This window comes from Stegastes partitus, unplaced genomic scaffold (assembly GCF_000690725.1).
Source record: "Stegastes partitus isolate 25-593 unplaced genomic scaffold, Stegastes_partitus-1.0.2 Scaffold270, whole genome shotgun sequence".
NCBI lineage: Eukaryota > Metazoa > Chordata > Actinopteri > Pomacentridae > Stegastes > Stegastes partitus.
In genome coordinates, this window is record NW_007578001.1 from 1 (window position 1) to 115,659 (window position 115,659).

The 115,659-nt window shown below is 41.5% G+C and overlaps 9 protein-coding genes across 12 annotated transcripts; 5 read left to right on the forward strand and 4 right to left on the reverse strand.

Annotated features, from left to right (window-relative positions):
- The first annotated feature begins 20,675 nt into the window (after positions 1–20,675).
- On the forward strand, positions 20,676–25,236 carry gdf10a (growth differentiation factor 10a). Its single transcript, XM_008282380.1, has 3 exons — positions 20,676–21,204; positions 22,860–24,019; positions 24,152–25,236. Exons 1-3 carry the CDS (start codon positions 20,967–20,969, stop codon positions 24,341–24,343), a joined length of 1,590 nt encoding a protein of 529 aa, XP_008280602.1. The 5' UTR covers positions 20,676–20,966; the 3' UTR covers positions 24,344–25,236.
- A 3,234-nt stretch (positions 25,237–28,470) lies between these two features.
- znf488 (zinc finger protein 488) lies at positions 28,471–32,002 on the reverse strand. Its single transcript, XM_008282381.1, has 4 exons — positions 31,906–32,002; positions 30,893–31,112; positions 30,195–30,423; positions 28,471–30,009 (listed from the first exon to the last, which is right to left on the reverse strand). Exons 1-4 carry the CDS (start codon positions 31,914–31,916, stop codon positions 28,916–28,918), a joined length of 1,554 nt encoding a protein of 517 aa, XP_008280603.1. The 5' UTR covers positions 31,917–32,002; the 3' UTR covers positions 28,471–28,915.
- Positions 32,003–33,658: 1,656 nt separating this feature from the next.
- On the forward strand, positions 33,659–56,320 carry antxr1d (ANTXR cell adhesion molecule 1d). The gene is made up of 18 exons (XM_008282383.1): positions 33,659–34,023; positions 38,013–38,084; positions 38,174–38,245; positions 38,607–38,688; positions 39,327–39,357; positions 39,432–39,505; positions 40,190–40,258; positions 40,360–40,440; positions 40,564–40,624; positions 44,558–44,656; positions 45,029–45,098; positions 48,553–48,631; positions 48,885–48,980; positions 49,128–49,166; positions 49,327–49,425; positions 49,894–50,058; positions 50,169–50,249; positions 55,042–56,320. The coding sequence occupies exons 1-18, from the start codon at positions 33,875–33,877 to the stop codon at positions 55,360–55,362; spliced, it is 1,740 nt and encodes a 579-aa protein (XP_008280605.1). The 5' UTR covers positions 33,659–33,874; the 3' UTR covers positions 55,363–56,320.
- Positions 56,321–60,401: 4,081 nt separating this feature from the next.
- On the reverse strand, positions 60,402–76,816 carry rrp12 (ribosomal RNA processing 12 homolog). Its single transcript, XM_008282384.1, has 34 exons — positions 76,616–76,816; positions 75,036–75,265; positions 74,737–74,820; positions 74,570–74,646; positions 74,355–74,460; positions 74,154–74,270; positions 73,872–74,010; positions 73,330–73,457; positions 73,126–73,224; positions 72,953–73,044; positions 72,735–72,846; positions 72,461–72,561; positions 72,244–72,358; positions 72,010–72,152; positions 71,782–71,903; positions 71,627–71,691; positions 71,065–71,227; positions 70,832–70,986; positions 70,657–70,724; positions 70,411–70,504; positions 64,094–64,252; positions 63,903–63,983; positions 63,712–63,817; positions 63,494–63,601; positions 63,245–63,402; positions 63,056–63,147; positions 62,287–62,442; positions 62,025–62,197; positions 61,813–61,923; positions 61,686–61,732; positions 61,515–61,593; positions 61,359–61,426; positions 61,169–61,251; positions 60,402–61,069 (listed from the first exon to the last, which is right to left on the reverse strand). The coding sequence occupies exons 1-34, from the start codon at positions 76,752–76,754 to the stop codon at positions 60,967–60,969; spliced, it is 3,873 nt and encodes a 1,290-aa protein (XP_008280606.1). The 5' UTR covers positions 76,755–76,816; the 3' UTR covers positions 60,402–60,966.
- LOC103357735 (calponin homology domain-containing protein DDB_G0272472-like) lies at positions 66,213–67,739 on the forward strand. The gene has a single exon (XM_008282421.1). The coding sequence runs from the start codon at positions 66,213–66,215 to the stop codon at positions 67,737–67,739; it is 1,527 nt and encodes a 508-aa protein (XP_008280643.1).
- Positions 76,817–78,173: 1,357 nt separating the features above from the next.
- On the reverse strand, positions 78,174–85,941 carry ubtd1a (ubiquitin domain containing 1a). The gene is made up of 5 exons (XM_008282385.1): positions 85,834–85,941; positions 85,306–85,392; positions 79,981–80,208; positions 79,293–79,478; positions 78,174–79,085 (listed from the first exon to the last, which is right to left on the reverse strand). The coding sequence occupies exons 1-5, from the start codon at positions 85,883–85,885 to the stop codon at positions 78,871–78,873; spliced, it is 768 nt and encodes a 255-aa protein (XP_008280607.1). The 5' UTR covers positions 85,886–85,941; the 3' UTR covers positions 78,174–78,870.
- A 2,419-nt stretch (positions 85,942–88,360) lies between these two features.
- On the reverse strand, positions 88,361–94,044 carry zdhhc16a (zDHHC palmitoyltransferase 16a). 3 transcript variants are annotated; one of them, XM_008282386.1, is made up of 11 exons: positions 93,792–94,044; positions 92,533–92,790; positions 91,310–91,504; positions 91,127–91,215; positions 90,695–90,723; positions 90,445–90,578; positions 90,179–90,262; positions 90,002–90,087; positions 89,370–89,493; positions 89,120–89,190; positions 88,361–89,008 (listed from the first exon to the last, which is right to left on the reverse strand). In XM_008282386.1, exons 1-11 carry the CDS (start codon positions 93,954–93,956, stop codon positions 88,906–88,908), a joined length of 1,338 nt encoding a protein of 445 aa, XP_008280608.1. In that variant the 5' UTR covers positions 93,957–94,044; the 3' UTR covers positions 88,361–88,905. The 3 variants fall into 3 exon arrangements, with proteins under 3 accessions (XP_008280608.1, XP_008280610.1, XP_008280609.1); XM_008282388.1 differs by lacking the exon at positions 93,792–94,044 and adding an exon at positions 93,185–93,288; XM_008282387.1 differs by lacking the exon at positions 90,179–90,262.
- A 182-nt stretch (positions 94,045–94,226) lies between these two features.
- mettl18 (methyltransferase 18, RPL3 N3-histidine) lies at positions 94,227–98,560 on the forward strand. Its single transcript, XM_008282389.1, has 2 exons — positions 94,227–94,394; positions 97,060–98,560. Exons 1-2 carry the CDS (start codon positions 94,299–94,301, stop codon positions 98,026–98,028), a joined length of 1,065 nt encoding a protein of 354 aa, XP_008280611.1. The 5' UTR covers positions 94,227–94,298; the 3' UTR covers positions 98,029–98,560.
- A 6,227-nt stretch (positions 98,561–104,787) lies between these two features.
- sufu (suppressor of fused homolog (Drosophila)) lies at positions 104,788–115,440 on the forward strand. Of its 2 annotated transcripts, none has more exons than XM_008282390.1 (12): positions 104,788–105,119; positions 105,490–105,624; positions 105,960–106,096; positions 107,515–107,657; positions 108,163–108,248; positions 109,304–109,376; positions 109,992–110,148; positions 110,274–110,376; positions 110,803–110,937; positions 113,636–113,774; positions 113,862–113,930; positions 114,028–115,440. In XM_008282390.1, the coding sequence occupies exons 1-12, from the start codon at positions 104,971–104,973 to the stop codon at positions 114,115–114,117; spliced, it is 1,416 nt and encodes a 471-aa protein (XP_008280612.1). In that variant the 5' UTR covers positions 104,788–104,970; the 3' UTR covers positions 114,118–115,440. The 2 variants fall into 2 exon arrangements, with proteins under 2 accessions (XP_008280612.1, XP_008280613.1); XM_008282391.1 differs by having other exon boundaries at positions 109,995–110,148.
- The last annotated feature ends 219 nt before the right edge of the window (positions 115,441–115,659 follow it).

Consider the following 115,659-nt stretch of genomic DNA (forward strand, 5'->3'; position numbering starts at 1 on the left):
AAGGCCGACAAGCGTAGGGCGAGGACCCGTCCATCGCCGCTTGCGGCTTTAATTGGCTTTGTTTTCTGTATTTGCAACATTTTAAATATATATGGTGAAGATTTTGAATTTTGTTTTTAAATGTGCCTGTGTTCTGTCTATCTGCATACTTTTTGTCAAGTTGCAATGCCTTGAACTCTCAGGGCTACCGATTTTGTTGATTTAAATTTACACTATTTAGACTTACAATCATTCAGAAGTGCCCTGTGTGCACCGAGGGAATCAAAAACTCCCAGCACTAGTGTTTGTGTGTGTGTTTGTTGATATACTCACCCAAGACACTTCACCCAATGGTGGTGCCTGAGGATCTATTTTAAATGTATGCAGATTAGGCGAAAATTGTTGAAAAGTTTCAACTTGCCTTGGCAAAAAAAAGCTGAAAAGTTTAAAGTACAGTTTGTGTATTCTTACAGTAATTCATGCGTCAGCACGTGCAATTAAACAACCGGCTTAAAATCAGACAAAACATCAAGCTGCTGATGTGGTGGCTAAGTAGCATGTTCATTTAGCATGTTTCGGCGCACATGCAGCTGTTGTTTGTTTGCCTAACATCCTAAAAATGGCTGTGTGTGCTGCAGGACTGGCAGTGGCTGGCTGTGATAGGGGTGACGGGGGCCACGACAATGCCTGTCTCACTCCCTGCTGTTCCACCCAGGAGCTGAAACTACTAATGGCCCCCTAATGTATAAATACCATTCTGTAGGCATTAGTCACACTTTCTCTCTTTCTCTGACACGCACACATGAACATGTATAGACACACACACACACGAGAGAGAGAGGCAGATCTATAAGGCATTAGTCACAGTGGCAGCCCTGCCTATGGTTGGATTGCAGATGAGGGCCAAGGCCAGGGGCTGAGGGTCTAAATTTTCCTGCACAAACAATGCATGTCAAAGAGGCCCATCAGAGGCATTCTTTAAGGACGGGAAGATGTTGTTTAGAGCACAAAGAGAGGGTTAGCAGGACCGTGCCAGAGACCGGTGAGGATAGAGATGTGTATATCAAGCAGTGCAGGGTGCCATTGTAATGTGTGCGTGTTTTTCACAAGTTTGTGTGATGACTGCGCACGCATGTAAAACCTTTCTGCTGAGTAAATGTCCAACAGGAACAGGGCAGTGCTGATGGTTCTGGATGTGGCAAAAGAAAAAGACGTGTTTACTTTAAAGCTGTGTTTGCATTCAGATTTGTGCTAAAGAGTTGCACTTTATTGTGTATTTCTGATGCTGGGAGGTGAGACCACAAACAGAGGAAGACAAAAGCTTGGAATTTTTCTTTTGTTGACAGCTAAATATCTTCATTCTCTCACAAGGTATTACGGATGCAAATTGCCATTTTAGGTGCATGTATGCAAGAAAGACGGAGGTCATTAATTCCTATTTAAAGCATCATTTATCAGAGTTAAATAAAGACTGTATGAACAGTCATTAATCATATTAGCTGACTTAAAACCTTGTTTACAAAAGTGTGCATTTTATATTTTTTTTATTCATGTGGGTGTGTGAAAGGGGTGTGTGTGTGTGTCTGTGTGTGTGTGTGTGTGTGCGCCTGAGTGTGACCTTAACCAAAATTCCTGACACTTTCCCACACATGTCAAGGAAGCTATGAGCTGACAGCCAAAAACAGTTTGACAAATTCATCATCTTCTTCTTTCCACCCACATAAATGATCAATCAAATTTCTTTTATACTCAGTTGAGGCACAGCATTCTGCCTGTTGAAGAGGTAGCAGGAGGCTTTGGAACCGATATAGTGGATTTTGGCCCGAAACTCTAAAGTAGACGTCAAATTTAACGCGTCAGTGTATCTGTTTGAGTTCATGTGATATTTGCAAAAACGGAAAATTAAAAAACTGAACAGATGGTCCTGGGTCAAGAGCCTGTCATGCTGCTGCTAAAGTACAAAGCTATATTTCAGTCTATTTAACAATTAGTGAACCTCACAGCATGGGACATGGAGATCATTATTGCAGAGCATCAATCAGACCCCTGAAACCAACCGTGGCCAACTATTACAACTACTTTGAGCCTGTGACCTTAAAACAGGGGCCGTAAAACACATAAGGAGGCTTTTATTCACTTGCTTTTTTTTTTTTAGTTTCACACAATTCTCCTATCACCGTGCTTTACTTAGAGGACAAACAATTGAACAGTCTGGTCTAAGGGACGTTCATCTGATCTATTCAGCCACAGTCTGACTAGAAGCCAAGACAAAATTGACAACATTAATACCTTGTTTTCGTCAGAAAAGGTCGTGTATGGTTTGGCATGTCTATATTCGTGTAGGCTGTTAGGTGAATACGTGTGTGTGTGCGTGTGTGTGTGCGTGTGTGTGTGTGTGTGTGTGTGTGTGAATTAAAATAACAGTGTTTCCCTTAAGTGGTTGGAAACTCTAACGAGCTAGCAGCGTTTGGAGGGGGATTCCATGAGAAAACACCTCATAGGGCTTTCCTCGACATCCTTTTCCTCCACCCACACAGGCACCAACACACATACGCGTTAATAGACAGCGACATGCATACATGCAGAGAGAGTGAGGCATGCTAATTTCTGCTTCTCTTGGACAAAGATAAAACCTTGCAGGAAGTCGGCAGGTTGTTTGCATTATTAAGACATCAAATAGCTGGAGCGTAAGCGTGTGGCTGCACTGAGCTTCGCTGTGACTCTGCTTCATCCTTTCCCAGCTGAGGACCTTAAGTGAGAGCTGTGGCAGACACCTGAAGGCGATTATCACAGCTCATAGTATAGATTTTCAAAGCACATTGTCAATACTGTGTGAAGAATGGTTCTTATTATAATTAATCCTTCTTGGCTTTCATTAGATCCATATTTTACTCCCCCATTTCAGTGTTGTTGTTCAGTCTGTGGTCTCCAGCTGGTTGTAATGTTTTATACCTTTGTAGAATTGCTGGGCAAAGGGGAGCGGTGCTCCCCAACTCCATGAGGCACATTTTCCACTGATTTAGATGTTTCTGCTGTTTACCAGGTAAAGACCCCAGAGAGAACATAGGCTGGAAACTTAAATGAGGAAGGCTGTTTAACGAGTGAAATGGGGGAAAAAAAAAAAGAAGAAAAAAAAACCTTTGCAATTTGATTTCACATCATGGCAAAAAAAAAGAAAGTTGGCCTTAAAGGGTGTATGGAAAGCACCAGAGGTGGTGGAACACAACTGCTTCTGATCTTGAAGGAGGACAGGAGACAATGATGAGGGCAGCATGTTGGTGACTTTCATTCCGAGCAAGGGATTTTAGATAAACAGAAAGATTGGCATCCGCCTCTCATAAAGGATGAATTTTGGGCTGAAATGTATTGAAGCTGAAGTGCGACATGTTAGCGCTAATATTTTCCATAATGTCACACATCCAGAAAGTTCACTGGCTGATCTAGACTGGCAGGATGAACTGTGTCATGGAATATCATGGATCATTCAGCAGCTGATGTCATGGTTAACAGGCAACATTCTTCGCACGTGTGATTTTGACACATTTAAGGAGTCTGCGGCTCATCGTGGCCGATTATAGCCCTCAGTAGGACATTTTTGGACTAAATCTGGCAATAACTGTTATTTCACTTTGATATTTGATATATATAATACGATTTAGATGTTCCTCTGAAATCAGTGACGTCTTAGATGAGATGCAGAGTCTTTGTGGTTGAGCTGAGTTTTTAAAAATGTAAAGTAAAAGGTGTTGCATGCTAATGAGCCCACATACAATTACCACCAAACTCTGCAGCTCCCTACAGCTCTACATTTTGATGCCTTTCCTTTCATTGTGCTAGACTGGCTGACTTTCCTGTTTTTGTTCACTCTTTCTCACCAAACTCAATTCCAGCTGCAAAAGGCAGCTGTTTTCTGTGGAAAAAAGCTGTGTGTGTGTGTGAAACACCCTCTGTACTGTGCACAATTTGACCATGAAATCATACTGAATAATGATAGTAATTAACATTATTCCCACTTTCTCTGTCACAGAGAACAGCTCATCAGAACTAATCTCAAACCCAGGCAGCTGCACAAGAAGGTTCTACAAGGGTTTAATGTTGTTTATTCAAAATTGTGAAGCGTTTTAGTAAAATCGCTTTTTCTTTTGTAGACATTTTATTAAACGGTTTATATTGGTTCCCTCTCTTCAACTGTTTTGAAACGGGGCAGTGATGAATTTGAGAAGAAAGATTTGTGATGATAGGCAAGGCACACCTGTTGGATGTTGCCACTTTCACATCTGACAGCCATTACCACCCAGTTTAAATCTCCACCCCATTACACTATTACACTGTTACCATGATACCATGATACCACCAAAGACGACAGCCTCATCAATCTTACGCTGTCTTTGAACAAACACATGCAGACACACACACACTCAAGGCAATTGACAAGCCTTTCTCCGCTGCACTCAGGCCTCCTCCTGCAGCGAGTTTATTATTCTTTCTCCTCTGACACGTTATGTGCTCTTTTATCTTTGAATAATGCAAGAAGCCTTTTTTTTAAATCCAGTTGTACGTTTGGCACCGACGCTCAGTTTGCTTGGCTTTGCTTATAGAAGTCAAGGTGCCCTGCACATTATAGGAGTCTGTCAAACCTCAAACTTCTGCCTTCTTTCTTTCTTCTTCCCCTTCCCTCGTCAATACTGGCACACGATTTACAGAACTTGCTTCGGTTGACTTTGTGCAGGAGGCCCTACTTCTGCAGCAGCCAGGTCTCCTTGTGCACTAGCATTTATAACTCTTATTTCTTACAGTAGTTTTTTTTACTTGTGTATTGTAATGGTGTTGGGGCAATATTGTAAAGTGTTAGCTGCGGGCCGGGTCACTGGCTGCTGCGTTGAGGCCTCTGTGTTCTCTCAGGCCTCTCCTTTCCCAGCTCCTCTCCCCTGAAGCACTGTGGGTGTGTTTAGAGCATGCTCAGCAGGCCGCCCTCAGCCACAAAGCCCTCTTCTTCCACAGTCTAAGGCTGCCAGCTGGTGAGAGTGGGCAGAGTAAGTGTGTATGTGTGTTTTGAGAGAAATACAGAATGTCCATGCTGAAAAAGGGAAAAAAAATAACGACTTTATCTACTCCTCCCTGCGCCGCTGACCTAACCAGAGAGGAAGAGAATGAAAGACACCGACTTGGATCTCGAGATGGAGTAAATCAACAAGCTGGACTCATTAGACCCAGCACTGCAGGCTTTTTTATCTCCCCAGCAGGCAAGTAAGGCTGATAAAGCTCCTCCACTCAGTAGCAGCTTCACAGAAGAAAAAAGAACATAAAACACAAAGAAAGAATAAAGTGCTGGCTTTGGGGTTTCAGGAATCCAAATTAACTGTGGGTCATGTCATGTGAGAGCCTTGCTGCAGTAAAGCAAGAAAACAAAACGGCTGAACTACATCACCTTTCTGGAGCAGTGGGCAGATCAGCCATTCTCATGGGAACTCACATGGTACCAATGACCCGCCCACCGTGAAAGCCTTTACAAAAAAGTCGCGAGTTCTCAAGCAGAAGAGCAGAATTGAGATAAAAGATGTGGGAATGTGAAAATGAAGGACACAGTTTCTCCTTTTCTTGAGGCCAAATGACATGCTGCACACCCTCCGGACCTGGCTCAGCTGTATTCTGTGAAGGAGACAATGACAAGTGGTTGATGAGCATCAGCCTCTGATCCAGTCCAAGTCCTCAAACAGCACCAGTGGCCACCAAGAGCGATGCATCTGTCATCTGTCATCTCCCTTAAAGTCTCACAGTCGGGGGGGAAAAAACGAGTCCACTTCCTTCCTCCCAGACATCATCCAGCAGCCAGGTTTCAGAAGAAAGACATTTTGGTGCTCATCACACACTCCTTTGATTATTTACAATAGTGCTGGAATGCTGCAGAGACTGAGAGCTGCTTGAGATGCAGCTTCAGCCAGACTGACAGCAAGAAACAAATATTTTGATGCTACAGTGTCCAAAAACAATCAAACGACTTCTTTCAGAGCTGTCAAAACTGCTGGTCATGTGCCATGTGGGTTCATGAAGGACACAAGTCCTCTGGCCTTTCACCAAACTCTGCTGCAGTACAGTCAACACTGATAACTGCCTCATCTCTAAATAATTTGTTTCTTCTTTTTTTAAACTAGAATTTATAGCGTTTATAGCATGTTAAAACAAATGAGACACTAATGGTAGTGTCTGGTGATGATATTTTGATTTCACAGTCAACTTTTTTCTTTGTTTTCTTCCTATAAACTTAAGTTGTTGAGTTCTCAGAACATGTGTGCATCTTTCTGTATCATATTATATATCTCTTCAACAGGCGAACAATTTCCACTTTACACCATGTCTGTTTTTATTGACACCATGGTTTCTGCTACAAGACGTTAAACAAGACATTGGTTTTTATATTCCATATTTGCATGATTTTTGCCTGGTTTTATATCTTGAGTATTTGATGAGCTCACTTTCAAAGTTCTAGTCCTGCAATAACAGACCTGCTTGGAGCCTTGGCACATCCACGTCTCTTGCAGGCTGCCAGGCAACTTGTCTGCAATGGATGCTACGCCACGAGTGGTGCCAAAGAAGGTAAATTCAGGTAAGGAACCTTCACATTTAGCCAACTCCACCTCCTGTAAAAGCACCACTTAGCTGCTCATTGCACAGTCTATAGGCAGCATGTCTCTGCAGTGCAATAAAGGGATATTAACTACATAATAACAGAGCCAAATGTTTCCACCCACAGTACATGAGTGATCTGCTACCTTCTCTTTACACAGTCTAGAGCATGATTATTATAAAGATGAGAATCTGCGTTAGTGTTCGGGGTAATGAAGAATCCAACCATATTTTTATGCCTTTGTGACCAGAGGTTTTAGGGTTGTTAGTTTTTCTATCTCATTCTCAGAGGAAATTTCTTCAAAGAGGTTCATTTGTTGTAAAAGATAAACTGATTAGATTTCTGATTAGATTGGTCAAACATGACCTCAGATCTCTCCCATTCTTGTGAATGTGATGTACCAGGAACACACTGAGGGAATTTCCCTGGAGCTGGTGCAAACGTCCACTCACACTCAAGGATAAATTTATTAGATTTTGGTGGTCAAAGGCTTGGACCTCATAAAACACGTTTTTGGCCATAACTCAAGTATTCATATGCTAATGATGACAACATTTTAAATAGGATAAACTGATGAGGCGATAACTCAGGAACGGAAGGGAAGAAAGCGAACATATTTCACATTTTGTTGGATACTGAACTGGTGACAGTAATCTTGGGTGCCTGCTTTGAAACTTTAGTGATATTATAGATCGCCTGTGCTGCTGAGTTGAAGTCATGTGTGAAGAACCGACATCTCTGTTTCTTTGCAGCAACATCCGTGTTTGAAGCATTGCCTGCTGTCATGGCTTCAACTTCGTGTTCTATGAGAATCAGCTGCACTGACCAAGCATGTCAACACATACAAGGAATTTGACTCTGCTTTTTGTTTCTCTCGATGAACTTACACACTTCAAAGTCTTCAGTACATATGAGTTTGGACTGACATGGATGTAAACTTCAACTTGACTGGTTGGCAGGGACATACAACCGCAAGGCAGTAAATCTAGTCCCAACAGAATTCCTTCCACGGTCGGAAGATTGTGGCTGTTATCCTAAATTACAAAAGCAAAAAAACAGGAAGACAGAGATGAATGGAATTTTATTTGTGATCCACAGAGCAATAAAAACATTATTAGATTTACAATTTTAACAGCAACATCAACCATCTTCATTACTCTGGATATTCATAAGAACATACGATGAGGGTTGCAGTGACATATTTCAAAAGCTGGGCAAAAAAACTATCTACATACCAATAAGAGTGAATGAGGATGTCAGATTTTTTTTTTTTTTTTTTCCTTTTAGTAATTTGAAGATATTTTTCTATCAAGAAATTGCGCAAGATTCTTTTTATCTTTACATAAATATATCATAACCAGACACACATTGGGAGTCCAGCAGCATGAATGTCCTGAACACATTCTGGTTCCATATGAATCAGCCCCCACATTCAGCTGGTTGTTGTGGTCGGCCAAACTGCAGCAGAACGGACTAGATCCCTTTTCAAAGACTCTGCCGTTGATCTCTGCTATTAAAGCAGACACTTAGAGTGCTATTTCAGGAGCAGGCCTGGGGGCCACAATAACAGTGTTTTATTGTTGTGGATGGAGCTTGAAATTAAACAAACCACTTTTGAGCTTCACCGAAACGATTTCAGTGAAACAAGGAGAGGCTGACTTAATGAGGTGGATTTGGATGGATAATAATAGGAATGATATGAACTCCGAAGACATGCTCGACTGGCTGAACAATGAAATAGGCCTTCTGACTCAGGAGGCATACGGAAGCACTTCAGAGAGGATCCTGCTTGGCTACGGTTTCAGTTTTCATTCCCCAAAACCATGATTATTCTTTTGAATTTCACCCCATCAAAACTGCACTCAGACCTCAAGGCACCACAGCAATCCTCCGGGTCTATGATTTGCATCTCAGGATTTATGGCAACATGTTTGAAGATCTCCAGATCAAATGCAATATTAAAACACTGAACTATTCCTCTGGCTCCAAAGGGAAAAAAGAAATAATTACATAAACATAAACAATCCTAATGATATACTGAGATATGATGAAAGACGCAGAGCAGAACGTTAGATTGTTTTTACCTTCAGCGCATGAAGCCAGTCAGCAAGAGGGGCAGGAGGTCAAGGGCATTTTCAGCCACAACTTCACACATGCGAGCACACAAAGGATGGATTTATTCCCTTTTGATACAGTAACTGGATCTCTGAGAGTTATGTTGTGTTAGTCACTGAGTAAAACATTAAAAAATATTGATATATGCTTGGGCCGAAAATGAAAGAAATGTGTATTAGTTTGTTGAATGCAGCGTGCTCCTGCACTGATTAAGAAGCAACATGTAACTGCTAGTAACAACAGTCCCTCCCTTTCAGAGGAGGGGAGAGACTTATTGGCCTTTCTCCTGTTTGTCTTTGCTTGTCCAGGTTTGTATTGGCAATGTGGTGACTGAAAAGAAACACAATCGGGCCCAGAGTGCCGCTCTGTGCCCTTCATTCATCCATCACATCAAGGGCTTTCTGAGCGCAGAGCTCCAACAAGCAATTAATGCCACTGAGCTTAAGCGCTGGGTGCTGCTCAGTGTAAAATCTGCCTTGAGGCGCAGACCATAGAGGTCACAAAGCACTTCCTATACCTTAACCTTGTAGTGGAAACAACAGACAGGCCTCAAAGTAGTGTCAACACAAGAGAAAACTTGCTTATTAAGTTTTCCTTATAGAGTTCAGGCCACTATTGAGCCAGTGATCGCAGAAAACCCTCGATTTCGTTCATGCAGCCAAGATTTTTTCTTTGTCTCAGCAGAGGTGAGAAGAAGTTCAACCAAAGATCTTCTGAGTTTATGTCAAATCCCCACTTTATCCTTTTTAAACAGACAGTCTTCCAAAAGCATTTGAGCAGAAACATGTTGTCCAGCCGATCAGGGAAAGCCTGGCATCATGTTTCCTGTCTGGAAAAGGTTTTACACCTCAACTTTTTACCAAATGTACTGATAGAGAAACTTTCGAGAGCAGTTCAGTGCAGAGCAAAGTGTTTTCCTTGGCTCCAGGCAGAGGGGGCACCATGGATGAAAAGTCCCAGGATATACCATGACATGTTGTACTTTATAACACAAATATAACCATATTTTAGAGGCAAATGGGAGACAGACTTCACTTCATCTGTTCCTCAGAGGTTAGCTTTGACTTGAAAGATGTCCATGGAGGATATTTAGCAGACTACGATGCATCCATTCATACACAAATGCAGAAGAACATCATTTTTCTTCGACTGCTGAAGACCTTCACTCAATCATGTTACATGTTTCGTGAAAGATTTTCACGCCTCCTGCCTTTGAGGCACATTAAGCTAACATAACCACCTCCATGGAAATCTGCATTTCAAGTTGAATCTGTGGCTTTATGCTCCATAAAGCGGATATTTTATAAAGCATGAAACAAAAACACTAGGTTGGATCAGTCTTCTTTGGTATGGCAACTGTGGCAAATACGCAAATGAAGCATGGGTCTCTTTCTTTAAGTCAAGACAAAGTGTTAGGCCCAGACTCAACATCTATTAACCAGGCATCTTTTCACCTCACGGCTCCAGAACTCCAGTGCGGTGTGGCTCTGCGCCACTGAGCTATAAAGACAGATGAGATAATCTGGCAATGGTGGAGGTCCACTGTGGAGAGTGTATTGTCTCTGATGAAGCTAATAAAGTCCAGTCATGCTGTCTGATCCTTGATCCTTGGCCCTGCTCCAGATTGGGCATACTGCTCCTGTCTCTTCACTTATCGTCTCCTCTCTGCCCCCTCCGAACTGTGACAGGAGGGCTTCCAGGAGCAGCTTTGATCAGTGTCTGCCTGTCATTCAGCATTAGTCACCCCAGGATAGGGGAGTCCTCTCTGGGTGCAGGATGGACCGGAGAAGCGCTGAATGGAGGAGCCCATGGCTGCGGAACAATCAGCTCTGTGTGGTACAGCAGACGTCTGGGTGTTAGCAGACATACTCTGGTGTGTGCCACATGTCTCACCCCTGACACTGTCATGAACCAATCTGCACTCCCCTTACAGCTTTATCTCCTTAATATGGCCCCACACCTCTATTAAAATGGATGTGTTGGTGAGATCATAGCTACTGCTGACACTTACACATGGTCATTTAAGTATGATTTAATTGATATTTAATGAGTTTTCCAGGGCAAAACTCTTACAAATGGTGAGGGCATGCATTTATGGTCATTGCATCCAGAAGGTAAAACATACAGATTCACACTGTTTCACTTCCAAAAAATTAGCTTATTTCCCATTCCATTAGGATCACTGTACCAACAGAATGTTGTTGCTGCTCCAGGCTTCTTTGGGTGCCAAGAATGACATCAGACATCTCCTGTTCAAATCTATCATCTGCCTCTACTTCACGTCTGAGGTATAGGAGCTAGAGGAAGGGGTGTGCATTTGCATGAGTTTTATTCAGGTTTTATAGTAAAGCCTGGAGTTCATGAGGGCTGATAGGAGTTGTAGGAGACGCCCATGGTTTGGATGCTTTCAGTTTGAATGGGAGGATTGTGGAGTCAGTCTGTGATGGTATGAGAGGTTAAACAACAGGCAAAATGTGAAGACCTCATGGTCCATGGCCAAGGCCTTGGAAGCAGTCACGAGTGCAATATAAGCACACACAGACACAAACGCACATGCACACACTCCGTATACACACATGTGCTGTAACATCTGACACCGCTTCCCTGCTGCTCCCACCGTGTCAGGAGGGGAAGTCCATTCATTTCAGAAAAATGCCTTGTGAATCAGAAAGACTCTGAACCAGGACTGAGGTTTCAGTTTACACGGAGTCTCAACGTTAACAGCTTGTGTCTGCCACATCCGAAACCATTCATAAATAATATTTATATTTAAAGGCTATGATAAGATGGACGGGAACCATCGATCATGAAGCGATGTAGGCTCCACCAAACCATAAAAGTAAGGTAACGTGAAATTTGACGTTGTTCATTTTTAACCGTGCAGTTGTCAAAGGTCTGAAACTTAAGCTGCTAGTGTTTTATTTGACACAACGTGATGCATTCCACCGTGTGGCCACTCAGTAGCAATCACATAACTAGCAGACGTATCAGTTATCACAACCCTTTTAGCATTTCCTGTTCAAAAACTAAAACTTGAGCTTCATCCAGAAACAATTTATCACTAAGATTTATGTTTTTGTATGAACACAGTAAAGTAAGAAGATGGATTACAGATTTGAAAAAAACAAAAGTCAAATGCAGGTTTAAAAAAAGTGGATGGGATCACAAGACCTGGGCAGGACCGACAAAGAAAAGAGGAGTAAAAGAAAAAACAGAAAAGGCCAAGAATGAAAGTAAGGCAGAGTGAGATATACAAGGAGGATTGAAGAGACAAAAAGTGAAGGGAAAGTGTCGAGCCTCAGAATAACAAATTTCATTCATATTTTCCGTTGGACTATTTTGTGATCAAGCCAAGCAAAACTTATTTGAATTTCACAGTGCCTATATCCAGTCCAGTTCAATTCAGTTTCATTTATATAAGGCCAATTTACAACATAAGTAATCTCATTTCATTTCACATAGTAAGATGAAACCCTTACAATTTTATTTTAAAGAATCATAACAAATCCAAAGATTTTGGTGAGGCCAGTAACTGAAGATCAGAAACATGCAGCTCAACCTCAGTACCAGAGATACCTGCATAGATGACATAACACAAACTACAGGAGAAAGAAGACAAAAAATCACTGACATGCATTAGTTATATATAAATGCATGGAGAGTGAAAAAGAGGAAAGCAGAGGAGAGGTGCTCAATGCATCATGGGAAGTCCCCCAGCAGCCGAGGTCTGCAGCAGCATAGCTAACGGATGGTTCAGAATCACTTGAGCAGCCTTGGCTATAATCATTTAAGAAAAAATATGAAGCCTAATCTTAATGTAGAGACAGTGTCTTCCTCCCAAACCCAAACTGGGAGCTGGTTCCACAGCAGAGGAGCCTGAAAACTGAAGGCTCTGTATGACATTCTGCTTTTGGAAACCACATAATGCCAATATGGTACAATTAGGTCTTTAAGATACAATGGAGCCTGGTTATTAAGGGCTTTGGACAAGGATTTCAAATTCTATTCTTGATTTTATGGTTAACCAGTAAAGAGAAGCTAATATGTGAGAAATATGATCTCGCTTGCTAGTTTCTTTCAGGGCTCTAGCTGCAACATTTTGGATCAGCTGGAGCTATTTCCTGAAACAATCAAATAACATAACCTTAGGGTTTTAAACAGAAGAGCAGTAATTGCTTTCTCATCCACAGCACATTGCAAAAAGAAGATTAATTTTATTTAACAGCATCCATGCGACGCCACAATCCGAACACTTTTCCTAAAATGTCTTGGTTTTCTCCCTAATATGTTGTCGTGCTGGTTCCCCATTTTAATTTTTAAAAAATGCTTCCCTCTGTCTTCTAATCTGATGCCAGAATGTAAGCAATAATGTGGTGAAACCTGAAGGTTCACTTTGTTTAAAACCAGGAAGTTATCAACAAAGAACCTTCACTGATATTAATTGAGTCTGCGTTCCTGTGAGATTGGCCACTGCTGCTCCGGCCTTGACCTTACAGCAGGCTTTCCAAGACTGACAATGTATACGGGCCTCGCTCTTTCATACTGTATGTTTAGTCTGTCCGCCTCCCTGCCTGTAGCACCTCCAGAGACAATAGATCCCAGAGGATGAAATGTTTGTTCTTGTGTCAACGACTGCCAGAATCATGAAATTTTAAACTGATTCAACACGACTTGGAAAAAGAAAAACACTTTTCTTTTCTTTCCAATCTCAGCTTTCTTGACTTTCAGTAATCAGTCACTTACCACTACCGGCCTTTTCACTTCCTGAAACCCACCAACATGACATCACCGGAGCAACGGTCACGTCCAATTAGAGCCCAGAGCGCAACAGGAGGCCTGAACCCCCACTAATGGGAAATAGATATTGCAGTTATTACCCTGCAAGGAGGGTACATTTATTGGGAAATATCGCACACCGCCTTGCTAAATGATGGAGACAGAAGCAAATTAGAGCATGGGTCGATCTGACAGATCCATCAAGCTATGTAAAGGCCCTGCCATCATACTCCCAGCACGTACTACGTATCTGCTTTCTTCAGAGCGCCGGAGCCCTGGGATAACAAGTTTTTTTTTGTTTTTTAGGAACCTCGAGGCCATTGAGCAAAAGTCAGCCCAACAGAAACAAACCACATGTAAATCTCAGCAGGATATTGTATTGAATGTGTGTGGGCATATCACATTCTGGTGTGCACGACTGCACATCCCACTGAAGAAATACACATCCTCTATTCTTCACGTCTCAGAACTCAAGGTAAAAAATACATAAAATGTGAAGTGAGGAGGAAGTGACAAATAAGTGCCCTTTGATTCGTTTTACAGTTAAAATACTCCAGCTAATTCCCAAGTGTAACATCTCTGTTTTCTGTCAATATTATGAAACCTGCTGCAATTCCCACACCTCAAATTAAACCTTAAATCTCCCTCGTACTTCAGGATAAACGAAGAAAAACACCACGTGTTCTGTCAAGACGGTTGAACATTCCCATCTTTGTTCGGCACAGTCACCTACCAAAGGCGCAGTCACTCAGGCCCCATTGTGAAATCCTAATAATTAAAGGATTTAGCCAATCAATCTCCCGGCGCAATTTCCTCCATCCTGGCAACAACCCAATGGGGCTTCGAAGCAGCCTGTAGAGGTGAAGGTCACGGACCTATGGGACGTGTTCAGGAAGTAGCAGCACACAGCGCAGCCTGTAATGAATATCATGGGCGTCAGAGTAAACACAACACCACCAGTCGCAGCTCAAATCACACTCTCTCTAGAATATTCTGCATTCCCAGCCAACACTGCACACTCAGTTACTTCAGTGTCTGCTTACAGAGCTGCTCGCTCGACGCTGTCTCTAAAATAACTGGAGACTGTATTGTATGAATGGATAAGCAAAAACTAAACATATTTATTGCATCAGCAACAGAACTGTCATGGCCGCAATCGCTGGAGGCATGGCCATAAATATTTGCGCACAAACATGCACTAACAACATAAATGTGGGCCACAAGCAAATGCCTATTGGATATTAGGTATTTAGTAAGACATTATTGGTTATGCCAGTGAATAACGTCGCTGTTGAGACATGGAGAGAGACAGAACAAAGGTCGTATGTCAGACCTGGGAAAGGACATCAATCCTGCAAGTGTTTAAACACACACACACATTTCCATTTATTTTCCTTAATCACTGATCAGCCCTCCTGTCAAGTGGTTTGAGCTGCGCTCAGAGAAAATACTCAGTCAGTCAGTGAGATCTCAAGCACAATACGTCTCTCTATACCTCACCACGGGTTGTGAGCACAGACGTGAACCGAAGTGAATCTGCATCGTTCATTTGTCAATTAAACATGAAACAATATTCCCACAGCGGGCTGGTGTACTGTAGATTCATTTTTCCAACCAAAAGTCAATATGTCACATGAGGTGAAACCGTGAGAAGTCACGGGCCGTCCTCCAGTTTTTATTCTCGAGTAAAACAAGATGCCCCATTTCTACCTCTGAATTTATAGTTTGTGGCCACCTGTGAGTTCAGGAGTCTTTTATCAAAAGCAAGGAGCCAGAGGAGAAAGAAAACCCCAAAACACAAAACTATTTATTGAGACAAATTCAGAGCAGAAAGGGAAATATTTGGTTAGGTCGGCGGCAAACGGTCGGCGGTGTTGGAGTAGTCCACAGTTGAAGTAGGGGGGAACAGCCGGCCCTTTGTTTGCAGACAGAATGGTGCACTCCGTGGGGTCACTGCAGGGGGCCCAACATCACAGACACAAGGACACACACACACACATACACACACGTATACGATTGCCTGCACATGCATGCACACGCACACAAAAACCATAACATTCCTCTGCTTCTATGAATGTTTTATTAACCATGTGAATGGGTCACAGAGTTACACCCCCTAGCATAACTACAGTCTCCATAGTCACACACACATACAAACACACTCTTGCTCTTTCTCACACTCACACATGTTTTGAGCCGAGTGGATGACATTCACATTGTGGGATTCCTGGTCCTTCATAGCACTCTGACCTGTGTCCAAAAAACCCAGTAGCAGGCAGTTTGTGTTTTATTGGACACTTATCTTGTATCCTGGTATCAGCTTGACTGCTGAAACAGGGAATTCTTTGCCACAAACAGGCATTAGAGGATTAGTTTACTTGAATCACAAGAGGGCATATTTCCTCACTTAACTCTTGTGGTATTTAGCTGCTAATAGTTTTGGTTTAGTTTGCTGCCACTGAGATTTGTGCTCCCTCGGCTGTGCAAAAGGCTTTTGTTTGAACACTGTCTTTTCAGAAACAAGGTCATGGTCACTATGGATAATCTATAGACTTCTCTGTAAATTATAGTTATGTTAGTGGCCCTTACGGAAACTTCCAGCAGTTTGTTATGTGGATTATGGGGGAAAAAAGAGATACGCAGACTACATTTGTGGAAGTAAATGCTGCTGTTGAATTTTTAAGTGTCATTTTTTTAGTGATCAGAGCACCCCAAAAAAAATACAATCCTATCATCTGAGTTGTCTCGAGTTGGACACAGAGGATTGGGAAATTTTGAGATTTGCAGGTTTCAAAACTTGGCCAAATAAAAATACCCCTTCTTTCATTTTATGAGCCCAAGACATTGCCAGTTAGTCCGGCCCACATACATGCACAGCACTGTTCTTGTTGGACAAACCATACCAACATCATTCACTTGAAGGATGACTGGCCAATAGTTGATCCATACCAAATTCCCTGTGCCCACACACAAACATCCATCCAACCTCCACCGCTACGCTCTGGAACCAGAAAAGTCTCACCCAACACGATGCAAAGGTGCTAAACTAGGAGCATTTCCAGAACCATCAGTCCTTGCACCACACACACACACACACACACACACACACACAGGCATGCTAATTCCTCACACTCCTCCATACCCCCACAGAGAGAAGAACACAACTCCTGTTTGGTTTGGACGGCCTGACGAGGGGACCTCCATGTTGAACAAACTATAACACACCGTGGCCCTGTAACACAGCCCGAGTAGTCAGATACAACAGGCTTCACAGTTCGGTGCTGCTGGAGAGATCAGCTCACGTCTCTCAAGACCTGGTTTATAAAACAATCCTTGCGATGATAAATCACATAAGCCTTGAGTCAGGTCATGTATAAATGTTTAAGTTATGTCTCTGTCAGCTCTGTGATAAATTGAGCTGCATATTATGGTGGCTACGATTTCAGTTTTTGTTTTAATGCGATTTCTGGTTCTGAAGACCGCATTGCTGCATGACCACACTGGACTGTTGTACATCTGATGTGGCTCTATTTATTAAAATCCAAAATGTGTGAAATTCTGATCTCACTGGGAACTTGCTCCACTTGTGGCTTTAATCTAAAAGTTAAGCAAAATCCAATCTTTGCATCATTTCACTTGTTATTTTTACCTAATACAGCTTCATACTGAAATAATGTGTAACCACAGCCTTACTGCTGGTGGGTTCTCTGTTCTGCTGTTTTTCTTTTTTTTTATCTTACTAAATCTAGCCACAGTGATGCTGCTGTCCACACAGTCATGACAGAGAGAGGAGCATTACTGTAGATAATGCCCAGCATTAATCTCACACTGCCCTACATATTCAGGGTCAGAGGTCAAAGCCATTTCATGTTTTCTTCCTCACGCTTGAACTTGTGTTGAGCTGTCTCCTCCCAGGACTATTTATTTTGACTCTAATGCCCCGCACGGTTTCAGATATCACTCTACCTCTCCCCTTACATATGTTGGGTCCGTTCAAAATGTCGAGGTGCTTTAGAAGGAACTCCTGTATTTTGTGGAACAGATCGTGACTCAGGCTACTCAGTGTACCTAAAATGTAAAGGTCTCCTTGTTTGTTTCCATGTGTTCCTTCAGAGCGCAGCAACAAGACACTCCCATGGTGTCATAATGACAAGGGGTGTTTAATGGCTTGTTAATAACAGAGAACGACAGCTCACTGTTGGGCAACTGTTTTCACTTCCAAAGAAACAACAGTATATTTTTCAATATCAGTTTGTGTAGCCAGAGGTTTTGATTTAGAGAGTTTTCAAATGCAGCTTTAAATCTTCACTGGACTTCTCACAATGTTTTTATTCCAATGATGACACTTAACCAAGCGGAAAACAGGATTGCATGCATTCAAATAAATAACCACAGCAGTTAATCACGTTTTGTTTTTCGGCCGGCAGAGTATAACTCAACATAGTATGCGAAAAGACGAAGCATTCAAGTATTTGTGTGTTATGACAAAACCATAAAGCATGCCTCTTCAGCCAGCTTCTTCATACTGCTCCTCCGCTATCACACAAACTTGTGCGCACATATACACACTTTGAAACACATCTTGAGAATAGTGCAGATTTAAGACCTGTCGCTTGTGTGGAACATAGTGAAAAGGAATATCCTGTGGGGCCCTTGGGGGCCAGAAAGGTACTAAGTAGCTCTCTCTCTGTGTAATCGTGCGTGCATGTGTGTGTGTGTGTGTGTGTGTGTGTGTTGGTTTCTATGGTTTATGAGGACATTTGGTCAGAATACACGCCACACTACGGGGACATTTTGAATTATGAGGACACCGGCAGTGTCCTCATAATTCGGACACTGTAGACGTGGTCCTATAGGTGGTGAGAGCTTAAATCCAGAATTTCTGCAAATGTCCTTATATTACATAATCACCTGACTTTGTGTATAACTTGTGTATCAAGACAGCTCCCCTGGAGCTGGGTCTTGGTAGTGCACCTGCTCATGAATTATTCACACTTGTGTATTTTTTTACAGCTTTGATTGGCTGACCACCGGAAGTCCCCATGATTCAGGATTTTGTCAGATCCGCTGTGTAAATTTGATAGCTTTTGATTGGCTCACCGCCGGAGGTCCCCATAATTCCGGGTTTTGTCAGATCCGCTGTGTTAACACAACACAATCCTCAGTAACCCAGGAAACCTTAGCTGACACAACCTTAGCATAATCTTTACTTCAGTGGAGTTAATAAATTAGCCTCATCTGTGATGTAAGACTTTGAGTCTCCAAAGAGAGTACAAATAAACAGCACTTTATGGCTGCACTGCAACTTAATGAGTCAAGTGGATACAGACGTTACTTTGAATGCTGCTGAGGAACTTTGGACTTCTAAATTTCAACATCATTGATCAGACTCAAGTGTGTGTTATGTAGGATGCCTGAATTATATAACCAGATGTGTCACAAATTCAGAGGAAGGTGCTTACACCAGGCGGGTATGCAAAACACTGCACCAGTAAAATATCACATTATCACAAGTTATTCAAGATCAGTAAATTGTCATGGGCTGCTGCTCATTAAAATGCAAGCGTATACCTCTCACACAGGAGTGTGTGGAATACTTTTCCTGTTAATGATTTGTTCAATTCAATTCAATTCAATTTTATTGTATAGCGCATATTTACAACAACAAGTCATCTCATAGCGCTTCACAAAGGCAGAGACAGAAACACCCAACAATCCATAATTAATGTTCTTAATGGTGTGCCACATCACCTGCTGCCATGACAAGTGAAGTCGCGGTTAAAGCATAGCAGCAGTGCTGCTGAGAACACAGAGGGGCAAATGACAAACAAGGCAAAATCACAGCCCCCAAAATTCCGACAGTATCTGGAAAAATATGTTGTAATGGGATTTGAGTCCACAAGCTCCAATCCACCCAAAGCATTATGTTTTCATCTATGGGGATAAGTTGGCTAACAGTGCAATGAAGCCAGCACATCTCCAGTGCCATCTCAAGACAAAACATCATGTCATGTTGATAAACCTCTTAAGGTTTTAAAAAGCAACTTTCAGAATTCAGGTTGTCTCAAGACGCAATGTGGAAAGCTTCCATGACACCAGCCACAGCCCTGGAAGCCTCATGTGTTACTTTGCACATAGCTAAAGCCAAGAAACCATTCTCTATTGGTGAAGACCTGCTCCTTCCAGCTGCTGTTGTGTTGGCTGAGACCATGCTGGACATAAACACAGTCAATAAATTAAAGACTGTGCCTTTGTCAAATGAGTAGTGCTGCAGAGTACACAAAATGGGAACAGACCTTATCGAGCAAATTGTCAGAAATCCTCGTGACTCCTTTTCCGAAAACAACAGGAAAGGATATTTTTAATCTGGTTATAACCCTCTTCTGNGTGTAGTGGCGGAGAGTGACCCGAGAGGCCCAGCTAGTTACAGCCTCTCTGCTGGAGATCACCACTTCCACAAAACAAGCATTGTTGGTACAGAACTCCAGACACCAGAAACACACTCTGGAAATAACCTGTATGTACACACACATTCAAAAATACATACACACCAGAGACAAAACTGTGCCGGGTTTGGAACCAGCAGTCCCAGCAGAGGTCATGTTCTGTTTGCTATGAATAAAAATCACAAGCAAAGTCCTTCAAAAGAGTCTCATCTCACAACCACAGCACAGCCTGCCGCTGCAAAACTCTCTCACACACACAGAAAAACACACACACTGTACAAAATGTGGATCCCTGTCCTAACAATAGCCCTTGGGTGGTTGGTCAGACTATTATTGAAGGTGTTTCTATGCTAATTATGTGTGACTGAGAGCATGTCAGAAGCAGTTACTGGAAATAATGTGGTGAGCTGGAAATTTTGAGGTGGAATTACTTTGCCTGCAAAGAAAAAAAAAAAGTAGTTTCAACAGAGGCTTTGTCTGAGCAGCGTTAAACAAATGAGTACAACTTCTGTTCTGAATCACTGCTCCTAAGAAGCGGGATCAGTGATATTATTCCACCGAAGCAAAATACCATCAGGAAGATATCATCATTATCATCATCAACATCATCATCACCATCACAGAGAGAGAGAGAAGGGGGTCAGCATCATGACCTCCACTTCTGGCTGCGCGCTCTGCAGAGACCTCGTTGGCTGACAGGAGTATACGTCAGCGCCTCTCACCGCTCCAGTATAACCCCCTCAAGCCTCTGGCGGTCACACAGACGCAAGTGTAAAAGTAGCAGCTCCAACTGTTGCCCGGACTAAAGCCGTTCAGCATCCAGGTCTCACACAGTCTGACAGAGAGGAGAGAGAGACACGGCGCACCGAGCACGAAGGGGGAAAGTGAGAGGAGACGTGGAACATTTGCGCACAGCCTTTTTAGTCTGGATTGTTTTGGCGCGCGTCTTTGGATAGTTTTTGGACATTTTTCTGCACAGTTTGACTCTGGGATTTTTGATTTCGTATGTATTTCAGCACTTATAAATGGCAGTTCTAAGCATGATTTCCTCGCACCTGCTCCTGTTGATGTTAAAGTGTTTCCTGGGCGCTGCGTCTGTGAGGACAGTAACCGTGGACAGTGGCTTTCTCCAGTCCTCGTCGGATCCAGACGACCTGGATCAGGACATGGTCTACCAGCACATGTACAGATTGTACGAGAAATACAACAAGGAAAACCGCCTCAAAGAAGGAAACACTGTCAGGAGTATCAGAGCCAGTCAAGGTGTGTGATCGCCTCTTGTAAACGCGCTCAGATACATCAGTTGAGATTTCACCGTGGAGTTAAAACTTACAAAAATAAAATAAATACTTGTGTGCCATTAGTGCACCAGTAATCCGACGCACAAACAATAAAACGTGTAGCCAGAAAATTCCCCTGATCCTTTCCATGGATGGTTATTAAAAGTGCAGCACTCAGTGCGGCTGCATGGCTCGGTCAGACGCTCTAAATAGGTAGGATTGTTTTGGAACAGTCTGAGAATGCATTTAAATGATTTTGGGACGCTGTGGGCTCACTGTGTTTGTGGTGGCAGCTGTGCCCCTTGTGCGTGGAGTCTGATCATTTACCCCAGACAGACGCGCAAGAATGCACGCGTAAAAATACAGTGCAGCAAAACCTCTGTGGGCAGTTACGCGCTGCAAAGGGGGTCACTGTCGTGGCTCCTGTTGTTCCTGTTGTTCCTACAGGACATGAGTGACTCCACGTCCTGGAGTCAGGGGGCTTAAGGCACAGTCGTTCCTCTCTGTCTGATGCTGTTTTTACAAACGCAACTCACAGACATATATATCCCACACAGCTCTCAGATAGCATATCATAACAAGTGTGTATTTTTACTGCAGAGGCTTGGTGTAATCCAAGGAGAGATGTAAGAGACTTTTCACAACAATGTAAGACCTGTTAAAACAGTTGATTATGTCTTGGTGTCTGGGCAGACAGTGGTGGCTGTATTAAGCTTAAAGAGAAGCTTTAAGAGAAACTGAGGTAAGCATTTCCATATGCAGGCTGAATCCGAGGTAATGTATATCTCTTGAGTCAGTCCATACTTCCGCTGAACTCTTATACAATGAACAATAACTCTGCTGTTGAAGTTAATGTTCATCATGAATATGTAGCTCTCTGCTCACCCCAGTCCGCCCCTGCCAGCCAGATCCTCAGAGTCTGGTTCCTCTTAAGGGCACCTTCTGAAATCCTGAAAGGCATGAAACCGCACAGCTCATTCATGTAGCACAGTGTGAAGGAAAGGTGTTTAATTGTTCCATTTTTTTCAAATGTGAACCACAGAGGAGGGCTTTCGGTGCAACATGATACCCTTTTTTCAACCCCTTTCCTATTCATATGGGATTTCATTATTGTTTATTTCCTTTTCAGTCATTCTTGACAGATTTTTTTTTTCTAAAATTACTAGTAAGTAGCCACTATTACTGAGTTCAAATAAGGTTCAGTTCCCGGGTACCGTAGCTTACACTGATGAATGTTTTTATCTTCTAATCACAGCAAATATTTTGTCCCAAAAGTCAAAGAACAAACAGATAATCATGAACTAATTTTGGCTAATTCATCCCTTTCAAAACAAGAGCGCCGAACCACCTGTGAGATACAAAACAATTTAATAATTGTTTCCATGTGGACCTGCGAACAGAAATTTGGGTTTTAAAGTACACGATTCCTCTTGCCCAGTGAAATAAAGGTCTTTTACTTTTTACATCCACCTTGTAAATGGATATTTTAATACAATTTTTCTATTTTTTTTTGGTATCACTTCTTACGTCCTTCTTTACTTAAAACAAACATCACTTTAAGGATGAAAACCAGAGTTCACTGTAGTGCTGTTCACCTGCCTGACTTGACACTGACTGGTTGATTGATTGTCTTTGCAGAGTCGTCTGACCACAGGATGATGTACCGACTCAACCTTACAACCCTCCAGGACTCGGAGGTCATCCTCTCCGCCACATTCCACTTCCTGCTTGATAAGCACCCACATCAAAAACCTTGGTTCTGCAAACGCTTCAAGAGCCCGTCCTGTCGTTCCTCCGCCATCCACCCTTCTCCGTCCATCAGCTTGCTCCTTCGCTCTGTCTCCTCTGGGTCAGAGGTCAGATCTGGGTCAACAGGGTCATTTCTAGGCAACGTGACCTTCAACCCCCACAGGAGAGGGGTGTGGCAGATGAAAGATGTGACCCAGGTCATAAAGGAGGCACAAGACAAGGGTCATCTACTGGTGTCAGTTGAACTGGACTTAGGGAAGCAGTACCAGAAGAAACCGGAGATTCTCTCTGCTGGCAGCATGCCCTACCTGTTACTGTATGCCAATGACCAAGCGGTAGCAGAGCCCAACAGCGTGGCTGCAAGCCTTCAGAGATATGACCCGTTCAGCGAGGGAGGAGAACCCTCACATTCCTCTCAGGCTTCTCAGCTCCTTCACAGACCGAACTCCTCTCCAGAGTTGAAAGGACGCGTGAGAAGGGAAGCAAATCTGCACTCTGACCCCATCCAGAACAATGAGCTGCCTGAGGTTGACTACAGGCCTGATGGATACAGGAAAGATGACCTTTGGGAGAGCACTTGGTACCTGGCACTCAAACCCAAGCCAAAATCAGGAAGGAAGGAAAAGAAGAGAAAGAGCCACGAGGAGGAAGGAGTAGAGCAAAGTAGACGAGTGCATGAACCTGAGGTTCTCAAAGAGAAAGAAAGAACATCACAAGGGATGAAAACCGATGACTCAACTGTGACAAAACTCAAAGATAGTCGCACACTGACTATCAGCGACAGGCGGAAGCATGAGCGGAGAAATGAGGGAAAGGACGGAAAGAAGCATAAAGGGAGTGTGAACGCTCAGTCACCTGTTCTGAGTTTTGATGAACAAACAATGCGCAAAGCCAGGAGGCGACAGTGGAGCAACAACCAGCACAGTGGATGCTCCAGGAGGAACCTCAGAGTGGACTTTGCAGATATTGGCTGGAGTGAGTGGGTCATAGCACCCAAGGCCTTTGACGCCTACTACTGCGCTGGCACATGTGGATTTCCCATGCCCAAGGTAGGAGCACTAACATCTTACTCACTTTATATCTCACCTCATTCAGTACCAAATTGTCTCTATTATCTTATTCTTTTATATCTGTTGTCTAACCCCAACTTTTTACATTCTTCTCCATTCAAACTCTCCCAGGTGACAAGACCATCTAACCACGCCACCATCCAGAGCATAGTCCGAGCTGTTGGGATCATCCCTGGGGTTCCTGAGCCCTGCTGCGTCCCAGAAAGTATGAACCCTCTGGCTGTGCTCTATCAGGATGAATCCAGGAACCCAGTGCTCAAGATTTACCCCAATATGTCCGTCCAGTCCTGCTCGTGCAGATAGGAAGGGGGTAGGATCAAAGCACAGAACAGGGTGGATGTGAAGAGAAACAGAAAACAGGACTAATGGAGACAGAACCATACCTCTGTTAAGTGGTTTCCTCATACTGAGAAACAAAGTCACTTTGGCCGTCGCTATTCCTCGAGGAACATAGGCTGTAGAGAAATCACTTCCATCTCTCCTGTCCTGCGGCAGCAGACTTGAAGAGACACATTGTCTGGCATCTGCGTTACCAGAGGAACAGAGTCACACATGTAAAGTCAACGCTGCACATGTCTATGAAGCCCAGCAGGTTTTATTCTGTGTTTGAAATAACATTGACATGGGCAGGAACATTTCAGAGATGTTTTCCTTTTTATCGCAGAATGTACTTGTTTTTCAAAGAGCTCACAGTGAGTTTGTGTTCATGTATTCTTTGGATACAGAGACTATAAATAAAAGATTTTTATTAATGTGTCATCGGGCAGCTTACACAGCAGCATACACATGAGAGAGATTATCAAACATTTTTACATACTGCGTCCAGCTGTTCTTACTTTTAAGCCAATCACACGGCACATTGTACATACATGCAAAGTGAATTTGTTAGCAAGACAGGAAGGTTATTGTACAGTCTAGCTCTTTATATCTTTAAAAGGAAGTATCCAATGAATTGTAGAGAGCATCTGGAATTCATTTACACCCACCAACCCCCTCATAACACTTCAAGAATGTTATAATGAAACCAGAAATATTTTTCTATTTTGAATGTGAAACTTGGTTAAAAATAATTTGTCATGGTTACTAGAATATGTATTACTATATTTTAGATGAGACTGTGTTTTGTACATGTGTATTGTTTAAATTATGAAAGGGTAGCCCGCTATAAATTAGAATAAAAAAGTAATTTAATCCAATGCTCTTGCTTGAGTATTATTGTTTCACACAGTTTGTGTTATTCTTTGTAGATTACTGTGCATGACGTTTGATTCGTGGGGTGAACTTTTCTGTGAAAACAAACCTAAAAGGGGACCACTGTTCCAAAATAGCTTAGTACAAAAGCAGGAAGGTTCCACTCAGAGATAACCAACATTCCCCTAAGGCCCCTTGAACCCATTATTACCCCGCACCAAAGGCTCAGACGTCTGTTGTCCAGCAAATAATGTGACAGACGCAGCCGCCGTGGATTAATGGTTGATGGAGGAAGCAGGCACGCACCTATTAGGACGTCAGCCACTCGAACTTCAAAACACGGTGCACTTCCCCTTTTCTACCCGTTCGAAAGCAGAACTTTTCCGAGTGCAGAGTTCTTTTTAAACAGATGGTCACAGATAGATGATCTCAGCCACTTTAACTCAACTGCTTGTCGCTTTTATTCACAAGAGGACGAAGGTGACCCACATGGTGCCGAAACAGTGTGTCAAACTGACAGTGAAATGATAGAGGGAACCATTTGATTATTCACCCAATTACTCTGCGGTTGTTTTTGCCTTGAGTCTCAGAAAGTTGGCACGAAGCACCACATCTGTTTGCAACAACAGAACGCTTTGAAGTTTGCCACGACTGGACAGTAAGTTGGTCTCAAAGACAGAGACATTTAGTAACCACTCGGGGGGGGAAGGAACAAAAGACCAAACAGTTACAGTATTTACTGCAGCTGACAGTAATGCTTCAAGTCTTTTGGCTTGTTTGCAATCATTGTGTACGGAGAGCGCTCTGTTGTTGTCTCTAAAAATGAATGGTGCCACCTCTCCGATCTGGACTGCTTTGTCCATTAGAGGTGCAGAGATTATAAAAAGTTTGGAAGTTTGTGTTTCATTGTTTTACAGCAACGAATCAAGTTGGATTTCATGTGGCTTTTTTTGACACGGATCAGCAGAGGAAGACCTTTTAATGTTAAAGTGAAAACAGATCTACAAATTCACTAATTTAAACTATTTTATTACATAGTTTATTTCCATTCAACCAATGATTTGACTTCTACAGCCAAATGGTGCATTAGACAGGAACAACTTAGGTGTCTTTTTTTTTGACAGGGAGGGATTTCTGTTGCAAACATGCATTTTGTGTGTGTGTGTGTGTGTGTTTTTTTTTTTATGTCAAAATAATTTAGCTCAATTTGTAGAGACCTGTTTTCACTTTTACATAAGCTGTTTCTGCTGAAAAGTGAAAAGAGGCTGAATGAAAACCCATTTAGTTTTATGTTTTCTAACAAAGAAACATAAAAGCTTCTAAAAAAGGGTGAAAACTTTGCATGTTAATCAGAAAATATAATGCAAATAGGAAAATCATATCATTTTATCTTGGTAATAAAAATTTAAAGTCTATTTTAGTATTTGTTGTTACAAAAGCTAAATTAAAAGAGTGTTTCACAAAGAAGTGGCAGCAACTGAGAATTCACCGACAAAGTGTACTGCTGTTTTACTTTAACGTGCACTGATGAGTTAGTAATCATTGTAACAATCCTTAAAAGCTGATGTTTAAGTCATATTTCAGGATGACGAAGAGAGACCGATGAGACAGGAGTGAGTCGTCTGATATACCCAAATGTATGATTCATTTTTCTCCGTTCCGAACAAGTGGAAACGTTCAGCAACTCCTACCCGCTTTACAAATGCACCATTTATGGGGTATAACCTCCATTTAAATTAATATAATAACTATAATTAGGCTTATTATAAATCATGTTTACATTAATAGCTGTTTTACCTTTAAAGTAGGCTGGCCCAACTGGAATGAACACATCCAGGTTCTTTTCTTTTTTGCTCATTTCCTAACTGATCCCCTTTACAGTCTGAACCCACAGTCTGCTATTAGAGAGTGAACCCCACGTCAACCGCAATCACGGTCACAGGAGAGTACTTACAATGGTCAGCTCCAGCCGAGAAAACCACAGTAGTCTAGGCTCGCGTTCAGAGCCCAAAAATGCCTAAAAGCCAAAAACGAGGCAAGCGGGGGGAAACCAAGAACAATATTTGTTTTTCCACACGATGACTGTTCAATTAAAGGAGAGAAATACAGCCATTATTAGACAACAGAGGATTTTCTGTGTCTGGGCTGAAATGGCTCTTTCCTCACATGGCGACTGAGCTCAGAGAAGTAATAGCTCCGTTCATTAGGACGTGGCTTTAATAGAGTGACACTGTGTCCCTTTAATCACCTATTTAATCATGTGGGCCACTAGTTTTTTTATTTTGAAATCTTATTTTTCTTTTAGAAATTGTAAAGAAAAAAAAAAAGAGAGGGGAAAAAATCTAGCTCCCCAGTTTCCAAATAACTTTTAGAACTTTTACCCAGCCAAGAAGTCCATTTGCACATCTAAACCAATATTGTTTGGGCTACTTAAAGCTAAGTGCTGAACAATAATGTCTTGTGTAGGTTTCAGTCCCAGTTATAAAACAGATCAGTGATGCTCTCCAGTTGATCATAATCACAAATAAAACATCCATGAAGGAAATCTATTGTAGTTCCCCCCCAAAAAAGCACCTGCCGATGGTCTTATCAGGTTGTGGCACAAAGAGACCGAGAGGACAAACTGTCTTATTGAAATAAAAGTAGATAACAATAGTGTGAGGAGGGTTATGTTACAGAGCTGCTCAACGAGGTCTCGGCCTGACTTTTCCATGAACTTCATGCTTCCGTCCCGCCTCATTTACCTGCAACAGAACAGGCTATTTATGTCCGTCTGTCCACAGCTTAACCTGAATGAAAAGTAAGCTGTCCGTGATTGGTGGAGAAACATAAAATCACAAATAAAGCAGCAGCGCTTATGTGGCAGGTCTGTAGATAAATGATAAGCAGCAAAAACCATTTAAACGTGATTTGGCAGCGTGGAAACGGACCCCTTAATGCTTGATCTCAAATGCCACACAGACATTATATGGATTTATATTTTCAACAGCAAAACTCAGTCTCATATAGTGTTAACTGTTTCCCATTGATTTTTTTCTGCAAATCACATAATCCTGAGGTCATCCTGGACAGACTAAAGAAAGCAAATATATTTGATAGATATTTCATGCGTTGAATGATTTAAAGGGCAGATAAAGTTCATCTCAGTCGCCGCCTATTGGATCAGAAAAAAATGACACCCTTTTTTTAATCTAAATCCACATGAAGTTGGGGGGAAAAGAAATACTGGACACATTTGCTTTGCTTTCATAATTTTAGATTTCAAAACCAATGTGCAAACACACTCAATCTATCATCTCCTGTACAAATCAGAGCAGAGAAAAGCTGATAAATAAGAGGATTGCGTCGAGATATCTGTGACAATCGTGAGCTGTCCTCCACATCTCTCCGTCTTTCTTCCCTCCTGAGTTCCATAAGGCACAAAATAATCATCAACCTAACATACAGCGCTAAAGGACAGACAACAAACTGCAGTGAGATCAGCTTACACGCACCTCTATCGTCATCTAGTGGACAGGCTGAGACGGCCATGTGTTGCTTTTTTTTTTTTCTTTTTCTTTTTTTTTGTCTTTACAGCTACCTACATTCAACACCAAAGTCTCACCGTGAGTTTTGGAGACTGATCTTGTTAAATACGAGCATCATTTAGGTAATAAATAGAGTTTTTTTGTGTCCCTTCTTGACTCAGTTATGAGAAGTCATGTGTCTGGACAGGTGGTGCCGCTCTCGGAAGTATTCGTGGCAGATCGGGCAGGTAAGTTTCTCCTCCCTCCTCCTCCTCACCTGAGACTCCGCCGCGAACTCCTTTTTGTGATGGGAGCGCATGTGGAAAACGAGGTCTGAGGTCATGCGGAAGGACAGGTTGCATTTGGCGCACCAGTTCTGAACCGACACGCCGAACGAGGTGAAAGTCGGCGGGAGGATCGTGAGAGAAGATGTGGTCTGCAGCTGAGCGCCAATGTTTCTGGACCAGTGCTCCGGTGCGTAATGGAAAGCGTTGTTTAACGCAACCGGAGAGTGCACGGTCTGTAAGTCACTGCTCAGGATGTTGGATCCCATCAGATTGTTGTATCCCAGAACTGTCCTGGAGCTGAACGCATCAGTCATCTCCTCCAGGCGGCTAGAGGGGGCTGTTGAAGCGCTGCTCAGATGCGCCTGGGGGTCCACAGGAGAAGTTCTTTTACTCGGTTTACAAAAAGCGCTTTTCAGCTCTCCCTGGCTGTTTGACAGCACCAGAGAAAACGCGCTGCTGCTGCTTGAACGCACACCAGAGCTTTCTCCTGTCTCTGAGCGTACGTCAGTCTCTCTGTCGTGCGTAAATGTCTCCTTGGCATCTCCAACTTCTGCAAAATCATCAGTTTTACGTCCCAAATGATCCGGTTTGATCTTATCAGCTTTTGGTTTCCCCTCAGAGGAAGACGCGTCTCCTGCTGCATGGTCGTGACCCTTAATCAGCTGTGTTATATTGTCATCATTTGAAATATTCGTTTTTTCTAACAGAACTGTTTTTCGCCATTTGGGGTAAAGGGTTTCCTCGTATTTCCTCCTCTTGGGGGAAATCTCTGCGTCCTCGTTGTTGCCAGATTTTTTGTGTTCCAAATCTCTGGCGATGTTATGGAAGTCTGTCACTCGGCGTTGCCTCTTAATTTCCACGTGTTTGTGCTCGTAAACCTCGCGGCTCCAGGTGTCACTTTTTACTTGAGTACACAGGAATCGGCAGTGAGCCAGGAAAGGATATTCATTTTTGAAGACCTGGTTACATCGTCCACATTTGAATTCTACAAGAGACAGGGGAAAAAATCAGACAAATGTGAAATTGTGCATATAAATTAACATTTTGAAGTGGCATACAATTTAAATTATAATTTTTCAGAGGTCCAAAGATGGTGATAATAAAATCCCACTTTAAAGTGTCTTCAAGCAAAGTCTTGACTTGACTGTGCACTACACATCTCTGTCTCACCTTCTTTTGATCCTTTGGTCAAATCTGTGAAGCCCAGCAGGTGAGACAGCTCCTGGTCGTACCACACCAGCAGCTCCTCCTCCTGCCTGATGTCTCGGGTGGTTCGCACATACAGCTGACCCGCTTTCAGAAAGGCCTCTGTGTTTTGCTCTTCTCTGTTGCGCGCAGCCTGGACGAGCCGCAGCCAGGACAGCACCAGGGCAGAATTACGCATGGCCTCGGGGTCGACCTGTTGACAGGAACCACTGACAATTTACTCGAGTTCTCACATGGTATCATTTTTAATTTGTGTCTTTCTTACAAACTTGGGATTTAAAAATATATGTCAAAAGTTAAATTCTTGATCCGGCAAAATTTTGCCAGCAAGTGTGATTTTTACTTGTCAAAATTATTTTTATTCACCTTTTTTGACGTTATAAGATAGCAGCTTCACGACAAACAAAAATGCAGGTGGACAGCTTAAAAAAAAAAAAAAAACTCACGTAAAATAAGGAATAGGATAAATTAAATATGCAAAGTCAGTTTAAAAAAAAATTATCAGACGAACAAACAAAAAAAGTCAAACAGTGGCTGTGAAATCATGTTGGCACACACTGAGTTATATAATAAGGAATTCAAGTAAAGCTGTTGGAAGATGCCAAAAAATAGTCCACGTGTCCATGTTACATGGCATTTGCTGACAAAGTTGTGTAACTCACCCTGAACACGTAGGATTTGGCTCTCTTGTCGCAGGATTTCTGCGCTATGAAGGCGATGGTGTCGTAGAAAGTGTTTTGGAGAACACATGGACCAAAGCACGTGCCTACAGGGATGCTGCGCGTAACGACCACGCTGGTGTACAGATCCGCTGGATGCTGGAGGAATTTACTGTCGGCGGTCCAGATGGACCGAGGCAGGAAAGTGTTATCCATCGTTAAACTGTAACAGAATACAAGAGTTATTATTATTTAAGGAGCAAGTGAAAAATGTAGGTGTTAAATGGTTGAGAATCAATATTGTTTCAACATGAAGTTAAAACCACGAGGCCTAGAATAATCATTACTAGAATCAGACTAAAATCCAGAGAACTGTAACAACTAATACTCATTTTAAATTGTATGTTTCAGTCAAACAAAATAGTGCCAATAATCAAACTGTGTGGTGCTCATATGAGGTTTAATGGTCTGCCATGCCTTTAGCCAATTTGGATTTGTTCTAAGATCGAGCAGAATTGTGTTGCCATACTGAAAAAAAATACACCCAAACAGTATTTTATGTTTTTTCTCTCTGCCAGTAAAATTAAGGCTCCCACTGTGAAGCAGGCGCAGTCGGTGTCGAGGCAAAATGATTTCTAACGTCCTTTGTCTCAGTTTTTCACTCGGTTACTCCTTTTGTCTCCACATCTGCCGTGGAGTCCAACTGCCTCCTCTGTGCGCAGGAGAAGTTCAATACGTTTTTTGTTTTATATAATTTATGAACATCACTGTCGCACGTAGATTACACGACCATTGATTTCCCGATATCTGACTGTCTGATGAAAATAAAACGCATCGGATCTTGTGGTTTCTAGTTTAAAATGTTGCCCGTCCAGCATCATAACAGAATGATCTGGTACCAGTGTGAATATGCGAGATTTTCCCATTAAACCTAGTGACAATTGAGAGTGAAAACGCTGTATCCCCGTGCAGAGAGGAGAGCAGAAGTGAATAAAGAGTGCTGAATGTGGACTCACCAGCCGGACATGGAGGAGATGTTTGCTCCGTGTGGCAGTAAGTTGCAGCAGGTGCAGCGGACCTCGATAAAAAAAAAAAAACGAAGCCCTGGTTTGTTGGTGACGAGTTACTTATCCGACTGAATCTTCCTCCGCACTGTCGTCTCTCTCCTCTCCCACTCCCACTTATCCCCTCCACAGGGACGCACTGAAGCGTGGCGCATTGATTTAAACGCGTGCGCGCTCAGGCACAAACGCGCGCACACACAAACGCCTTCAATTTGGCCTCTTATTTGGTAAATTCTCCTTTGTCTGTTTTACAGTCCTTTCAGGGAGGAAGAGAGATGCGGGTGTTAATATGGAGAGAACAGTGATCATTTGGATACTAATGCACACTTTGTGTTCTTTATAACACAATTATACAGCATCCTGCAGGCTGATGTGGACTCACTGTGCGCTACATATGAACAAAAATAACAGTCACCTTTTACGCAGTGTTTCAACGAAAGTGTTCCAAGTCTCTCCTGCGTAATTGCGCATTTTTTCTAGTCTAAAAATCATGAACTGCATGAACACAACTTATGGCACCAGACCTCACGCAGCTTTTGCCAGCCTGCAATTCATCACATAAAAATCATTATTCTGACGTGTGGTTTTAAATAAAAGTCCATACACCAATTAGGCGTCGACTTTGCGCAACAGATATCCAGACCATACTTGGGCACAAACACGCTATGTGGGATTGAAAGACAAGTTTTGGTCACGTTTCTGGAAACAATAAGTCCAGCTACACCAGAGTTACACCAGTGTTGGAAATTTGTCCTTTGTGAGCAATGTGAAACTGTAAAATTGGCCGCTATTACTTGACATGATGCAGGGAGGTCTTGGGTTTGCCACCGGGTAAATGCATTATTCATAAACTAAATGTTTCTGTCTAATGAGCATTTAATGATTATTCTGCATCAAAGCTCTGGTTTGGGTAAATGTCCTGCTGGTTATTGAGCCAAATGTCTGTAATGAGAAAGCAGGAACACATAAAAGCCTTGAAGGAGGACTCTTTTGGGTGAGCTCCAGCAGTCTGGTTAAAGTACAATTACACTAAAATGACTATTTTTATTTGATGTTAGATAACAGTTCCTGTATTTGTGGTAGCTTATCACACTGCATTGGTTTGGGAGGTTTGATGACAATCACAGGAAGACATGGAAATCCTTTAAGCATCACATCCTTGCATAGAGGTTATTTGCATTCAAATTCAGATCTGTGATTGTCTTTGCAGTTTTAGATGGATTTAACACTAATTCTGAGACATCGTTTTGAAAAAAACGGTATAAACTGTTGGATTTATTTGTCCTGTAGCTGTATGACATTAAATCATTTACTAAATCCTGACTGCTTATTTCATTTTTTTTTTAAAAAACTTAAAATGGGAGTAATAAGGCGAAAAAATGTGACGTTGTTTAAAGACCAGAGCATGGTTTTAACTCATAGATTTTAATGTGTCATACACATTTCTGGTGCCTGGTGTTTCCAAAAATGAAATAAATGCAGTTTTAGTGGACACTCCTGTTTTATTTTTTATTCTTTTAATTATTATTCTAATAGTCTGTGGTAAGTTGGCATAAAATAACACCAGACAGTAGATATCAGGTCCAAAATGTGTGAGGTCAGGTTTTTTTTTCTCAGTGTGGAAAATGAGAAAAAAAGTGGAGTTTTGTATCTCTCCTCGGGTGTCGCTCCTCTCCTTCATCCTGCCCTGCTTCACTGCTTTTTTTTTTTTTTTTTTCTCAGCCGAAAGAGAAGACTTGGAAATCCCGGCTTCCAGCCTGAACAAGACTCCCGGAGGCTTGAATGCGCTCAACATAGCAAGACAGACCACCAAGAAACAAAGCGATAAAAGCGCACAGTCGGCGCAGAAACACATGATAGATGGAAATGTGAAGATCTTTAGCTGTCGCAGCGTTGGAGTAGTCAACAGTAACCGGGAAAGATGGCGAGGACGCAGGCTCGCATGTTCCTCGCCTTGGCTCTGCTCGGATTTTTCTTTCTCGGTGTGTCGGTGAAAGGAGAGCAACAGGAGGAGGAGGAGGAGGAGAGGTCCTGTCAGGGCGCCTTCGACCTCTATTTTGTTCTGGACAAGTGAGTCTCCGATATTATTTATGGCTTTGTTACTTTCTGGTGGCTGCGCATTGCCATGCAACAGACTAGTTGTTTGGAAACGCGGAGCGCATCAGTCTGCTGCTGGAGCTGGAGAAAAGTAAACTACAAGTGGGCTCGTAAAGTTGGAAATCTAGTTTTAATGAAAATGTCCTTTGTGTCATGAAATCAGTCTTAAAAAACGTGTAAAGAACTGACCACAGAGAGCACACCCACAGTGGTTTTAACCCTCTACTTTGATCTGTCTGCGTCTTTTTGGGGGTAGGCCATGTACAGGTAGCCGCTTTGTATTTGAAGACGGATGAATATTCTGCTCATTGCTTTTCTTTTTGTCCGGTACAAAGCGGTGAGGCAAACACATTGAGCTTTGCCGACGGGATGTGGGCAGGGCGAGCAGGATGGATAGAGTTTCAAGGCTGATGACGCCTGCGGACACAGCTGCAGCAGCTGGCCCACAGCGGTGCCGCACAGCCCGGCAATCCTCCTCTCTGGGAGCCCACAGTGTCCCGGAGTGGACGTCAAGCCACCAGAAGCAGGGCCTGCTCTTTACTTTGTATTATCTCTCTGCAGGGAGTTCTCAGTAGTGATAAGGATGGTGTTTGTATTGAAGAAAAACACCATAAAAAAAAACATCACAGGCATTGTTACCACTTTCTCAGGGATGTTTTTGGAATGGGTGTATACTCTGTAGCTATTACTGGTTCATAGGTTATCTTTGTAGGTTTCATAGATCAGCAATAAACCATTTGCAAGGAAAATATTTGGATTTTCAAGTTATGAAAACATCATTTGGATTGTGTGCATCCCCCTCCACACTGACTTTCCCAAGGAAAACCCACCCCGGTGTCTTAGTTTCCAAAAAAAAAAAAGCTCCAGTTTGTTTGCAATTACACTTTAAACCTATCTTTTAAAATCTGGTATACAAATCGAGCTGCCGATAAACGTGGTGCTGTAACATTTTCTTTGGAAATGTAACTCTAACCTCAATCTTCCCAAAATGACCCTGTTTTTTTTTTCTTTAGTTTTCCTTCGACGTGTTTGTTTTCATTTGATGGAAGTCAGTGGAGGGTTGAGAGGAAATGAAGCGTGAGAGAATGACAAACAAAAGGTCTCAGGCTTGATTTGAATCTGAGACTTTGCCCATGACCCTGTTTGTGACTTTAAAGCGAACTCACACATAATCCCAGATCAACCTTTGAACTCGCCAGCACCTGAGAATCAACTAACTTTGAGCTTTTTTAAATTTAGAAATGTGCACTAGGTCACCTCAACAGACATCACAATGAGATTTTACAGACCTCGTGGTCAGCGAGGATGTTTTTACCACCTTTTTGGCGTGTGCAGTCCCAGACGGTGCTGCTGCTCAGACATTATAATTGACATTTTTGTCATATCTTGGCTCAAGCCGCAAGGGGAGATTATGCACGTGGACACACATCGGCAACATGTTAAAACATGCTAAGTGAGCGGGGGAAAAGCTGGAGATAAAATGACCAAAAAAACACAAGGTATGGTTGGGTTCATTGCCCAATTCATGCAGAAGAATAACAGGCTATTATGTCAGAAGAATAATTATGCCTTCAGAAGAATGAGTGCAGTGATTTTGCGGTGAATCAGATAAACACTGTGGTGTCTGTGCATGACGTTTAGGACGACATTGAGGTAATGGTTTTAAAAAGCTTTCTGTATGTCCTCGGCTGCCCTTTGTGCGCCACCTATGAACCACTGAGTGACATTTTACTTTGGTTTCGACACGTCTGATGATCTTTCGGATGTCCATGGCAACATCTGTCAGCCTCTCTTCAGTCTTTACCCTTTGCTTCAAAAAGTTTAGGAGCAGCCTGGGGAGCGTGGCACGTCACGCATGGCCAGGCCTCTGGTACGCCTCTGTTTGTTTGACTGTCTGGACCTGTAAGCTGCAGCAGGCCTTCAGGAAGCTGCTGATCTTTCTCCTGAGATAGTGCTGACTTGTTGGCTGTTTTGCAGCTCTCAAATGCCACACAGTGACTTAATCTAATGTTTCAGTGATGGAGAACAGAGCAAACATTGCATTAGAGATGTTTTTACGGGCCTCCGCCTCATCAACATTTGTCCTCCATGGCTGACTTCACAATCCAGAACGTTATGAGGCTCGCTGAGTGGAGAATGCGTGGAAGCATCTCAGTAGACACAGATTGGAGATTAGAAAAAAACTAAACTGCCATCAGCTCCCCACATTCCTACACTCCATGTCTGACCCACATCGAATACCAGGCTGCATTTTTCCTCTCTATCTGGTTGCCCGCAAGTGGAATAATAGGTGTTGTGTTTTGTGACTGGGTTCTGAACAGAGATTTGTTTTCACTTTGGAGGGCAAATATTGCCAGAGAAAAGAGAGTCTGCCATCATAGCACAATGTAGGTAGAAGATGGAAGACTAATTGTTAAAACTGTAGAATGATGGCAGTGATCTACATGAACTGACTTTGAATGTTTAATAAAATAGCCGAGAATGAGAGTTTTTATATTTCATGCAGTATTTAAAACCAATTAGATTCTCTCGCTGTGTCCAAATGGATTATCTTTATTAGCTGTCAATCTCTCAATTAATTGAATAATATGGTATTCCAAATTCAATAGCGGAGAAATGCTTTTATTTTGTGCGTGTTTTATGTATTTACGTGGGATCCTCAGACCAAAACGTGATGCAGTTGTAACGTACACAGATTTTCCAAATAGAAAAACTGCAGATGCTCACATTTGAGAAGCTAGATTTCGCAGGCTTATTGAGTATTTGCATCAGAATTGACTTCAATCAATAAGAATAACTATTACATGTTAATTATTCATCAGTGAGCTAACCCGTTATTTTTGGATTTAAACTAATAATAAGAACCGATCGTCTTCACCAGTCATGCACATAGCCGTAGTTTCATGAGGGAGCCTTTTGCTTTAGTCTCAGTTTGATGAATAGAACACATGAAGGGCAGTTTTGACTTCTGGCAGTGTGTTAAATCACTTTCTGTCCTGCACACTGGACTGAAACTGAGCCTTTGTTATGTGAGTCTCTATCCCAAAGCACACAGTGGGCAACTTGTTCCCCTAGGAAACTCCTCCTGGATCAGAGCTTTTATCACATCCTCACTCTCAGAGAAGAGGATAAGTGGAGCAGGAATTGACTGGTTAAATGGGAGATACAAAGGAGACGTCGTAAATCTAACCAGCTCGGACTTTCACTTTGTGTTTATGACCCTGGTGCACACACACACACAGACACACACACACACAGACACACACGGATCCCTGCCCTCAGCAGAGTTTGGTGCAGAAGCTGTTTGATGTTGCATCCTTCAGCAGACACTCACACATTTACCCCCTGCCGAGTGTTACTTCTGGGTCCCCTCTGTTGTTCATGTCACAGCCTTTTTACTCTGTGGATCTCCAACCTGTTGTTGGGTTGGCTATGCTCAGTGGGACCATCTGTTCCCCCTCACAGTGTCACACGCTCACACACACACTCGTGCAAACACATGTACGATGCACACAGGCCAGCTGCCTGCTACATGGTCCCTGCTAGAGGCAGACTGCTACATCTGTCCCTGTCTAACCTCAACCCTCTGGCCTAGCAGCAATTAGCCCCCATTAGCAGCCCCGTGGGACTGGCTTTCATTAAGGAGACTGTCATGTACGCAGCAGCATGTAGCGGGCTAACCAGCAGCTCACAGCTGACAAGTTACAGTCCAAAGTAATGGAATGTGACTGAGTGACCAGAAGAATGTCCTTGATGAAGATGAACTGTTACTGTTGCACCATGGCCTTTAAATCAATAATATTCTAATCCCACCTTTGAATCACATCATCTGAGAAGTTGCAGCTGTCATGAAGATATGGATCTGCATTCATGATAAAAACAACAACAAGAAAAATAGGGGCCATCTGTAACAACGTTGTATTTTGTCCTCCTAACAAGGTTGTGTTTGTGTTGTTTTTCAGATCTGGAAGCGTGAAGCATCACTGGATAGAGATTTACTCCTTTGTGGAGCAGCTGGCAGAAAAGTTTATTAGGTACGAGCACGATTAGTCAGTCACATTTTTTTGGTTGATGTGTTTTCTTCTTTCCTCATTGCTAATGTGAAACAACTTTTTGTTTGCAGCCCCATGCTGAGAATGTCCTTCATAGTCTTCTCCACACGAGGAACCATCATCATGAAACTGACTGAGAACAGGTAACAGCTGTACTCCAGCAAACGATCCGCAGTGTCATCTCTTCTCTTTGTTTATCTTAGTCGCTGGTTTTGTAATCTTTTGGAAATCCCAGATTTACTGGACAGAGCTAATTACACACAGAACTTCATCCAGCTTTATGCAACCTACAAACACAAAGTGGTGCATTCAGTCTACAGAGGACGACTTTGGCTGCGTACTAACCTTGGATGCTACTTGAGCCAAAAAATTACTTGCCAACTACAATCACTCTCTGCCTCGCTCTTTGTGTTCACTGTATTGGGAATATTTATTTTCTTCTTTTCTTTCGAGCAGCTTTCTTTCAGTGTATTTAATTAGGTTGTTGGTCTGTTTATCCTACAGGGAGGCCATCACTGGAGGCTTAACAGCTCTGAGACGAGTTGTCCCTGGAGGAGACACATTTATGAATTTAGGCTTGGAGATGGTAAGACTGGGTTTAAGGGCTCAATACTTTGGCAAAGTCAGCCGAAATCCCACTAGCTTGGTCTTAAATATAATAATTCATTCCAGAAAGTACCCACTGAGGATTAACTGAGCCAGGAAGCTGGAACCAGGACCAATTAGATAAATATGAGGGGTGGCTCATGAATGACTTGCTGCTTCTTGAAAGTGCTGAGCTAAGCATTTTAGTGAGGTGTTCTAAAATTATGGTTTAACCTCTGTGTTTTTTTAACTACAAGAGGAATATGCAGTGATAGCAAAACATGCTACAACATGTCCAGGTGAAGTCCGAGGTGGAAATTTGCAGCCGATTCACTCTCGCATATTTATCTGTCATTTATCCATATCAGGTGTCAGCAGGGTTCATCTTGATGTGCTGGCAATAAGCATTTTACAATGTTCAGTCGTACAGCAGACTTTAAATGCGATCTCTCCCGAGCTAATGCATGCAGACTCTTGCCAAACCGCACTGTGCAAAGTGAGATTTGTGGGTTTGGCTTTGCAGCAATGTCAACATGTTAACATTTGTGATTACCAATGCTGGCATCATCTGACAACTGTACTTTCTAGTTAACTGTAGAGGTTGTGGATCCTTTACTAGTCTCTTCTTTGCAATTGCAGGCTAATATGCAGATATATCAAGAGAAGCATGGTAAGCTCCGTCTCACATGGTTGTTATGTTACAGTGCATCGCGTCAGAAAACATAAAAGTTATGTGTTCTGCAGGGACCGCCAGTGTTATCATCGCTCTGACCGACGGAGAGCTGAATGAGTGGCAGTTTGACACGGCTCAGCGAGAGGTAAGATGTGTCAACAAGACAGAAGGGTTTGAGGGGGGTAGACAAAATATTGTGAACACTTGAGCAAACATTTCCAATGGGCTGGGCCTTGTTACTTTAGGTAAACAGCTGTTTTTATAGGTTTCAGTTACTCTTCCTGTTGTTTTAATGGTACTCTTAGACTGTTTCCTCAAAGGATTTCATAATTCTTTTACAGTTTTGTTTTGATCGATGTATCTGCAGCGTGGATGAAAATGACTTTTCCTCTGTGGTGCTCCAGTAATGGTGTCATGTTGCTTTAAAGAGTTCAGATTCAGTTTGCTGTAGTGAGCTCAGGATATCACATAACCAAAGCGAACGCAAGTGTTTAAAGATCAGAAATTCTTGTGGATTTTTGTTAGTTCCTGGCACTTGCATTTGAAGTCCTCATTGTTAGATTTATTTCAAATCCTGCAAAGAGTTAATGCTGCGAATCTGAACTCAACAAATGTGGGCTGCCTTGTTGCAATGTTTAAAATTAAGTCAAAACAAATGTCCTTTTCAGTGAATGTACATCATGTTGTGCGCCTCCAGTCTAAACTATTCACTTTGTGGACTGACAAAGTCCAAGAAAGTGTTCTCTGGGAGATGTATTTGGCTCCATGAGACCACAAGAGTCTCTTTAAAACTCGCTGCATTTTCATTTATTTGTTCTTTTTTTCACAGGCACAGAGGGCCAGGTCTATGGGAGCTATTGTTTATTGTGTAGGGGTCAAAGAATTCAACCAGACCCAGGTAGGATCCACAGAAGGATATTGAAAGTGTTGCAAATGCATAAAAAAAAGAGAAAAAAAGCAGATGCTTTATTTTCTCTCTCTGTCTGTTTGTTTTTCTAGCTTGCAACTATTGCAGACACTGTGGAACATGTGTTTCCTGTATGGGGAGGCTTCCAAGCCCTCAGGGGAATCATTGACTCGGTATGGCACACACATACCACATGTATGTCATATAAACACTCACCCACGCAGTGAGACTCATAAAATCATATTACGTTATTGAATTATGTCACGACTGTGTTTTCTATTATTCCACTCTCTCAGATCATCAAGAAGTCCTGCATTGAGATCTTAGCTGCCGAGCCATCTAGCGTGTGTGCAGGAGGTAAGAGGTGTGAGGAGCAAAGGTTTTTCCCCTCCTTGTTAAGACAGTGGGCAGTCACGGTGTGTGATTGTGTCAGATGACAGTAATCTAAAGCCTCTGGAGTGGAACATGAGGTTGAGTAATCGCGTGGACGCTTATGACCGCGGAGTGACAGAGAGCGTATTGTCATTCACGGCCGGGGGAAAATTAGCATAGCCGCTTCAGCACAGCATGTGTGCAAAAAAAAAAAGAGGAGGGGGGCGGGTGTTGGTCAGAAGAATTAGCCATGAATCTTTAAGCATGGCTGCATCTCTGGCCTAGTTTGCCACATCGTATATGCTAAATAGCCATTTGGGTTGTTTAAAGCCTGTCCTCTCCGTCACTTCTTCTTCCAAGTCCAGCTCTCCTGCATCTAGACAGCAGTTTAAGGAAGTAAGAGGCAGGAGAAGAACAAGACACCGAGGGAAAAGAGCCTTTATGGGTAGCCAGCAGGATGGATGAGCTTTGACATGACCTTATTAGGACTCACTTAAGAGAGTGCATTTGCAGCCCTGCTACCAGGACAACCGATGCAGATTAACATCCATTATGGGATATGAAGGACAGAAAAGGATACGGGGAGAGGAGAGGAGATGGGAGGATTCAAAATGTTTTACTGAAATGACAAAAGGAGGAAGTAATAATATAAAACAGCTCTCATCCTGATGGGATAATTACAGTTTCTGGTCTGTTGCCAAAGATTGTGCATCACTCGACATGTGCCCAAATATCCTCCAACAGCCTCATTTATTATTCGATTGATGAGCAACTTAAAGGTCAGTGAACTAAGAAACCAAAGACCCGCTTTAACCAAGGCTGGATTCTGGCCTAATTAATGAAGATTGTAATGTGCTCACATGCTTGTGGCACACTTTGGTTGCCTTTGTTGGGACTTGATGTGTATGAATAAAATACAAATTTTACTTAAGAAATCCATTACTTTCATATTATGCTTACGAAAGGTTTTACATAGTTCTATGGAGATAGCCAAGCACTTGTCACCATTTAGCAAGAATATGCAAGAGGTCTGAATATAAACTCCTATCCACAACCATCTGTCCTGATGCATTTACATGCCCATACATACTGACATTCCACATATATCTCTCTATCTGTTTTTGTCTGCCTGCATGTAGTCACATACCACATCATACACGCTTTATACCAACACACACGTTTAGATGATCTTCAGTCAGCCTGCTCACACACACACACACACACACACACACATCTTCAAGCACATGTACACATGTCCCTCACATTGATGTGAAGTGACCAGACCGAGCTGCCTGCAAACAGGCCATCAGACTGGACAGTGAACGTTGGGCCACACTATCAGACATGACAGCACTGATTCCCCACGCACACACACACAACACACACAGCACACACACACACAGAGGACGGTGAGAGTTAGGCCTTAGATCTAACATGACAGCAGAGATTGCTGCTTTCATTAACGTCTGACCCTTTTCTCCCTGTTGTCCCTTCCTCCTTTGCCCCTCCCTGCCCTTCACTGTCCTTTCGCACTAACGTGATTGAAGAGGCGCTGTTCGGACAAGCCGTACCCCCCATTTTCTCCACACACAAACACATACAAGACATGCACATGGATGCACAGTACATATGAATAGTCACACACACAGACGCACATTTGTACACATTTAATCCTCGTCAGACGTTCAGGTGTAGATGCAAATGGACACATGGCCACAGAGGCAGGCAAAAAGCAGACAGGAGAGGGCAGCAGCATATGTGTCGTCCATGTCAGCGGGGCACCACCAGTCCCTGCCCACCATGTGTCTGACAGCACTGACCTTTTAGCCCTTCAAGCCTTGGTTAGTGTGTAGAAGATGTGAGATGATGATACTTTCCTACTTAAAAGACACCATGGATTTATTAAGATTCAAAAGATCTATGGAGATCAGTCGAAACTAATAATTGGAGATATTTGAAAATGCCCTTTTGCAAATATCTTTATATTAAAAATGTCTCCATTTAAATTTTTGAAGGTCTGACTGTGACGCTTTGTTTCTTGCTTAGTTTAGTTTTTTGCATGTTTCGCTGAACGTAAATTAACTGCAATGCCATGCGCCACTTAATTGCTCATAAATAAATCAAAGCCAACCGCCACTTTCACTTTTACGAGAGCAGTTTCATAATTACAGGACTATATTTATATTCGACATCATAAGCTGTGTGTGCGCTCTGTCATGATGCAGCGTGTGCTATTTGATGGTGACATCGTGTGAAAGGGTTCTTAAGTCCTTTCATTAAGTTGCATGTTGTTATCGCTGCAAACTACATAAACTACCAGTCATATACTATACTATACTATACTATACTATACTATACTATACCATACTACGCTACGCTACGCTATACTATATTAATTATTGTTGTGAATTTTGTGGTTCTGTTTCACAGTGGTGACATTGTGAACATTAATTGGTGAGGCTGTCCGCGATGGGAAATGTGGTTAATTGGGTGTTGCATGTGTGTTTGTGTGTATATGTGCGTGAACACAAATATCTAGTTGAGGTAATGACAAGGCTTTGACAACGACTTGACACATTGCAAATCACTACATATCAGCAAATTAGCACACACACGTTGAGTTAGGCATGAGCTAAGCGGTGTGCAACTGCAGGATTTTAGAAATTTGACTTGGAGAACTACATGACTTATACAAACTAAGGTGCATTACATGTAGTAATATGCATTATTTCATATTTTATCATATCAGTAATATATACAATGTATCCTTTGTGAGAGATAAATTTCAATTTCCATCTCACTCTTTTCTTTCATCACCACTTTCCCTCCAAACCCAAAGCTGCACTTTCCAACATTTTTGGTAGCATCTGCAAACATGTAAAGATGTACAGACATCTGTAATATGATTTTTTTGTTTTCTCCTCTTAACTCTGCCTCTATTCGTGTATCTGTATTTATGGCTTTCACAGCAGCTTGTCTGACCTTTAAAGAAATACTGTCACATATACACCCACACCCTGTGATGTTTTTATCCAGTGATCTTCACGCTGGAGCTTTAAATGTTAAAGGTGTGGCAAATGTTCACTTCTATTAGCCAGGATAGAGCTAGAGGAAACCAACGTGCACAGCAAATGGACCACAAACACGCACGCACATGGTCAGACACAAGCCTGCACACATTCATGCATGCATTTACTGTAGCCATGGAAGTGCTTGCACATTCCACAGAAAAACACAAATGCAGTGCACACATGCACTGTATATGCTCACAAACACAACCGCATTCAGGCGCACATGTGCTAATGCCATGCCACGGTGCCATAGGTAAGGTCAGACCTACTTTGACAGCACTGTGCTGTTGTCAGCCCTGCAGGCATGTTTTTAAGCAAGTGTTTTTTCCTCGCTCTTTAACATATGCTGGGGAGCAGCCACATAGACACTCCAGCATATGCTGGCAAGCCACTGTCAGTGCACTTTAACGGAGCCTGGGGGAAACTAAAGGTCAAAGACACACACACACACAAATACGCACACACCTTCTGGGTACTGCACAGTCTGAGATATATGTGAATAGCAACACTTTTAGCAATAGCACCACTGGAGCATATTATGGCCTTTCTACACATACACGCACAAGCACACAGATATAAACAAGCAGTAATGAGGCATGCGCAAGTTTCTGCTGCTCAAGTTGAGCACATCAGAGAAAAGGAATGGCTGTCAGGACTCACCATAATTGTACACAGGAAATTTTCTTCAACATCAAACTAAAATAGAAGACCAAGTTTGATCTTTTATGACTCTCACGTACTGCTGAAAATATGAGCATTACCATTGCTATGCATGAGTGTGCGTGTTGTTAATCACTTCTGATGGTGTCTGCATGCTCTGTTTTTGTTTTTTGGTTTTTTGTCTCAGAGAGGTTCGAGGTGGTTGTGAGCGGCAATGGTTTCCTGCATGCCAGAAACATCGACCAGGTCCTCTGCAGCTTCAAATTGAATGATACACACTCTGTGGGTAAGTTCTGCAAATGTACACAAACATGTGTTGCACATGCTGGGACGCATGCTTGTGACGCACACAGACACAAAGGAAACATTATGCACATGTTGGCAGGACAGAAAACAGGATCATTCATGTTGAATGTAAGTAGGTTTGTGGCTATTGCTGATCGATCAAGTTTGGGAATGTGTAAGACTTCCTGCTTGTATTTAGAATATAATATTTATCTGAACAAAAATGCATCATCAGAACAAAGCAGTGAATTCTGATGCTGAAATATATTAACTCCTCTGTTGGGGTTTTGCATTTGATGGTGGAATTCATGATTAGGCTGCAAATGTTTAAAAATTTACAGCAGAAAGCGTGATTTTGTTTTTCCCTGTGCAGACGAAAGGCCAGCTCAGATCCAGGATACCTTCCTGCTGTGTCCTGCTCCCGTCGTAGAGGAAGTGGGGAGGTAAGCTGCACTTCTCTTGTGGCTCTTTGCAGGTTTTCAACCCCATATTGGTCCTTAACGATGGCGCCTGTCTCCAAACTATCCATGTACAGCTGTAACACAGATATTTGCCAGCTGCACACAAGTTTGGTGTGGACACAGACGACCGCTGTCCTTGAACAAATTAGGGCCAAAGTCATCGTGTGTCTGTGATCAATCAATGTTTGTCACAGCTAACGAAGCCAGACACCAATCACAAGGGGACAACAGGAGTAGAGCCCAGGAACATGAGTTAATGAGAGCCTGCTTGAGAGGACCTCGCATCCGTGTATGTGTGTGTTTGTGTGATGTTCCTAATGCCTGTCTGGCACTTTGGGAGAGAGAAAGTGTGAGTGGAGTCAGCGGGGCAGTGTAAAGTTTCCTCTGAGGGCTTCCAGCTTTGCTCCCGGTGATTCAGAGCAGAATTGTCTTGTGGTGCAGAGGGAGCCACGCTGTGGGCTGAACTCAGAGAGGAACGAGGCCCGGCAGCCTTCCCGTCCCCGCTGCCTGCAGTCCTGTGCATAATTATACACTCAGGCCTGCGGCCTCAGACACCTCCCAGTCATCATCTGTCTTGTTTCTGTCACTCAGATTTTTACCATGATTTGAGCTTGTCTTATCCGCTGGTGAAAAGTACTGCTTTGATGGGGAAGTACTTCTCAGAGACAGAGAAAACAAATTTTTCGTTTTCACACAGTGGCTGCAAGAAGATTTAAGAACCTGCCACTTTACAGTATATTTTACCGCCATCTTATGACAAAAGTAGCACAGAACTGACAGATAATTGCTTGGGATGTCGAGATAATGACATGGCATAAAAGCCAAATCAAGACATTCACAAATGACACAATCCAGCCAATATCTGGTCCTTTTCGCTGCTTTAGTGTCTGACAGTTGTTGCCAGCGTGGCTTTGTGGCAGGTGGAGCTGCTTCTCCTGAGAGCAGAGCAGAAGACAGAGCATCATTACACACTGCAGTGATGCCTGAAGGAGGCGTCCTTCCATGTAACCGAGGCCCATTAGAGCAGAGTCAGCACTGCCTGACACCGTGAGTGCTGCTAAAGAGGAAGTCAGCTGTGAATAGCTGAAGGGCCCAAAGAGGAAGGCCAACAGCTGGCTGATGAGTTCTGGGCTGCTGTGCGATAGAAATGGAAATATGTAGCGAAGCGAACGTGACACTGTGCAGGCTGGACAGGTGTTAGAAAGCGATTTTCTTAATGTGCGGTTGTTTAGTGTTCTCAATCAAATCTTCCTTCTCATCACCCAAGAGCATCAGAGGTTAGATTCAGAGTTTCTACATAGCGTGTAAAAATGTGGAATTTGATTTTAGTAATTTCCAGATCTGGATAAGCATGGAAAACATAAAAGACTATGGAAAAATATTTGTTTCCACACAATTGCCCCTAGTCTATTTTGTAAAATTAAAAAAATTCGATTTTTTTAATCAACTTTGGAGCAGGCAGCACAGACAAACTGTTTTCCACCATGTGAGAAAGAAAGAGCAAGCTTAATGTTGTCGAAAGCAATGCAAGAAGTATCGCGTGTCATTGAATGAACACTCCTTTACAGAGTTGCCTCTTTTGCCCGTAGGCCACAGCCTGGAAAACAGTTTCTACTAAGTCCAGACCCCCCCGTGACAAATTTAGCTCTTGACAAAAACAATTCTCAGCATAAAGCTCCACTTGCTTGATTTTTTTGAAGCTTTCAACCCCGTCTCATGACCTACCTTTTTTTTTTTTTGTTAAGCTGCTGTTTTTAAGTTCAAAATCTCAACAACAGCTTGAGCCATTGAGCGTTCAAGGAAATATGTGGAAAAAATGAAAGGAAACCTGAACCAGCAGTAAGTTACATTAGAGGCTTTTTGTGTTTTTGACACACAATGAGCCACGTGAAAGCCGAAGCTGTCACACTTTAGATGGATTATACCAATAAGATAAAGGCTGCCTCCTTAGACAGATGGCAGAGTGCATTTCCCCTGATTTTTGACATTTTATTGATCAGAAAGAATCAACAATGGAAACAATCATTAGCTGCAGCAGCCCTAAAATCACACATGCATGTCAGATCACATTATAGGTGAACCGATTCCTGTTTAGGGCTTGTTAAGTCTATACATGAGATCTCAGGGACTCCAGCTCCCAGCATCCCCTCGTCACCCGAATCCCAAAGACCCCTCACTCACCTCCTGCTTCACCCGAGTCACGTTGTCGCATGTAATGAAGTCACCGAGGCTGCCGTCATACAAATCTGTGTTGACTGGGAACCTTCCGGATGCAGCTCCCCCCCTCCTGCACACACACAGACTCACACACACAGGGCAAAGACATATTTAGTGGGCAGATCAATGATTGATAGGGGCCGAGATGTCTCTGTCAGAGTGGAGCTGATAGCACCGTGTCCGCCTCCCTTCCTGAAAGGAGGGCTGACCATATGATGGGGGGGGAAAGGGGGACCAAAAAAATAAATAAGTAAAAATGGCAGGAGAAGAAAAGATTAGTGGCACCTGCACTGCCAATTTCCTCCTCCCATGTCAGCGTGAGTTATGAGACAGTGGCAAGGAGAGGATTGAGGAGGAGGGCGAGGTGCTGAAAACAGTGATTGAGGAAGTGAAGAGGAGGGGGTTTCAGAAGGGAGGGACAGTGCTGAAGGGATGCAGAACAGGAAAAGCCTTCCTCCTACCATCCCCCCCCCACACACACCCTCTGTTTCCTATCCTCTGCCCTCCCACCAACTCCCTGCAGTGACCTCCGCCTTGTCGCCCCCCTCCTCAAATCTAAACCCAAAGCTCAATACCCCCCTTGTCTCTGTCGCCCTAAACCATGAGAACAGCACAAGAAGCCTTTCTCCATTCTTCTCCAAACCCCATAACTACAGTCTGCTGTTTACACCCTCGCCGACTTATCTGGCGAACACGTCTCGTTCCCTTTTCCTAAGAACTTTATAAATAAACTGTCAATTAGAAACTCCGCCATCCTTTTCGCTTCCTCGCTCACGTACAATTTTGGTCCCATCAACATTTCTATCCAAACCAAAAATGATTTGTTTTTTCCCCCCCAATCTCTTATCCCCACCCTGCCGATCTTTGTGCAGTTCTACACATACACACACACATACATCTACACACATGAACACCGGATCCCGCAGTATAAGAAGTCATTTTAGCTGTCTGTGGTTTCCACATTAGAGGTCTGGGTCTAATCCAAGCAGAAGAGATTCCTTCTGTGGGTGGAGAACTCCCTGACCTCTTAAAAGACTTTAGGTTTGAGCCTTTGTCAGCATATTTGTGTTCTTATGAAGCTGCAAGTATGGACAAAGTAGATGGAGGAATGTATCTGATAGCTAAGAAGACCACGGATGTGTTTGCACATGAGATGCCCGCAAGTGTGATGTGATTCGTGCATAACTGTGTCAGGTGATCATGGATTTGGGTTTTTCAGGGTGATCTACCTGCAGGTGAGCATGAATGAGGGCCTTTCCTACATCACCAGCTCCGTTCACATCACCACCACTGAATGTGTGAGTACATTCTGTACAAAGTCACAGCAATACATGATAATATTTCTCTCTGGCATGCTGCCTTATTTGAATAAACTTTCTTCCAACTTTCTTATTTTCTCCTGGTTTCTCGTATCTTCTTCTCTCCTCTCCTCTGTTGTGTCTCATCAGAGGAGGCTGTGAGTACTTTCGCTTTTCATTTTCCCCCTTTTTCTTATCTGGTTTCTTTTAGTTCAGTTTGATATTTATGCCATCGTTCTGTGTTTTTGTGCAGTTTGATGGCACCATAGTGCTCATATCGTTGCTGGTGGTGTTCCTGCTGTTGGCTCTGCTGCTGATGTGGTGGTTCTGGCCTCTCTGCTGCACTGTGGTAAGTTTCTACTTTAGACATCAGTGTTTCAGACTGAATAACCAGCTTCGTTTCTTCAACCAGGCTACATAGAAGCTTGAGGACATTTGTAAGTGATTGCATTTTTTTGTTTTTTTGTATTGATTATATATTTTTTCTAATCCTCAGGTGATCAAAGAACCTCCACCACCTCCGCCTCCAGAGCCAGTAAACACATTTTTATCTTACATGTTCTAATCAGAGATTCACTCAAGAATACAATGATTAACACAGTATTTTTTACAGTTAATAGAGTAGAGTTAGTTCTAATTAATAGCGAAATGCTAACATAATATGAGCTGCATCATCACTGAGGTCTCACTCACAGGATTCAGATGATGAAGATGGGATGCCCAAGAAGAGGTGGCCCACAGTGGATGCTTCATATTACGGAGGAAGAGGAGTGGGTGGCATCAAACGCATGGAGGTACACGCGCTCTCGACTTTCAGGATCTGCAAAATATAAAAAGAGGATGTATGTTATTAGTGGGAGATAGAAAGTCTTTGCAGAACAGTCTGTCTGAATATGGTTTCTGATGATCAACTGTCTTCTGCAAACCAAAATTAGATAGTTTGTCTTCCTCTTTGGAGTGCTCTGTGTGTGTGTGTATTCTTTAGAAATAGAAACTTGCGGTTAAGATGAGACAGCTGCGAATGACTTATTCTAGTTCTAAAGTAATTGTCTATTTCTGACAGTTTGGGGAAATCCTTCCCTTTGTTTTGCCTTCTGTGTCAAAAGGAAGAAAAAATAGAAAAAAGCAGAGACAGGGAGCTGGATTTTGCTGTTTTGCTGCCTTGAGTTCATTTGTAAATGCTAAAATAAAACAACCAGAAGGACAATTCCTGTTTCAATTCAAAGTTTCAATGATATTTTTTCCTACTTAATAATTACCAGGTACGATGGGGGGAGAAAGGCTCCACTGAGGAAGGTGCTAAGCTGGACAAACCTAAAAATGCTGTTGTTAAGATGCCAGAGCAGGAGTATGAACCCTACGAGCCCAAACCTCGAAAACCGCCCCGTCGCCCCCCTCAGCAGAGGAGGTGGTACACTCCCATTAAGGTTAGTCTCTCATATGAATAATATTCAAATATGAAATGTACATCTAAGGTGGTATGGGGTTCTTTTATCTGCCATTTTCAATTCACTGTTTACTTTCTGGGTCTCTCCAGGGGAAACTAGATGCTCTGTGGGCTCTGTTCAGGAGAGGTTACGACCAGGTATCTCTGATGAGACCGCAGCCTGGAGACGAGGTGAGTCTGCATTTACAGTTTAAGATCCAAACGTGCACGAAGCCTGATACAAAACTACACTTTATTTAATTAGGTATAATTTAGGGGGATTCCTCTGCGGGTAACAGCCACTTAAAAGCTAAGCTTAATAGCAAGTTAGATGGTAACAGAAGGATTTCTGTCTCTGCTGGGAACAGCAGAGCATCTGCATCCTTGTTCTGTCTGTCACACTGCAAGTGTGTCAGTGTGCAACATGTACAGGAAAGTCTCTAACACAGCAGTACAGTTGTGCTTTCTACACACGCACACACACACATGGACACACATTCACAGTGAGTCAATGAGCTACTGATACCACTCTCCTCGTCAAAGCTGCAATTGTTCACACACAGGGTGTACTGTACTCGACTGTGCTTTTCCCTGTGACTCTCGGAAAATGACTAGGCTTCCAATCAAGTTTCCAAATAGCACACTCACCCTGTACTTTCAAGTGATGATTATAGTAAAAAAAAAAAAAAACAATTGCTACTGCATTTTATGTGCTGTAAAGGTCTGCAGAAAACTCAACGTGCTATTATTGGACATCACTGCTGCTCCTGAAAACTCCTAAATCATGACATCACCGCGTCCCCCTCCAAGAGACAGAACAAGAGAGAGCAGAGCGGCCCCCGTTATCTAACCTTGACCCTGTGCATGGCAGCCCATCACCCCAAAGACGTGTTTTCATCATCATGCTGGTTGCCATGGTGAAACATCTGCTCTGTTGTAAATGGTGTCATTGTCCCCTTCCCATAGCTGATTCTGTATCACTGTAGAATGTATTGATTAGTTTTTTTTGAATGGTATGATTCATCGTCACAATACAACAGTTTGAATTAGTGTGTGTGTGTGTGTACTGGGTCTAAGTCTATGAAAGTGTTCAACATCAGTAGTTTTATCAGTTCCTTCCATCTTTTCTTTTCTTTCTAAGCGGAACAATTCATCTCTGTCACGGCAGAAGTTTCACGACTCTTTGTCAGCCACTTTCTGTGGGGCTGCGGTTCACAGAGCCGCTCAACAACGACCCCCACAACTCCCTTCACGCACCATTTACTGAGGAAAATAAAACGCTACTTCTCACGTGAAAAAAAAAAAAATGAGAGGGGAAAAAAATCTGCTTTTGTTCCAAGGGAGATAATTGTTTAGAATTGGTGCTAAGAGCCATATCAGACATGAAAGACCACAACGATTTCTCTTCAAGTTGGGCTCTTATTTAAATAAACTCTTTGCAGAATTGATGCGCAAAAGCATGCGGTTGCGGCTAGATAACAAGCGTCGCTGCCAGATAACAAAAAGCCCAACAAGGTGGCGAAAAGTGCAGCGATAACCAGCGAAGGATCAGACTTCCTAATGCGGCTTGTTAACCAACAGCTCAGGAGGAGCTCGGCCTGCTTTCTCCCCACATTACTCACACTTCGCTGCTTCTGCAAACGGCCATCAGTGGGGCTGCCAGTTTCTGCCACGCTCCCCGTTTGCGTTTCATCTTTTTTCTCTGCTGTGTGTGTGCGTGCACGCATGCGTCACTGTAACGTGTGTGTCAGCTCTCCCGAGTGAGCGTCATACAAACAGATGGGGAGTTGAAAGGCCACGAGCCATATTGTGACAGACGAGATTCCCTTCTTTTGTCCCCAGAGCTGATGGCACTGCTGGGCCCGTCACACAACACAGGCCAGACCAGAGGGCGGCCACCAACCCTCCATCCTCACACAGACACTACAAATGAGCACCTCCCCTTATTCACCCGTTTCTCTCTTCTCCCCCTCCGTCACTTCACTTAAAGGATCAGTTCACCTAGATTCCAAAAATATATACATATTTTTTCCTCTATTGTGAGATTTATCTCTGCCACCATCGCAGAACTGTGGAAGCGAATGAAAAATCACTGAAGGTGTAGTTGGTTAAAAGAAAGAAATCTCAACTCAAGCTCCACTTATTAATCTATTTATTCTGGAGCTTCACAGTTTCTTCTAATAGACCAGAATGCTGTTTGTTCAATTGCCATGTGGTTTTTTAAACAAAAAAAGAATAGTTATAGCTATCAGCAACATCTGTTTCATGCAATAGCTTCACTAGTACTCTGGATAATCCCCAGAAAATGCTGTCAGCAGGGACTCTTTCTTTCATGGAAAGCAGTTCCAGCTAAAACTGTTTACAGCGAGGTCTTTACTATTAGAGAAGTAATTCCCAACTGGGTTTACTTAAGGGTACGTCTGCAGTTGGCAGGTGGTACACAGAAAGACTGCGGATAGTTCGGCTAATTGTAAAACTCTGACATTACGACTTGGCTTATAAACCCCTCATATTTTTGCTTGGAGTAAAATTGAACACAGAAACAGGATTACAGTCTGGTGTGAGACTTCATTATATTTATTGTCTCAACTTCCTGCAAACTGCCAGCTATAACAGAGTGACTGCACATGTCCAACCAGCCCGAGTCAGTTCAACAGTGTGTGCCGTAAAGGAGCATTTGTAATAAATGAGTTAGCAAACAAAAGTTAAAATGGAGAGCTAGAAATAACGAGTGGCTCCAAGGGGTACTTGTTTGTAGTGGTCCTTGTGAAAAATTACTTCAGCACTTTCCATTAATTAACAGGTAACATTATATAATAAGAGTACAAATCATATACTTAAGTAATGCTTAATTGATGCGTGGTGGTTTATTGCATGATTCGATGTAGTACGTATCTTGAACTTCTGTTGCTCACCATTAACCAATCAATTCACTATCGCCATATGTGATAAATTATTACATGATAAATAATCAATTAAGGAGTGTTAATTCATTTACTTTATACATAAATTATTATGCAGCCAAATTAGCTGGATTTGAGTTACATAAAAGTTTATTTCACGTATTTGCTCAGCCTCTCTGAGAGCAAAACAGTATGCAAACACAACAATGGAAACACATGCAATACGTTTTTACATAACTGAATTTTGTATGTCAATTCATGCATGAAATATCTGTGTAGAAACATTCCTGAACAGATGATTTTTGAAGCATGAACTTGTAATATAAAGCTATATTAACCTGATATTTTGTTAATGGTTAGCATCAGGAATTCATGGTACATCCACAACTACAAAGCCATGAATTTGAAAAAAAAAATCTAATTTTATTACAGTCTCATTCTTAAATACATCGAGCCCCACAGTCTTATAAACTGGCATTGCCGACCTCCCCTAATAAACTATCTCTAAAGTGCATTAAGTCTGCAAGCACACATGAAGCCTTTTCCTCATGTGAGTAAATGTCTGTAATGTCACACGAGGTGACGGGCACAGCTGTCAGGTCAAATGTGTGTCTTCACTCTCTCTTCTTTCTTCCATTTTCTTTACTATAATGGTGGCAAATGTGTGCGTGCAGCAGTTCCCTGCAAACATCCACAAACAATCTGCTTTGTGTGCGTGTGTGTTGTTGAGGGAAGGGCAAAGTCTCAGGCCTGAGGAGGAGAAACAGACGAGACAGAGGAGTGGTGTGAAGAGGGGTGCTGGAGGTGTTTTAGGGTTTTGTTTTTCTCTTGAGAAGGAGTTGAGGGCTTGAAGTAAACAATTGCTGAGAAGGGAAATAAAGCAGTGACAGATATTACAGCCAAAGGGGGCACGCACCAGGAGATTGATCATCACAAGTGGCACATGGCTGACCTCTCACACAACTCGTTTATGTACGTGTCATCTTTTAAAAGGTGGAAAAAAGTGCTACTTTCAACACTAAGCTTATGTTTTTTTGGTGCACTCTTTACAGCCAGCCCCCCTAACCTTTCTTTCCTCTCTCTGTTATTCATGAGGCTGAGGTTTCATTCAGGCCATATGTTCTGGTGGAGGCATGCTTACAGTGACACACACACACACAAACACACTCATATTCATGAGCTTGTGTTCTCATTGTGTCCATATGCTCTCTCTGGTGTTGTGCTGCTGCTCTGCTGCTCACAAACTGGCCTTTTCACTGCGGCCCGGCGACAAGACCGAAGCAGTCACCCCCCCAACCGGGCCGCCCTCAATCAATTACACACCCCTTATATACGCGCACACACAACCACACAATGGCCCCCACAGTCACAAAGCTACTGCTGCTGGGCTCCTCTTAATGGCCCCTGTGTGACTTTAGGGCCTCTCTGTTTAATAAGGTGTTATAATCAGACCACCAAGGGTCTGTGACACAGAGACCTACTCTCCATCCTTCACACTCTGACTGAGCAAGACAAGAGTTTGTGTGTCTGCAGAGGGGAACAGAGAGGAAAACCATCAATGAGGACAATAAGAGAAGCGCTCCATTCTCTCTGACTTGTAAATTATGTTAAATGCTTAGGGGCTTCTGCTAAGTATTGTGGGTATATTGAAATCCCCCCTTTACATTCCTTCAAGTGAAGCACATAAGAGACATAAACCACTTTCTGTTCTGCGTCAAGAAAGGCCGAGTCACAGCAGAGGCTCCTAGAGAAGAGGAGGGGAAATGGAGAAAGCTGGAGACTGCAAAAGCTGTGTGTGTTTGTGTGTGTGTGATAACTTTGTCAGGGCCTGTCTTTGCTAGCATCACAGCTATTGTAGTGCAGGTGTGGACAGAAGACAGAAGCAGCTCTGTGTGCCCTCCAGGGCCTCAAACACACATGCTTCTGTCAGCAAAGCTGGGCAAAGGCTCACACAAACCATTTTGGCTGGTGGATCTTAGAAGCTCATTGATTTTGCACAAAGATGCACTGTATTTTAATCTGTATTGAAATGATGATGTGTAGCAGTGGTTTAACTTTCGTCTGTCTGTGTATCCCTGCAGGGACGCTGTATTAGTTTCCAGCGGGTCAAAGATGGGCAGTCCGGCTCAAACCACCAGGCCCCTCCTCGCACATATCGCTCTCCATCGCCGCCTCCTCCTCCTCCGTCACCTCCGCCTGCTGAACAGCGACCTCTGGTCTCCAACTCTGTCCCCCGTACAAAGCCGCCGTCAAGAGGGCCCCGTACGACTCCGCCCTCCCGCACCACACCACCCTCCCGCGCGCCCCCTTCCATGGTGGGACCCCCTCCAGGTCCACCCCCAACTCGTGCACCCCCTGGGCCCCCAGGACCCCCGCCATCTCGACCCCCACCCAGGCTCTAATGATAAAGAGAGGGCCCACAATAAACAACCTATATGTCAATTCATTCCATTAAAAAAAATTCTTCACCCCAAAGACTCAGAGACAGCGGAAAGGCAGAAAATCTTAGAGGCCAGGAGCACCGACTTGAAGCTCTATGCTTTGTTGCTGGACAGCAAAAAAAAAAAATATTTATCTGATTTCAAAATCAGCTACTGATTTTCGTTAAACAACAACGTTTTTATAAAAAACATTATAGAAAAAAAACAAGCATGTAGTTACTTGATTAAGCCTCTATGTACAGTGTGAGCCGTAACGTTGACCTAAATGGTAAGAGTTAAGTGCAATCCTTTCTAGAAATTCAACAAAAAGGATTTTTGTGTTGTGGAAAGTTAGCTTGTTACAGTTTCTGTGTGAATGATGACGGTGAATACACCCGTCTAATACGACTGTGTAGAGAATAATGATGGTGAGCTAGAAGGTGGTGTAAAATACAGCATGTAGTGAACGTTAACAGTGATGTTGGTTCTGTTGGCTTTTTTTTTAAATATGTACACCTACAAATCAGACTGATGCATCATTTTACCTTTTCAACCAAAGAAACTTTTTCTACAACATAGTTCAAATTTAGTGCATAGGTTCAGTGATCTTATTGCAACTGCAGGGCAGTTTCTTCATATTTTATTTATTATAATACAGGCCCTGTCTGCATCTGTCTTTTTTTTTTTTTTAGTATTAAAGTAGATTTCTGGGTTTTTAAATCTTTGAGGAAAGGGGGGCATTGAGGTAGAGATGAGGAAGCATTCTAGCATGCATCCGACGTATCTGTGGTCTTTTCAACACCTTCGAGTGAAAGATAGCATTGAAAATTTGTATCTTCAGGGTTCTCCTGTATACTGCATTTACTGACTGAAATGATCATTTGCATTATTTCTTTATTAACAACTTGTTGCCTGTCTTCAATAAAAAGGGGTTTTTTTATGTGTTGCGAGGCAGTGAATTCTTTCATAGTTATTAAAGTGTGCTATTATAATTCAGTCTTGTTGCAGTCATATTATAAATCAGCTTACAAACACAGTGGGGTCAGTGCAGTACAGACCTTATGACATATTTATTAGTTAATTGGATATTGCAGGATGCAACATTAGGTGATCTAATGCGTTTGTCTTTAAGCAACGTTCTGTAATTAAACTAATTACACAGGAAACATAATTTTTATAGATAATCTGCAAGGTTGATACTAAATTCTAAGATTTTGAATTACTTTTGGTGCTATTGGAAGCCATATTTCTGGAAAACATTACTACTTGGATAAATCTGTTGTCACTTTACCAAATGATACGGCAGTCCTGCAGTGGCTTTGGAAAGTATGAAAACCGAATTTCTAAAACTTGCTTTTAGTGTGTCATTGTGGGTGTTTGTGTGTAGTAAAAAAGCAAATTTAAACAATTTAAATAGAATCTATAAAAGCAAAGTGCTCCGAATAGCACTTCAAACCATTTCACGTATATTTAACTGCAATGCAGATGATGCCTGGTCTGAGAATGTCCTGAATCAGCCCAGGACATCTGCTTCCCTCCACAGAAACACTGACACACTGAGACACAAAAAGGAGTGATTAGGAGGTCAGTCTGTCACTACATGACTCATTTGGCTGCAACCCATCTCAGGAAATGAATCACATGAGAGCAACGGTATGTTAGCTCCTGCAGCGAAACCACAGTCTACGGCTCTTTTGTCTTGATGTGCACTGTCAGATGAAAATGTGACAACTGCGGGCTGGAGGTAACTGTGTCTTGAGTTTCAGTCCAAAAACAACTTTAATGGGGGTGTTTACATCATCTTAAAAATATCCATGGATGCGCTTACTCACCATTGACTATTCAGAAGTCTACAGCACCCTCAAGTGTCCAAAAAACGCAATAACAAAAAGGCACGTCTCCTGGCTTCCCATAATTTTTGTAACGTCTGTATATGAACTTTAAAACATAAATACATTTATATTTCTCATGTAGCAGATATTCATGTGATGCATCCCCACTTGTTTCCACGCAGGTGAAGTCTTTTGACCCCAAAGGTTTTTCCATCTGGTCTGACAACATCTATCAATGTAGGGCCAGCACATTCACCATGTGTGCTGTTACACACAGCCACATTCATGGTTGTTTAAAGTCATTTTAGGAGCACTGAAAAATGGCCCAGTTTAAAAACAGAAACCAACTGACTTAACCTTTAACAGTTTATCAGAGGCATGCAGTGCATATAAATAGTATTCACTCTCTTTGGAAGTTTTCCCTTCAAGGTGACTCACCTAATTTAACACAGGTGCAGCCAGTTGGTGCTTTAAGTCCCATAATTAGAGAAATGGAGCTCATTTGAGTGCAGTGAATGTGTCCCAAGCGACCATAATATGAAGACACCTGTATGTAGAAGGTCGAGTCACTGGTGAATCAGCACTCCTGGCTATAACTACACCAAAAGAACAGTGAAAGTAACTCTGTGAAAAGTGCTTTACAGTATTAAGAAATGGAAGGAATGTGGGTAAATCTGTCAAGAGCAGGTTATCCTCAAAACTGAGTGACTGTGCAAGAAAGACACTAGTGAGGGAGGTCACCAAGACACCCATGACTCCTCTGGAGGAGTTACAGAGTTCAGCAGCTGGAATGACAGACATTAAACACAACAACTGTCGCCCAGGTCCTTAATGACTCAAAGTTTGATGGGAGAGTGGCATAGAGAAAGTCACTATTTTAAAAGATCAGATTTTTATCTAACTACAGTTTGCCAGAAGGCATTGATCTGAAACCACTCGAAGAAGGTTCTTTGGACTGATGAGACCAAAAATTTGCTTTTTAGCTATCAGACTAGATGCTACAAATGGCAGACATCAAACAATGCACATCATTGCAAACACACCATTCCTTCTATGAAGCATGGTGGTGGTAGTATTATGATGTGAGGATGCTTCTCAGTAGCAGACCCTGGAAAGCTTGTAAAGGTAGAGGGCAAAATTAATCCAGCAAAGTATAGGGAAACCCTGGAGGACAGCCTGATGCAGTCTGCAAGAGAACTGTAACTTGGGAGAAGATTTGATTTGCTTACAGCCAACGCTACGAAGAAATACTTTAAAAACAATAAAGTCAAACCGAGTCAGAGCCCAGACCTCAATCCAACTGAGAATTTGTGGCCGGACTTGAAAAGGGCTGTTCACTCACTACCCCCCGGCAACCTGTTAAGAGTCTAAGTTGTTTTGCAAAGAAGAATGAGGGTAAAATTGCAGTGTCCAGATGTGCAAGGCAGATTGAGACCTACCCATAGGCTCAACGCTGTAATTGTGGCCAAAGGTGCATCTACTAAATACTGACTTGAAGGGGGTGAATGTTTTACATTTTAATTCAGTTAAATTACGTTGTAGAAATGTATTTGCACTTTAAAATGAAAGAGGCTTTTAAATTCTTGTCAAAAAAATCAAGTTATATTTACTATGATTCAATGTTGAAGAGCAACCACAACAGAAAACGTCCACCGGGGTATGTTCACATCTTTGCATATTTATCACACAACACATTCACTGAGTGTTTAGGGTTTTTCTTATTGTTTTCACATCACCTTACTGTTTCTAAGAGAAAAAAAGAGGTTGTTTTGTGCATGACGTTGGACTCACCTTTGATTTGTTATCCCCTCCCATGCCCTGATGGCTTCTAAGGGGTCGTGGATACCTGAGCCTCCAGCTAAGTGAAGACACAAGTATTATCAATGTGATACTTCGCAACCTGCTCAAACAGTTACCTTTAAAATGTGGATTCGATTTACCTTTTAAATGAAAACTAGGGTTCAGTATGCATGTCTTCATCAAAGTTGTCATCTTGAAACTTCTTCTTCGATGACTTACTGAGGGTGTTGTGAAGAGATTGTCAAAAAAAGCAATGAAATGTCTCCAAAACAACTCGTTTGCACAGTAAGGAGTAGTATTGGATTGAGATTGCAGTGAAGATCTTGTAATATTTTCACTCCAAAGTGCTCTTATTCATGTGTTTACAACCAGACAGCTGTTTTAGAATCAATCAGACACACACCTGAAGATTTTAAATTATCACAGAAATCAACTAACTCTTCAGTTCCAAGATGACACTGACGGACATTTGTTACTCAGTTTCAATATGCTCAGGACAGAAACACTTGCAAAACAGGCGTTCACACAAATTCAATTATACTATTCTGTGTTGATATACTGTGATATGCCTGTTCTTTGCTGCTGAAGGACAAGCGATCCAGACTCACAAAAAATTGCACGTCAGCGTCTGAGAATGTGCAGCTGCTTCTGTCTGAACAGTCATATCACAGAAATCCACACAACTTTAGGTCACAGCAAAAGTGTTTTTGTGAAAATTAAACCTTTCTTGTCACATAACAATTGTGCAACAAAAAATGTTGCAGTTTATAGGATAATCACAATGGCAGGCATTACTACAGCATTGTTTGGCATGTTTAGGGTCCATGTGTTTCGTGTGTCTAATAACCATCATGAATCTGTAATATGTGGATGGCTTTACACATAAAATAAAGAAATGATCTCATCCGCAATTATTCAGTGGGCTATAAACTTTTTTTTTTAAAAACCTATCCCACATGAATGAATATCAAGTCATTTTGATGCCTTTTCGTCACAATGTTGGAGCTGCCATCTGTTTTTGGCGGTTGGAAAACTCCATTAGATTATTTGATGATCCTTTAAAGCTATTCCAGGTACATAACACCACACAGGTCAACTGAGAATGTGATTAAGTAAAACTAAGGGCTACAAAGCTTCTGTACACCCGGACAGGATTCAATTCTTTGATGTCTTTGTTCTAAGTGCATGTCTTTAACCACTCAACCTTTAAGAATTAAGGGATTTGTTCACTCATATGGCAAAGCACTAGAAAGTGGACTGAAAGCATCTTACTCATGCAGCAACTCTAATTTACTCACCCTACAGCTTCTGGTCTCCGTGTCTTGAAGCTGTCCTGTCAGAAAAAAATGCAACTGCAGGCTGGAAATAACATAGTTTTCGTGTCTTATGTTTCACTCCAAAAACAGCTTTAATGGTGTCTTTAACTCATCTTGAAAACATCCATGAATGCTTTTACTCACCATCAACTATTGTGAAGTCTACAGCACCCTCAAGAAACTAAATAACAGAAGGCACACATCACTCCTCCCATATTACTTGTAAACTTTTTTATATATTTCAACACATACATTTTATCAATAATCACTGAAAAGAAATTTATCTGATGCAGGCCCAAATTATTACTTATTACTGATTTTTTTTTTTTTTTCCCCCGATCCCAATCACCTGGTCTGACATTATCCAGCAACGCAGGGACAGCACACTGAAGATTTTTGCTGTGACACACAGACATATTAACTTACTGCTTGACTGTTTAATGTCAATCAGGGCATTTTTGGAGCTTTGAAAGATGGCACAGTTTAAAAACAAACTGGTTTCACCTTTTTAGACAATCCGTCAGAAACACACACATACATCCAAGGTGCATGTCCACACTTGTAGGGTGTTTATGAACACGCCATCACACACACACACAACACTTTTAGAGTCCACTGAGTAACATAAAGTTGGTTCTTCATGCTTTTCTCTTTTTCTTCTGCATTTTCTTTCCCGACAGCGCCCCCTTCTGGGCTCCTCTCACCATGCCCTTGAACTGGCCCTGCAGTTTGGCACGTTTTCTGTGAATGTAGAATAAAATATGTTGGCATCTGACCATATTAACTATATCAGCTTTTAAGAGTTTTACTGAAGTACACAATAACAACTGCTGCTCATACCTGCGATTAAGCTGGGCCTTCTTCAGAGGGATGTAAGCGTACGGATCTAGCTTTCCCTTTTTCTTCACATCTCCTTTTCCTTTCTGAGAGAAGCAAGAACAGACACTCAAGATCAGAATTTCCAGATCCACATCACACCACGAACCAGTCACTTCCAAAAACAAGTTTTTGTGCACGTGGTCAGACTCACCTTGGATTGGTAATCAGCTCCAATGTCCTGGCGGCCTCCCAGGGGTCTGTGGATACCTGAGCCTCCAGCTGAGGGAGAGCAAAACACAAATACTGTCAACATGACATCTTGGAAGCTGTTAAAACTGTCACCTTCAAAAAAAATGACTTCATTGACCTTTATATGAAAGCTGAGGTTCGACGTCCATGTCGTCATCAAAGTTGTCATCTCGAAACTTCCTTTTCTGTGTCTTTTTCTGAAAGTGTTGTGAAGGAATCGACCAAACAGTGAACACAACAGTCATGACATGTCTCACAAATGAACAGGATATGTACTGTAAGTACTCACACTTTTGACTCCTGCCTCCTCCAGGATGTCTTTCATCTCTCCCCCATCTGTGAGGAGAGTGAAGCGTTACTGTTACAGCCTGTTCAGACATAAAGCAATGAAAGGGACGGTACTGGACTCCACTTACCTTTGTCTTTTACGTCCTCCTCTTCATCATCTCTAATGATTAGCCGTCCGTCTGAGGTCACTTTAAAGCCATGCTCAACCTTGGCACTCTTTTTCAGTTCTGGGTTGGTGGCTGAGAAACAACACACATCTTGTTAACTCTACAGAATACAAAAAGCTCATTTTTTGATGACTCAAGAGGCCTCAAACACAAATAATGAAGGACTTCATTACCCAGCACTCTCTGGGAAACCTTTGGATCCAGGAAGTTAAGTGGGTCATCTTCCCCTCCCTCTTTGAGCCAGGCCCGTCCTTTCTGCTGTTTGCCTCCTTTCTTTTGTACATTACGAGACTTTCCTTCATCCTCCGACAAATCGCTGTCAGACTCAGCAAGAATGTCCTCGATGCTTCAAAGGAGAAGACAGAAGATTTTTACAGAGGAAACAGGAAACTGCAAGAAGAAAAGTAGGGTTTTGCATCGGGAAAAGCAGTCTACCTTTCGCTCTTTGTTTTAGGCGCCTCCTCTTCGCTCTCCGAGTCGTCGTCCTCCTCTGTGGCCTGTTTCCTCCTCTTGCTGCGAGCCTCGGCTTTGCGGATGTTTGCCAGCACCTTGTGGTGTTCTGCAGGCAGCATGCTCTTCACCAGCTCAAAACTGGAAAACACAGCAGATAATAAGACACATGCACAGAAAATAAAAACAGTGCATGACATAGCTGTGCTATACATTTCATAAAGAAGACATCCAGTGTAGAACTGGCTGTAAACATTATGTGAATACACACAGAGAGGTAGGAAAATAAACACTACGTACAAAACACAACATTTTGCGAAAGTCAAAATATAAACGCTATAAATACAAAAGAATAGCACGGTCATGTTTATGTGGAACCATCTCATCTTCAGTCTGAACCTCTATTTCAAAACGTTATAAAACCAAAAATTCATTTTTAAGGTTAGTGTCTGATTTGATTAATAAACAATCATGGGGCTGCTAACATCCTGTAATATCAGCAACACCTGCAGATCAGATATCACCGCAGAAATCAGTAACTCAGCTCATTTCAAGAATACAATGAATGACATTTGTTTTCCAGGTTAAATATCCACACAAAAAAACACAAAGTCACTTGACAAAACAAGAGTTTAGACCCCCATAGGAGTAGAAAAACATTTGCTGATATAGACATTGCATTAACACACAGCACATGCTAGCTGAAGGTGCTCAGCTAAACACCATAATACCTAAAAGCTCACGGAGCACTTACCCAAACTTTCTGATAAATTTAGTGAAGATGTTCTTTAGTTTGGTTCTAAAGTGCCTCCTTACATCATCCTGGATGTTTCCAATGCCCTCCATCTGAACACAAGAAAGAATAAAAAAACAAAACTCTTTAACATGTGCCACAAATATCTTAAATATGTGACTCCCTGGAACAAGAATGCACGATGCATACCATGACAGCGACATGCGAGGCCAACGTCTTGGGGTCCATGATGAAGAGAATGACCTTGATGAAGCCTAAGGCAGCTTTGACTATCTCTCTGGTGCGAGACGACAGCAGCAGACAGACGTTGTGCAGCAGCTGCTCCATGGTGGTCACCTCGATAGAGTCTAGGAACAAAAGGGCAGCAGAATGAATCCTGTCCTCAAATATAGGCTTTCAAATGACCACCAGCAAAATGCTGACAGTTAATAGTCCTACCTTTATACTCGAACACTATGCGTGTGAGTGCCAACACTGTACAGGTGATCATGGTGACGGAGCCTGTGAGTCCTGCATACACCAACATCAAATACTGCTCCATTGCATCTGGATCAGACAGAGACACTCAGTTACAATGAAACCCTCACAACGAACTTATCAAATCCTCAAACTGAAACATTTGTGTCCATGCATACACAATAAAAACAAGATGCTACCTTTTGTGTTGCCACAGAAGCGGACAAAAGCATTTCCTATTTCCACCAGAAGAGTGTAGGCATTCTTGCGAGCTCCAACAGAGACCTCCTTGGTACATATGATCACCTGAAAGAGAAAACATCCTTAGAAAAACCAACAAATATGAGCACACAATATTTGTGTGTTTGCCAGCACTTATTTTTATTGGTACCTCTGGCAGCAGCGCAGTGATAAAGTCTTTGTGTTCTTCATTTAACCTTTTCACGATGTGGATCAGACACTTCAGTCTCGGCTGAGAAGAAGAATCACAAAAAGCAAAACATGATCAGACACTGGAAACCAAAACATGCAGATTCATCTCATGTTTTGTTCACTTTGTTTCTCTCTACAAAGCTGTCTCACCCTCTTTGCTGGTGAAGAAGCCTTTTTCAGAGTCTCAAGCAGGACGACTTTGAGTGTTTCCAGATTAGAAACAACAAACGATTTACACTCCTCTCTCTCAGCTCCGCACATCTCCTCCAGCACACGGTACGCCTTCTTCTGCATGCCGGGCTCTTTGGTCTGAAAACAAACGCACCAACAGACACAAAGTTAACCAAAAAACATACTTCAATAGACTTGAATTTAAAAAAGAAAGAAAAAAGAACTTTTTAAAAAACTACATATTTCTTTTCATATATAAGTGCACAAAATGAAATATACACACATGTGCAGAAATGCATACAGTTCTTACAACACAATTCATTTAGAACAGGGGTGTCAAACTCATTTTCATCCTGGGCCATCATCCATAAGCATTATGTTTACCCTCAAAAGGCTGCTTGTAATTGTAAGACTGTATAAATGTAACGACTCCTTAACATATTATTAAATAATTGTCTCTGCATTTGATTATTATTTATTATATGTACAACTATTGTGCATGCCTTTATCTACAAGTAAAACACATGTAGCAGGGCTCCAGACTAACTTTTCCAATGGCAGCAAGGTGCTGCCAACTTTCTTTGTTGGTCGTACCAGCTAATGATTTGGTCGCCCACCCCCTTGTTTTGGTTCAGCACTATTCACCACAGCTATTAATGCACCATGCAGCTGATGAACAGTTGTTTCTGCATAACTTAGTTATGTTGCAGTGATTTTCAGTGATACAAGACTTGATATTTGTAAAATGTTTTAACCTGAAAATATATTTATTTTGTCACCAGTCCTCTTCTGATATCAGTCATTAGCTGGACACAGGCTCATCATTTGTGTATGAGCTGATGCTACATTTTACCGATGTTCCCTGAACGCCTCACATGCTGCTCCGGTAGATCCTACATTTTACAGATGTTCCCTGAACACCTCACATGCTGCTCCGGTAGATGCTACCAGGTGTCTGCAGTGCAGCTCCTCTGACAGGTGAGCGACCAAACATTTGTTGGAAAACAGTGGAAAGTGCGTTCTACACTAATTTGCCGAAGTTGAAAAGTTTTCTTTTAGCTTATTAGTTTTTAGCGGAGTTTTTTATGAACAGACGTTTCTACGAGCTGAGCGCATTTTAAATGTCCAGACCACTGGCCATCATGTTTACAGAGTCAAAATCGTGATCGTCGTTAAAATGTGAATCTTCCAGATTGAATGTGGGGCTACTTTGTCTTCCTAACTGACTCAGTGGAGATCTGTCTGCCTGCACCTGAACACTTTTATCATCAGGTGTGTCGAACCTCTCCCTCGCTCACCTCGCTTTTTTTTTTTTTTTTTTTTTTTAACATAATCGGCTATGTATCGTTGTGTCATTGGAACACAGTAAAAGAGAAACTTACTGTTTTAGCGTCAGGCAGAGAGAAACTGAGTCAATGTGGAAGAAATGTGACTATTTCCAACCACAATAGCTGGAGCAGCAGCTACCTGTGCTGACGGAAGGAACCAGATCAGCCTGATGATCATCGTTCACTCGCACAATGCGACCGCGTGAAACTTCAGCTGGCACACGCTCATAAATACATACATACATTGTTGTGTTATTATAGCATAAGTTATAACATTATATTACATTTTATTATATCAGGTAAATCCTATTATTTATCAGATTAGGAAACACACATCTCTCGTGGGCCACATAAAATTACGTGAGGGGCCGGATTTGGCCCGCGGGCCTTGAGTTTGTCACGTGTCCTACAGTGTTGACTTTCAAAACAAATGCCGTTGCCTAGCAACAGAGGCCCAGCAACAGAGGCCCCGCCCACTGCAGAGAACGCGTATGATTGCTTTGATGCCGTTGAAGTGTTGATGACGTCAGCTGATGATGTCAAAAAGTTTCTTAAATGGGGGACACCAACCAGAAGTCAAGTATTGCTAGATTCTTCCCGAGTGATTTACTTATTTACCGAGTATCTCAATCGCAAGACTCACGACATCCATTGACCGTCTGTTACCGAAGAACTTCTTCGCAAACAGCACTCGAGCACAGAAACCCAACAACGCCTACTCAGGTTTAGTTTTCTGTTCTTTACTTACAGTACTTTGTTTTTACGCTGCAATGGCACAAAAGAACCAGCAACGTAAATATGTCTCTCGCCGCAATGCACAACGTGAGGCAGCCGAGGAGGAACTCTGCTCGCTTGGTAATCAGGACCAAATCGAGGAAATGAAGCTGCACATTAAAGAGCTGGTGGGTGAGAAGGAGCAGCTTTGTAAGGAAGTCCACAGCTGCAAGGAGGAAATCTCCAAGCTGAAGGAGCTTCTGAAGAACAAGGAGAAAACGCTGGAGTCCAGCCCCGTGGAGGTAAAGGTCTCCACCAAGAACAAGAAGTCTCCCCCGGTGACCAAAGAAGACGAAGGCCTCCAGACAGAGCAGCTGGACCAATCCAAGCTGGAGACAGCCGATTTCAAAAGGCTGCAAGGACTGCAGCAGAAGATCAAAACCCTCCAGGGTGAAAAAACACTTTGGATAAAGGAAAGGAAAGAAATGGCGGCGAAAATGGAAGATCTCGAGAGGCAGAAAAAGGAACTGATGGAGGAAAAGGTTCCACACCTGCAAAAAGGAGGCAAGGCGTTTCAAGAGGAGACCAAAGAAATGCGCAAGGAGATCAAAGAGCTGCAGGAAGCCAAGAAGAAACTCCAGGAGAAAAACAAGAAACTGGAGAAAGATCTAGGGGCAGAAATAAAGAAAGTGGAAAAGATTAGCAGCAAGGTGAATAGTGGTAAATGGGCGATTGCACACAAGCTTATTTCTGTCACTGGCGAGCTAAAGTACCTAAGGTCCTCCAACGAGACCCTGGAGCAGCAAAATAAGCAGCTGACCACGGAGACGGAGAGAATGTCGGTGGAGATAAAGCTTCTGCAAGAACAGAATGAGAAGCATGAAGACTCCAAGGCAAAAATGAAGGAGGCCTTCCTCAAACTTAAGAATAAAAATAAGGATGAGAAGAAGGTAATTGAGGAGGAGAAGCTGAAGCTTGGAGAGGAGAAAAACGAATTGGCAATTAAGATTACAGCCCTCCAAGAGTCCAGCAAACAACTGGAGTCCTCAATCAAAGACCTCCAGCAGAAAACTGAAGAATTGGAGGGAAGAAATAAAACTCTCCATGATGAGAATAAAAAGCTGAAGGCTGAAAATAATGACCTCCAGGAGGACAAAGAAGCTCTGCGGGGGAAGAATGAAGACCTCAAAAAGGTCAAAGAACTTCTGGAGGTGACAAACAAAGACCTCCAGAAGGACAAAGACTTTCTGGAGCAGGGCCAGAAAGTGATGCAGCAGGAGATTCAAGTCCTGCTGGAAAAGAGCCAAGAAGTGGAGGAGTCACATAAAATCCTGGAGAAGGACAACGAGGAGCTCCAGGAGCAGCTCATGAAAAAGCGCCAGAAGAAGAAATTCTTCGGTCTTTTCAGGAGCTGCGAGCAGAAGGAGGAGGAAAGAAGGCTCAAAAGAGAAAAGAAAGAGAAAAAGCTGCAGGAAAAAGAACAGCAGAGGCAGCAACGAGAGAGAGAGCTGGACCAGAGGACAAGGTCAGAAGGTCGTTCACAAGGAGAACGAAAAGTTGGGTGCTGCAGTTGGTTTCATTAAACCTTCTGTTTGCACCCTGAGGTGGAGAAAGATGGGATGCCTTCGATCGGTCTCCCATCTCTCCCCACCTCCCATCACTCTGCCATCTCTCCCCACCTCCAGTCATGCCTCCCATCTCCTCCCATCTCTCCCCACTTCCAGTCATGCCTCCCATCTCCAGTCATGCCTCCCATCTCCTCCCATCTCCAGTCATGCCTCCCATCTCTCCCCACCTCCAGTCATGCCTCCCATCTCCTCCCATCTCCAGTCATGCCTCCCATCTCCCCCCACCTCCAGTCATACCTCCCATCGGCCTCCCATCTCTCCCCACCTCCCCCCACTGAGGGCAGCACGGCGGCGACAGTGAGGAGCACTGTAGCCGCACAGAAACACCGCCACCTGTTTCTGTGTGGAGTTGTGTGTTCTCCCCGTGTTTGCGTGGGTTTTCCCCGGGTTCTCCGGTTTCCTCCCACAGCACCAAAAAAACACAAACCCCGTTAGGCTAATTGGACACTCTAAATTGACCCCAAATTAGAGAGAAGGAAAAAAGATAAGAAAAGATTTTTTTTTAAAGATTTAAGAAAAAAAAAAAGATTTAAAACATATAAGAAAGAAAAAAAGATAAGACAAGATTTAAAAAAAAGATAAAAACACACACACACACACACAAAAAAAAAAAACCTCAGTAACTCTGCCAGAGTGTCTCTTTGAGTCACTCTGCCGGTCCCAAGCCCGGATAAAGGAGGAGGGCTGAAGCAATTCCACTATTGCACTTATTTCAAAAGCAAAATTATATAATAGAAAAAGAATCAACAGAAGAAAGTTCACTTATAGTTTTAAGCATATTTATCTATTTATCCATCCATCCATCCATCCATCCATTGTCTTCCACTTATCCGGGGTCCGGTCGCGGGGGCAGTAGGCGGAGCAGGTCGTCCCAGACCTCCGTCCCCCCGGCGACGCTTTCCAGCTCTGCCTGGGCGATCCCGAGGCGTTCCCAGGCCAGCTGAGAGATATAATCTCTCCAGCGGGTCCAGGGTCTGCCCCGGGGTCTCCTCCCAGGTGGACAAGTTCGGAAAACCTCCAGAGGAAGCCTCCCCGGAGGCATCCGAACCAGATGTCCAAACCACCTCAACTGGCTCCTTTCGACGCGAAGGAGCAGCGGCTCTACTCCGAGCTCCCTCCGGATGTCTGAGCTCCTCACCCTATCTCTAAGGCTGAACCCAGCCACCCTGCGGAGGAAGCTCATTTCGGCCGCTTGTATCCGTGATCTCGTTCTTTCGGTCATGATCCAAAGCTCGTGACCATAGGTGAGGGTTGGGACGTAGATGGACTGGTAAATCGAGAGCTTTGCCTTGTGGCTCAGCTCTCTCTTCACCACGACGGTCCGGTACAGCGCCCGCATTACTGCTGACGCCGCACCGAGCCGCCTGTCCATCTCACGCTCCATTTTCCCATCACTTGTGAACAAGATCCCGAGATACTTAAACTCCCTCGCTTGAGGAAGCAACTCCCCCCCCATCCGGAGGTGGCAGTCCACCGGTTTCCGGCAGAGAACCATGGCCTCGGACTTGGAGGTACTGATCCGCATCCCTGCCGCAAACTGCTACAGTGAGTGCTGAAGGTCGCGGTCTGATGGAGCCAACAGTACCACGTCATCTGCAAAAAGCAGAGACGAGATCCTGAGGTCCCCACACCGGACACCCTCCTCTCCCTGACTGCGCCTTGAGATCCTGTCCATGAAAACCACAAACAGGATCGGTGACAAGGGGCAGCCCTGGCGGAGTCCAACACCCACTGGGAACCTGTCCAACTTATTGCCAAGAATGCGGACACAGCTCGCACTTTGGTTGTACAGGGACCGTATGGCTCGTAGCAGTGAGCCTGGTACCCCATACTCCCTCAGTACTCCCCACAGAGTTCCTCGGGGGACACGGTCATAGGCCTTCTCCAGATCCACAAAGCACATGTGGACTGGCAGGTCGAACTCCCATGCCCCCCTCAGCAGCTATATTTGGTTTGTTTTTTTTAAAAACTCATTTTAAGTAAAGAAGAACCTACAGAGTCCATTACAATCACATGCAAATGGTCAGTTATGCAAATTAGGCGATGACAGCACTCAATACACTGTTAAAAATGTATAACTGTTTTTCACTGTGTTTCTTGAAAATGTTTTCAACAATTTACTGTTGAAAAAAACAAAACAAAACATTGATCTGTAAAAAAAAACAAACAAAACAAAACAACCCCCCCCCCCAAAAAAAAGTGTGAAAAAAACGTGTTAAAGGTTCATTCAATGGGTAATTAAAAATATATCCAGATACACATGTATATCCAAAAGTATTTGATATATCAATATAACATTTTACAGATGCTTTTTTAAAATAGCCATAGTTACTGAAAAAGTTTCAAGCAATTGAAAGATGATCGAGCAGAGGTCCTCTGATGATTTAAGATGGAATAAATAACCCACTGGTGTAATATCGTAGGTGACCTGACAAAATGTTGTGTATATTATGATTTTATATATAACACGTCAGTTCAGTTAAAATGAATTCAGGTCTGTTTTTACGGGCAATCATTCCAATTTGTCTGGGTGGTTAATAACACAGCTGTCTGTGATGTCACAAACTCAGAACAAATGACTTTAACTGCTTTACAACGACTTTTAGCATATTGTGCGTATGCTTACCTCCAAATATGGTCTAATCAGCTCAAAGGTTTTAGTCATGGTGGCCTCGTCTACAAAAGGAGCCATGGCAACCACTAGGTCCATCACTGACAGCCTGAGAGGTAAAAAAAAAAAGAGACCAGAAGAAAAGAAGGAACAGATGGGAAAGTAAATATACGGATGTTTACCATATCCTAGAATATGTATGTATGTCACTCATTCAGAAAGAGATATTTCTTCATCAACATATCCACATTTATGTCCTACCGTGTGAACTCAGTGGACTGTGTGTTGGTCAGTCTCTCTGTGGCTTTTTGCAGGAATGTGGAGACCATCTGAGGATGATAGTTTTATTTAGTGATACGCCTAAGTGAAATTATGTAAACAAACACTGTACCGCACAAGAAAACTAGGCAGCACATGGCACGAAAACTTAACTCACCTGCATTTCAGTGACAGTTAAATAGACTTTGATGGTGTCCAGTACAGCCATCCTGTAGGTTCCAGACTCTCCAGCTGCAGGCTGCAGACTGTACACGTTGAAAAGGATGGGCAGGAAGTTTTTAGAGAAGCGACCCACTTCAGCTTTTTCCTCCTCTGCAGACACAAGAGTTTGTAAGTTACTTGATTCAAGAGACTCAAGCGGCTTGTATGTCTTGTCATATGTCTTCCTACCAGTGGAGCAGCTCTTGTTGATGATGGTGCGTAGAGCCTGGCACACTGTGAGTTTCAGGTCTGGCCGCTCGTTAACAGCCATACCGAGTGTGCGGGCGATGCCTTTGAAAGATTTGATCAAGTCTACGGGACATGTGCAGAAGCCAGGAAGCATGGTCCAAATCTGAAAAAGGAGCACATGGCAGGATGACCCACCGGAAGCTTGGAAACATATATTATCTTTTAAAAAATAAAAAAAAATTTACTTCTAAACTGTTCCTGAACAAATCACATGTTAAAAATCAACCATATTAAAGATTAAAATCAAGAAATTAAATCCAAAATCCCATTATTCTGCATGTTTCTCTCACAAATGTTGTACGTTTGTTTGTTAACTCAATGAATGAATGAATGAATGAATCAGTGAATGAATCAATGATGAATGAATGAATGGATGGATGAATGAATGAATGAATGAATGAATGAATGAATGAATGAATGAATGAATGATGAATCAATCAATCAATCAATTCAGAGGTTCAAAGGGTTAAGACAAGAACACACATTAAGTGTGATAAGCTACCTGAAGTTGTAAGGTCTGGTAGACTTTGGCCTCCAGCTTCTGTCCGGCTTGCTCCAACTCTTCAGCTACGACACAAGAACAGATCCACCAGTTGGTACACAAACCCCTTCCCCAGGTACCCCACCCTTAAGTAGAGCATTTTACACTTAGTTTACCTCTCTGCTTGAGTGTAGAGGCCAGAGGGAGGAAATAAGAAGCAAAGAAACCGAGGTGAGTGTTCTTCACATGATCCCGTATGACGGGGATCAGCCAGCTGCGTGGGAACTCCAAGTCGTCACTGATAGGAAAGAGAAAAAAATAAAATACAATCAAGCACAGTAAGTTAAAGCAACATGAACAAGATGGGCCCTCTACAGCGTTTGTGTAACTGCATGTGTACTTACTCGTAGCCGGTGATGTTGAGAGGCACAGCACCCAGAACAACTTCAGGCCCCATGCTCTCCACAGCTCCTCCTATAGCCAGATCCAGCTCCCCGCTGAAGGGAAACTGAGGAGTGGAGCGCAGGTCTGCCAGCGATTGCAGGGACTGTCCAGAACACAACACAAACACTCAGGCAAACATCTACCTTTTTTTTTTTTTAACTCACATTGTGATCCATAAAGTTCTGTAACTATACCTTAGTCATGATGGGGTGAGCTTGTTTCCCTGCGGCTCGATAGAAGCAACCGAGGATCTGCAGCACAAACGGCCAGGAGGCATGGAAGCGATAGGACAGTCCGTCCTCTATGATACTGGAACACATACACACAGTCAGAGTTATCACGAGGAGCATTTCCACGTAGTCTCGACAAACAGAAGGGGAGAGTAGCTTGTCAAACAGCTAGGTATCGTACCGAAACATTTTGCAGACATAAGAAGGGTTCCCTGCAGAGGCGGAGGCAGTGATCATGCCCATTTGCTCCATGTGAGGGGTAACACATTCAGTCAACAAAGTCTGAAAGAGATAAGCATGAATCGCTTAATAAAGAGGTTGCATACACTGTAAAAACAACCAACATCCCTTACAGAAATGCAAAAATTCTAATACAATCTAGAAATACCCCGCACCCTCACAACTCCTGATACACTAAACCAGCTTTATGGTCACTAAACTTGCATTTCCTTTACCTTTAGTGTGTTGGTGGCGGCAGAAACCACCTGAGTGTGAGGAGACAGCAGGCAGGACATGGCAGCAGAGAAGAGGCGAGGTAGGTGACCCAAACTCAGAGAACTCTGCAAACTAGACAAAAACATAGCAGGTATTGGTCAACTGCCTGCCAACCTATCTAACTAGAAAAAAACAACACCACTTAGCTATGCTGCTGTGAGAAAATATACATTATTACCTTGCCAGGTGAACATGTGCTTTCTCCATGACGGCCAGCCAGGCCAGCAGAGGCTGCAGGTCGTTCTCACTGGGCAGGTAATCATACAGAGCCTGTCAATGAGAAATGATGAGCTTCGACACCACACTTTGCATTAAAACTGAGGCACACTTGATTTGTTTGGATTCTCTCACCGTGATGATCTGTGCGTTGAGTTCTGGTGAGAGGGTTGAAGCATTCGGCTTCCCGCTGAAGAGCCGATGAAAGGCCTGCATGGCACTGGCCGTCACCAGCTGCAGCCAAAAACACAGTGAACACATTAAAAACACATCTCTGAATATCTATGTAGGTGAATACAGAGTATCTGGCTGCACATGGGAATATCTGTGTGTTCTCACCACATGGCTGAGCGTCATCACTCGCAGCAGAGTCTCACAACAGGACTTGACGGCTCCCAGAGGAAAACTCCCAATCAGGTCCTTCAGAAGGCCGAGCACATGAAGTGTGGTGGTGTCCTCTTTGCTGCCTGAGAGGAAAAAAAACATATAAACTGTAATTGCCGGACAATCAAACACAACTTATGTTCATCACAGTAGGAACAAATACTGTATTTCCTCAAATAGTGACCAGGGCCTTTATTTTTCTTAACTGCAGAAGGTAACAGGCCTTTACTTGAAGCGGGTGTGTATTAAAGGCAGGTATCTATTTCTAACTCCCCATGTTTAATGCTAAAAAATCAACATATTTCAGGATTAAATTTCAATCCGCTGCCATTTGCTTCTTAAAAGTTACATCGTTATGCTTTTAACGCTATACACAGAAGCAACTCAAGCCTTTAAAGAAACTAGTCACACAGATTGGCTATATTTGAGGAAAGCCGACTGGTACATTTCTGTGCCTGTGTTATATGCATCAGTAAAACACATCAGTGATGCCTTACCTCCTGCCTGCTCCATTTCTTTTATGCAGAACTTGGCTGTGGTAGCTGCAGCAGGGTGATGGGCCGGGGCATTATCTTTAAATAAGAAGTCACTGCCTCTGAGAATGGAGCAAACACCTTGCTGTGCTGCTTTACGGACCTGAGAGGAAACAGTGGAGATAAATTCAGTCGCCCAAGATCCACAACTTTTTATATCTCAACAAATGTTGAACGGAACAAGTAATACAACTGAGACAAACAACGCAATGTGGGTGAGCAGTACTAGTGGGCCGAGGAACTGACCTTGGGTTTGCTGTGCACTGTGAAGCTGAGGAGGCCGTGATAAGCCTGGAGAGTCGTTGGATAGGTCCAGACAGATGCGTCCTGCTTCCTCAACAACGTGGCCAAGCATGACAGGATCTATAGATGCGAAATAACAAAATCAATTTTGCAACAGTTTTGAACAATGAATATAACAAGGCAATCATAGACAAATCTACTCACCCATCTAAGCGCAGAAGCGGTGTCAGAGGTAGCCTGTTTAGACATGACGTCCATCAGAGCCTTGGTGGTGTCCGAGAACTTAGACATGAGTACAGGAGCAGGAACCCTAAGAAACGCAATGTACCAAGCAGATTAAACATATTTCCAGTGATAACCAGCAATTTTGGACATGTCTGAGGGTTTGTTGTAGAGGCAGTAAGATGTTTAAGCTCTACCGTTTCATGACGAGGTTGAGGAGGTACGCAACTGCAGCTTGGGACTCCGCTGAATCCACAACCTCCAGAGTGGTCATCTACGAAATCACAGACATGTACAGAAGAAAGTTTAGATTTATCATCACTTTTCAATACACCACAAATTTCTTTTTGAAGGCAGCACTCACCAAAGCAGCAAAGTACTCTGTTTCCGTCTCCTTTCCTCCCTGACCACGGATCACTTCAGTAACAGCTGCCAACACTGCGCAAATCTGTGAGGAATATCAGATGACAATGCTGTAACTCAGCATCTTGGACTTGAAATTACAGATTTGTTAGCAGAGCTGATATCCTTGCATCAACTCCTAAAAATGTCATAAATAGCTTTTCAGTGTTAAAGGTTTGCTGACATTATAAATCAGCTGCATGAAGCTACTTATTAACATGGCGTTGTGAATAAATTCGCTGTCTTCAGTGTAACACCGACCTCTTTGTGGGCAGCTGAGTTAGACTCCCAGAAGCGCTGCACCTTTCTGAAGGTGAGGTTGGAGCAGTCAGACAAACCGCTGAGGAACGTGCCTGAGGTTCTCTCTGAGAACATCTCATCTGCCTCCTCCTCCATACAGGCATCTTTACGACTGCCTGTGTTGACCTCCAGTGGACCGGCCTGCAGCTCATTGTGAAGCTTGAGAGCATCAACAGTTAGATCACTCTTTCCTGATGGGAGAAAAGAACAGATATGTCTTTACGTTAGGTCATCCTAGAGCACTGACCCGAGCCTCCTCATCTCCTCGGTCTTCCCTGTGAAGAGGTGACCTGGAAATCAATCCTGGCGCACCAAAGTAAAGGATGTCTCAATTTCAGCATCTCAAGAATTGAGGAGGCTTGCTGGTGGACCTAAGAGCAAGGATGCGTTTGACACCCCTGACATAAAAGAGGCATGATACACAGCATGTTGGGAGTAGAACTGACAAATCTGTGTCCCATCTGTCATTTTAGCTTTGCAGGCCGAATTTAGATTGAATCCATGACTACAAATCTATAAACTGACCCACAGTTTTCAAGCTGTTGGGAGCACTTTTACATGAGGTGAGCTAAAACTGATAGTCATCCATCTTATCTGCTTCCTACACTTTCTAAAGATCTTTTTTTTTTTGCAAGGAATAAGCCCTCAAAACAAGGAAAAACCAACATTGGTTTCAATCACACTGCTGTTGAATTACTATTAGACCTCATGAATTGAGGAATTATATACAAATGGGGCTGGAATTAGTACAGTTTTCACCCTGTGTGCTGATGTTAATACTGAACAATCAAACTATACATACTGTCTGTACTGCATATATCTCACTCTCATACTGTCTATGCTGATCATACAGTGTACATACTACATATTTCTCAACCTGTTCACATGATTTCTATTGTTACTGTCCATACTGTTTATACCGCTAGCAGTAAATGTTCATATATCTAACTTTACATTGAGAACTACAGGTACTACAATCACACTGTGTTCATACTGTAACATGCCATGTATAACTATGCTGTATGTGCTTTACTGCTGCTTTTGCACCCCTGGTTCGATGCCAAACCGCATTACTCGTCTTATCACTCTGTGCATAGACAGTAAAGTTGAATGTGATCAAATCTACTTATAGGTAAAAGTCCAAACTTTAATGTCAGTCATAAACACATTTTAAACTCAATGCAATGGAGCCAAAACAACTACTAGTGCGGCCAAGTACTTGCACATTTTGATTATTAGTACTCTGTATTATTTTCAGGATGTCAGCATTTAACGAGCTGTTATCTTAACAGGGTTAAACTGTTTCTTTGGCTCTCAGAACTACAAACAGACAATAGTTGTTGCTCAAAATCAAAAACTAAACTTACAGACAAGTTAGTTAAACTGACTAAATGGAAATGAGAGAAAGAAATTCAGCTAAATTGTTGATTAGAATATATTGACGCTACATATCAAGCTAGCATGCGGGGGTCACAAGTTAAATGGCTAAAGCTAGCTGGTGTTAGCAGCAGCCAGAGATCCACGTGTGATGGGAAACGTACCGCTGGGCCGGCTGAAGAAGCGGCTTTTAGCAGCCTGCCGAAAACGACTCGACTGCGGGTTGGAGTCACTGCTGTGTCCTTTCTTCCACCGTTTGAGTTTCGACCCTGTCCCGGACCGAAGTTTCCCAGATTTCACCATTTTCGGGGTTGAAAACAATCACGTTACCCCGAAATGACTGAGGAGATCCAGGTGAAGGCGTCGCTTACATATGACGTCACGGGTGCCCTCACGTGTCTGACCGGACCGTGTTGTTGTTTTACCAGTAGGTGGCGCCGTCCACCGCAAACAACACACACGACCACAGTTTGTGTCCACACTGTAAAGAAACATCACAACAACCAATGAACGTCAGATGAGTCTCCATGACAACTGTGGTTACCAGAAGATGACTGTGTGAAGCTGCTGAACCGGTACAACTGAACCTTGAACTGGGATTGTTGAGGAAGTGATGTTTTTTTTTCAATTACTGTTAAGGTGAAAGTGCTGGATATGGAACTAACAACAGATCAATCCATCACAAAACTGATGAAGATCATGGAACAGTTGTAAATCCAAGTCTTGTGCCAAAAAGTGATTGAATTCCTGACATTGTGACGGAAATCAGTGCATCACAATAACTGATTTCACTCATGAGGGTCATATTTTAAAGATTATAGGCCATGGGACAATTGCAAAAGAAATCATTTCTTTATTTCATACATGAAACCCACCTGTCAGTCACGTTAATATAAGGAAGGACATCAGACAAACACCTGAACGTCAGAATCAATAATATTTTCTATAATTATAAATGTCATGCCCGAATACACAACAAACATTTTCACAACAACTTTTCTGATTCTGATTCTGAAACATGTCTTTAGTTACAAGTGTTTGGTTACTAGAGAAGTTTCACAAAGACACACAGTGACTGTTCAAAGTATTCATCCACCCCGAAAGTGTTCCCCTTTTATTGCATTTCTATATTGAATCATGGTCAAATTTAATGTGGCTTTTTTGACAAGAATTTGCAAAAAAGAAGATTCACTATTGCCCTGCAATCTGACTATCTCGAGTAGTTTAGCAAAGAAGAATGGAGTAAAGTTGAAGTATCTAGATATGCAAGGCTGACTGAGACCTATCCAGACATGGGAAAGCTGTAATTGTGGGCAAAAGTATATCTTCCAAATACTGAATACTGAGGCAATCACCTATTTTACATTTTATATTACTTTATAGAAATCTGTTTTTACTTTAGCATGAAATAATCTTTTATTCGTCATTTCTCGCCAAAAGAAGAGCCAAATTAAATTGACCATAATTCAACGTTGAAAGTAATAAAAGGGGCAAACTTCCACGAAGGGTGAACACTTAATATGCACTGTAACTTTGCCATCACCACAGATATAAATTTCTGTGTATTTGCAAATATGACTGTATGATAGCAGCAGATTGAGACGTACATAAACTTGTTTCTTGGCAGATGGTCACTTAATTTGGTATGCAACACCCATTTGAGAGCATTAGAGTAAGTTCATAATTTTCTTCTGTTGCTGACAAATCAAGGGAGCAGAGAAAGACTTTAAATTTATAATATTTATTGATAAGTTATTCAAGTACAGTGAGCATCATATCGTACATAAAACTACAGTATCTTGTCTGAAGTGATGAAATAAAAAACAAATCTGATCCATCTCTTATTACCTTTTTTTAAGGTGCCTTCTTTACATTCCGTGTCTTTTTCATGAATGTACAGTTGTGCATTGAAAACATAGCATGTGCACGTAGTTACATGACAAAAACAACACATATTGAATCTGATATTTACAGTTTCTATTTCTCGACTTGCATGACAGAAAACTTACAAAATAAAGACAGAAAGAAGGGAAGAGAGAAAGAGAGAATGGCTTTTCTTCACTGAGATTCCCAGGTGAACCGCATTTAATTTATCAATAAGCACAAGTACAAACAGACATGACAAGGAGGGGAAGCCATGTAAACAACAGAGCTGAGTGTTGATGTCTTCACAAACAGACAGACACTGGGATGTGCATCTTAGGGCTCTAAGTTGAATCTAAAGTGTTTCAGTGCTTTTCAGTATTCTTACTTTATTTGGAAAAAGGAAAAATAGAAAAAGGAGCAATATAAAAGCAATAATTTATTATATAAAAATGTACACAAAATTCCACTGCAGTACCAACTGGAAAGTGATTTCAAGCCCTACTCCTGGCACATTATTGATCTTTTCTGCGAATCATTTCCTCTGTCTCCCTCCTCAGTTAGTTATAACTGGGGAATTCACATTGACAATCACTTGGACAACGTAGTCCTTCTGGATCTTGGCATCTTGCAGACGAGTCTTGTCGGTCAGAAGCTTCCCGGAAAAGAACCACCTCTGACGGGTCACAGCAATTTCTTCCTGTTCTTCCAGCTGCTTCTTTAGCTCAGCGATGGAGTCCGCCATGCTGGCTGTCAGACGCACGTCCTTTCCTGAGAAAACCGCAAAGCATTAAGAGTTGACACAGATTTCTGAACACTGTGTGAGAAGCTGAAAAGCTCTGAATTATGAATCAGCCTCCAGCCTAGATTAGACGAGATGAGATGAAATGGGCAAAGCTGCATAAAATTGTAGTTCTTTACATTTAAATGGCATTTGACATACATATTATACAAATTACAGGTCATATTGGGTGTTACCTGTTGATAATCGCACCCGCAGCTGGAACTCTTGTCTGCAGGGAGGAGGTTGAGCTTGTTTTTGTGTGGATTCAGACACTTTGACCTCACTGGATGTTTCAGAGATGAGGTTGACAGGCGGGGCTAAAGTGTACGCTGGGAGCTGGTAGCGGTTACCCAGTTCATCATAACTCTCTGTGAGAGAGCCTGCAGAAGAGAAACAAATCACATCAGCAACCAGTTTCCAGAGACCTTTCTGTCACTTTTCAGCTTTAACCCCGACACATAAACCCTCTCTCCACTCTTTACTATTGTTATCAACTCAGGGAAGCATGAGCCTGTCACATTTATATCCACAACATCAGTGTCCTTCCACTAGTAAAGCAGTTCAAAGCAAAACAACTCCTGCGTGAGTAGAAAAATATGCAGTAACAGCGTTTTTTTTTCCCCATCTAACTCTGTCATGGCTTTCGGTGCATCAGTCCATTCACAGTGGTCACGCAGCACTGCGACTATTATGTAACTACTACAGTAGTAATCTCTGAACAATTGATGCATGGGATTCTGCAAACTCTTCTTTGACATTTTGAGATTTACTAGCAGGAGTTAAGCATTTGTGCTTAAAGTTCCAGGAAATTTACAGCTTATAATTTATAGATGGATGTGCTTTCCATATCTGAAAATGGACTGTGTAAGTGTGGTTTCATACCATGTGGCAGAGTGATGCAGGCTCCATCCACTATAGCTTGTGCTAGCTCCAGGTCATTGCACTCGGCAGCCAGGGCTGCTGCTCTGAGTGCGTCCCAGATCTCTTTCCGTCCATCAAAGGCTGGAGCCGTATCCCAAAATTCGTCCCTCTTGCTCCTGAGCTGGCCCTCTGTCATCGGGTACTCGCTCTTCCATTTTGGGCGCTCCTTCTTGAGAGGCTCATTACGTCCTGGAAAGAAAAGAAGCCAGTGTTAAAATCTGATCTAAACACCATTCTAAGAACTGACCTAAAGCCTGTAACCCAAAATAACCTTGGCAGCGCTCTTGCAGGCAACTTTTACTTTTCAAAGAATTAAACAGGTAACTTTTTTTGCAGTAAATTTGTCCTTATGACATCGTAAAGGGATTATAGGGCAGTAAAACCAGGCATCTGGTAGTAAAACTGCTTAGTATGTAGATGGTTGGCGTGTTGGCTCGGGTCATGTCAGCTCTAAAAATGGCTAAGCTCTTTACCATTACCTCAGGCAACAGCGAGTGTCAGGAAACATTTTTATGTAATTCAGATTTATACATCCCTCAGCAGAGTTGTGCCAAGCTATAATTCCTGACAAAATACATTACAGAAAATAATTTGTAAAAGTTTCTACCTTTATGTTAGAGCATCATCACGAAAAAACTACAGACATATATATATATATATATATATACAAATGCATTCTTACTTTGCCATTTTATGCACACTTGGACATGTCAACACCAGTCAGAGGTCAGACAAGGACAAAAAGGCTCATCTCAACACTCCCATGCAAAGCAATGATACGTACTTGGTATGAACAACCCATGATAACACACAACACGTGCGACCCCCAGCGATATCCATCATCACTATCGCTATCTGTGATATTTAATCTTTTCTGCAGAGGCTGACTAATATGCATGCTTTTTGTCAGAGCTCCAGCAGCAGTATTTTGTTCACCTAGTGCAGGTGTTTCCATGCAGGCGGTATATATGTGCTTTAACGGTATACCAAGAAAGTCAAAATGATTCACAGAGGGAGGAAAATCAAAGTGATTATTTATAGTGCTGTGGATTACTGCAGTGGCTAGTAACACATGCATGTGCACTGACACACACTCGCATACACAAGCACACACCAGTGGATTATAGGCAGTAATCAGGTTCCACATAACAGGATTTATCTGCCCCTATCCCATAAGGCATTGGTTGAACGGACGAGCGGTCTCTGGCCAATGAAAGGCAGCGAAAAAAACACACAAGTCTCGCACAGCAAACACACAGAAACACAAATCCACTACTAATCAATTTCACATCATCACATGTTCAAGTTGTAGTTTGTATACGACTGAGGCAAAGCGTGGTTGTGCATCTTCCAATTCTGTGTTTTGAACAGGATGAGGGGAATTTAAAGTCTTACATAACATTCACCCAAGTAGCATGACAATTTCCAAATTTAAAGACATTTGTAGCTATTTATTGCATCTTTTGCAGTGCGAAGCCTGAAATAGTTGCAGTTGTATTTTGTCACTGTTTCTCTCCATGTGAATTTTAGACAAACATGAAGAAGTTTACTTGGCAAAACAGGACATTCTTGAGCAATTATTTAGATAAAAATTATTACAAAACCTAAATGTAGTATTAAACCCTTGACAAATATGACAAATCTTCTACTTTCAGCTGGTTAATTTTGTACCTCTACAAAAGGCACCATTCTATATGTTATCCTTGAACATGATTTTTTTTTCTGGTTTATTTCAGTTTGTGCCAAGATGGCAAACGTACACTTGTGTTGAATTTTAAACAATTATTTTCTGTATTGAAGCTTTATATATCCTTATTGATACTACTGTTTATTTTATATGCTTAGACACATTTTTTAATATTCATTTGAAATTTCTTACTTTGTTATGTTATTGATTGATAGATTTTTGATTTTTTTTTTTGTACACACTGGAGTCTTGAATTGCAGAGGACTGTCCACTCTGTGTGCACCAATGTCTGGTTGTTCATAAAGTTTAATTTTTAAAAAAGAGAGAAAAGCTTGAACAACCATTGATTTTGCTTCTGTCAAACACAATGTACATGCTTCTATCTGATGCATATTGATTTATAGCACAAAAATATGTGCACGACTAACTTGGGGATTAGGTGTCATTCCTATCACAACATAAGCACAAACTTACATAACTTTCTATACCTTTAACAATGCAGGTCAAAACAATGACCTGTGGAAATGAGTGGCTTGACTTTCAGGTTGCATAATAATTCAGCTGTATAGAATTTCCCCAATTTCTAATTTATTCTTCATGCATTTGTGATAAAAAGCAAAGTTTAAATGGTAAAAACAAATGATCCCACACTTGTAAAGCAACAACTACAATATAGCAGAAGTCTGGAGACAGTTTCTGTGCCTGCCCTGAACCAGTTTCTGTGCCTTCATTATGCTAATGAATATTCAGGGTTTTATTTACTTCTCTTGCACAAACATGGTTTTCCAGTCTCCCTGTCTAATTTTGTTAATGTGATCAGGCAAACATGCAAAACTGAATTAAAATTCCAACCAAACAAATGCAAATATTCTGGTTGTCTGAAATCCTAATGAGCAACCTGCCCGACAGAAACAGAGATAATTGCAAGTTGCACAGAGCATCTTCAAAAGGAATGAAATCTATTCTTAGTAAACTGAGTGTTTGAGGGACATTTAAAGCGCACCCGTGACTACACATTTTTTTTTGTTTTTTCCTGGTTGTACATACTGTAACATTACTGTCGGTATACCGTTTTGCTTCCTGCGTACACAAATGAGCACAAGCTGTACTCAGTGATGACAGTTTCATTTCATCCATCCCACTGCTGCAGTCAATCTGTGAGACTGACTGTTTGTGTACACAGGGAGATCAGCTCTGAGGGCATGTCCTCAGGTGTAAGTCTGGTTACCTAAAATCTGAGCTTAGCTTTTTTTTTTCCACTATTCCCAGTGGGTGGGAGATACTACCAACTAAACCAACTATATGATGAAAACTCTGCCATAAAAGCATGTAAATAAAATCATGTGATGCAAATGAAAAAAGGTTCCTTTGGGCCTACTGTTCTTGCTGCATCATTGTGATGAACTAATTTTGACTACAACTACTAATAGTAGGTGTGAAGGATCCATACTATTTCAGTGTTCTGAACTGTGCATTCAATCATACAATCTACGCATTTAAATAAGAGGCAGCATTAAGGATATAATGTTATTATGACCTATTTCTTAGGGCTATTTTTTTTAATTTTTAGCCGTTTTCCTTATTGTTGCTTTTCATTTGTTGTGGTATGTAATTTACAGCTTTGCTACATCAGTAAACTAATAACGAATTAACACTGAAACACAAATCCACAAAAAGACCTGCAAACCTCAGTACAATAGCAAGAGCAAAAACAGCACAGACAGTAGCACGAAACCCTTTGGGACAAATTATGGCACACACAGTGAACTGCACAAACATGAAAGCAGAAAGCATGAAAGCATTTCTTTTTCACTCCCGTACAAAAATCTATACTTACTTCTCAGCACAATCTTAAAGGGTGTATTTGGAGCGTGATAGTAACTGTATTCCCTGGAGTTAGGTACTCCCATAGCTGTTCTTTCTCTACGGCTTGATGTCAGTCAAACTTGTGCGCATCAAAAGTCCACAATGATGAGCTACAGAGGACGACCCTGAAGAAGAGGACGGTCCCTGATGTGTCCAACCGGCTTGCCGAGATACGCCCCACGATTCATGAAACAACCATCTGATCAAGTTGACCACGATGTGCAGACTGACACACGGTGCTCATTTAACTGCTGTGACACTTCCCCAGTTGCTTAAAAACGGCTACAGTTCTTCTACTTTTATCCCTTCTAAAACAAACACAACCACAATCTCAAAATATCTCTGGACCCGTTCATGGAAAGAGGTTCAATGCATGGTCAGAGTAAGTTGAGTGTCCTTGCCAGAAGGTAGCGTCTTTAGAGGTCTAATCCTATCAGCTCTATTTAGAGACAGGATAGAAATACCCAAAGGCCACATGCTTAACCTATTAACAGACAATAAACCCTTGTCAGACAATTACAGCCTGTTTGAAGAAGTTCAACTTCTGTGAATCGCCCCCAGTAGGTGACTTCTTCTTCATCGGGCTCTGCTATTTATATGAATAAATACTAATTGGTCTCTCAGATGCTGCATTCTCAGAACTAACAATTGGGCCGTTCATTGCAGAGATCACCTACTTGCATTTCACCAAAGCACAATGTCTGAGTCTATGAACACCATCTGTGGGGTCATGCCTGTCTTGCAGGTAAATGATCTCCTTTTGCATGTAAATATAGTTTGCAGCAGATCAGCAAGTAGGTCAGTCTCTGATATGAAAACTCTCTGTGCAGGCCCCTGCTGCTGCTGCTGCTGCTGCTCAATGCATAATACATGGCAATCCGGCCAAGCACACAGGCACTTGTTCACGAGGAATGAACAGTGTTTATATAATCTGTCCTATCAAAGCAGGTCCTCAGCACAGATTAGATATATGACTAAGGCATGATGCTTGGCACACTTAACACTTGAAACCATGAGCTTTTAAACTGAGATTGGCCTCCATTCAACAGGGGTGCAGCTGTAAAAATGGCTACGGCTTCATCCTATAGTCCATCTGACTGGTGCTATATGTATACATCGTATGTTTGTAGAGCTGAACAATGAATCGATTTCTTATTGTGATTTGAACGACATCCTCCTTGTGTGGACAGACAGATACAATACATACTTTATTGCCCCCATGTGGAAATTTGATTGAGAAAGTCACACTTTTGAGGATTATCTCGTGTGGTAAAGCTATGCCACATGTTTTAAACCTACTACTGAATGTTGAACTGAAGCTTGACCTTAAAAAATTCTCCCACAAACCAATTAGATTTTTTCATTTCTCCAAATTGTTCAGCTTTGACAATGGTCCGGACATAACATTATGAGTGTATAGAACCAGAGGGTGCATGCTGTTTAACACTGATTTAATGCATCTCTAGAAGATTAAGTGATTTCTCTTTAAAGGAGAAAAATATATTAAAGGTAACATAAAACAACAATAATGTAATTTAATGGAAATGTGCTAGGCCCACAAGAACGTCTTGGCTCTCTCAAGCTCAGGCGCCTTTCATCTCAGTTGTAACAGTAAAAAGAACTGGGTATAAACTGCCATGCTGGGTTTAAGGACATCTTGTCTTTTGTATTTCTCGTGTGCATTCACTAAGATGTGTGCTTAGTTCAACAACCGCTGTATTCCAGCTTCTTACCTCCACGTTTTTTGCTCCTTGTCGAGCTCCGGGCGCTCACTTGTCCATCCATCCTGCTCCTCCCCACACAGCCTCCCATCACTGTCCCTGCACAGCAGGCCAAGGAGAAAAATCACCAATCTGTGTGCATCATATCTGATATTTGTTCTAATACAGATGCTTTTTAGTGCACGTGTGACATATAAACAGTTAATGATGATGTGAAATGATTTGAAGAGCATCATCAGGGAATAATGACAGCTCAGCACTCCTTGTTCCTATGAGGTCAGACAAGCTGCTCTGTTTATGTCACGTGTACTGCCAGCTGACAGGGGCACGCGCCTCAAGCTCATGCTCTGATTCTCCATTCACATGTTCCACAAATATGAACTGTTTTTATGAACTATTACAATTTGTGTTATGTGCTAAATAATTAACATATGAGGTTCGATTAAAAGGCACAAGCTGTTCTCTGGATCACTATTTTAAAAAAAACAAAACAAAACAAAAACCCAGCTGTGATTAATTTTTCTTTCATTAATTTCTTACCAGAAATCCAGTCTGCTAAATTATGCATTCGTCTGCAGTTTGCTTGCCACATCCGAACTTGTTTCCAAGTGAACTTATCACCGGATCCTGACGCGTCGATCAGCAGGCGATGGAACCAGCAGGGTGACAGCTGGGGTACGCGTGTCCGTGCGGGGCAGGTGGGCCGGTGACCTGTCAGATCCTGCAGAGCCTCGAAATCTATGCTCCAAAAAAGATGCAATCAATATCCCTATTTCCCACAAATCATAATGAAAAGAGCCCACCCGCGCAATCCGTTTGTACTGATCTAGTCTTAAAGCGCTACTAGTCTGCGCGCATGCGCAAGGTCTACGAATTGCGTCAGAAAGGGACTTCAGAATAATAGCGCGGGTTGAAGATAATGAATCAGTCATTTACTAAACAAAGAATTTATTATTCTTTATGATAACGGTTGTGAAAAATACAACAAACAGAAAAATAATGTTGAGGGCTATTTTGCAATACGTGTGTTTTTCAACGTGGGTTGTTGTCTGAGATGCTCAGCTGAATCTGTTTTTTTTATACATATTGTGGAAAATGTATGTTTTTCAAAATTGAATTAGTGTTTTCATCAAAGCTGACATTTGCAGTTAAATATTCGTAGATTTGTATTCATATAAAAAAAATACGAAACTGATTGCTGGTGTTTCTTCCTAAAAATACCAAGTTTGAGCAAAAAGTTGGACTTCTATGACAAATCTCTTGACAGCTTTAGTAGATAAGACTGTATGCAAACAGCCTGGCATATTTCATCTTAACAAATTAGCAAATCAACGGTAACTGCAAGTCTTCATTCCTAAAATAAACGCCAATAATGTGCAAAAAGCTGGACTTCTATTCCTAATCTTTTTACAGTTTAATTTGAATAAAACTTGTGCAAACTGCACATATACATGATACACTGTCGCATTAAAAATGAAGCTTTGGTTACTGGTGTTTCTTCCTTAAAATACCAATATTGTGCAAAAAGTTTGACTTTTATTGTGTATTTGTTTAAAGAATCAACTGAACTAAACAGTGTGCAAACTGCCTGATGTAGTGTCATCTTGAAAAATTAGAAAACTGCCTGTTGTTGCAGGTATCTGTTCCTAAAAGTCCCTTTATTATGCACAAAGCTGGACTTCTATTCCTTAGCACCTTCAGTGGAGTAAAGCTTTGTGCACACTGCTTGGTATACTGTCATCAATAAATCTGCCGTTTTAAGATGTGTGTGTGTTATGTGTAAATAAAATTAACCATCAAGTTTAAATATATTGGCTTGTGTGGTAACTTTGTCTCAGGAACATGTTAATCCTGCCCAAATTAATCTTGGCACAAAAATGTAGTAGGCGCTATATAGCTTATCTGCTGACTCATTTGAATAGTGCGTAGGTAAACGTAAGAAACAGCAACACCTAACCTTATAAATAAACTGAGGTGCCCTATTAGTGTCTCTTACACCAACAGGGTTCTTGTGTAGAGTGTTGTTAGCATCAGGGAATAAGTGCACATAATGAGCCAAATTACTATACAGATTATTCTTAGCCTAACATACAACCATGATAAAATTAGGCCAAGAATTCCCCACAGCGCATCACTGTAGCAAATGGCTGCTCATGCAGAAAGAACCGCATATACCACAAATGGAGAAAATGAAAATAGGGTGCTACAAAAATACACCCAAGACTAGAAAGAAAACGATAAAACTAAATGAATGTGTATTTTAAAATTACAAGTAAAAATCTTTCATATTTGCTAGAATGTATGAAAACTGATTTTCATTTAAATAGTTTTTCTCTCATTTATTATCATAAATGATTGTGATCTTCCCAGCGTGCTCCCTCTGTGCAAACTTGACACGTTAAACACTGACATCTGCTGGGAGACTGAATAAAAAGACAAGCGTGTGTGTGCAGTCTGCTTCAGAGGGTGTTCAGGGTTAAGAGGGTTAGAGTCAAGCTGAAATCTGTTATCATCCCTTAATCTCTTCTCTCTTTATTGACAACCTCTTTCTTTTCCATTCCTGCTTTACTGGCAACAGCAGAACATATTCTCTATTTACCAGCTCAAATGCATTAATCACAAATATTAAATACATATTTCTATAATATTCTCTAGCAACACCGCTTCCTGTCATTAAAACCAACATCTTATTTATAAGTAAAGCTTCTATATTTCTCATGTACTTTAATCTTTGGGCATCTCAGCTGCTGTGTCTGCCTATTTGTGATGTAATCGTATTCATATGAATCTGCAGATCAAATCTGGCATGTATCTCAACTAATCATCCTCTTCTAGCAGCATGACTCCGGGTCTGTCAGCATAACACTGTGACATAACTCTGGCGCTGGATTTTGTCTGCTCAGTTTATTATTAAGTGATCCTGTAGAAAAATAAAGGAATAATATAACTGGCAGGTATGTAGACTCAGGTGCAAAAATGCATTTTAGATTTCCTAAAATGAAATGTGTTTCCTATTTTTAACAGTGATTGTGTACCATGGTTAAAAATGGAAATCAACAGTGTAAAATTATTTAAATAAAGCAAGTTAGAAAGATTTATTAACTTAATAGGTACAAAACACAGATAAATAACATTATCATGAATGAATGTTTGAATCAAATGATAATATTGGACAGTCGTGTGGAAATGGGATAAGGAGGGGGAGGCGCTGAGATGAACCACTGGGTTTGTTTGTTTTTGTTTTCTGAATTAAAAAAAAAAAAGCATTGGCAGAACAAAGACAGTTCAGTCAGTATATGTGGCGTATAAAAATATCAAACCCATGATAGCACAACGCTCAGAGTGAAGTAAAAAAAAAAAAAAAGGATGCAGGAAAAAGTAAACCCAGTAGAGAACAAACCATTCATGATGCATTGCCTTGCTGAAAAATGTAGACTGTGGGACCTTGAGCGATGCCACAGCGAGTGTTTGAGGTACTGGAGGTTGACATTAGTCCAAGTGTTCAGTTTTTTTGGAGCCACAAAGCAAGAGTTCTTTCAGCCAACCTGATAAAATGGGTTGACGAAGCAAAGAGTGACAAATTAGGCAACAAGCATGCCTAAGCAGAGTCTGTCATACAGGTATTGGGTCCTTTTTAACTGGGAAGACGTCCCACGTCAAACCGTCGCCATGTGGGGCGTGTCCCGAGGGGAGGAGAACACGAGTCACCCAGTGACTAGAGAAAAAAAAAGGAAGCACAAATTACAGGGCGCACAAGGCAGCATTTGTCATAGAAATGATATGAACACCTTGTAAGAAAATCTGTGCAAACTTCAGAGAAACACACCTTCTTTTCTCCACACCAAAGAAGATTTTCAAGTTATTCAGCCTGCCATAGTTAAACGGGTTTCTGTACACCTGTAAAAGAAAAAAGAAAAATAGGATGAAAAGTGTAACACCTCTCCAAGCCACTGCCAATTTAATGAAAACACAACAATCCTTTTTTATTTGAGAGTTCGTGGCTCATCGTAGAAAGAGTTTCCCTTTATTTATCACATCAAGAATTATTTTAACATTTTACTTATCAAACTGCTCACCTTTCCCCGTTTGGCCATTCGCTTCCTTTCTTTGCTGTTAATGTGTCTTTCAATGCTGGTTTCCCCTCTGGATATGAGAACTGCATGCCAAATGGTTAAAGCTCCCAGAGCCACTCCCACTGTGCTGAAAAAAAAAAACAGAACAAAACACAAAGCGCATTTCATTTTATCCAGTGCCAAGATAAGAAAAGACAACAACCCTGTCCCAATTCTATACTAACTTTTGATTAAAAAAATCATGTTTGTAGTTCGCATGAAAGAAAAAAAATGTACTTTATATCGTTCACTAATACCAAGAGATGAAAGAGGTGTCAAATTCTGAATCTGGAATAGTTGGTACATGACAAAGTGTAACCAAAACTGTTTTCCATCTTTTATTATTTGAGATATTACAGAAGCAGCAATGTGATTTTGTGCAGCTCCCTAATTTATATTTTGTCAATCAACAAAAAGCATAAAAATAAACATATTTAATACACAGAGATATCTTTGTCTTTCTATGGATGCTTTTCCATTGTAAACATATTTCACACACAAAAGCTGCTTTGAATTAGTCTGTAGAATGGACTGAGGTAAGATTAGGTGGCACAATACTATGTAGGACAAAGGATTAGATGAAAAGCATGTTTTACCTGGTGAGCACCCACATGTAGATGATGCTCTTATTAATCATCTTTTCCTTAAAGGTGTACGAAGGTGCAGATGTCTGATAGTTGGTCTTGACAAAAATAAAAACAGCATATTACACAACTGACAGACAAAAAAAAACAAAACACACAATCAAATTTTATTGTGTTATGAGACTATACCTGGCCAGGAGGGAGAAGCCCTATAAGTATTCCCATCCCTGTTACTGGTATCCCCGGCTTTTCCATATCCAAATGCTTAAAGCGCTAATGGAACAGCCCGCGTACACAAACCCCAGTGTTAAAGACAGAAACAAGGCAGCGTCAGTTAAAGCCCCACAGACAAAGATACCAGACATGCAGGAAATTTTAAGAGATAAAATCTAACAAGAAAAAAAAAAAAAAAACGCCAAGCAGACCCACAGGCGTCAGTTATCTACGTATCTTACCTCGAGAGCATTGTAAGCATCTAGGAACAGGTTTCTGCCACTGATACTACAGTAGACACAGCCCAGGGTCAGGAAGAGACAGAAGGAGAAGAAGTAACGGTGGTTGAAATGGCCCACGCAGTTGTTCAACCAGGCTGAGGTGCTGACATTAAGGAAGAACACTCTCTTGTCCCTGCAGAGTCTTTATGTGCATTTTCTGACAGTGCTTATAAAACCATCCAGTGGAGGAAATTTAGCACTAAAAGGATACGACAATGATGGTCCATCTTCAGAATACACCTGCAAAGGCAAAGGAAAATATTGTCTTGATTGAGATTTTAAGGAGCTGGGGGTGATTTGTATGAACTGATATAGTTTTGCATGTGTGGTCTTTAAGAATCACTAGATTTTATGAAGTGTTTTTTGCAAGATATGCAGAGGTACAGCAGTAATGACCACACAAAACATATAAACTGTCAACAAGTTTCTCTAACTTTACGCAGAGCAAGACATGCCCACTGCTAACCTTTTGCAGTCGTGTGACGATTTCTAAATTTTTAGATTCATTCTAACAGCACTCAGGACCTTTTATCCACCAACATAACTTTGGTGGTCGAAACATACAAATTGTCTTATTTAGCAAAACACCTGATTCTCATCAATTAAAAAAAAACTGAAGAGGAGAAACGTGACACTGACTCACCTGTTACAGATACCACAGTGGTGTGTTCTCGCTGGTTTAGGCATGATGCACTTTTTGCAGACTGACACAAATGGACTGTCGTTTTTTTCCTGAAAGAAAGACAGCATTGTTTTGTATTACTAAAAGAGTCCAGATTACCAGATAAGCCAAACTATCAGCAGTAAAGTGGATGCTATAGCTTACTGTAGGGGGAAACCCAGGGGAAGTCTTGGCAGCTTTGTAGTAATGGAAAGCAATCATGACAAGGTTCCAGTGTCCATAACAAATATGCCAAGCGATCCATGGAGGGGAGTAAGTGTTGAGGACCAGAGGCAGCAGGACCATATAGGCGATCATCAAGATGGAGCTGACCAGTATCACCACCAGACAAACAAACACCTTACAGAAAAAAGTGGGAAAAATCATACAGTGGCAAGAAAAACAAAGTCAACCCAAAAGAGTTATCCTCATTTACATATACATTTACTTTGAAATATGATCAGATCTTCATCTACACATGAACAGATGCAGTTTAATTCAACTAAAAACACACAAATCATATTGTTCTTGTCCATATTGTCAATGCATTCATATTGTATGTTGAAAAGGGTATAAAAAGTAACTACTAGGCTAATATCAAAGAGATTATGTGTGCACATCCCCTTCAATGTTCCAGTCAAGAGTGTCTACACACTGGATAAAAGCTCAAAGAAACTTTAATGGACTGACAGAACGGAACGTTTTGACCTTACAGGTCTTCATCTGTCTGATGAAGACTTGTTAGGGTTGAAATATTGTCTATAAATGGAGATTAGTACTGTGGCTAATCTCCCTTGAAGTGGGCAACCAGCTACCTCAACAACCTTTAACAACTATACGCCTCAAGGGGCTACTTAGCTGGTTACTATCTATGTTCACGAGTCTGTCACATGTGAATCACTGAACAGGCATCTCTAATGTCTGTGTCAGGACACTATGAAAGAACCTGCTGCGCCCTAATAACAATCATCACTGCATGTCTGAAGATTGCCAAATAGCATTGACACCATGAATGCCCTCAGGAAAATGTCTCAGTGACTAACAAAGTGAAGGTTGAATTCCTCCTGTGTGTTGAGTAGGGCTTATTTATAATGACTTCAAATGTTTTTTTTTTTTTGAGGTTATTGTAATAAAAGAATTCCTGGTAGTTATTAAATCCAAGAATCCACTGATAGAAAGTACTGAAAGATTATAATCATTCATTATGATTTTAAGCACATGAAGCTGTCTATACTTGATGAAGATCCGATCACATTTGAACCAATTATGACTCATTAATGAAGAGAAACACGTTGATCTAAAAGGTTCATATACTTTTTCTTGGCACTAAGAGCTGCCTTCAGAAGCCAAAAAACTAAACGTACTAACTTCTCGTAACACACACTCACCAAGCCAAACCAGCGGGTGATATAATCCACGGTCCAAAAAACAGGCTCAAAGACTGAGTCAAAAACCACATCTGAGTCTGTGAGAGAGTTAAAGTAAAGTGACTGCACCAGCAGCTTCATGTAAGCCCATTTTTCCCTAATCCACAAAGGCAGTCTGTTCCTTCCCCGCCTGGTGCACAACCGTAGCCGCACACAGCGCAGCAGGTGGAGCACAGAGCTGGGACACCACCGCATCCTGCATCTGCAGTATGCACGCACCTACAAGGAAAGTAAAGACACAGTTAATAATGGACTGAGACAGCTTTATCTCAACATGACATACATGTGCTTCAAAAAATTGTGCCCCTTTCTGCAAAATGTACCACTAGTTGCACATATAATCCATCCATCTATAACAAAGAGGACATAGAAAGTAATCTCTACTGCCGATGTAGTGTGAGACTGATTATTTTCTCATTAGTCAATAATCACCTGGTCAATAAAATGTAGGAAAACAGTGAAACAATGTTGATGACAAACTAACCACAACCTAAAGATGCTCAGTTTACTCTTAATCCAGATACATATCAAAGCAGATAAGCAGTTGAAAACAGAAAATGTTTTTGTTTTTTTGCTTATGAAGCTCTAACCAAGTGGATAATATTAAACTTACCATTCGTTGAACTTGAGATTTAGTCAAGTTTGATTTGTTAAAGTTGTTTTAAGACAGACACCTAAACTTCATCAGGTACAGCTACAGTTTAAAGGCGGAGATGAAAAGGCCTGAGTATCCGCAGGTGCATTTACAGAAATATAGAAGATATCCAAGGTACATCAGTTTATAGGACGTGCCAGCAGCCTAGGCAGACATAATCATCTTGCTGTGCAGCATTCCGGACAGGGTGGAGTCTGGGTGGAGTTGTTCTTTTTTTTTTTTCCTTTTTTTATTTTGCAGCTTTATGAGGTGTGAGGGGGCAGTGGTCTGGAGTGAAGTTGACTTGTGCCTGCAGCAGCGTTCAGCTTCACTCATCAGCCGATGACAGGTTTCATACAGACCACCGTAATTCAGTTAACTGTAGCCGTCTCCTCGTGGAAGCACGGACTATAAATTTGCCCAACATACACATTTCAGTGAGCAGCCTCACTGAATCACAGCGCTCTCAAATCCCTTTTGTTTGGATGTCACTCGCTGTTCTCCAATTCAAATATCCGTCGCTGTGTACTGCGGCTCGTATTTTGATCTTTGAAATGCATGTCGGACTAACGAGAGAAATACTTACTGCTCTATGAAGACAAGAAATTCGCAGAGACCATTCCTCCCGTCGACATTTTCGAAAGGAGAGCAAAAAACGGGATAATAGCCATGTATTTGCCAAGGGTAGCGAGATCGAGACCTGTGACTGACAGTTAACTGATCTGAATCCTGACCTACAGTTAGCACGCATGCGCGACAACACCGCCGAAATGCATTGTGGTAAACAGAGTCAGGAAACGATACACACAGTTATTCCTCTACAAGTGTACCTTCACGTGTCAACATGTTTTATGTTACATGTTACCTTTTGTTACGTAAACTTGTAACGATTTGGTTACATCAGTAACAGAAAACTCAAAACTCGAGGGCCGGTGACGATATATTTTTACAGAATTGTGGGGTTTGTAGTTTTTACACGCAGCTGCTTTGCTAAGCTAGGCTTTCACACGAGTTTGCCATGTGGGTCTTCTGTTGAAACGTTGATAGCAAGTTTCCAACCTCAATCTATCCGTGGTCGGCGTTGGCAGTCATAATGTCGTTTTGCTTTAACTTCGACCTTCCTGCACAAACAACAAACTCCGACGACGTGGACGGAAATAAGTTGCAAAATGGAAAGAAAGACGAGGCTGTGAGTAACATTAGCTCACTAATAATGTACTAATAATGTGCAATGCAGGCTAAGTAACTCGGGAATCTCAAAGCTGTTAAGTAGCTAGTAATGTCAGGTTGCAGTTTACTTCGATGCAGGACTTCTGTAAATCTGGTAGTTGTTAAAAAATAACTTCACTCAGTCTCTGCTTGCACCATAAAGGGAAGAACAGGAGTCTTAGCAACTTCTTGTCTCTTTTTAGAATAACTGTATTACTGCAGAAATAGCAGCATTGTATTCCTTTCTATTAATGTGCAAACGATCCCAGAACCATTAGTAAGGTCTGCAGAGCATCAAAATGAAGAAAGAGAAGAAAAAAAAAATTGCACATGAAAGTTTATTCTTAACTCTGAAAATTCTTATTTTTTTTATTTATTATATTTTATTTATTATTCAAATAACCCGGATTATTCTAAAAATCTATTTAATTCAATGTTAAATAAAAACAGAAATATATATTTTTTAAATTATCTCTGTAAAATAATGCCTGAAATAATAAAACATGGTCACATTAGGAAATATAAGTCATTTGAAATAAACAGCAGTAGTTTTTTTTGAAGTCCCTTTTAAAAATAGAAACTTACTTATTTCATCATTGTATTTACTTATATGTATTGTCTAATTTATTAATTTCAGGATTTATTTCAAGCTGTATTTATTTACTTATCAGGAATATTTACTCGTGTTTTTTTGTGTGTATTTAGTATTAAGTAAAATGATTTCTGTAGTTTGTAGACCAGATTGAATTATTTTATTAAACTGAAATAACACAAAAAACAATGTGATCAACCAATACATGATTTTATACCATTTCTAGTCTTATAATAATAATAATAATAATAATAATAAGAGTAATAATAATAATAATAAATATTTTACTCTCTCGAACATACACTGATTGTTCAAATCCAACAATCACAAACATAGGTAAAAAAAACAACAACAATGCCACAAACATACAGAATCATGTTGCATCTGTGTCATTTGCAGAGCAGCGCCACCAGAGGGAATGAGTTCTACCTTGTGAACATTTCCTTCTACAGACTGCACTATAAAATCATTACAATGATATAATAGTATTGGTTTTAAGATTTATTCAGTTACAAAACGAAAGACCTGTCTGCTGATTCAGTAGTTACAGAAATAAATAAATAAATCCAGGCCCCTCTCAAATGGGACACAACGGAAAAGGGTAGGGTCACACTTCTTCACTTACACAAATGATTGTTTAATCAAATACTGTAGAGTGTAAGAACTATTACATAATAGTTTATCAACAATAAAAATTATTTTGCTGGGTATGCATCCATTAGAAAGCGTAGGTTGATCATCTTTTTGCTCAGGAGCGTTGACATCACAGCACTGAGGCATGTCAATAAAAGTCCAGGTGGTAGTCATACAAGTTTAAACTGATAGCAGACTGTATGAGTCGCTATTAATATGTCTGACGCCCAAATTCTTAGGCATGCAAGAAGCTCTCCAGGCATTTTGTTTTATCTGAAACTGTTGTGCACTTGTGGGTGTGACTCCATAAAACATTTGACCCACCATGACTCTAGCAAACAGCGTTTTAGTCACACAGTGATTCACGTGGCTGATTTGTAATAGTTTCATGGTTAAGTTCATCAGCCATTCGACCGGCCTTCCAGTCATTCTCAACAGGGATAGAAAAGAATGGCAGCAGTAAGAGATTGGCTCAAAGTGGTTTCAGGGAAGTCCACATACTGTAAAGACAGTCAGTTTGTGTGACATCATTTGACGTAAATTTAGGATTTTTTCCTTTTGTTTCTGGCCATTTGATGAAGAAAATTCGGCTATGCTTGTATAAATAAAGTCCCAATCAACAAAAAGATGTATTTATTTTTTTATTCCCAGTTTTTATCATTTTGGTCCTGGTGATTTTCCTTTAGAGCTGGCTAAAAACTCTTTGTGTGAGTGCCAAAAATTCCTCCGCACCCTGCTAATAAATAGATGTTAAGTCAATCAAGATAAGGTAGATTGTTGCAGCATTGTAAACCAACTTATAATTAATCAAACTGTTCTATTTTTAATACTCAAGCTCTTGTGTGTTGATGGTCACGTCCACAAGGAGCCCAGATCTTGCAGCTTTCGTTGTATTTGCTGATGTTACTTACTCATGTTCTCTGAAGCTCAGAGCCATTTTAGCGCATTATTGTTTAAAAAAAAAAAAAAGAGAGAGAGAGAGAGAGAGAAAAAAAACTTGAAAAATGTCTCAAAAAAGCTGTTTCAACATTATTGCTGGTTGTATCAGTTTGTACAGTTTAAAAATAAATACAAATACAAGAATCTAAAGTGAGAAAATAAGTTAGTAAGAATTAGTTGTACATGAACAGTTTTCCTTTTGTTTCCTGTGAAGCGCCTACAGCTTATGACACATCTATAAAAAAACATCCACAATTCCTCGCAAATTCCTGCGAAGACCCAAAGGTTCCATTATTTCAATCTCAAAACGCTCCAAGTCATTGCATCAACCTCCACGTGCTCATTTATTAATTTTATCTGCAGGGAATTTGTCTCAAGCCATGATATTGTCAACCTGAAACACGTTTTCCACAAATTGCACACATGTAGCTGAGGAAGTGCTTTTATCCCATCACCATGTATACTGCTTTGTGTTTTGCAGATCAAAGATAACACCAAACCAACAGAACCAGTGAAAGAGGCCAAAGAGCACCTTCCACCATCTGACCCACAGTTCCTCCTCGCGGATGCTGTCTTTGAAACGGTTTCCATTGGAACTCTTCCTCCTCTGCACTTTCTGAACGAGACCGTTTTTGAGAAGACGGCCTCGGAGAGAGAGGACGACGAGAATATTCTCTCTCGCACGGCAGAGCAGAGGTCTGATCTCATCTCTGGCGTGTACGAGGGAGGGCTGAAGGTGTGGGAGTGCACGTATGACCTCCTGGAGCAGATTGAGAAAGACGGAGAGACCTTTGGGGGGAAGGCGGTTTTGGATTTGGGCTGTGGTGCCGGACTGCTGGGAATACTGGCTCTGAAGAGAGGAGCCACACAGGTCCACTTTCAAGATTACAACAGTACTGTCATTGAACAGCTCACGGTGCCAAATGTAATGCTGAACTGCCAAGAGGACGATGAAGCAGACAGTGACGATGACAACGGAGGGAGAGGCGAGGGAAACGGACAGGAGGAAGATGGTTGTAAAAAGAAGGCAAAAACAAAAGAGGAGGTAAAGGAAAGCAACCCCCCGTCAAAGAAAAGAGCTGTAGACCTCTCCCAGCACCCATTACTGACTAGGTGTCATTTCTTCTCTGGTGACTGGAGCACATTTCTTGGTTTGGTTCTAAAGACGGACACACACCCCAAATTTGACATTATATTCACTTCAGAGACAATCTACAACACTGCATACTACCCTGTGCTACATGAAACCCTCCACAAGCTGCTGGCACCAGATGGACTGGTGTACCTGGCCACCAAATCCCACTACTTTGGTGTAGGTGGTGGGCTACATCTGTTTGAGACGTTTGTGGAGCAGAAGGGTACTTTCTCTCTGGATCACTTGTGGGATGGAGAAGAAGGCCTTCAGAGACATGTAGTGGTGCTGCGATTTAAAAAGCCAAAGGATACTTGAATGAGGACTGTCAGGGACTCGTGTAATATGTTAACCCTCTGAATCCCATTTTTACTCACTGTGGCCTCATTTGTACTCTAATATAAAGTCCTGCAATATAACAAGACCATCATGACATTATATTCTTAAAAAATAAAAAAAAGGTGTTACCAACACTGAAAAAACAGTGGCTCTACATACTGTAGATGTTTCACTACCTACATTTTAAATTTGTTTCCATAAATGTTTGCTACCGACTCAGAATTTTTGTCACGTGATTGTTGGTTGCCGTTGAATCACTAATGACTTCATAGTTTTACCCTGGAACACAGAATGATGATTTTTTTTCTTTTTTAGGATAACATGCCTTTCAAACCCACTGTTGGTTTTGAGGTTCCGAGAGTTAAAACGAATTTATTGATGGGGCAGATAAATAAAAAAAGATATCAGTATTGTCTTTAATTATGCTACGTAAACCTTGTATAATGTCTGTTAAAGCAACAGTGGTACAAACAAGGAAAAGCTGTAATAAAAAATGCTGTCTCATCTCCTATTTGCTCTTTGGTTACTTACACCTTCTTTCACTTCCTATATAGAAATTTGAATATGTCTGCCAGTAACTGAAGTGCAGTTGAAAGGGGCTGTTACAGGTCTTTAGATGCATGGGGAGGAAAGAAAGGAAATGGGCTCAGTGACCTTTGCGAGTGATTTCCCCAGTGTTCAAACACCAGCATGAAAGCCAGGCTTGTTTCTGAAGTCCAGCGCAAAATGTCAATTGCAACTTATCCCACCAGCCCAAGGATGTAGTTTGAAAGTGGATTCTAGAGTCACTGCACATCAATGGTGGGACTCTATGGGGTCTCTGTACCTCTTATTCTGCTGGTTTCATTTCAGTTAAACTCCCTACATAATGTAGCTGCGCTCCATTGCAAAACAACAAAAGCCGTGACACAATTTCTCAACATCTACATCCTGGAACTATACACAATCATGCATCCATATACAAGAAGGGAACTTTGCTGTAAATTTTCCAACGCAATGTGGAATCCCCTTTTGTCCAGATCAAGGAAATCCATTGAATTAAACTGACAGGGCTTTTTCTGGGGAAGTATGAATCAAGTCCAGGCTAGCTTCTCGTATTCACACGAAAATCAGAGGGTTTTTACAGGGTCATGAAACTATTAACCTTCTGGAACAATACCGTCTGCCGGTTTGTTTAAAAGCAGTGGTTTTACGCTGCTGACCCACTTCCGTCTTGTTCGTCTGACTGAACTAGAGCAGTATCACATCCCTGTCATGTTTGGCTATGACCAGCGAGCAAACAAAGTTATATTAGAAGGGCTGTGTTTTTGAATACACCCCGGTCAGACCTCACCTGAATAAATAACTCCAGCTACTCAAATACTTAAATGAATCGATATCGTCCAAAACATTCCCGTGACGCAAGTGACACACGGTGCAGTGCTGATGAATGACATTTAGACAAGATTATTTTTAAAAACTTGTCGAGGAAACATAACGTCACCAGCCCAAACGTGAGTGTGCATTTCGACACCCACACCGCGTAGACAGAATTTCCAATTGCCCTATTATGTAAATATACTGTAGCGTTAAACGTTATTTCACTCATACGCACAGAGAATACACCAAACATGGTTTCTGTTTGCATACGCCTGGCCGGCAAACTTCCAGTGTGTCAGCTTCGTCATCTTCTCTCATCTCGACAGCTGTTCACGGCCTGTGGGGGAATTCCTGGTTCCTCGAGCAGACACAGCCTTTCCCCTGCTTACTTTATGGGAACAGGGGGCAGGGCAAGTCAGATGGTTTTCCTCAGAAACTATTATGTGTTGATTCACTGTGAGGGGGCGTGCTGTTCACTCCCACTGCTTCCTTCTTACTGGGAAGTGACTGTCAGGCTTACCGTACAGAGGGAGTGTATGAACAACAGAGAGGAGGGAGGCTGATGGGTGATGTGAAAGGTGGCGGTATTTAAGGTTCCTTTACTCTGAATGTCAGACAGTATGCTTACATCCTTCCTTGGGACTTAGAGGACGTGGAAGAGAGAGAGAGAGAACAGAACATGCAGGTGAACTGGGGAGGGATGTATGTTCATTCTGTGAGGAAGGGCTTGCTGCTGATTCAACGCTAAAACATCTCTCTGGTGAGGTGGGATTGCTGTAGTGTGTTTACGAGCTTCACTCTTCAAGAGAACAGGCCTTTTGCGAGGAGGTTTATTTCTGATGTATCCAGGACCTGGAAAGAAAATCCACTTTGAAAGACGGGTGTAAGTATGTTGATAGAGAACTCTCAAACTGATCAAATTTTGTTTTGTTTTTTGTATTTTTTTGCTTTAGCTGGGCATGATTTAGTTAAAACTGTCAGATGTGCCGTTAGCTATAAACATGTTTTAATTAAGTAGGAGAGTTCTTACAAGCAAATACTGACTTCCATACTTTCTGAACTCCAGCAGATAAAGAATGTTAGATATGACTGTGTTAACCAATCTGATCTCCAAATGAAGGCTTTTTTAATTTTGTGGGCACTCTAAGGCAACTGATGCCCTCACAGGGGATTTCTTTTCTTGTAATAGGCCGTAGAACCGGTTGTTTCCCAGTCCAACTGCCAAAAAGATATGAGTTTCCTGAACGTGCTCAGGTGTGGCCTTCCTTAGAAAATTCATTGTACTGTACTGTTCCTTACAAGAATGCACACTCATAATGAATAAAGCACAGTGAGTGAGATAACGCCGGGGTATTATCTCACTGTACTATCACTGTCAATATTGACTCCAGGCCTTGAATGGGGTGTTTTTCAGATGAAGGAAGAGGATCTGTATACCAGCGCAGGTCAGTTAATATCAAACTCACATTCTAGGGTTCAAAGATACATCGACCAACTGCGTGTAACTAATTACACCGTCCCAAAGTTCTTTTCCTGGGAGTGTACGGCTATAACTGATGAGTCATTTCATGCCTTGACCAGAGCACTATCACCATGATCTGATTCAGAGCTTGCATCAGCCCAGTGGACAGACTTTCATTTCAGTGGCTGTGCGGCATTTCCAGTAATACTTAAGTTGTAAAGATGACTGGATACCTCAGATGACCCCGGAACTCTCCACAGGCTCTTTCTAACCACAGAATTGGATCTATTCAATAATAACTGCATTTTGGAGGTTTGTTTTCCACTTTGCTGTTATTTTTAACTTAGCATCTTTCAATCTTTTTCCATTTTTATTCTTTTAAAGTAAATGTTTTAAATTAGTTTATGCACTACAGTATGGTGCAAATGTCAACTATGACTGATAGCTGTTTCAGATCAACCTTAGTTCCCACTGTGATGAACTCTTTCACAATCTTACAGTGGAAGAAGTAGGGCTGACGTTATCGTCTCATCATCACCCTGTTTTTCTTGAGAAATGGGGATGGGTGACTCAACTCACACATGCTGCTCAACAGGTTATATCAATTCTCTTGAACTCACCGTCATAAACTTTATTTATTGATAACTTTCTCAATTTTCATGTTGTTTTGCTGGTTGTTTTTGGCATCATTGTGTTTTTTTTTATATTAATATATAGGCTGAGCTGTGAAGAGTTTTGATAATAAAGTGTGAGTTGTTTCAAGGCCCTTCAAGGATCAAGGGGCTGCTAGAGACCAGATTGTGATAAGTGCTCTACTATGAGAACTGAATTCCATAGATGGTGGCATCTTTAGGTGTCATCTATGGGCTCAGTTCTTTTGGCATGGTACTCGTTTGTCAGCCATATACTGCACATCACGAGGCAGCAGAAAGCATGACCATGTAAAAGCAATGAGACTTATGTGATATACATTCACTCCACTCTACTTTTATCTGTGTGCTTATGTATGATGCAGATTTTTTAAAATCCTGAACAAGGAGTTCTACTTGTCAATAAAATAAACATTTCTAAATTACTGACTTTTTCAAGCTGATGTAATGTTAATATTGCCAATAAAGTCAATCAAAATGAATGATTTCTCTCTGTAATTTATTTAACCTTTTGTTTGACGTGTAAAATATTGCAAAATGCAAGTTACACAGTTCACAGGAAAGATTTCGTAATTTTCCTAAATACAATGGCTGCCACGTTACATACTGAACCCACACATGCTGACCTTCTGTTTCCAGATGTTATCTCAGCTCTAGTTCTACAAAATCTACAGCCATGGTGATAGCCTGTTAGCAGCATTGGCTGAACAACATGATTAGATATGACAGCCAGCATCCTTTTTAATTAGACTATCGTGGGAATATAACAAAATTTCCAGCTGCAGATGCAATGACATCTCAAATGAGCCCTTTTGACTTTTGATATATATTTTTTTTAGTATAAGTTAACTAAGGAGAATGTAAAATTATGTTGCCTTGAGAGTATGGAAGAATGGAATGTAAGGTGTAATGAACAAAGTGAATGAGGATGGGAGGAAAGCCAAACCCAAACAACAAAGCACATGCCCAGTGAGAGAGACTGAACAACTGAATGCACGATATACAGCTGAGAAGCAGCCAGCACAAGTGAATCATATCGATGTCCTTCCTGTTTCACACGAACAAGTCAAAGGGCCACTGACACAAACAAGAAGGCCTCACAAACCTCTGAAGTGCAGACTCTTAGAAGAGAAACTCATATAGTTGCAGTCTGCATGTAACAATTTGGACACAGTAAGTCCAGTTAAAGAAAGTTTTGTAGGGTGATTTAAAGTGAAAACAGAGGGAAAGAGAACTGCATGTAATTTCTATAATATTGTAATTAAAAACATCACCAGCGCTGTTAATATACAGCTGAAACAACACCAGTCAGGTCAAGACCTGCAGGATGCTGATACTTTCAGTCTGTCTTCCTTTTCTTATCCTTGACCTCAGCCCTCAGTCCTATTTTATTAAATGAGGTGTCCATTCAGTTTCAGGGGCTGGTTCTCTCACAGCAGTTCCTGAAAGAGGCTTGATAAACTCTGGTTGCCCCATGATAGGTCAAAACATCATTTCAAATCCCCTAAAAAAAAAAAAAAGCTCCCATTCTGGGATGGTGAAGCCCTCAGGCTAAACTCTGTTCTGGGACTGGTGCCACAGTGGCCAGAGTGGAAATTAAATCACAGAGACCGAGGATGCCACGGTTGCTGAATTTGCACACATATTACTTGGATTTAACAACATCACAGCTGAAGGTCACAGCAGTGGTTGTGTTGTTCAACGTGCCGGTTGAATCCTGTGTATATGTAGGTAGTATGTGGTAGTAAACTGTGGCAAATTGTGGCTGCTATTATACCACTGCATGTGTAAAGTGACAACAAAAACACATAAGGCAATATATATATTCTTGACGTCTGACGGGCAGGAGTCGATCATTTATATTTTAAATCGATATGACATATTATTATAACACAATGCTTCATTATCATGTTGTACGCCTGCATTCGGTATTATGAAACAGGTTCCAATGCCATGGTCATCTTTTATCAAGGAAGTAATGATAAAAAATCTCAAGTTTCTCATCTTTTTTCTTTATTTTTCATGTTAAGTTCCTGAAACAAATATATTTATTGAATAAACTGACACTACTTCCTTGTCATCACCTAGTTGGAATATAATATGCCATGTAGTCCAAAGATAAAACTACCCAAGCAAAAGAAAAACAAGCAGAAGAAGCCAAAATTTGGATAAAGTTTGATCAATACCCCATTTAGCTATGCACCCTCATGCAAAAATACTCTAGTTTCTACTTCTATTTAAACTGATATGATGTGCTTTAATTCCACACATGCAGTTATTACAGTGCAATAAAAGAGCCAAAAATCCAGTTGCTGCACAGTCAGGGCATCATTATAATACTACGGCTGTGATGTCTTAAAAAGAAATTTTACTACAGCCACGTTATGTAGGGCATCTTGACAACTACACTTACTTTCATTTTTAAAAAATTCACAATTACTATATGAATAGTAGAGTATTTATTTTATATTTCATATGTTATTGCTATTGTATTATTTCACCTTTTAACTTTTTTTTCTTAGAAATGTGACCATATTAGCTGCTGCAAAAATGATGCCAAACAAAATTCTGTTGTATTTCATGGACAATGACAATAAAGCTTCTTCTTCTAAATATCATGTTTAAACATTTTTGGATAGAAAAGTGGAAAATGACTGAAGCAACTAAGTACTTTTGCTTAGGTAAGTTTTTGAGCTGAGGTATTTCTACTTTATGGCAGTTCATAGCTCTATTTCATCACCTTTTAAGAGCAACTGCTTTGCTGACTTTGATTTCTGGTTGATTGATTTAATTGTTGCAGATTTAACATTACCAATGAGGCAGTTAAATTAGTGACATCACATCCAGCCATAACATTATCATTAAAATGATGTCAACACATTAGTTTATACAGCTCAGTAATATAAAATATAATTGTAAGTATACACTGAAATGGATTTTTGTCTGACTGAAAGAACATCTTGCAAACAATCTTTTCAGTTCTCCTACTTTTAAAGTGCCTACAGGCCTACCACTCCTTAGTAGAGAGCCTCTTTGAAGATCCATTTGGCCTTCACAGCCATCATTTGGCCCAAGAACAACTTTTCAGTCCCAGCCCTGAAATCACAGCCTCCTGCGGTTTGATTGACAGTTTATGAGCCAATTATAATCATCAACCAACATACACAAACCCTATCCTACATTCTCATTGGCTGTCACTTGTCTTCGGTCAGTGACGTAGCCCTCATCCAACCAATGGTGAGGCATTTTTTTTTCGAGGATGAGCAACAGGCCCCCGCTGAGTGTAGCACAACGATCAACAGTTGACCGTATACTGCTGTACAACATAGCGTTTATGAAGTTTTCATGGTTTAGTTTAGTCCCCCTTTGTTGAACTGGGGGTAGTTATCAAAATATTAGTGCATATACGTAGTTTTTTAAAGAATAACGTGATTTGTTCGAGGCCGTGGCATGGATGAGGTACGGCCTACCAGTGGTGCTCAAGCCCACGGGCTGGTGCCGCTGTTTCCCCCCGGACTGGAGGCTATCTATGGGGAATGTCGGCGACTTTACCCCGAGCAAGCCAACCCGCTTCAAGTTACAGCCATCGTAAAATATTGGTAGGTAACTCACTGTGTTGTTGCTGGTCGGACATACATGTGGGCACCGGGAATAAGTTTATGTTGTGGCGGCTGAACGTTAGCCAAGAGTTAGCTTAGCGGCCAAGCTAATGTTTAAGCTAACTAACCTAACATCAAGAAGACACTCTGCAAATAGCTTCTGCGATTACTCAAACTTTACCAAACTTTGCTAGCTTAAATAAAAAGCTTTGATTTAAAGGAATCTAACTTGAAGTGTTTGTATGTAGTTATAGCCTTCAATATAAGCTAACTGTGTTTACAGAGGTGTACTGAGGAGTTAACGTACTCTACTGACCACTAAAACAAGTTTTTCCATGGCTGAAGGGTTTTCATTTTGTACTTCTCACAGGCTAGGAGGACCAGACCCATTAGACTACATCAGTATGTATAGGAATACGGGCTGTCCAGCTCAGGACGTCCAGGAGCATTGGCACTATGTAAGCTTTGGACTGAGTGACCTGTATGGAGATAATCGTGTTCATGAGTAAGTATTCTGATCGAGTTGGGGTGGATTTCGGTGCATATTTGATGCAACATATGATGAGCTGTCTGGATTTGTTTCTTTTCATTTTACATTGTGATTACCGTGAGAAATCAGCACTTAAGCCTTACAGTATGCCAAATATTTGCTCACGTCAGGATCCCATTAACAGTAGCCCACCTACTGGCTCACACCAGCCTTGATGACCTTCTGTTATTCTACAGTTTGTTGATCTTGACAAGTATTGTGATTATCACAGCACTCTTGCATATACAAATAAACCTATAATTTTGTTTCTTTAGTTCCTAACTGTGTATGTGTGTGTGTGTGTGTGTCAGATTTACAGGGGCGGATGGACCTAGTGGGTTTGGATTTGAGCTCACCTTTCGACTGAAAAGAGAGGTGGGAGAGACGGCACCTCCAACATGGCCGGCTGAGCTCATGCAGGGATTGGCTCGCTATGTGTTTCAGTCAGGTAAGAACAAAGAGCCGTTTTTCGTGTCCTTCACATAATGTATTTGGAATGGGTTAAGACAAGTGGTTGAATCTCATACTTGAAAGTTACAAAATAGATTTAACAACTTTATTGCACACTGTTTTAATAAGAAGACTTGTACTAAAAACAACAAACATGGTGTTATTCTGGTTGGATTGAAAAAAAATGCGTGCTTTTCTTGGTTTTAGTGGAGCTTAATGCTTTTCAGTTATTGTTCAGATTACAAACAATCAGTTTCGAGAGAAGAATTTTGGCTCTTAAACTGTCATTTTTGTTTGTTTTTAAGGAGCAATTGATTATCAAACAAAAGACAGATTGATAAGTAATCAAAGATATTGTTAGACGGCCATACATTCTTCATGCTTCACTCACAGAGTTTGTGACAGGGTGTACTGATTTGTGATTTTCATTTATCTGCAATTAGTTTGTAACCTCGCAGATGATTTATCACACGATTTTTAATAGAGCAACTCCCTTTTGGCTGTGATTGCCATACCACCATGTGAAGTCTTTGTGAATCCACAGAAAGTGCTCTTTGTAAAGGTAGCTTGCAATTCCAGTGATGCATTTAAAAATGTTTGAATGGAGCAGTGTGCTTTGGGAGTCAGTTTTAGGTTTGGTACATTTGTGTTTGTTGGAGCCCTGCATATTGACAGGAAGTTTAATTTCCCTTTTCCCCCCTCTGTCATTTTAGTAGGATTGTTTTTACAAATGACAAACAAGACTGTTGTTGTAGTATGAATGTGCACTGTGCAGATAATGACTATATGCTGTGTTGTTAAGTTCTTTAAATCCTTCAGTCCAGTATGTAATGTACAAAAGAAAATGTGGTTGACAAGGGAGGGGGCATGCATTAAAGCCATGCAGAAAGAGAAGAAAGCTATTCACTGCAGCCTCTCTTCTCCTCACCACCCAGCCCTTCTCTGCTTTCCAGCTGGGGTCAATTTGCGTGTGGGTGGGCTGGGCCCCTAAGCTAAATGAATGCTGATTCCTGGCCATCTTCTCCCTTTCTTTTCTCTGCAGCAAATCTGGACTGGGTGCATGTTACCTCCCAAGCAGACAGATTTACTCAGATAGAAATGTAGTTTTTATGCTTCTCTTTCCACATTCGGGTCCCAGTTTCTTTCTTACTCACTCGCTTTCTCTTCCTGATGTGTGTCCCCTCTTTTCCTGTAACAGGAACCTTCCTTCACCATTTAAGTACAGTCACATAGTGACATATAGTAAAGTATGGCTGTTTTTTTTTGTGTGTGTTTTTTTTTACTGGTGGCTGAATTTACTACTTCAGATTCACTCAGTCAACCTTCATGACTGCATTTTCTTGATATCTAAAGGTTTTGTTTCATGCTTTATTATGCTTTGAAAATGAATGCCTCCTTTTGTTCTCTCTTTTGCAGAAAACACATTTTGTAGTGGTGACCATGTATCATGGCACAGTCCGCTAGATAACAGTGAATCTCGTATCCAGCATATGCTGCTTACAGAAGATCCACAGATGCAACCAATTCAAACTCCGTTTGGCTGTGTGAGCTTTCTCCAGGTGAGTTCAAATATGTGATAGTCAAATCGTGTGAATAAGTCCACATGAGGCTCTTTTAGGATTAAATTGTTTTCCAGAAAGTCCAAGATAACAGACAACTTTATTGGAGTTTGATTGAGGATTTGGACAAGTCATTAGGAAAGCCAATGACAGGACACTGGGCACTGAATGTTAGTTGCACTAAAGCACAACGTAGTTATAAGATTCACGCGTTGAGCCAAAACTCCATTCTAAAATAATGGAAAACACATGAAAGACAAACCAATAAATCCAAGTAAAAAATCTGTTTTATTGTCCAATAAAACAATAATCTGAGTAAGCACATTTGCACATTCAGCTAATACTATACACTGCTACTTTAACAAAAGCTGGATTAACAGCAAATATAGTCTGTACAATTTGAAACCTTTGTTCTTGTTATAATTCATCAAAATAAGGAAGAAGCACTCTCAAAATAACACGACTGTGGATGACACCCTCTCATACTCTGTACTGTCTCCTATAGATTGTGGGTGTATGTACAGAGGAGCTACAGGCGGCCCAACAGTGGAACGGCCAAGGCATCCTGGAGCTGATGCGGGGAATACGAGTGTGAGTAGAGCTGTGTAGCAGGCGGTTTGACTAGATTTAGAAGCCATGTTTTCGAATTTAACCCTCTTCGCCCCAACCAGTTTCTAGGTTTTTCTTTGCTCCTGTCATATTATTATTGATTGTGGGCATATTTTTCACTGCAACATAAAGTTTGAGTATTAACGGAAAAGACACCGCTATGACTAGAGGTAAAGAAATCTCAAAAATTGTTTTATGTGCAGTATGACAAAGTTATAATGCTATTATTATTATAAGCTTTGCTGTGGCTATGTTTTCTGATGTAACGGCATGCCACAGATTAATAGTTATATTCTAGTAGCTTGTGACTCTGATCAATGGTGTAATTTTGACGATTTTTAAAACAAAAAATATCTACATTTCGAACTGATGAGTTTTGGGGTTAAGAGGGTTAAAATGGTTACGTTTCAGTTTGTTGCTAAATCTGGCACAGATGTTGTCAAACCTAAGTAGGTTAGTTACAGAATTGCTGTTAGGATAATGAATCTAAGTACAGGTTTTTAAGCAAACCTAATGTGAGACAGCATAGCAATCCTTGAATCACATGGCAATGATTTACAACAAATTAGCATAACTTGGCTTCAGAAATGCACAAGAAGTTGCTCTTTTTAGTGCATTTGTAGGTGAAAAATTGTGAATTTACTTTGGATGGACTTTTGACAATGATTTTTCTACTTTATTTCAGAATACTGACTAGATCTGCTTTGCTTGCATGACGTAAAAAACATGCTCGAAACCTAACAAACAGACTTTAAGTTCAGAGCAGCAAATCAAATCTCAATGATTTATCTGTTGAGGGACAGTATTTACAATTGGCTTCAGATGGTCCGTCATTGAACTTAAGTAAACTAAACTAAACCGGCTGAAAATACTGTCACTGAAATGTGGCTTCAGAGTAAAATGTGTGGAGTCCAGTTTGACAAATAAATGGCAACACCAAGTTAACAGCCGAGTTACTTGTTCATTCATTAACTTTGTGTGTTTGGCTTGAAGTTAATACTGACCTGGACTAATGCTAATGTTTTTTCTTTATACAGAGCTGGTGGCCCCTGGCTAATCACAGACATGAGGAGAGGGGAGACCATTTTTGACATTGATCCACACTTACAAGTAAGGCTTTATTAAATTCTGCAAACTCAGCTAAGTGCACTATATTTTATTTATACAGCGTGAGATACGGTTGAATCCTTTTTTCTATGGCTGCTAGTTACTTGTTGTGTGACAAATGTTAAATAAGCATTGTATTCTACTGCATTTTGTTTTCAGGAATATTGTTACATCTCATGGAAATTGTACTTTATATTAACAGAATGAATAGTGTCACCACAATCTACTATTATATTATGCAAGCAGTTTATTGTGAAGGTCAATAAATGGAGTCGTAATTTTTACAGAGTTAAGCCTTATAAAGTCCACACAAATCGTAAAAGGAAGTCATTTATAACTTGCAGATTAAACTGGTCTGAAACAGGTCAATGATTTGTCCTGCATGTCAGAAGCAAAGTGATCCTCACATGCACAAAGCATTTGAAAGGGGAACCCTTTATAGACAGTGTTGTGTTATTTTACAACAAATTATACATGATTGCTCTGTGACAGTATTTGGCACCATGTGTTCCCCTATAAATGTTAATATAGTGTATTTTCATTCTGCAAAATGTTGACCTTGTATGAGGTTTATGTGAGCTAGTGTTAACAGTTGCGTATATTTCTTGCTCCTCTAAGCAGGAGAGAGTAGACCAGGGTATTGAGAGTGAGGGCTCTAACCTGAGTGGGGTCAGCGCCAAGTGTGTGTGGGACGATTTGAGTCGACCGCCAGAAGATGAGGAGGACAGTCGATCCATCTGCATAGGATCGCAGCCACGTAGGCTCTCAGACAAAGGTATGTCAACTCCCAGTGGATCCAAAAAATGCTTGAAACAAGCTGTACACAGGAATTCTGCTTTCATGCTGTCAGCTGTGCACAATGGAATTATTCTTGGCTCATTTTTCTCTGTGCGTTGACAGACACAGAGCAGATCAGGGAGACCCTGAGAAAAGGACTAGAGTTTAACAGCAAGGCAGCACTACCACCTATCAGCAGCCAGAGACAGAATCACGAGAGACCTCAGTGAGTGTTCCTCCTACACACCAACACACACTGACACGGGTTCAATTCAGCACAAGGGTTGCACCAGGATAACTCCCTCCACCGTGTGCAGTGACTCACAGCCCTGCTGACATCTCAACTGTTATCACCATTGTTTCTTAGCTACTAGCGTATTATGATGGTTTGTCGCTCTTCTGTTGCTATTTTTCTGTGGAATTAGTTGCGCCTTCTCCAAAGTCAGGTAACAGTTCTGTGGTAGGAGTTGCAAAATCTGTGCCTGTGTATTCTCACTTTTAGCTACTGGCCAAACAGCTGCCATTTCCTTCACAGTGGTTGTTTTTCGCAGTCATCAGCGCATTAGTGATAGTCCAGTTTGAGACTTTCTCGCTTACAGTTTCCTTTGTTGCCTTCCCCGCTTTCTTTTTCTCTTGTTTGTCACTTTCAAAGGAGTCGGAAGGACAGTTTGGAGAGTGAGAGCTCCGCAGCCATTGTTCCTCATGAGTTGGTCCGAACACGACAGTTGGAGAGCGTCCATCTGAAATTCAACCAGGAGTCAGGCACACTGCTGCCCCTCTGCCTGCGGTACTGCACCATTCTCTCTCTCTCCTCCACCCATTCACCAAATGTACCCTTTTGGAATGTCTGTGAGGCAGACAGACAAATAGTCCAAACATTTGTGTTGAATGGGTGTGGCAGAAATTTCTTCAGAAAGCACAAGAGCAAAAACACAGATGACACCAGTTTCTCAGAAGTACAAAAGGGGCTTTCTGCAACTTGCCCCCAAACATTCGATTGAACTTCCTTCCACGTGGACTTCGATGCCACTTCAAAGAAAATAACAAGTTAGCTAGTTTTTACTTCGTCCGCTGCTTTTTGAGGTGAGCAGAACATGTAGCAGCTTGAAATGAATATTCATGTATTCCTGTAACATGAATAACCTGAAAGTCATGCATTTAGTGTTAGTAAACAGACTGGGTGTAGACTCCGGTCCTTGTGTGTTTTGTGTAAATAGATTTGCTGTTTTTGCGTTTCTCTCCTGACTGTTGACTAACTACAGAAGTCAGCGAAGGTTACTATTGTACCTCGATAAAGTAACTGAGCCACCGGAGTCGACACAGCCCATGTACAATGATTGACTCTCTTTACTGCTCGCCTACACAACAAGAAGCGCAGCAGGAAGATGTACAAGGACAAAGATCACAGTTTGCAAAGTTCTGTGAAGTTCATTCATTATCGTGCATGGACTTAACACATGGTCAGTGGATCCTCTCTTTTCCAGCCAGCTTGCATTTAAATTAGAGGGACATAAGACAGATTGTGAAATATGATTGTAAATGGAATATTGACGTTTAACAGATCATGTGCATTTGCATCCAAGAAAAAGAAAAGAATCTGGACTGTAGACAAAAATAACATGCATACAGATACAAAGACAGTTTTTGAGAATTTACACACTATCACCTGATTACTATCTGGACTTGGCTTTTGCTTCAATTTGGTGTGTGTGACATTTGATGGAATGTGTATTTCCAAACAAAATCCCATCTAAGCAGTTACTATCGAATGGGAACTCTAAAGGTGTAAATGCCCCTTTAGTGATGCTCCTTTGCCCAGACAGGAGGATGAGCCAGCTTTTTCTTTTTTACTTTCTCTCAGGAAAGCACACAAGTTAATTTATGGAGAGACCTTTGTGTTAACAAGCAAGAAATGTGCAGGGAGTTAAGAATGAGAACACAGTGAAAGGGCCCAATTATGCGATACATGCATGGAGTGAGATTATGTCAAATGTTTCCTGCAATCTTTGACCTCTAATATCTGTTGAGTAGACCCACCTACACTTACATGTCCTAGTAGCCATGGACAGTTTTACAATTTGTATTACTAACTAAGCTGCATGCTTTCTACCAAACATGATTGTCTATCACACTAACTACAATAGGACTGCAAGGTGCTGTGTGGAGTTTGCATGTTCTCCCCGTGCAGCGTGGGTTCTCTCTGGGTTCTCCGGCTTCATCCCACAAGGTCCAAAAACATGTTGAGGTTGATGGTGATTCTAAAATTGTCCGTAGGTGTGAATGTGAGTGTGCTTGGTTGTATGTCTCTAAGTGTAGCCCTGTGATAGACTGGTGACCTGTCCAGGGTGTCCCCTGCCTTCACCCTAAGTCAGCTGGGATAGACTCCAGCCCCCCTGTGACCCTAGTGAGGATTAAGCGTTTTATAGATAATGGATGGATGACTAACTACAATAATGAATGCAGATGCAAATATCTGAAAGTGAAATGGTTTTTAGTATTTATCTTTATTTATTATTATTTTCCAAATGTCTGCAGTTATCTGCAGAAATCACCACAGAACTGTTAAATCAGACACAGAAACATGCAACATTATGTTTTATTCTCATCATCATAATAATAATTGCAAACATTTTGTCCTTGCATTGTTTTTTCCTTCAGTAGGTGAAATGCCTTTCGAACCTGACAGACGTACATTGAGTTCAAATTCACGTCCCTTCTCCTCAGTGGAACTGCTCACCAAATATTGCAAATAGTTGACCTTTCCAACATTGCTAGTTGCTTGTCTGTGTGTAATCATAGTCACAATCTGCATACAGCCCTGAATCCAGCATTTGCCCTCTTTGCCCCCTCTTGACGAAGCACCTCTGCGAGTATGCTTCTGTATGTGAACACGTCAGTGGATAACACAGTGACATTTATTCCTGTAAGGCACCAAGCACGCTTCTTTTCAAGTTAAGTCAGTATCTTGCCATCGTGTTTCTGGTATTGCCATAATATAAAATCTCCACTGCACAGTTATGAGCAGATACCTCTAGTGCCAGCATTTTATATTTTTTAAAATGCCTTTTTTTATATTTGTTTTTTTCCTTCTTAATTTAAAGGCTAATATAGAAAATGTGCAATTATTATAAGTAATTATAATTATTACTATAAAGTGATTGAAGATCTGGATAACAGAGATAGAAAACATAAGATTAGAGCCTAAAAGTAAAGGTTTCAAAACTAGGGGTTCATAGATTTAAAACTTGCTGTGATAACATGTTTTTGTACATTTCAAACTAGGAACCTGGCTGTCCTCTGTCATCACAAAGAAATGCTCAGAGGCTGAAGTATATATTTTAACCTTAGAAACCACACTCGTAATTTCCACATAAAGGGGAAAAAAAAAATCTCTCACAGCTAAACTAAACTCAAACTTTTACCACTGAAGTATGTATAATTAACTTTGGAGTTCACACTGTTTTGTATTTAATCTTTTATTACAGGGGCCGGTTGCTCCATGGGAGACACTTCACGTATAAAAGTATCAACGGAGACACAGCCATTACCTTCGTGTCGACAGGAGTTGAAGGAGCTTTCGCTACAGAAGAGCATCCTTATGCAGCCCACGGCCCCTGGCTTCAGGTATACTCACGCAGACAAACTCTTGAGTTTCTGCGTGGTGCTTTCATCTTTAATGTATTCATTTGACCTTCTCGTCTCCCTGTATAGATACTTTTGACTGAAGAGTTTGTGGAGCAGATGCTTGGGGATTTACAGGAACTCAACACTCGTGAGGAGGTAAAGTAAAATCCCTGTGTTTTTTAACTTTTTACTTTCTGTTTGGAGTTGAACAACTGTCTACTTTTACCTTATATGTCCTGTCTCTTTTGTGTAGACAAAGTTACCAAAGGAGTACAGCTGGCCAGAAAAGAAGCTGAAGATCTCTGTCCTACCAGACTCTGTGTTTGATAATCCGCTGCAATGAGACAAAGACAATGACGCCTGCAGACACACACTTCCAGAGTGGACCGTCACGAACAGGAGACCTCCCAGGACGTGCAGCGATCCTGAGCTGCCAGGGCGCACAGATATGTTGTTTCCACAGTGGATGGACGGAGACTGTTTCACTCCTGAAGATGATCTGAGGGGTTATTTAAACACTTTTTGACTGTTACTGCATTTTAAGACTTGCCCCACTGTTTACAACATTTCTCTGAGGCTTAAACGCTTTTGAGAACAATCCTGTAGGGCAAACAGGATGCTGTCATTCCTCCAGCAAGTCCAAAATATACATCACTAATGCGGTTGAGCATCATTCATCCTGTGATCACCACACGCAGTGTTTCAAGCAATAACTGGGTTGCAGTTCTTTAATACAGTTCTATTTATTCCAGTGGCCTTAGAAAGGGAAGAAAAATCACAAATTGAACCTTTTTTTTTGTTTCAATTGCGCTAATGTGTATAGTATTTACAAATGCTGGACATTTTTTTCTCGTTTGTTTGTGGTCACACCAAAGTTTGAACTTTTGCCATGTTGCTGTCAGTTCTGTCTGTGTGTCAAATGTTCCATGATTCTGTAACGATAACCTGACAGGCTATGACTAACTATCAGTCACTGCCACTTCATTTGGTATCTGGCAGATGCTGCAAGCATAACCACCTCTACTCCCCTGTGGCAAGAACATAACTCCCGTGTTGAGTAATATTCTTTGAATCTGTGTTCTTCTTCTCATGCGACATGATGTGTTTCATAGTTGTCAAATGAAACTCATCAGGTCTGTTGTAAATGTTCAAAGATGTTAAGTGTTTTCAGTGTCCTCTCAAGTGCCATCTCCAGTGGCCACATAGATGTAAAAGATGTTGTTTTTTCTTTAATCAGTGGGACCTGCTTGAAAATGAGTTGGAGTATAATTCCTCTGTGCCTTGAGCTAAGAAGGACTGCATATTTTTCCGTTGGTTCTTAGTGCTGCCTACAGCTCCGGGATTGCTAAGAGACATCACTTTGAATCAAGGTTGCTGCGTTCACTGCCTTTTGCTGATACAGTCGTTGCATTCCATGTTAATGCCAAAACAGAGACGAGACTACTTCTACCACAGTGTCTTCTTACAAAAGTGTGCTCTTATACTACACTTGATGGCATATCTTATTTTTGTTTGTCCTTTTTACTCAGAATGACAAATATAAAGTTTAGACATTGTTGATATTGATGAATTTTCATATCTTATTGACTGAACTGGCTGATTGTAATCCCAAGTGCATTAAAGAGTGTAGGTATTTACACAAATAAAGCTGGATCACTAATTCAGACTTTGTTGTGAAATTTATTTCTTAAGAATTAGACATTAGAGTCAGCTGAGGCACACATGATTTTTTTTTTATATTCCTATTATTGAATATAATTGTATGATAATTAAACAACAAAAGGAAGATAAAAGAAATACGTATAAAAGGACTTCTTGTAGTAACTAATCATAAATGATCATTTCAACTTAGACATTGCAGTAAACACTTAATAAATAGGGTTTG

What these genes read in the sequence shown, in the direction of transcription:
- sufu (XM_008282390.1), top strand. Translation starts at nt 104,971, where the DNA reads ATGGATGAGGTACGGCCTACCAGTGGTGCTCAAGCCCACGGGCTGGTG. An exon ending in ACAGCCATCGTAAAATATTG is followed by an intron (nt 105,120 to 105,489) that starts GTAGGTAACTCA and finishes TACTTCTCACAG; the next exon opens with GCTAGGAGGACCAGACCCAT. An exon ending in GCTGTGTGAGCTTTCTCCAG is followed by an intron (nt 107,658 to 108,162) that starts GTGAGTTCAAAT and finishes TGTCTCCTATAG; the next exon opens with ATTGTGGGTGTATGTACAGA.
- zdhhc16a (XM_008282386.1), bottom strand. Translation starts at nt 93,956, where the DNA reads ATGCGTGCTAACTGTAGGTCAGGATTCAGATCAGTTAACTGTCAGTCA. An exon ending in CCCCTGGGTTTCCCCCTACA is followed by an intron (nt 91,216 to 91,309) that starts GTAAGCTATAGC and finishes TCTTTCTTTCAG; the next exon opens with GAAAAAAACGACAGTCCATT. An exon ending in GAAGATGGACCATCATTGTC is followed by an intron (nt 90,579 to 90,694) that starts GTATCCTTTTAG and finishes TCAGCACCTCAG; the next exon opens with CCTGGTTGAACAACTGCGTG.
- LOC103357735 (XM_008282421.1), top strand. Translation starts at nt 66,213, where the DNA reads ATGGCACAAAAGAACCAGCAACGTAAATATGTCTCTCGCCGCAATGCA.
- znf488 (XM_008282381.1), bottom strand. An exon ending in CCAAATCCTACGTGTTCAGG is followed by an intron (nt 30,424 to 30,892) that starts GTGAGTTACACA and finishes TCCTGTCAACAG; the next exon opens with GTCGACCCCGAGGCCATGCG. An exon ending in GACCAAAGGATCAAAAGAAG is followed by an intron (nt 30,010 to 30,194) that starts GTGAGACAGAGA and finishes TGTCTCTTGTAG; the next exon opens with AATTCAAATGTGGACGATGT.
- ubtd1a (XM_008282385.1), bottom strand. Translation starts at nt 85,885, where the DNA reads ATGTGGCAAGCAAACTGCAGACGAATGCATAATTTAGCAGACTGGATT. An exon ending in CTGCATCACTCTGCCACATG is followed by an intron (nt 79,479 to 79,980) that starts GTATGAAACCAC and finishes TCTCTTCTGCAG; the next exon opens with GCTCTCTCACAGAGAGTTAT. An exon ending in GCGGGTGCGATTATCAACAG is followed by an intron (nt 79,086 to 79,292) that starts GTAACACCCAAT and finishes CGGTTTTCTCAG; the next exon opens with GAAAGGACGTGCGTCTGACA.
- gdf10a (XM_008282380.1), top strand. Translation starts at nt 20,967, where the DNA reads ATGGCAGTTCTAAGCATGATTTCCTCGCACCTGCTCCTGTTGATGTTA. An exon ending in GAGTATCAGAGCCAGTCAAG is followed by an intron (nt 21,205 to 22,859) that starts GTGTGTGATCGC and finishes TTGTCTTTGCAG; the next exon opens with AGTCGTCTGACCACAGGATG. An exon ending in GTGGATTTCCCATGCCCAAG is followed by an intron (nt 24,020 to 24,151) that starts GTAGGAGCACTA and finishes AAACTCTCCCAG; the next exon opens with GTGACAAGACCATCTAACCA.
- rrp12 (XM_008282384.1), bottom strand. Translation starts at nt 76,754, where the DNA reads ATGGTGAAATCTGGGAAACTTCGGTCCGGGACAGGGTCGAAACTCAAA. An exon ending in GGAGGACGTAAAAGACAAAG is followed by an intron (nt 61,733 to 61,812) that starts GTAAGTGGAGTC and finishes CTCTCCTCACAG; the next exon opens with ATGGGGGAGAGATGAAAGAC. An exon ending in GAGCTGATTACCAATCCAAG is followed by an intron (nt 61,252 to 61,358) that starts GTGAGTCTGACC and finishes TGCTTCTCTCAG; the next exon opens with AAAGGAAAAGGAGATGTGAA.
- mettl18 (XM_008282389.1), top strand. Translation starts at nt 94,299, where the DNA reads ATGTCGTTTTGCTTTAACTTCGACCTTCCTGCACAAACAACAAACTCC. An exon ending in ATGGAAAGAAAGACGAGGCT is followed by an intron (nt 94,395 to 97,059) that starts GTGAGTAACATT and finishes TGTGTTTTGCAG; the next exon opens with ATCAAAGATAACACCAAACC.
- antxr1d (XM_008282383.1), top strand. Translation starts at nt 33,875, where the DNA reads ATGGCGAGGACGCAGGCTCGCATGTTCCTCGCCTTGGCTCTGCTCGGA. An exon ending in GAATGATACACACTCTGTGG is followed by an intron (nt 44,657 to 45,028) that starts GTAAGTTCTGCA and finishes TTCCCTGTGCAG; the next exon opens with ACGAAAGGCCAGCTCAGATC. An exon ending in CACCTCCGCCTCCAGAGCCA is followed by an intron (nt 49,167 to 49,326) that starts GTAAACACATTT and finishes TCTCACTCACAG; the next exon opens with GATTCAGATGATGAAGATGG.